General features: G+C 44.3%; 3 protein-coding genes across 3 annotated transcripts; 2 read left to right on the top strand and 1 right to left on the bottom strand.

Moving 5' to 3' along the window:
• The first annotated feature begins 35,569 nt into the window (after nt 1–35,569).
• On the top strand, nt 35,570–128,934 carry LOC147632963 (ferredoxin-dependent glutamate synthase, chloroplastic-like). The gene is made up of 33 exons (XM_086805963.1): nt 35,570–36,403; nt 36,668–36,980; nt 75,625–76,067; nt 76,327–76,458; nt 76,672–76,770; nt 76,945–77,015; nt 78,538–78,634; nt 78,778–78,870; nt 79,043–79,188; nt 79,314–79,473; nt 79,572–79,682; nt 79,794–80,009; nt 80,239–80,396; nt 80,613–80,742; nt 80,867–80,925; nt 81,214–81,319; nt 102,134–102,230; nt 102,489–102,604; nt 102,745–102,942; nt 103,038–103,148; nt 123,357–123,596; nt 123,706–123,804; nt 124,011–124,106; nt 124,221–124,418; nt 124,543–124,617; nt 126,714–126,842; nt 126,969–127,067; nt 127,162–127,304; nt 127,397–127,490; nt 127,585–127,823; nt 127,920–127,998; nt 128,096–128,179; nt 128,268–128,934. The coding sequence occupies exons 1-33, from the start codon at nt 36,149–36,151 to the stop codon at nt 128,427–128,429; spliced, it is 4,848 nt and encodes a 1,615-aa protein (XP_086662089.1). The 5' UTR covers nt 35,570–36,148; the 3' UTR covers nt 128,430–128,934.
• On the bottom strand, nt 104,835–107,378 carry LOC147632965 (uncharacterized). Its single transcript, XM_086806809.1, has 3 exons — nt 105,964–107,378; nt 105,553–105,868; nt 104,835–105,422 (listed from the first exon to the last, which is right to left on the bottom strand). Exons 1-3 carry the CDS (start codon nt 107,376–107,378, stop codon nt 104,997–104,999), a joined length of 2,157 nt encoding a protein of 718 aa, XP_086662935.1. The 3' UTR covers nt 104,835–104,996.
• LOC147632964 (uncharacterized) lies at nt 112,546–115,064 on the top strand. Its single transcript, XM_086806808.1, has 3 exons — nt 112,546–113,960; nt 114,056–114,371; nt 114,502–115,064. The coding sequence occupies exons 1-3, from the start codon at nt 112,546–112,548 to the stop codon at nt 114,925–114,927; spliced, it is 2,157 nt and encodes a 718-aa protein (XP_086662934.1). The 3' UTR covers nt 114,928–115,064.
• Nucleotides 128,935–144,179: the final 15,245 nt, after the last annotated feature.

Here is a 144,179-nt window from a genome sequence, read left to right as displayed (position 1 = left end):
TCCCCTTATGCTAGGCTACTTGTGCCCTTGTGCTACTTTGACACTATGGTTGTCACTCTTCCTCTCTCTCCCCCCTTACACTAGGCTTCTTTGGCCCTTGTGCTAATTTGGCACTATAACTACTTTGGCTAAGAATTTTAGCTTGAGTGCATTATATGGCCTCAGAGGCTGATTACATCACACTTTTTGTAGAGGTGAAGAATATAATGGTTATTTCTCTAGAAGAGTGTGTCTTTTGCTCGAGCATCTTTGACCTTGATGTAGTTTGCCTCCTTCTTTTTGTGATAGCCATCTTATTCTAGGTGACCAATTTTTCCACAAAAGTCAACAAGATTTGGTTTATCTTTATTGTGACATTCATTCTTTGTATGACCAAGTTTTCCATCATGATAGCATCTTGGAAGTTTAGGGGTTGATTGATTTTTCCTTTGAAATCTCCCACCATTTGCATAGAGTGCTTGCTTGCTAGAATATGATTTGAATGGTTCTTTATCCTTGAATTTTGATTCATGTTCAAGAAAAGATGATTCTATGTCTTAAATCTTAGTGTTGGGCACATTTTTAAGTGTAGCAACAAGTGATTCATATGGTGCTTTGTCAACACTCTTTAATAACACAGCAATAGATTCATCTTCTTTAATACCTTTCTTCAAAGAACTACATTTTTTCTTGATACCTTTGAACTTGTTGATGCGTTGTTCCATAGTCTCGGTGTCCTTCTTGTCAAGCTTGTAAAATTGCATGAGAAGGTTGATCTTTGAGCTCTTTGAGTCGGTGCCAAAAATCTTGTTAAGCTCCTGCCATGCTAATTTGGCTTCCTTGATGCTGGCAATGTGACTAATCACATCATCATCGAGGTTTTGCAAAATAAGGCCCAATGATTTGTTATTTTGAATTGGCTCAACCTCCACTTGTCCATTCTTAATTAGATACCAAAGCCCCATGTGCATAAGCATGGTCTTGCTTTGCCATGTGAAAAATAAATCACCACATTGAATTCTAAGATAATTTCTACATGCTCACATGATGAGAAGGGGACCTTATCTTGAGCCTTGATTTTAGTGCTAAGGCAGTGTCTATCCTTTTTACAAGTGGTAGTGAAATGATGAATTCAAGCTTAGTTTAAAAAACCAAGCTAGTGAAAAATGCAAGGTTTTGTGAAAATCATGGATTTTAGTAAGATGTGAATGAATTTTGATGCAAATGATGATTTTCCAAAAGTAGAACAACCCCAATTGATGAGTTATAAGCTTGATTTTTGCTAATTTTGCTATTTGATTGCTAGTAATAATTAAGAGCTTAACACGATGATTAATAGGGCTGAAGGTTGGAGGATGAAATTGAGGAAATCAAAGGTGTTTTTGATGGGGGTGTTTTCTTATCCTTCTTGCCCTAGATTAGAAGTGGCTTAAGCTAAAGATCTAGCTCAAATTGCTTCAAAAACGGTGCAAATCTGCATATAGACCCAACTGGTTTTTTGATTTGAGTAGCCACACCAATGGATGAAATACACTCCAATTTGGTTTATGAGTAGCTTATAGCATTGCTAACCCACAACTAGGAGCATTTTGGTCAATTGCAAGCAACAAGGTGGAATGGTTAAAATAAAAAATCAGTGTTGTAGGGCAAAAATCACGACCTAGAGACCATTTTTATCGAATCTTCTTAGTGGGATTGGATGTCTTGAGATAAGAAGGACGTGGCTAAGAGGCTAATGTTCAAGAGGGAATAGGACCCTACAATCTCAACCTCTCTCTTGGGTAGAAGATAAGATTGAGGTTAAGCGAGTGATAATGGGGCTAATGAGCTAAGATTAATGCAATGTGAGATGAGTGAGATGAATGTTAAGCCATAGGGAGCAAGAGTCTAGCTCTAATACCATGTTAGAACTTGAGGATCCAAGCTCCCATGGAGACAGTGATGGTGAGAGTGAGTTAAATCCTAATGTGATTAGTGTTAATTTGAGCTAAGGTTGTGGGACTCCTCTGCCCCCTTCATGCATCAGATTCCCGGTTGTTAGCAGTGGAAGTAGCTTCCTCTTGCGTGGGGTAGGGTTTCCCACTCGGGGCCTCGCCCACGAATGTCTGGACACGAGACTAATCTGGTGGTCATTCCGAAACCGAAACCGAGAAAATTTTCCTTACTCGGAAAACGGGGACGATTCCACCTTTTTGATTTTCTTAACAAATTTTCTAACGGGGTCATTAGCCCCACCACCCAACCCCTGGAATCGGTAGAACCAGACAATTACTCACCCACCCATAATTGAATGCCTTTCTTAACTTTTACTTTCAAATACAGATACGCACACACTCCTCTTAAAACTTTAACTTATAAAACAATCCATTGACAAACAGTTATTGGTTACAGATGTCATAACTCAAAATTTCCATCCAGTCCCTTGTTTCTTTAAAAAAAAAGTATCACTCTGGACTATCCGTTTAGATCAACTGGTCAGCACAACGAGATCTAGTAACACATTACAATAATCATTTCATCCATCATACATATCTTCCATGACATCACATACGCATGGGTGTCCTAGGCATCGCGAGCGCGTGTATCGCCTGGTCAGAACCCTCTAGGATCCTCCTTAGGTGTCCTGGCACTTCACTCAAGATCACTGCGTCGGCCCTCGTCCAGCGTATCAGAAGCGCACCATTTCAACCGTACCGAGGCTGGTCAAGGCTTTGCCACGTGAGTTGTCCTTTGAACACTCCCCTGCCAGTTGTTGCAACCGAACTTCCCTTAGAAAAACATATACCAAATGCTTCCTCCAGCATTCTGGCGTAAGATAGTCCTTTAAGAAAACAGGGTTTCTATGAAAGTTTTCAGTTTGATTTTCTTTTGAATACAATGAGTATATCTTGAATCAGTATCCCCAAAACTTCTTGAACGAAATTCTGAATTTCATACCAGAATTCCTCGAATTCTGTAACCTTGATCCACAGATCAATTTGAAGGGTCTCAAACTTAGTTTCAGATTTGGCAGGAGTTTTGAGGGTATTTTTCTAAACTGGTCACATCTTCTTTCCTCGAAACTGACGAAAGAGTTTGGTCTTGGGTCTGATTCAAGGTTCGAGTCTGATAAGATTTTTCCTGAACTATCTTTCTCGAAAAGGTTTGATAATTCAGTTACTATTTTACTAAATTTATTTCTTTGAATATTCATTTAACTGATTTCTAAATTAGTTACGAATTCCAATGAGGAATAAATTAATCATTTATGTGAATATTTCGATCTCGATAGATTTTTTGAATTTTCTTTTTACAATCCGTGTGTGTATAAAACGATAGAAATTTCTCTCTTAGAATATTTAATTATTCATTTATCAATTTCTCATAGAATTTAAACATAGAATTTAAGAGAATTCTAATTTTGATATAAAAATTCTTTATGCATCTATTTATGCATAAAAATCAACTTCAATGCGAATAACACTTAAAAAAATCCTTTTATGCATCTATTTATGCATAAAATCAATTTTAATAGGAATAACACTTTTAAAATAAAAAGAATTTCTTTATGCATCTATTTATGCATAAAATCAAATTTAATAGGAATAACACTTTTAAAATAAAAAGAATTTCTTTATGCATCTATTTATGCATAAAAATCAATTTTTACAAGAATAACACTTTTATAATAAAAATTTCCTTTATACATCTTTCTATGCATAAAAATTAATTTTTACAAGAATAACACTTTTATAATTAAAATGTCCTTTATACATCTTTCTATGCATAAAAATCAAATTTAATGAGAATAACCCTTTTATATATATTTTTTCCATTATGCATCTTTCTATGCATAGAAATTAAATTTAATGAGAATAACACTTTTATAATAAAAAAATTTCCATTATGCATCTTTCTATGCATAGAAATTAAATTTAATGAGAATAACACTTTTATAATAAAAAATTTTTCATTATGCATCTTTCTATGCATAGAAATTAAATTTAATGAGAATAACACTTTTATAATAAAAAAATTTTCATTATGCATCTTTCTATGCATAGAAATTAAATTTAATGAAAATAACACTTTTATAATAAAAATTTCGATTATGCATCTTTCTATACATAGAAATCAATTTTAATACTTAATGTCAGTGATATCCATGCATATTCATAAGTGAATATGTACATGGAGTAATTAGAATATTTCTTTTAGATGCAAAAATAGTGGGAGTTACTCTTTTGGAATAACTTAAAAATAAACTTTCTTTTTCACAAAATTCTAGAAAATTTTGCCATAACCTCCTTTGTATGGCTGACCATTTCTCCTTTTTATCATTCTTTAATTGACTTAAATTAACCCAAATTAGATGTATAGGACTCTTATCTACACAATTTTCAAAATTCAAGAGAGTAAACAATAAGAAAAGTTTAATTAATCTTTTAGTTAATCTTTCTAGGATTAAGAAAGGGTGGAATGTAAAGAAGAGAAGGGGGTGGCCTTTTCCTCAAAGGCATAGCATTTGAATTTAATTCAATCAATAGCAAAACATGAAAATCAAGAAAACCATAGATTTAAAAATTAAACAAGTTAAAAAAATTAGCTTACATGGAGCTTGTAAGCTTTCCTTTGGCTTGAGGGATTGAGGGTTCTACTCTTGTTTGAAGCAAGAGTGGCCACCACTTCACTTTGGAGAGGATTAGGCAAAAAACAATTGAATTATCAAGAAATTCAATGTAGATGGCTCAGGGCAGAGTAATAGTGCATAAACACCATTAAGCTTTTACAAAGGGGGAGGCTTCTATTTATAGGAAAAAGTGAGCCTCAAACCAAGCAAACTGATTCTAGAATTTTCCAGATTAGTTTGGTCAATTTTTGACCATTTTTGGGTCAGTTCAGGTTACTTTTTGGATCTAGTTTTGAAATAGGAGATATGAAATATCTCATTTAATTGATTTAAAATTGGGGGGTAATGATGAGAAAAAGGTGCCTACTTCATGAGGGGAGATCCCCACTCTGAGGTGTCAAAATTCAGTTTTTTTAATCTTTTCTTCGGTCCTTAATCCAAAATTTTCAAAAAATCTAGACCCTTAGGCTAAGGTCTTTTGTGTATATTATAATTTATTTCTAATGCACCTTAGGAATTTCTTTTTAAACTTCTGTTTCGGGAGAATTTATTTTAATAAAAAAGGATATTTTTCCATCCAAAGATATTAGAAACAAGATCTTTTATTATTCTGAAAAGGGGATTGATTTTACAGGGGAAGAAACTGGACATCTTGAGGGGCTGGGGAGGAATCTTAAAAAGGTGTCATAAAGAGGCTTGAGAGCTTGCTTGATTCCATCGCTTTGAAAGTGATGCCTTTTATATGAGGGAAGTAGTACAATAAGGCTTTGATAGCTCATGTGGGATAACTTTGACTAGGTGACTTAGCACTCTGGCATCACTCATTTCAATAATCAATCCCCATGCATTGCTCGTACACCAAGGTCTAATGCAACAAAGCCAAAGTGGATAGTGAGTCTCCATACTATTCCAAACACTCCAAGGTTCGTGTTCTGTGAGTTGGGTGAGCCAAAATCTATTGAAGTAATTGCTATCTCAGCAACCATTCACATTATGCTTCTAGGAAGGACTACTCACATTATGCTTCTAGGAAGGACTACTCCTTCCTAGAAGCAATTATGTTTTGTGAGTTGGAGAAGCCAAAAGCTATTGAAGTAATTGTTGTCTCAGCAACTATTCTTGTTATGCTTCTATGAAGGATTAGTCCTTCCTCTATAGGGTTGATGCTTCTCATTCCAAAGCCAAACTTGTAAGTGTCCATATTGAGAGTAGTAGATACCTTCAGTGCTTAGTCTTCCTAGCGGGCGGTCTCTCACTTGTTTGTTGGTTTGATGAGTTAGACTCCCACTCCTCGGTTGGACCACCTACTATGATAATGCTTCTAATGACATCTATAAAAGTCCTTTGAGTTGTTGTAAGGGAGTCAGGAACTCCAACTTCTTAGTCAATATGTGTCTTTAATAAATAGGTTCCTAGAATAGATCTCACTCAAGTTAGCATCCTCGCTCACTTGAACGCTTGGTTTTTCTAGGGTTGCTTGGCTCCTATAGGGTTCCAAGGATTATAAAGCATGCAGAGATTCCTTTTAAGAAAGTTCTCTTGATCTCAAATTGTTCAAGATGCTCTCCTCAAGCATGGGATTAAGTTCAAAAATCCTACTTGACCTCATGTTCATATCTTCAAATTTGATGTAGAAAATCAACCTGTATGCATCCAAGATGAACTGACTCACGCAGTCTGAGATACCCTATTTTGATGCGCTTTCCAAGGCTCCAAATCACAATGTAGTGGTGCAATCAAGTATGGGCAACTTGCGTTGACACCTAAACAACCTCAATGTTGAGTATCAACACCATCTGACATGTGTACATATCAATTTTTAAAAACCCCTTTCTCTATTTTGGGAAAAACCAGAAAAACCAAAAAAACCAGTAGTAAAATGGCTCTAATTTCTTCAGTATTTGTCCAAATTGAGCAACCAGGCATTCATTAGCTTAGCAATAGTTTCCATCAACTCCATGTAAGAGGAATTTGTCCAATTGTTTAAGACCAAAGATTAATTGCTCAATTAAAAATGCTATGTTTCTCTGCAACCAGTGGACAGCTTGTTTAATCAGCTCATTCCCAGCTCAATTACGCATAATTCATCAATCCAATCACATATCCCTCTTCTCAACTATGTGTAGCAACCAATTGCTGGAAGGAACCAAGCAACCAAGTGGAATTTGATCTCCTCTTTGCAAAATATTCAAAAAACTGCCCTGTTTCACTGTAGGAGCTACGCCGCCTACTCCTGAGGGCTTTGGGAGTGGTTGTAATGCTAAATGATGAGGTAATCAAGTCCCCAACACTCCTAGGTATGTGTGAAATCCATCAATGCTTGGATTTTTGCCAAAAATATGCTCCAAATGCATCAAATCTTCACCTTCTTTTCTCTGTTTTGTGAGAGCTCAAAAAACCAGTAATTTCACTCATTCAAATGCATGTAACTTGCTCCAAAATCACAGTAGGGCTTGCATAGGAGTTGCCAATACATCTCTCATTGTCAGATACATGTTTGTATTGTCAGATTCACATGTATTTCCACCATACATCAATGTTCCCAAGCTTTAATGGAAAGCTTCCAAAAACCAGAATTTTTCTTTACTTTGATTTGCTCTAACTTGCTTTGTTTTTGCCTGTATCACCTGCAATCCGCTCAAGGATGTTTAGAAGACCTTACCCGATAGGCCAAGCTCTCAGATTTGATAGTATTTGGTGTGCTCCAAGCTTCACATCTCCAATGGCAAGCTTCACAGCTTCTCTTCACAGCTTCTTCTCCCTCTTCTCTTCACTCACTCATAAACCCTAATAAACAGCACAAGGCTCTGATACCATGTTGAAAGAACGGTAGAGGGTGAGGAGACACACACACAGGAGCAAACCCAAATGTATATTGCAAACCCTAACCATAGAGGGAAGCCATCTCCACTCTCACACAAAGCATAATGCCATAATCCATAATACACACAACACACTATGAGTTGTGTCCACACTCTACTAACCCTAGCTAATGTCCACACACTATGACCAGCTGGACACGCGGTCATTTATGTCTCACACATGTTCCTACCTAACATGCCAACACATAGCATAGCTGGCTCACACTGACATCGAGCTTGAATCTCAACATGCTATGCCTATGATTTTAAACTCCTTGGCCTTTCCCTCCATCAGGACAAAGTCCTTAATCAGGTCTTTGTCATTGGCTCGCTTGATCTTAGCTTCCCCCTTGCTAGCAATTTAAATACTTTAGTAACATACAGAGGGTTGAACACTCTCTTCTCACCTAATGGGAATGTGATGATGTTGGACTTCTGCAGTTGCTCCAATTGCTCCGTAGCCTTGAGGTTGTCTTGGAGCTAAAAGGCATAAGTCCTATTGCATTCTTATAGGCTATTTTGAATGCCCATAATGCTAAGTGCAGTTTTGTATCCTAGTCGGTCTTGTTTTTCATTCACTGTCTTGACCAGATTTCTTTCAGGATTTTGTTGGTGGATTTTGCTTGCCCATTTGCCTACATGTATTAGACTTTTAACTTGTTATGTATTATCATATGTTACTTTGTCAGCTTCTTGATCACTTCATTGAAGAAGTGGCTCCCTTGGTTCACTGACTATCTCTATAGGGCATCCGAATCTTGTCATGAAAGTTTCATAAAGAAACTTTGCTACTGACGATGCCTTACAGTCTCTTAGGGCCTTGGATTCTACCCATTTTTTGCAGTAATCCGTAGCCACCTGAATTTATTTATCGTATGTTTGTTGAGCTTCTAGCTTGAATGGGCTGACAAAGTCTAGACCCCAATTTTGGAATGGCTCTAGGGGCAATATTGGGTTGTGAGGCATTCTCTCTGCATCATTTAGTTGCCCTAGCCTTTGGCACATATCGCACTCCTTTGCAAACTGTGCATATTTTAATGCAGTTGGCCACCACATTCCTTCTTGGAACACTTTCCACCCCATGAATTCGCTTGAAAAGTGCCCTCTGCTTATTTCTTAATGCACTTCAGCCATCACATCATGTTGTTCATGTTCAGGGATGCATCTTCTCAGTATTTAATCAATGCCCATCTTGTAGAGCTGACCTACTACCACCATGAATGACTTGCTTCGGAGAGTTAGCTTTTTCCTTTGATCTTTGGACATGTACTCCGGAAAGAACAAGTTAGACATGAACTACATCATCTCATCATAGCTGGGTTTTTCTCCACCTATCATTAGGGGCCATTTGAACATATTTTGGGCCTTTTACTAATGAAAGTAATTAGTAATGGACCAATAAGAATAGAGGAGTGTGCACATTTAGTCTCTTTTGTATATAGGAAGAGAGACTAGGCACTAGGGAGGGGGACTAGGCTTTTGGCACTTATAATTACATTTGTCTCCTACAAAAAGTAGGGGGTTAGAGTAGGTAGGTGTGGTCCCACAATTTTCGTGGCTCATTATTCCAAAACAATCACTTTTCCCCCCAAAAACTCATCTCAAACTTGATTATAGACCAAAATCTCATTTTCAAATCCGCTTAGCTTCTTGAACATCCAAACTATACTCTCGTTAATCTCCTCCCTTCTTTCATCTCTTCATTCTCTAAGGCTCCTCCAAAACCCTAATCTATAGATCTCATTCTAGAACATTCACCCAATCCTAACCTTTCACACAACAAACTTCACCTTTAGCTTCATGTTGATATGGCCACACCAAGAAGACCAAAAGATGATATTGAGGAGATATTGCTGCACAATAGGAAGGACAATGATGGTGCTTGGGTGGGAGAGACATTTCTCAAGAGTTCTTGGGTTTATCATCAGGCTCTACTGTGCAATTGGTCCCCATCAAGTTCGATGGGGTGAGATGTGATGGAGCTTCATTGGAAAGGTCGTTTACAGGGTTTCAAAAAGGCGAGTAATGGAGAACTAGTGGCCATGGTATAACACGTTTACACAACACGAGATATCCATCTTCGTCCCAACAAACTAAGTTTCCATGCAACTGTAAGTATCATGAGTTTGAAAAATGGAGCATATGATTTCATGATTGCTTCGAAGTCATCTTATTTCTTGTTTGTAGACATGTGAAGCAATGTTTTCTTGTAGAAACAGTGCAGAACTTCTCAAAGAAAAAGTTTTCTTTTACTGGCACTCCTATGTGGTTCCAAGGCATGATGGTGGTTTTGGTAAGTTACAGATGATAACATCTCCCCCCCTCTCTTCTATTGAATGGCCAATCCCAGATTCTTGGACTGTAATGGTCATGAAATCAAAGATGCTTTGTGATATACAAGGGTCTTTAAAGTTTACAAAGCCCTCTCGATCTGTGGGTCTTAGTTGGGTATGCCCAATACATCTTTTTGCTAAGATGTTCAATCAATTTTCCTTCTCACAAACATCTACCATGTTTGTGTGCAAGAAAGTACTAGGTGATGACATGGTTGCCTTGCTTGGAGAGCACTGGAGTATTGTAGAGGGGGTGCATAAAAATGACACATTCAAGTGTAATATAGTAGACTCTAGTGTTTCATTTTGGTATCTCAAAGCTCGTTCCACGTTATACATACACTTTTATTATGAGCGGTGGATGAAAAAGAACAGTTATTTGGTTCCAATGCAGGCAGATAAACAAGTTGTTTTACCTATTGACATATGTGTTTGGTTTCCAAGTGGTGTGGTGGAAGTTGTAAGTGCAAGTAGACATTGGAGCCTCCTAAATATTAGGGAGCACCTTCAAATCGTAGGAGGTGAGGATATTAGCAAGGCACAATTCAAGGTGAATAATAGGAAGATTCATAAGCGAATGGAGCCGATGGCCTTGGTAGATACCGACTGGGAGGTTGAGGGTATATCGATGAGTTAATGAACTTCTCTAGAATAATACCTTCCAAGCTTCCTTTTCAAATCATTTTTGTAAAATCTTTTATGATTTACCAATAAAAAGTGCAATGTGTATTTTAATATATTTTCTTGGATTGTAGAAAGCTGTCCCATGGATGCGAATTCTTATAGCACATGAATGGTCAATTCATTGTAGGCTGGGAAAATGGTTTTATGGCACACAAGATTGGAGATGACAGTTGTTCAAAACTAGGGTGGTTTTATTGCACACAGGATTGTAGAACATGGTTTTGAGCAGTATATAAAGACATCCTACATATGAAAGTTGTGACATTATTTCTTACTCATTGCTCCTAACAAAAGCCAGCCTTTCATGGATGCAAATTCTTTTTGCGATGATAAGGCTGCTCCTAGTAAGGTTGCTACGCCCCCTCGAGTCTCACAAGATGACTCAGTGTATTCATCTGTTGGGGATACAGATGATAAATTTGTTGTGTACTTTGAAAATAGACAGAAAGACCTTGAAGATGCAAAAAAACTGATAGAGCTGAAGCTAAAGCCGTGTATCAAAGGATCCTTCAAAAGACCCAAAACAAGCCAATTGAAGAAAAGCCTACTTAGCAGGATGATTAGGAATGTTTTGTATTGAGGACTTGGGCTCAAAACAAATTGTATCTCAATGTTACTTTAATGGAAAATATCTTGCGACATTTAAATTTATCTATGTACTCGTATTATACTTTGCTCTCTCTCTCTCTCTCTCTCTCTCTCTCTCTCTCTCTCTCTCTCTCTCTCTCTCTCTCTCTCAATTTTTTTGAGAGTGCATTGCAGTAAAGATAGAAATCACAAAATCTTTTCCCATCCACGGTGCGATAAGCATGTTAGACAGAGAACAAACTTCCTTATCACACCATGGGAGGTGACTTTCAGAAGCGTGCACAAGAGATAAAAATCACACAAAAATTCCCTTTTCCCTTTCATGGTGCGATAAGCGAGTTCGGACAGAGAACAAACTTTCTTATCGCACCATGGAAGGTGACTTTCAGTAAAGATGAAAATCACACAAATTTTCCCTTTTCCCTTCCACGGTGCGATAAGCAAGTTCGGACAAAGAACAAACTTCCTTATCCCACCGTGGAAGGTGACTTTCAAAATGGCACGTGCAGTAGAGATAAAAATCACAAATCACATAAATTTTCCTTCATGGTGCGATGAGCTTGTTCGGACAGAGAAGAAACTTCCTTATCGCACCGTGGAATACCGGTAACTTTCAAAAGGGTGGAATAGAGATAAAATTTTCCTTCATGGTGTTTCCCTTCCATAAAGCTAAAGAGAGAGAAGCTTCTATTTCTTAAGTGAAGAGGAGTTTCAGAGTCTTCAAAAGGAGATGGGTCTTACAAAGTTTGGTCGAGGGCATTTGCCTCAGCTTGATTAAGAAAATGAAGAAGGATCCATTAACCGTTGGGATGTGGCCAAGTTGGAAGATGATGAGAACCAAAAGGTAATCAATCCCATATATAAATGCAGATTGAGATTAATGATGTCTTATTAGATTAATGATAGCTTATTAGATTAATGATGGCTTATGAGATTTTATGTTATCTTTTTATGTTTCCAAGAGTTCATGTTGTCAAGCCTTTTATGTCAATACAGATAGAGCTTGATGATGCAGACGGCTTCCTTGGATGACGTGGTGGAGCTGCTCGTGCAAGAGTGGGGCAAGATTCCGCTCTTGCACACTACATCTCGTCTATTGACACGGACATTTTTATTGTCTATCATAGCAAATATTCTAAGGATGTTGAAATTCCCTTAATAACATTCAAGGTACCATCTAGATATACAGGTTATGCATTTGTCTATTACAATTCACATAAGGTCATGCTCATAGAGTAATGTGCTGCCATTCGTATTTTTGGATATGGTCCTAGATTTTGGCCTTTTAGAACCAGATACTTCCTTTGCTATGCTAGCTATGCCATAGGTGCCGAAGTAGATGTCAAAACACTCAAGGGTTATAGTCTCGCAAGAAGTTTCTGCATTATAGAGGAGAAATGCCTAAAGGGGATGAAGAAGAAGAGAATAGATTGGAAAGCAAGTAGATCTTATATTTTGTACACAACTAGATTTTGTAATCGGCTTTTTTTTTAATTTTATGAAATGAAAACCATGTTTTGGCTAGATAAACAAAATTCCATGTTTGTGTTGGTATTCAAAGTGATGTTTGTTACAATCCAAATACTTAGTTCTGTAAAACCTTCCAAAATTTTCCTACTCGACTTTGTGAAGATTTCCATGCCGCATGACGTGTTGGTCCTATGCCAGCTTTCCACTTCGATGATCTCCTCATTTTGGCATGATTTCTTGCTGCCCTTGCTAAATTGCTTGTGCGAGCCCTTCCCATGGATACTTTCTGTCCAAAAGTGTATCTGAAAAACCAGTTAAACATCTCCTTGAGGTAATTTGTACGAGTCTTCCCCCCTCCATGAACGGGTGTTTTTAAAATATACAGCTCTAGCTCGATAGTGAGATTTCTCCATTCCTTGGGTACTCCACATGTCAAGATAACCATACTCATCCATAAAGTATGCACCGTGAGCATACAGAATGTGCTACAGGAAAATAAAAGAAAGTCAACAGTGATTCATACTCGTTGTTTCTTAATAAAGAACTTGTAATGTGTTTACCATGTAATGAGTAATGTTGTTATCACCCCATGTATTGACCATGGACTTGGTAAAAGAAAAAATCCCTTCTTTTAAATTTTTGTCGATCCACTGTAGTCATTCTATTTTTAGTCAATAACTTTACCATCTTGTTGAAGTCTAACAAAACCTTCTCACATAGAACTACAAGGCTTGGGTTGGTGCAGTCAAATGTTGTACATTTACATAAATCCTTCCACAAGTCCCAAGGCTTTGATAAGTCCTTTCCCTCTTCTAGCCTCTCCAAAAAACATCTTGCTTTATATCCACTCATGGACACCTGCTGTGCAACCTCATGATTTGTACTAGATATCTTTTTGTTAATAGTAATCTTCACATTACCGCCATGGCAGCCAATTGAGTTTAGTAGCTGTTCTACTTTTTGAAGAGCCTCTTCTTGTCATTGTTTGCCCTGCATGGTGAATGCATAGTCAATGTGACACTTGAGCAGACGGTCAAACACACGCAGGAATGCATGTAAAGTACAAAAGTGGACATTTTTGAGATTAAATGGAATTATAGGATTCCAATCTGGATCTTTCAAATGCCTGTTTGGCTCCGCTAGCATGTTTGCAGACAAGACACCGCCAACTAATTGACAGCATCATCGTCCATTATCTCGTTCTCATAGTCTTGATTCTCAAGCATTCGCTTCTTGCCTGCCTTCTGTTTTTTATCCCTCACCACTGTCATGCACCCACGGACAAGGATTTAGGGTGTTAGCACCTTGTGGACACCTAAGCAAACACTTTATTGTCTTTAGGTCTCCCCCCAAATGCCAATCTACTGTATAAGTTCCCTTGCCCTTTACTTCAAGTTTTTCTCCCTGAATCTATGCTTTAATGACATTGGAAATCAAGGGTATCCTATCAAATATCCAAGCGAGCACCTCATGTGTCATGTTCCACCCCCTCTGGATCTTCTCCTAACTCCAGTGTTGATAGGAAATCTTCTACTACTTCATGCTTGTTTTCGGGGGTGTGTCTTATATAGTGAACTCAAACTCTTATACATAAGCATCCATCTGGTTTATTTTCCTGCTAGGTCTGGTTTGTTCATCACATCAGGTGTACAAGAGTGCCTTATGATCCACATGAAATTTTCAAACACCAAATGATTGAGTAGATAATCCCTAATGACTCCTTTTATGTGGTGGAGTAGTTCCTTTTTGCTTTAAATAGCCTTTTGCTTGTGTAGGAAACTTGTTTGAACCAGCCCTCTTGCATTTCCTTCATCAAAGCACTACCAATGGTGAAATCAGAGGCATCAACAAATACGTGGAATACCATGGCTGTTGGAGAATGGGTGCCGGTGATAGTATCTACTTGAGATTCCAGAATGCCTCCTGACAAGATCTTGACCATTCATATTCTACATCTTTCACTGTCTAGCTGTACATGGGTATTGCCACATTCGCTCTAGGAACCTCATGAATCTACTATGCCACTTGATTAGTCCAAGGAATCTGGCAAGTTCTTTGGAGTTCTTGGGTGGTTGGAGATTTACAATAATCGCGACCTTGGCTGGATCTACTCCTAGCCCCTCTGCAGATACTATGTGCCCTAAGAGGGATCCACTCATTACAGCAAAGGTACACTTGGTTGGATTAAGGCTCAGTTTGGATTTTTTGCACTTCTCCAGGCACACCATGAGGTGTGTTATGTGGTCTTATTTCTTTCTGAACACACTGAAATCATCCACAAAGACACTCATGATGGTGGGTAAATATTTGTAGAATATTTTCTGAACCATCCATTGGAATGTGGCTAGAGTATTCTTCAGCCCAAAGTCATTACATTGGAGGCAAAATCCCCCCATTCTATCACGAAGGGTATTTTTTGTTTGTCCTCTAGGCCATCTAGGAAGGACTATGTCTCATGCCGAGCTACCGCATCCAATAGGGAATCTATGAATGGTAGCGGGAATGGATCCGATATGGTGGAAGAATTCAGCTTGTGGTAGTCTATGTAGTCCCTCAGCTTCCCATTCTTCTTTGGGATAATGACTATTGGTGAAAGCCATTCTGCTCTCTCCACTAGATAGATAAACCTTACTCTCAGCTTATCAATCTCCTCCTTCACCTGTTTGGCATAGTTGGGGTTCATTCTGTATCTGCTCTTCCTGATAGGAATTGCATCCTCTTTTAGGTTGATCTTGTGTTGGTAAAAGCTAGGATCAATCCCCTTAATATTGGAGTTTGTGGGATTTAAGAAATTCTAGGAGTCTTCCTTTGAATTCCTAATTCAATTTAGCACTGGCTCTGACTGTTTTGGTCTCTCGGTCATCCCCTAGGTTCACTTGTTAGAGCTCATCTTCCTGGACTCTGATGTTTCATTTCTTGAGCTGGGCTTCCTCCTGCTTGAGAGCCACCATGGCCTTTTTGTGCTTGTAGTTCTATCACACCATCCTAAGTGTATTTCTCATCTTCCTTTGCACTTTCTTCATTTAGTAGCACTTCAGGGTGAGCAGCGAGGACTTTTGGATCGTATCTCTGTATAATCCTCTCAATATCCACCTCAAATAGTGACAGCAGATCTAGATTTTCTTCCAAGATTTGCTCTTTTTTGTCATCTTCTACCCCTTCCACGTAATTTAGAACTTTTGCATGCAGCGGTCAGTTGTCCAGATTGAGCTTGTCTTTTCTTGCACAACCGAGATGTAGACCTTCTTTTTCCCCCTCGGGATTGTGATGTTGTCAGTATCCTAGTTGTGCTTGATCCTTCCACTTCTGAGCCATGGTCTTCCCAATGGAATGGGATATGCACCCTCTATCTTAGTCATTTTAAGAACTATGAACACGACAATGAACATGCATCTTGCCACTTCTATTCATTCTCCCTTGATTATTCCAACTGGTCGGACTCTTCTCTGGTTAGCCATGCTGATCTAGAATGGAGTTGGCTGCATGTCCGTGATACCTAGATTTTTGGTCAGGCTATCTGATATTACGTTCACCCTTGATCCTCCATCCAGAATGACCCTCGCCACTGTCTGCCCCCTCTGATATTAATGGCTACTTTCGGAATGGACGTGTCATAGTCTTGGACTATTTCCGCATTCTTGCATTCTGTTGTGCTGAATTTTTTGATTCTTGTAAAGGCATCTACGCCGATTTCTCATTTGGTACTATGACATGAAGCAGCTTTTTTCTATTTGGGAACTAGGATTTGGTCTAGTGTGATGTTCACTTTCATCTTGCTAAGATCCTCCCACATGTCATATTCCTTCACAGAGTTGCTTCTTTTCTCCTTGTCAAAATGCATACCTTGGCCTCTGTACATTCTTCCTTATTCCTCCTTTGCTTCCCTTTCCTTTCCCCGACCTTCCCTTATCAATTTTCCTATCTGGATTTCTTCTGGATTCCCTTCCATTTCCTTTCTCAAGACACTTCCATTGCTTTGCGCTGTAATTGGCCCCCTAGTTGGCACTTTAACATCCTTTCCTTAGAATTGCTCTGCCATTTCACACCGGCTTCTTTCCTGCTGCAATTTCTTCCCTTGACTAGGCTTTTCCTATTCGTATTTTCCTCAGAATGCTCTAGACCATTGTAATAGAAGCAAGCTCCCCTTGGCCCAAATCTTCCACCTCCTTTTTCATATGGTCTATTGATTTGAGGCCTTGTGGGTGACTTGGTTGATGGGATGGGGCTTGCTGATGCTTTTCCATTACTCTTGGATTCCTGTTTCGAGTATTGTAAAAACACGTCTCCGGCGTAGTTGTTCCTTCCGCAGTGCATAGTTGCTAAGTGTTCTTCAATTGGCACTCCTCCTTTGTGTGACTTTGATTGCCACACCTTGTGCACCAGACGTTCGGTCTGGGTGGTCTAGATCTTGCATGTCCTCCAACAGTCTTGGCTAGGGCGGCCTTTAGTTCTTCTTGAACATTTATTTCCTACTGCTTACCTTTTTTTTTGGGGGCTTGGTAGCATCAAACTACTGGTAGCTAGAATTTTATTTTGAGGTGTCTTCTCCAAAATCCAATTCGGAAGTTTCTTCCTCCTTCTTCCTTTTGTCCTCCTTCTTCTTCTTGGGGTCTTTGCTTGTTTGCTTCAAGATAGTTGATCCCGCCACCACTTGTTCGAAGGTGAGGACATCCAAGACATATGAGGCCACCACTATCTGGAGCTTTTTCCTCCGTCTTCTCATGAACCACTGACTCAATGTGGCTGAAGTAGGTCTGTTGGGGGCTGATCTAGGCACATTAGTTGCTCGAAATTCAGCTGCATAGTCCTCTGTTGGGGCCTCTTCTTCTGAGTTAGCCTCTATAGCTTTTCCAGTAGTTCTGTTATGGTCTCGTCTTTCCTGAATGTTTTAAAAAAAGGCTTTCTTCAAATCTTCAAAATGTGTGGAAGTGCTCTAGACCATATTGTGCATACCAGATTGTCACAAAATACTCTGTCTTTTGCGACAACGGAGCTCTGGTGGCCCACGAATGTGGTTTCGAAAGTAAAGATGTGGGCATTTGGATCCTCCTCGCTCTTGCCCTTAATAAGCTTACGGTACTTGAGAGAGATTCTTCCCACAACTGCCGGTTCTTCTTCTTCTTAAGCTTCCTACCTCCTATTTTATAGCTCCTGTTGTTCTCCTTAATTTCTTAGTGGTTCCTGAATCCTTTGTTCAAGTTGGCGCGAGATCCCTTCTGGGAGTCTTCTTGGATGATGTAATTGTCCTTTATATTCTATAGCTTTGACATATCTAGTGGTGCCACATTGCTTTGTTTGAGCTCCCTTCATTATCCACCATGCATACTCTATTGTACTCCTATGATTCTCTCCTGAACATTTCTGACACCAGTGTGTGTGCATTTCTTTTCTAGATCTATTTCAACTGGCTTTACTCTACTAACTCACTGTGTAGGACCGCCTGACCTAGAACTAGCCTCTATCTTCCTATTCCCCTACCTGACATATTAGTTCCCCATCCAGCAGGATTGCTAAAAGTGTCGGAGTCTAATCAAGACCCAACATTCCTGACACACTAGTGTGTGGGCACTTCTTTTCTAATCTATTTCAACTGGCTTTACTCTACTAACTCACTGTGCAGGACCGCTAGAACTAGCCTCTATCTTCTTACTCCCCTACACCTAACGTACCAGTTTCCCAACAGGATCGCCAAAAGTGTTGGAGTCCTATCAAGACCCAGCACTTACGTGATTCTGGACCACCTACTTAGCTCCAAAGGAGCACCGACTAATCCAATTGTGCATACTGCAATAAGCTAACACTAGGATGTTGAGCTACCTATTTGCCTAAGCGCGAGGAAATTCATGACTGAGTTACTAGGTCTGTCTTGAATCCGGAAAGGAATCCATATCCAGACAGGACTACACTTTACACAATATTGAATGCTGAATAGACAAATGTATATAGAATGAAACATAAGCAAGACATAGACCAACCCATGTGTCATTCTTGAGTAATAACAATACAGTACAGTGTCTTAGCAAGAGCTCTAATTATGAACTTCTCACTTAACTCTCCTATCTTCCTATTCAGTATTGTTCCTCTCCTTTGGGGCCAAGTAGACTCGACATAATTCTCAGACTATCCAGATGAAAACACACTCCTTCCCTACAATCTTAGCCGGGTAGACCGAGTCTTCTCTATCCATCTCTATCTATTATATCCCCTTATCCGATTAATTCCCATTTTCCTTTACAACTACACGGGTACTACCCGTTGTTCAAGAAGCTGTTAAAAGTTTGTTACAAAACAAGAAGGCTCGGTTTGTTGCACAACGGTCAGTCTGGGGCGACAATCTAGGTGACAGGGCCAAACAAGCTGGTTGGCCACCAACAAATATGGATTGATCTTTATGGCTGTTCTCTCTCACCAAAATCTATCCTCAACATGTCGCCTTGAATAACATGGATTGGTATATTCACCAACTACATCACATCCTTGATCATCCACACCTATTTTTGGAACCAGTAGCATGTTCAACACCTGAGTTGGGTGATGCAAGGATGTGGTCACCATTAGGAAGGGGGGTATGTTACCACTACACTGTTCAACATGGTTTCACCTGCCCATAATACCATAAGGTGGTTTGCCATCTTACAGTATACTCGGTTATAGTGGAAGCATATCTCTTATAAGATGATGATAGACAAGAAGCCTTACCTTGAGCTTAATGCCAAATAGGGAAGTTACAAATTTTGTATACACACTTGCTTAAGAATAGCCCTAGTGGCCATGGACCTTTTTTAAGTTTTATCCGACCTAGTGTGTGAAAGCTAGATATTTGTATATGTGCCAATCTTAACATTAAGCATACTTGTGAGCTCTCCCTCCTCTACTCTCTTTCTGGCTTGTTTTCTCATGGATCTATGCGTAGCTTGATGGTTTTCTTACTTAGATAGGATTGAGTGTAGGTTTATCCTTACTTGAGCTTCTTCTCTACCACCTCTTGTGTACTAGTGTAAAGGCTGTCTCCTCTTTCAACGGAGTGAGGACATGATGGAAGGGTTAGGAAACTCACATCAGAAAGTTGCATTTGTGACTCAAGGTAGTACTAAACGACACTTGTTTAAGGTAAGCTATTATCTTGAACACATGAATATACATAGCCATGGAAAAACTTATAAAGCAGCCTTACCCTGAGTTTGATGCTAAATAGGGAAGTCACAAACTTTGTGTACATACTTGCTTAAGACTAGAAGTAGTGGTCATAGCTTATTTTTAAGATTTGTCTGGCCTAGTGTGAAATACCCATTCATTTCCTTAAAATAGAATATTCTCCTCTTCTCTACTCTCACTTGCTTGTGTTTTGTTGGATTCTTGCATGTTTAATGTTTTTCTTGCTTGAATAGGTTTGAGTGTCCCTCCTCGAACCTCTTGTGAGAGAGAACCACCGTGAAGGCTGTTGTCTTCTTGCCTCCATCTAGGGAAAGAGAGCTCTTCCTTCATCCCCATAGCATGGAAGCATTCTAGTGTGACAATGGAGTGAGGACGCATTGGACAAGCCAGCACACCCATAATAGAAGTTTCATTTGTGATGCTCTATGTCAAACTACCAAACAACACCTCGAACCTATTGTGAGAGATAACCACTGTGAAGGTTGTCATCTTCTTGCCTTCATCTAGTGAAAGAGATCTCTTCCTTCATCCCCATAGAATGGAAACATTCTAGTGTCACAATGGAGTAAGGATGCAGTGGACAAGCTAGCACACCTATAAGAGAAGTTGCATTTGTGATGCTCTATGTCAAACTACCAATGAACACTTATTTTGGCAAAGGCTAACTTAAGCTCTTGACTTGAGTAATATAATCCATTACTTGAATCCCCTTGTAGGAACCACTCTTTGCAATCTCAATTGGACCATTTAACTTCTCTTTTTGACTACCTTCACCATCACAACAAGAATCTCACCAACAAGCAACGACAATGAAGCAACCCAATCTTCTCTAGTTATACCATGAGATCTAGAAATTATACCTTGCCACACCAAACAATTTTGGACCACTATCGACCATTGAAAATCGATGAAGGTTGTCTTGGCGTATGAATCTGCAAGCAAATCCACAAGCCCTTTTTGGTACCGACCCAACAACCCACAACTACATTGATGAGGCCTCACATAAAGCCTTTTTAGCCCCACATTACACCACATGCAGCCTCGACATGCTTCCTACCTCAAGGGCCAACCATCTCTTTGGAACTAGTAGTATCTTCAGCACCTAATATTGGTGATGTAAGAACGCGGTCACCATTAGAAAGGGAGGTATGTTAACCATTTCACTGTTTAACATGGTTTTGCCCACCCATCCTACCATAAGGCACTTCGCCATCTTACCCAGTTGTAGTGGAAGCCTATCTCTTGTAAGACGATGCCAGACTTTATAAAGCAACCTTACCCTGAGCTTAATGTCAAATAGGGGAGTTACAAACTTTGTGTACATACTTGCTTAAGACTAACCCTAGTGGCCATGGAGCTTTCTTAAGTTTTATCTGATGTAGTGTGAAAGCTAGTTATTTGTATATGTGTCAATTTTAACATTAAGAAATACACATTCATTCCCTTGCATTAGAATAATTATGAGATCTCCCTCTTCTCTACTCTCTTGCTTGCTTGTTTTCTCATGAATCTATGTATAGCATGATGTTTTAGTGTGATGTTTTGCTTGTTTAGATAGGATTGAGTGTAGATTTCTCCTTACTTGAGCTTCGTCTCTACTACCTCTTGTGTGAGAGAAAAGAACAGTTTACATAACAACTTCCCTCTATTTTCCACCATTACAAAAGAGGACTATCCCCAAGAAACTTGGTAACCCAACTGGATGTAGGCTTCCATCATGGCTTCACTAGTACGCTCACCCTCTAGGAGTTTTCTTCTCCAACACATCCCCTTTCTTAGACCATATTCTGACTATAGGCCTTGTCCCCACAAGATTCCCTATGAAGGCCACAAATGTGTGATCCACTTGTTTCTCCTTAAGATACCATCTCTTGGATTTAGGGCCAAATTTAACCTGCTTAGGCTTCTCATCCAAACAAACTTGAGTCATATTAATCATAAGTTAGGTTTCCCTAGTATGCATGAGGAAACCCAAGCAAATACAGAAATTAAGTGATGCCATTCTGCAGCCTCTGTATTATCTGACCCATTCCATCTTTATCCAGCTTGTTCATGGATTAAGCTCTCCTACTAGCAGAACATCTACCTAATCAATCCTAATTCTACATTAATTAAACATAATTAATGTGATTAATGATGATGACTATGTGCAATAATAGACTCATGCACAATTAGATTACAAGATTAAGACTTGTACTCATAAAGAGGTTTGAGATGTATGCAAGTGATATATTTTCATTGCTTGAAATGGCCCCCCTTTTATATGAGGAGATACACCCTTAGGCTTGTACATCAATGTGCAATATATCCCTTTGCTCATGTGGCTACGCTACGCTGTACACTTTCTTGGCTTGCTTAACTCACCCCCTACCTCTTCTTTGTGCTCTTTAGTACCAGATTTCTCATCAACACCCCTCCTTGGTGCCAAATCTTTAGGCTACTCAAGGTGGTCAAATGCGAGGTTTACAACATGTCATCGCTCTCCCTCATTTCTAACTTGGCTAGGTAACTCAAAGGCTCTTTTGCTTGGTTACTATAACATACCCATTGTCAATAACAATATACTTGCTTCAGAGTTGAAAAATATATCTTAGCTTGTCATTTTTTCGATAAAAAACTTCTATTTTTGGAAAATGAGCCATTTTTGCTTAGAAATTTGCAATTCTGAATCCAAATTTGGAATCTACGTGTAATTTTACGCTTAAAATAGTTTTTTTGAACTAAAAACGGGTACCCGGAATGGGTTTAATTAAGCTTTTAAGCCTTTAAATCTGCGAACTTCCGACCAAAAATAGTAACTATCCAGGCGTCTAATCAACGAACGGAACACGCCCTCATGGTCACGGGGCAAGGCCGGACATTTTCGTCAAATAAAATTTTTTGACCCCCCCGGGGCGGCGGGCGGCCGGCGTGGGCCCCACCACGGGCGCCGCCCGTGGAAAAAACCGACAATCCGCCCGGGACACCCAAGCATGTACACGACCTAAACGCACCCTCCAGCACACCCCTACACGTACCCCCTCCTCCCAGAACCCTCTATCCACAGGTGTCGCGCTCTCTCTCTCTTGGGGACACCTCCACCCCCATGTGTCACACTTTCTCTCTCCTCGAGACACCTCCACCCCCAGGTGTCTCACGCCCACACTCTCTCCCGGACACCTACACCACCCAGGTGTCACCTTCCCGCACCCGGACGTCCACCCTCCAGCACCTATAAAAGGACCCTCCCAGCCCCCTTCTCCAGACAAGCCCCCAGCAAGCCCCTACACGCAAGCCCTCTCTCAAGCTCTAGGACATGTCCTACACTCTTCTCCCCCCCGTGTGAATAGACTTAAAGTGTGCCTCTCCTCCAACCCTTGCCTTACTCTTCCCTAGGCCTCCCTAGACGTACACTCTTCTCAAGAGCTCTCCAAGTTAAGGACACCCTCTCAATTCCCCCCCCCCCATATGCGGCGACTTAAACTTAGGCTAAGAGGTCGTTCCTGCCCATAAGCCCAACAAGCTTTTCCTACCCCAAACGGACTGAGTTTTCGAATCCGTTTGAACCAGTAGAATTCTCTCTTTTCTCTCCACGCTCCCAACCTCTTATATTCACCTCTTTTTCTCTCTATCCTCTTAAAACTCTAGTGCTCCTATGGCGCCGAAACGCCGCCGAATTGAAGAACCACGCGCTGCCCAAGGAGGGAACGAGGCAAATCGCGTCCCTGCAATCGACTTCGCCCCTCTTGAAGCGAATAGGCATGAAAACGATAACCAGGTTGGTCATTTAATAAGTTTAAGTAAAAATTCTCTCTTATGAAGTTTAATGCAAAGATTCGAAATAATAGGAAAGGAACCAAGGTTAAACCCTAGTATAGATGGCCTAAAGTACCTTATGGTTACTCTTAAGTAAAGTTATAGGAAAGTAATCTTGCTTTTGAATCATTGTCTTTCCGAAACGATGGTTTTTGTTAACGCGTGAATTCATTGAATAAAGGCTATGTCTCTTTTTATTGGATATACTGTTGCTTTATTGCTAACATGCAGGTACAGCTTCTCCCCCCCTTAGTTAACTCCGTGCTTGCCTGTGTAGCCGGGCGGAGGATATAGCGAGGCCGGGAGTCGGCCCAGGGCAATCCCCTCCTATGCCACTAGGGATTGGTTTTCACCACCAGGGTGATGTATATATGCTGCCTAGTTCTGTGGGTCCAAGCTAGTGCGGTGACTTAACCCCCACCTCATGAGGAGACGTCCCCTCCGAAGAGCGAGAGGGTTTGGTACAAGCGTCAGTACCTGAGGGGGTGACAGGACGGCTTGGCCCTCATCGGCTGGCTGACGACGAGGGGAGACGGTCCGTGAGGTTTACCCAGCTGGTTGAGGCTGGAAGATCGAATTCTAGATTATCGATGTAGTTGTGGTTATGGTTATGGTTTGGACATGAGTTTGGATTGGAATATCGGCCCGGTTTCAGGGTCTTTGTAAATATTTTTCACTGTAAGTATGCTCGTTGATTTCAATGTTGTGCTAAGGAAGATTTTCTTTAAGGAATCAAGTGTAATTAGTTAACAAAGGAATTTGTTTTTAAGTGTTTCACAGTGTGGTAGGACTTAATTAGGAAACAATTGAACGGGTGAATGTGTGGAAAGTGGGAGAATGGATGCCCTGACGGTACCATTCTAAGGATGGGTGGACCCGATTAGTCGGGTAGCTTTCTACTAGTCGTAACCTACGATATTTAGGGAATAGTAGAGTCACGAACAAGACTTGTTTTAGGGGACCGAGCCAGCGGCCGTGCCTCATGAATACGGGGGAAAAAGGCGTTGGCTTCCTTGAACCAAGTGTGGGTCTTGTTCCATCTCCACGCACATTTCGTGCTGGGGATTAGAATTTCCTTTAGGATGACTACGTTTCTCCTGCGAGATAGAGTTAGGTCCGTCCGTTTGCTCGTAACCTCGTATTTCTACGAGATCGAGGTGTCGTCAATCGGAAAATAACACGAGACTTGACCGCCTATCAAAAGGATTCCCCCGCCCTACGGGTCCGGGGGCCTTACACGTGGTATCAGAGCGTGTTTAGACTTGGGAGATTTTATATTGTATTCTCTTGTTGCTCTAGGAATTCTTGTTAAACTAATCTAGTTACCGCTGGATGCAGGAGGACGAGATGGATCCCTATTCTCGCTTCCTGGTATTCCAATGCATGTTCATGACTGCTTGTCGCTCTTCCGAATTCGAGTTCCGTGACACTATGATGCACATTGTAGACAAGCTAACCCTTCCTCTTTACACTCGCATCGAAAGGGGATGGAACAGAACTGAGTATTGGCATCGTCGATCTACCTATTTCATCATTCGAGCTGAGCACGTCGGCAATCTCACCAACGACTTGAGGTGGATCCGATATGATGAGATGTTGCGGATGGTTCGCCTATTCTGGTTTATTGGCACTCCTCGTAACACCTATGTCACTATCGATGGGAATCGCATGTTGCAGAATCGATGGGTTTATGATAGGGTGACTCAAGTTGTATCCGTTGATAGAGTAGCCGTTACCCGTCTTTCTAGACGAGGTTTACCTCCCCTACCAGAGACTTATCGAGTTCTTGAAACCATGGAAGAACCTCCCTACTTTTTCAATGCTACCACCGCAGATCTTTATTAGGTTCCCTAGAGGACTACCATGTAAATAAATAAGATTGGATTTAGTCCAATCCTTGAAAATGGCTTGGTTTACTTGTAAATGGCTTGGTTTACTTGTAAATATTAAAGCTTGGAATAAAAGGTTTTGATTTTCACACTCATTGTCTTATGTGTATTAAACCGCCTAAGTGACATGATTCTAAATTTAGCTTCATATTGATAACCAGGATCGTCAACTTCTTGCTCCCAATGCATTATATACAGATACACAGGAGAAGAAGCTTCTCCTCAAACAAATGCAACCTCCCTCATTTAATGGGGCAGGATCAAAGATTGAAAGGGATGCAGAAGTTTGGATAGAAGCCATGGACGATTACTTTTCGGCTGCTGGTACAGGAATTGGGAATCAATCCATGCTTGCCAGATTCCGTCTTACCGGGGACGCCAAACTTTGGTGGAAGCAATGGTGCCGAGATAAGGGCGTCACTGAAGATACCCAAACCTGGAGTGACATTAAGCAAGCTGTGAAGGGCCGTTATCTTCCCCCATCTCATGAATCTATTAAGATGAGCGAGTTCTTCAGCCTCAAGCAGCTTAGCTTAACCTTGGAGGAGTACTACTCAAAATTTGTCACACTTGGCAAATATGCTCCACCTATGTCCAAGTGGCCCGATTTTGCCATGGGCTGAATGAACCTTTGGATTCTCGCCTTGAAGCAATGAGGCCGACTACCTTACAAGATGCTCTTACCCGAGCCAAACCTCTAGCTAAAGAAGTAAAGAGTGGTCAAGCAAAGAAGAGAGTCTATCCTGAGTCTATCCCAAGGGGGCGCCTTCAGAGGAATTACCAATCGAATTTCCGCCACAATACTATTGGTCAGTACCCCAATAATTTTGTCCCCCGCAGTTATGCTAATTCCACTTCAGAATCCTATGGGGACCAAAGGTGCTTTTATTGCAATGAAGTGGGCCACTTCCAGAATGAATGCCCCAAACTTGCAAGATCCTCTCTCAATCCTAATGTCATTCCTGCTCCACAAGGCGGCCGGGGAGTTCAAGGTCGTGGGACTCCTAATAACCGCCAGGCTGGACGAGGTGGTGGTGGACGTGGTAGAGGTCGTGGAGTGACTGCCCGTGTCTGCTCTATGATTGGTGAACCGACTTTAGAGATGGAAGAAGAAGAGCAAGCCACCATTCATGCAGCTATAGAACATCAAGGACCTAATCAGCAGTTTTCTGTTATCCAAGCTCCGGCTACTTATCAAGGTAGATCTTTCCAGCTTTTGGTTGATTGTGGTAGTACGCATTCATTTCTTTCTCCAAAATGCTTGCGTAAGTTACAGTTAGATCAAAAACCAGCCCAAGCAATGATTGTTGAGTTGGCTAGTGGAAAAGAAGAAGTATCCCGACATTGTGTGGGAGATCTTGAATTTGAATTGGATGGTGAATCAACCCATGGGTATTTTAGAAGCTTACCATTAGGGATTTATGATGGAATCCTTGGTATGGATTGGTTAATTGCAAACAATGCTGACATTCACTGTGCTGAAGGAAGCATCACCTTTAAGAATAGTCAAGGACAGGTAGTATCAGCCCAGGGAAAAACAGGTAAACCCAAATTTCATTTGGTCAAAGCTAATCGTCTTCTTAAGGGAGTGCGCAAGGGCCAACAGATCTTCCTTGTCAAACTCAACAAGGTAGAAGAAAGTAACCCAGATTTAGAACCCTCTTGGCTCAAGGAGTTTTCAGATATCTTTCCAGAGGAACTTACAAAACTACCCCCATCTCGAGAAGTAGATCATGGGATTGAGTTAATCCCTGGTGCTGAATCAGTTTCAAGGAGACCTTACAAAATGTCTCTTCCCGAAGCCATAGAGCTCAAGGAACAACTTAGGCAGCTCATTGAGCAAGTATTCATTCGCCCTAGTAATTCCCCATGGGGAGCGCCTGTTCTTTTCCAGAGAAAGAAGGATGGCACGCTTCGTCTTTGTATTGACTACCGAGGCCTAAACAAGGTCACTGTCAAAAACAAATACCCCATTCCTCGCATCGACGAACTTCTTGACAGACTTTATGGATCCAAAGTTTTCTCCAAGATGGATTTAAGGTCTGGCTACTATCAAATTAGGATCAAGGAATCAGATATCTCCAAAACCGCTTTCAATACCCGCTATGGCCACTATGAATTTACAGTCATGCCATTCGGATTAACCAATGCTCCTGCCACCTTCAACCGCCTGATGCAGGATATCTTCCGACCCTACTTGGATGAATTTGTCCTTATCTTCTTCGATGACATCTTGGTCTATTCTCAGTCAAAAGAGGAACATGAGGAGCATGTACGCAAAGTATTGCAAATACTGCGCGAACATAAGCTCTATGCCAAGAAAAGCAAATGTACCTTCTTCACTTCCCAAATTGAATATCTAGGGTTCATTGTCTCCTCAAAGGGCATCTCAGTAGACCCTGCCAAAGTCAAGGATATATTGGAATGGCCACCCCCTAGGACAGTCAAAGAAATCCGTGGGTTTCTAGGCATCACAGGATGGTATAGGATATTCATCAAGGATTATGCCAAGATAGCCGCACCCTTAACTGATCTCCTCAAGAAGGAATGTAAGATAGTATGGCTACCAATCCACCAAATCAGTTTTAGCCAACTTAAGACTATCCTCACCTCAGCACCAGTTCTGAAGCTCCCTGACTTCACCAAAGAGTTTGAGGTTGTCACTGATGCTAGTGGCCTTGCACTTGGTGGCGTCTTAATTCAAGAAGGAAGGCCTGTGGCTTACACTTCTCGTAAGCTTAAATCCTATGAAGTCAATTATGCCACCCATGATTTGGAACTCCTTGCAGTTGTTCATTGTTTCAAGTTATGGAGACACTATCTCCTAGGCCGTAAGTTTCTACTTGTAACTGACCACCAGAGCTTAAAGTGGATCTTCACCCAGCCCAATCTCAACATGAGGCAAAGGAGGTGGATTGAGATTCTGCAAGAGTTTGATTTTGATATCAAATTTCGTCCTGGAAAGGATAATGTTGTAGCAGATGCCCTCAGTCGCAAATCCTTCCTAAGTGCAATCTCTATGCCAAATAACCCCATCCTAGAGAAGGTAAAGCAGGTTTCACCTCATGACCCTGATTACCAAAAGCTAGTAAGCCTGGTTCACAAGGAGGCACCCACAGAAAAGGAAAATATATTGATCAAGGGATACACCCTCGATGATGAATGCCTCTACTTCATGCATAGGTTATGTATTCCCAAAGATCTTGCACTAAAGAAGATGATCTTGTATGAAGCTCATGATAGCCCCGTAGGCAGGACACCCAGGGTATGCAAAAACCTTGAATGCCTTAAGGAGAAGTTACTTTTGGCCTGGAATGAAGAGAGATATCCTTCAATACATCAGACAATGCCTTTCATGTCAAAGGATTAAAGCTGAAAGAATCAAAATGCCCGGGAAACTCCAACCTCTGGACATTCCTCAGATGAAGTGGGAATGTATCAGTATGGATTTTGTCACAAGTCTTCCCACAACACAAGGAGGGTATGATTCTATTTTAGTAGTTGTGGATATGCTTACCAAAGTCACCCATATTATCCCAGTAAAGAAGACATTTAAATCTTCTGATATTGCCCGCCTTTTCATCAAGGAAATCTTTAGGCTTCATGGATTACCAAAAAGAATAGTCAGTGACCAGGACTCTGACTTCACTTCAAAGTTCTGGACATCATTATTCCAGGCTATTGGAACACAACTTTGTTTCAGTACAGCTTACCACCCAGAAACAGATGGTCAAACTGAGAGAGTTAATCAGGTTATAGAAGACATCCTGAGAGCCTATTGTGGGCGTGAACCAAAGAAGTGGATTCAGTATCTCCCTCTAGTGGAATTCTCTTACAATACATCCTATCACCAAAGCATAGGGATGTCACCATTCAAAGCTCTTTATGGTCAGGAATGTTTGTCTCCCTTAAATTTCTCTGACCCCACACTAAAGGTTGAAGCCTCCAGGATAATGCTTGAAGAAATGGAAGAACAAACCAAAGCTATTCGTAAGGATATTAAAGCCGCCCAGGATCGACAGAAACATTATGCTGATACCAAAAGATCTGAAAGAATTTTTCAGCAAGGAGACAAAGTTTTTATTCGAGTGCGGCCAAAGAGAAGTTCTTTATCTCTTGGAAAATTTAGGAAGCTGAGTCCAAGGTATTGTGGGCCTTATGAAGTCATCAAATGTTTAGGAAAACATGTCTACAAACTTCGCCTCCCAACCCACCTCAAAATCCATGACGTATTCCATGTAAGCTTACTCAAGCCATATGTGCCTCATCCTGATCATGTTCTTGATGATGAACAAATTGTAATGCCAACTCAGGGAGTCCTTGAAATGAGACCAAATAGAATCATCGACTCTAGAGAAAGAGTGCTTCGCAATAGAATCCTTAGGGAACATTTAGTGGAATGGAAAGATTACCCTGAGGAGGATGCCACTTGGGAGGAAGAGTCAACCCTCCAAAAGAATTACCCAGAGTTCGTGCCGAGATGAGGACATCTCGAGTTCTTTTAGTAGGGAAGGATGTAACATACCCATTGTAAATAACAATATACTTGCTTCAGAGTTGAAAAATATATCTTAGCTTGTCATTTTTTCGATAAAAAACTTCTATTTTTGAAAAATGAGCCATTTTTGCTTAGAAATTTGTAATCTGAATCCAAATTTGGAATCTACGTGTAATTTTACGCTTAAAATAGTTTTTTCTGAACTAAAAACGGGTACCCGGAATGGGTTTAATTAAGCTTTTAAGCCTTTAAATCTGCGAACTTCCGACCAAAAATAGTAACTATCCAGGCGTCTAATCAACGAACGGAACACGCCCCCATGGTCACGGGGCAAGGCCGGACATTTTCGTCAAATAAAATTTTTTGACCCCCCCGGGGCGGCGGGCGGCCGGCGTGGGCCCCACCACGGGCGCCGCCCGTGAAAAAAACCGATAATCCGCCCGGGACACCCAAGCATGTACACGACCTAGACGCACCCTCCAACACACCCCTACACGTACCCCCTCCTCCCAAAACCCTCTATCCACAGGTGTCGCGCTCTCTCTCTCTTGGGGACACCTCCACCCCCATGTGTCACACTTTCTCTCTCCTCGAGACACCTCCACCCCCAGGTGTCTCACGCCCACACTCTCTCCCGGACACCTACACCACCCAGGTGTCACCTTCCCGCACCCGGACGTCCACCCTCCAGCACCTATAAAAGGACCCTCCCAGCCCCCTTCTCCAGACAAGCCCCCAGCAAGCCCCTACGCGCAAGCCCTCTCTCAAGCTCTAGGACATGTCCTACACTCTTCTCCCCCCCCTGTGTGAATAGACTTAAAGTGTGCCTCTCCTCCAACCCTTGCCTTACTCTTCCCTAGGCCTCCCTAGACGTACACTCTTCTCAAGAGCTCTCCAAGTTAAGGACACCCTCTCAATTCCCCCCCCCCATATGCGGCGACTTAAACTTAGGCTAAGAGGTCGTTCCTGCCCATAAGCCCAACAAGCTTTTCCTACCCCAAACGGACTCCGTTTTCGAATCCGTTTGAACCAGTAGAATTCTCTCTTTTCTCTCCACGCTCCCAACCTCTTATATTCACCTCGTTTTCTCTCTATCCTCTTAAAACTCTAGTGCTCCTATGGCGCCGAAACGCCGCCGAATTGAAGAACCACGCGCTGCCCAAGGAGGGAACGAGGCAAATCGCGTCCCTGCAATCGACTTCGCCCCTCTTGAAGCGAATAGGCATGAAAACGATAACCAGGTTGGTCATTTAATAAGTTTAAGTAAAAATTCTCTCTTATGAAGTTTAATGCAAAGATTCGAAATAATAGGAAAGGAACCAAGGTTAAACCCTAGTATAGATGGCCTAAAGTACCTTATGGTTACTCTTAAGTAAAGTTATAGGAAAGTAATCTTGCTTTTGAATCATTGTCTTTCCGAAACGATGGTTTTTGTTAACGCGTGAATTCATTGAATAAAGGCTATGTCTCTTTTTATTGGATATACTGTTGCTTTATTGCTAACATGCAGGTACAGCTTCTCCCCCCCTTAGCTAACTCCGTGCTTGCCTGTGTAGCCGGGCGGAGGATATAGCGAGGCCGGGAGTCGGCCCAGGGCAATCCCCTCCTATGCCACTGGGGATTGGTTTTCACCACCAGGGTGATGTATATATGCTGCCTAGTTCTGTGGGTCCAAGCTAGTGCGGTGACTTAACCCCCACCTCATGAGGAGACGTCCCCTCCGAAGAGCGAGAGGGTTTGGTACAAGCGTCAGTACTACCTGAGGGGGTGACAGGACGGCTTGGCCCTCATCGGCTGGCTGACGACGAGGGGAGACGGTCCGTGAGGTTTACCCAGCTGGTTGAGGCTGGAAGATCGAATTCTAGATTATCGATGTAGTTGTGGTTATGGTTATGGTTTGGACATGAGTTTGGATTGGAATATCGGCCTGGTTTCAGGGTCTTTGTAAATATTTTTCACTGTAAGTATGCTCGTTGATTTCAATGTTGTGCTAAGGAAGATTTTCTTTAAGGAATCAAGTGTAATTAGTTAACAAAGGAATTTGTTTTTAAGTGTTTCACAGTGTGGTAGGACTTAATTAGGAAACAATTGAACGGGTGAATGTGTGGAAAGTGGGAGAATGGATGCCCTGACGGTACCATTCTAAGGATGGGTGGACCCGATTAGTCGGGTAGCTTTCTGCTAGTCGTAACCTACGATATTTAGGGAATAGTAGAGTCACGAACAAGACTTGTTTTAGGGGACCGAGCCAGCGGCCGTGCCTCATGAATACGGGGGAAAAAGGCGTTGGCTTCCTTGAACCAAGTGTGGGTCTTGTTCCATCTCCACGCACATTTCGTGCTGGGGATTAGAATTTCCTTTAGGATGACTACGTTTCCCCTGCGAGATAGAGTTAGGTCCGTCCGTTTGCTCGTAACCTCGTATTTCTACGAGATCGAGGTGTCGTCAATCGGAAAATAACACGAGACTTGACCGCCTATCAATAGGATTCCCCCGCCCTACGGGTTGGGGGCCTTACAGTTACTCTCTGGCTGAGAGGTTTTTAGAGGTGGTCAGGTATGAATTACAATAATCATTACCCTCATGGATGCTCAATTGGCTACTCTCTGGTGGTAAGGTACGAGTTACAATGATCATTACCCCCCATGGGTGCTCAGCTAGCTACTCTCAGGTGGTCGGGTAGATACACACAACAAACAAGATGATAAGATGGGTGTCTACTCATATGATGACCCTCTTTTATAACAGATGGCTAGGGTCTTGGTGGTAGCTCGATGTTTCTTAGTGCTGTTGTTGGCTCGAGATCTCCTTGCTTTTGCTTGATGAAGATCCCTTGTTACTTCCTTTGTTCTTCGTGTTGAGATGACATCCTCTTCTTCGTGTCGACTCTTTGATCTTTACTTGTGCACACCTAATCTTGCATACTTATTTGGTTGCAACGTTTTTACAAGAGTTGCATTCTTCTCTTTATCACAAGCACATGTTAGCGTGCTCGTTTGGCCGGTTTTATAATCTTTTTCACACTTGAGAGAATTTTGCTTGCTCATATTGACGACATGTACAATGGTTGTAAATTTGTTTGTGAAAAAACTTTTTTGAGGATGATTTTGTTGATGACAAATGTAATGACGCCCAAACCATACACGTTGGTGACAAGAGAGAACCCAAGACGATGAGCATTTTTTTAAAGCCCCACACTTTGCATGTGAACCACCTCTTAATAGAGGATAAAGAAGTAGGAAACTTCCCTGTATTGGAGTGAAGCTCAGGGTAAGTCAAGCACCATCTTACAAAAGATGGGCTTCCATTACCTATGGGTAAGATGGCAAAGTGTGTTATAGGGTTGGGTGGGTGAAACCATGTTAACCTATGAAGTGGTTGTGTGTGTGTGTGTGTGTGTGTGAGAGAGAGAGAGAGAGAGAGAGAGAGAGAGAGAGACCACTCTTCACCCTTAGCCGAAGGATAAGGCCCAAATCCGCTAGAATTACTATGAGGATGTGTGGATATCTAGTGAAACTTAGCATGCTTGTTAAAGATCTTGTGAGTTATGACCCAAGCGGCTATAATTGCCATGCGGATGGGTAGAGAGTCCAAATACATATTGAGTTCATTGTTATTACTTAGCACACTAACTCTGTTTGTCTCCTCACTAAGGTTCTAAGAATTCGGTGGTTCCATGATGTCATGCATGAACATTGGTTCTTATGTTCCCACAATAACTAAATTAAAACTCACCTTATTCTTGTTGCAATTTTATAGCCTTACTATTTCCAATTTAAAAGCTATGCTATATAGTATCTCCTAAGGTATCTTCTCTCTTAAATCCACATCACCTACACCCTCACCTATACATTGTCAATGCTCACCTATACATTGTTAATGCTACTGTAGAAATCAAGGACAATCAATCTTCAGTTGCTCAACCCCAGCCACATCACTATATGGAATATCTCTAAATCCTTATGAGTATTATATATTATGATCATAGATGCATGCCTTGTAGGATCCTACGTACAAGGAGTTAAATTATGGCAAAATTTATAAGTTTTATCAAAATAGATGCTAATAATTTAGGAATCTATAATCCACACAACTTGTAAATTCTTGAAACCCAAATAGAAAGTGAACTTTATAGCTTAACATTAATGATGCTAGATTTTTAGAAATCTACCTCTGGCTAATAAACATTACAAGCCTTAAAATGTAAAAGCAACCATGTTACACAAGACAAGAAAGACAAGAAAGGAAGATCATTAGAGTTCTTACCACCTTTTTATAATGCCTATAAGTGGCATGTGCAATATGCATTATTTATAGTTACATGTGCGACATGTATTATCTTAGTGACATGCACTAAAAGATCTTTTACTTTGTAGATATACATTATTTTTAGTACTAAGGATCTTTTACTTTGTAGATATTTTCACCTCATTCTGTTTTTAGTTTCTTCAAAGTTCATGCTCTTAGATTTCAAATGGATGATGTATATTTCCCAATAAATATGCTCTTTCAAAAAAGAATGATGATTTGTTAATAACACCCCAGTTCTAAACCCCTTCCTTGCGTGAAGGGACATGGGCTTCATACTCCCTTTATTGATTTATTTTTTGTTTTTACAATAATAAATATAATTTATGTGTCCACTTAAAAATTCCACTTATGCAAAGTCTATGCACTCATACATGGACATGTTTAAATGCAAATCCTCGTGAAAATGTTGAGAGAGAGAGAGAGAGAGAGAGAGAGAGAGAGAGAGAGAGAGAGAGAGAGAGAGAGAGAGCACATCGGACATGCATACACATGCACATGACAAAGTACTATCTACATAATTGTTCCCATTCTTTTTTTTTTCTCTTTCTAAGTTGAAGAAAGTAGTAACTGAACCATATTATCTATCCAATGTTGGTTGACCATTTTAGGCCAAGTTTGAGGCCCTTATTGATTAGTTAGAAGACACAAAGAAATCCAAAGGGTGAGATTTCAAGATTCAATTATCTTTGCTATTCAAAACTACAAATTGTCATGAATTAAGGTAGCTCCTTATAAGGAACTACCTTAATTCATGAATTAAGGTAGCTCCTTATAAGGAGCTTAACAAATGTAGAATTTGTGCTCAGTTTGTTGGAAAAAGAGATAGACAATGCATTTGCATCCATGGATAATTTGCTCTCCTCCCTCCTTGTAAAAGGAAGACGTGAAAGGAAAGCCATCATGTAATATGGCCATATTTGAAAAGCAAGCTCTAAAAAGACCTCCATCCCAATGACAAAGATGAGAACTCCTTGGATGGTTGAAGATGACAAACATAGATAAGAAGATAAGGGGCTAGGGGCCCATAATAGACAAGAAGAGAGGGATTTAAACGAAAATATCAAAGATGAGAAGGATGTGGAGAGAGAGAGAGAGAGAGAGAGAGAGAGAGAGAGAGAGAGAGAGAGAGAGAGAGAGAGAGAGAAGTGTGTGCAAGTTTATGCTTGCACTTGATGTATGCTCCCCATTGTACATTTTGGGTGGCTATTTTATGCTCCCCACCCTTTTTCAAGAAGAACAAGTGAGAGGAAGGACAAGGAAAAGCAAGGACCAAGAAAATAAACACGCACTTGTGCCTTTTTGAAAGGAGAGTCTTAAAAGGGACCTCCATGCCTTAAAATGGACCTCCATGCTGGAGACAAAAAAGATTAGAGCTCCTATGCAAGAGCAAAACACAAAGATTAGAGCTCCTATGCAAGAGCAAAACACAGATAAGAAGGCTAGGGGGATTATAGAGAGAGGGTTCTAAACTAAGGGATGGGATGAGTGGAAGAGGTTTGGCTTGACATAGCACCTTATGGGAGAGAGAGAGCAGTAGCCTTCGCCTTAACATACCAATAAATGATGTCACTAAAGTGCAAGGGATAGGACTCGAACCTTGAGCTCTTCAAAAATTTTTTTTTTGAGAGCACACATGCACACGTCGGGGTCTGAGGATTATCGAGCTCATGACCACACGTTTGGGGGAGCCTCACCACGTCGCTCCACACTGACGATGAGATTTTGATAAAGCAGTAGCATAGCGAGTGGCATGTGGACGAGGGGCAGAGGATTAGCCTTTCATCTCTTCCTCTCTCTATCCGCATCGCCTTATCGCAAGCCCTAGCAGCATCTCTGCAAACCCTAGTATCATCTTTGCACACCCCGCAAATCCCAATAATCCCAGTTCGATCTTCCCAGGCCCGATTCGCACTCTTGTGCAAAGCCTAACAGCATCAATATCATTGTAGCAGGACGCTCTCTTCTGCTTTGTTTGAATGGCTTTCTCGCAGCTGTCATCTTATCGGTCTGTGCATAGTCCTCTCGATGGCCTAACCCTAACATTAACTTTGCCTCGTCCGTCTTCAGTGAAGCTTGATCAGCTACAGGGTCTCCCTGCATTCAGCGGCCTCCGCTCTCGGGAGCGGTTCAAGGAAGCACATTCTGAAAGGCGAGCTCGTGGTTGCAGAAGCTGGAAGCAAGTCTGGTCTTCTCTCAACTCCCGAGCTCGCCTTGGCTGCACAATTTCAGAGGTAAGGTTGCTTATGACCCTAATGGGGTGTATCTTCTGTTCTCTGACTAATCGTGTCACTAATCCAAATATGACTAATCTCGTTTCAGCTAATTTTTAGTAAGCGAACGTATTGTTCGATGGAATGAAAATCACTAATCCATTGCAAACCAACATGATAATCACATAAAAATACAATATATCGACTTTGGAGGTGAGTTGATCTTGGTTTTGTGATGTGGTCAGATTAGATGATACGTAACAAGAAGCCGTGTTCTGTTTTCAGGTCGTGAAGCTAGATGATCTATTAGCAGAGAGAGATGCATGCGGCGTTGGTTTCATTGCAAACCTAAAAAATGAGTCATCACACAAGATTATTCAGGATGCACTCAACGCTCTTGGTTGCATGGAACATCGAGGGGGCTGTGGAGCAGATAACGATTCTGGGGATGGTGCTGGTATAATGACAAAAATTCCGTGGCACCTTCTGCAAAAATGGGTGGCGGATCAAGGGCTTCCTACTCTAGACGAAGCTAAAACAGGTGTAGGGATGGTCTTCTTGCCAAAGGAAGAGTCTTTGGCCTCTGCAGCAAAAGAAGGTAAGTTGAATGATATCACAACTTTACTCTTATATATGACTGGAGCAGGGATAGCTTTAGTTTTTTGTTGTTTCAAGAGGATACATGATTTGTTGAGCTTTCTCAATTGTTCGTAACCCATGTTCCATGCTATGCCGTGGGATGCTAAGAGCAAGATGGGTAAAAAAGAGGTGAGTCAGCCCGATGGCTCGCACAATACAGATAATAGTTTAGGACTCGTGTGTGTGTGATTCCGCTGCAATCTTCTTTCTATCCGTGGAAAACCCTAGCACATAGGCACAAGTGTTCTATAGTTGGTATTAGAGCCTAGTGAACCTTCTCTTAGAAAAAGGCATGTGTGTGCGTTGACTGCTTGGATAGGGAAGAGGCCCTAGGCTTTAGGAGTGGCACAAGTCCAGGTTTGGAAAAAGTAATTATTTGGGTTCTTACACATATGTGTGGTGTAGGGTGACCCCTTCTAGGTTCTTTCGGATATTTGTGGTGTAGGGTGACTCCCTTATCCCACACACTCTTTCTCAGTGTGAAAGGCTTTCATTCTTTGCCATCATTCTTTATCCCTCGTTTTGAGCGACTTGTTATGGATCCTGTGAAGCTTGCAGATTTACTTCAGGGTCTCAAAGCAAGCCATGTCAAACTGTCTTGATCGGGTAGAGTTGACATCCTGAGTGCTTGTTTTGGATTTGGCGTGTCTGAAGGCTTGTGCTTCTTGGTAAGGGCTTGATGATTCCGAGGACGACGTGGCAAAACTTCTCGGAGGTTGATTTTTCTTCTCCTTTGGATGCATGTAGGGATGTACCAGACGATATTCGCTCCTAGTTTGACATTCATCATTCTACACCTATGCGTAGTCAGCATGAGAGATGCCATTCGTGCCATCAATGGTATCCTTTGCGGAGTCCCTCTCCACCGGATTCACAAGGGGTCTTTATGGGCTCAAGTATTATCTACTTAATGGGATTAGTTACCTAATCAGGCAAGGTTATAGAAGCCTTGGGATAAGGAAAAGCAGGGTGAACTGGGTGGCTAAGGTGGATTATTAGTAAAACCATAGCTATTGGCTACTTATGACTAGTTGTTTATTTATAGCAGCAGTAATTGATATATAAGTGACATGTGGATTTATTATTGTTATTTTTGAGAGTGGGTTTGAGCCTAACGAGAGACTTGCGCAATGGACTTGGTAGATGGGAGTGAGCCTTAGCCCTTGGCTCGGGGGTGGTTTTGCAATCCCAAACCCTACGGTACGGTTGGAGGTGAGCTAGCGTGCATCCCCTCTTTTTGGTACTAGAAGACCTTGGAGGGATCTTACATCTTACAGTTGGTATCGAAGGAAACATAATCACGGAAGTAGAAAAAGCAAGGTTCGTGTTTGTTTTAATCAAGTCTTGTGTGCATGGTGCCTAAGTATTTCTCTCCGCATGTTACATGCAAGGTTGACCATGGTAACACGCAACAAAACCTTCTTTAAACCTTTATTTTGGTGAGATCTTTAGCATCCATTCATTGAGTAGAGAGAGAAGATAATGTAGACGACACAATATTGGGTCCCAAATACCTATTGAAGGCCCCTCCTACAAGCAGGAGTATTTGCTTATATTACTTCTTTGGAGAACTTTTGTACAATGCTTGAGAACAAGAGCTATGACTGCCTAACGCAAGGACGAGGAAGACTGTGCGTCGACTGAATACAAGGGCATTGTAGAAGACTCTTTCGGGCCACTTATGTAAGACATGCACATATGCTGGCTGAATGCTGAAGAGGGACTTCAATGTTGCTTGGACTGAATGAAGGCTGATTCTGATTTGATAGACTGAATGCTGATTTTTATGACTGATGATTTATGCTGAATACCAAGTGTTTGCTTTGCTTATATATGGTATATTGCTGCTGGTTGGCTACTTCAGTAACTATCGGCTTGCTTTATGGGACAAAATAATGCTATTTGACATCATTAAATGCTGCGCATGTTCACATTGCTGGCCAATATGCTGCTGGCCGACTACACTCTCCACAACCTGCTGTTGATTGCAGTATATGCTGGTCGACTAATAGATGGGGACATTCTGTAGGTTGCCGACCACCAACTGGTGGCTCCTGTAGGCTGCCGACTGGCTGCCTAAGCCAACCATGGGCTAGAAGGTGGCCAATAGTCCCATGTACCAGGCAACCCCAATGTTGGGGTGCCTTATGGGCTAGCCCATGTGTGACTTGGTTGAACACAATGCTAATCAATACACTTAGATACACTAAGATTTGATGTACACATGCTCAATACAAGAAGTAATTTTTTGAATTGACAAGAGACACACAATGAGTTGGAACGGCCGGCCCCTCCCTCAAATAAAGAATATTGATCTTGGGAGAATCAAGAACATAGTGTCATGGGCATTTCTGACCAAATTTCCATACCAATGCATATGAATACAGTATTGCAAACAAGTGGTTGTCGATGTAGACTTGCATCTCATACTACCCTCTCAAGTGCCCACGTTCCCTACCATCTGCTCTCTATTGTTCCACTAACACATGGTAGCAACAATCTGCAAGAGAGCATGTAGGACAAGAAAACACTACATAGGGTATGTGACCTTGTAATCCGGTTCCTCCCTCCTGCTACTTGCTTTCATATTTAAGCTTAAAAGCTTACCAATTGCAAGTAGAGTCGATGACAGCGGAAGTCTTCGCGATGGAAGTCCTTGGAGTAATGAGATCTTCGATCTGTCGCATTTCTTCGCGACAAAAGTCTTCAAGAGGATGAAGGGAACACTGGGAAAGCTTCCCCTATGGTTCAACTTGAGAAAGGAGGGCTGAAATCAGGGTTTTCAGCAAAAAGACCAAAAATTACAGCAATAAAGAGAGTTATTTTGCTGAGTTTCAGTTATTGGGAGTGTGTAGGAGAGTGATTAGCACCCGGAAACACTCTTGGAAGCTTGAGAAACACCTTAGCAAGCTTGGATATGGAGTTGGGAAGGAGAAAGTGCAAAAAATACAGCCCAAATGCCCTCATGAAGGAGGTGCCAATCTCTAGAGAGGAGGAGTGAGGTGGTGAGTTGTCCAGTGTAGGTGGTAGGTAGGTGCTTTGTGGAGCAAGCTAGAGTGGACACATGGCTGGGTACTCCCTTTGTACAAAGGGGATAAGGTTTGGGCGGTGGACATTGGGTTTTGTCCACCTTGGGACATCAGTGTGTGTGAACACTGGGTTGGTCATAATTTATAAGTGAGTTTTGGTCGCCCAAAACTTAATGAAGTGTGTACACACTCACTTATAAATTAGTGTTAACTCCTAAGGCTAGGTTTACGACCCACTTGTCGCATGCCACGTAACCATGTCAGTAGACAGTTTCACACGCACGGTTCGCGGTAATCCTCGTTCATGAGACCATACCAAAATAGACGTGCTCCAGGCAAGTACACGAAGTACCAGACCCAATGGAACAATCCACCATGCATTTCCGGGCATGTACACAGAGGCACAAGTCCCAACGGAAAGCCAAGTCCACAGTATCACATGAGTGGCATCAATCCCCGGCATAAACAACTGCCATGGACACCAGTCCAATGTACATACATGATGAGACTGACGGGTGGACCAATTGGGTGGCCAAATAGTGACACCATGTGCTTATGCTCTGCATGGTAATGCTACTACTAATGCAAGACCTATGCTAAGGTTGACTTCTACATACACTTATTGGATGGGTTTTCCAAGTGGGTTAAGAGAGCTGACTCTAGATTGACCTCTATGGTTCGGAGAATGACCTACGTAGCTCATGTCTGACTGTCCCTAGATTGAGGGCTCACAATGGGGTCCATAGTTACCACGGAACGGGAACGTTCTGGGAACGTCGGATGCTGGAATAGGAGCGGGAACAGGAACGGGAGCGGATCGGGAACGTCGCGGAACGCCACGTCATATGACATGTCAGCATATGACATAAAATGACAAAACATTTAAAATATCCAACTTTCCAAGATTAAACTTTAAAGTCTTAAACATTAAAAATTTGAAGAGTCCAGACTCCAAATAGAAATTGAAAAGAAAGTACATCGCATGTGGATATATAGAAACTGAAAAAGAAAGTACATCGCATGACAAGTACAAAACTAGCCTCAAGTGCCAAGGTAACTGGTGAGTCAAAGACTAGTCATCAGCAAGTGGGATCTCATCCTCCTGTCCAGGCTGTCCCTCAATCTGCTCATCCTCATGCTGCTCCACATCATCCTCTCCCTCTGTCTGATCCTCACCATCATTGTCATCAAGATCAAGGCAAAATCCAATAAATGGCTCTGGAGTACACTCAGCCCTGAACTTGTTAAGCAAACGCAAGTTTGCATTAACAAATACAAGGTCATTTGCCTTCTGGACACCAAGCATGTTCCTCTTCTTGCTTGCAATGTTCCCAAAACTGCTCCATAAGCGCTCACATGGCGAGGAGCTAGCACCCTGGCTAAGCACTCGAATGGCCAATCTTTGCAGCAATGGTGTATCTGCCCCATAATCCTCCCACCACCGTGCACTGGATATCTTGAACCTATCATTCTGTGCATCCTGCAAAGCGAAGAGGCCTCTCTTTTGTCGATAGAAGGAAAGGTCTTCACGAACCCTCCTCCTATCATCTGCACTGGGTACAAGCTTCCTCAAGATATCCTCCCAACCCTGCACAACCTCTGCATCTGTCTCTTGTCCTTTGCCTTGAAATTCTGGATCCACCACAAATGCAGCAGCCTCTAATGCAGAGTGATACTCTGTCCACCTGCCTGTCGCAAGACGAGATAGCTCCTGTCTCCTACCCCCATCCAAAGTCTGTAGAGATAGGATTCTCTCAATCATCCTGTGCATCCCCTCATACACCTTGCCAATGCAAGGCTCATCTCCATCAAGAAGCCTCAACATAAGAATGATTGGCCGCACAACCTGCAACAATACCTCAACAGTGTCCCAAAAAGTGTCATCAAGAACAATGGACCTGCATCGAATACCTACCACTGAGGTACGCTCTCGCCATGCATCCCACTCCTCACAAACTACAAGCTGCCTCAAATGATTCTTCACTTCAAAAAGACGCTTTAGCATAAGGAAATTATATGCAAAGCGTGTATCTGAATACTTTAAGAGATCCTTTGGGGATCTCTGTCGAAATACAGCCAAAACGTAGTGGTGGCGAGTGATAAATGAAACAATGTGATTGCCCATTTCAATAGAAGGCTCCACCCACTGCATCTTACCAATATCTTTGAGGAGATTGTTGAGCCCATGTGACATGCAAGGAGTGAAGCAAATATGTGGGTACCTATCCTCAACGATCCTCCCTGCTGCCCTGTTTGAGTTCTCTCCATCAGAAACAAACTGGATGACATTATTGGGACCCACGTACTCAATGGCTTCACTCCAAATATTTGCCAATCTCTCTGCAGTTTTGCCCGCCTCTGAATTGTCAATAGCTTTAATAAAAAAGCTACATCCTCTGGAGTACACAAGGATACCCTGAATGGAGCGGCTCCTGGTGTCACTCCAACCATCACCCATGATAGTGACGCCACATCTACGCCATACATCCTGAATGGGTCCCAAGGCATTCTCTATGGCCGTCCTCTCTGTGGCTAGAAGTGTAGTGCGCAATGCCTCGGATAAAGGTGGAGCATAGCCAGGTCCGAAAGAAGCAATCTCCTTCACCATATCTGCAAAGTATGGGTTGCGGGCCTTTACCAAAGGAACATCTGCAGCATAAAAAAACCGTGTCACTGATGCATCTACTTGTGCCCTCCTCCCAGGGTGCCATGATGCCACAAGACTAGCCTGCACTGGACCTCGTGAAGCCTGGGTTTGGGAAGCATTTGTTCCATGTGCGGATGGCTGTGGAGCAGCCCCAAATAATGGGGTAGATGCACTCGCTGAAGATGCCACGCCTGCAGGTGTAGCTGATGATGATGTACCTCGAGGATCAAGAACAAAGGGCCGACTCCCTGCTGCATCAAGTCTATCTGCAAGTGCCTGCAATCGTATGATATCTGCTCCTGACACTGTAGGGCAAACAGGAATGCCTTTGCCTCTAACCCCCAACAAATGGGCTCGCACACGATCCGTGCCTCCAGTCTTCATGGATCCACAAAAGTGGCACTTCCACTTGCGTGACCCTCCTCCTCTTGCACTATCATATCTGGACAAAAGATCCACCTCATTCCACCAAGGGGATCTGTTTTCTGCATCTATGCCACGAGGAGGTGCCATTGAAATTGATAAATGGCTGAAAATTAAAAAAAACATGCAAAATGCCCTCGCATGAGACATAAGTAAAGTGTCCACAAAGTGGAAAAAAACGCAGCAAACTAGAAACTCCAAAATCCAATGTTCATTGTGTAAATTTTAAATCTTACTTGCTGAGTGCTCAAGACTCGAGTGCCACCCGAGCAAAAGAAGGGGCCAACTTGCCAAGGCCCAAGAGCCTAGAGGAGGGGCCAAGAGGAGGTAGCCTGTAGGGAGAGTGTGCACTGTGGGGCAGCCAAGGCTCAAGGTAGGGAGAGTGTGGGGCAGCCAAGAGGAAGGGTGGGGTAGTAGGTGGAATGGAGAGTGTGGGGCAGCCAAGAGGAAGGGTGGAGTGGTAGGGAGAGCACTCAAGCAGCAGGCGCAGCCAATGAAGCAGGCGCAGAAGCGAAAAAGAGCCGTACGCTGGATAAAAACGGCCGCCGGCGACTTAGCGAAAGTGCACTTTTTCCGGAACGCCCGGAACGTGCGTTCCGCCCTAGCGTTCCGGCGTTCCGACACGCGTTCCGCCACGTTCCTCGGCAAGTGCTCCGTTCCGGCTCCCGTTTCCACGTTCCGGGCACGCCTTGCGCTTCGGAGCGGCGTTCCGGCGTTCCAGGAAGGCGGAACGCCGTTCCGCGGTAACTATGATGGGGTAACAACATACGACAAATGTTCCTAAAAAGGATACTATTATTGTGTCACAAACGAGAGCGTGGCTATACCCTTCAAGAGGGGGGGGACCAACCCATCTTCTTGTCCCTAGTGCAGTATCAGTTCTTTTCAGTACTTCCACATTGTAAAATCAATTGTTATGGCTATGTATGTGGGATATGGCAGTGATCAAAGGATGATAAATCTTGTGATTTCAGTATTAATTCTATATGTATTGCCTTAAGGGAGTAAGAATTTTACAAGTGTAACACGTGGAAGCTCTGGGGGTCTTCTTTCAGCCCTACACCACTGAGAACATGTTGATGCATAACGCAGTCAGAGGGGAGAGTAGAGAGAGAAATGTTGGAAATTCAGTATATATCATATAGTACAAAAGGTACTTTTCTATAGCCCTAGGCTGCCTTCATACAAAATGTGAACATCACCCAAAATCTAGTCCTAACGTTGGACCCTAAGGACCCATTCCCTAGAGGAATGAATGGTTACAATGAGGAGCAACTTATGCCTTTTATAGCCCTCTTGAATACACTAATAGAGCCTCTCCGCTGAAAATAGCTTAATCGTGTGCTTTTCTGGTCCAGAAGAAGGCACCTACAAGAGATTGGCTCAAAGCAGGTACTGTGCCCGCCCACACAATGTGCTCCCTCTTCAGTCCAAGAAAGGATGTTGTCTGACTCTCTACCTCCAAGAAAAAAATCTGCTCCTTAGAGAACACCGCCAAACTGTCTCCCTGTTGGCACCCCCTCTAGACACCGTAGTGGCCCACAATGTCTACATTAGCCCTGGTACTCAAGCCTCCATCTCTAAGCTTGTTGAGCACCAATCTCCAGATACAAGGTTTCCGGATCTCCATGTATCCCTCGGTCCAGGGATGCCTCTCTGTCCTGCTAACACTTCAAGTGGAAGAAACATACCTCCAGCACTGTAGCTGACAATCCTGCTAGCATCTGACCTTTAGAACCTGTATCCATAACTCGCCGTCGTGTGATGGGACTACTACTCACACCCCCCTATGAGTCACCCAATCACATGGCAACACCCCCTGAGCTCTTTGGTGTTAACTATGGCACTGAGCTCAAGAAAGCTCTCCTGCCAAAACCTAACACCCCCAGTTGGCAAGCTCCCAACCAACCAGTCACGTGTCCATGTGGAACCAACCATCCACAACTCATCATCCCAAAGCACAATCTGATGTCAATCATCTGCTCCAAACTGTTGCTCCATTGGTACCTACCTGTACCCAATGAACTTGTACACCTGCCATGCATCCTGATCCAATCTTGCAAATGAGCAAGTACCTGTGAACCTCGACAACAGCTCTCGTCACCAAATGACCTAGCCTGCCTTTGCATGAATGCCGATATCAACCTGTACACCAAGCTCCCAAATCAATGCTCATCCTAGGGATGAAGACTCCTGTGCTTGTACCCTGTAATCCAAAAGGCCATCTGTCTGGGGAATAGGAGTGGCTCACCTTGCCAAGTAACAACATCCCTCTCTCAGGGTGAACACCCGTGCACCATCAAAACTATTCTGAATTGGCACAAACTCATAGACCCCCTTTGCTATCGAGAAAGGACCAACAGTCTTCCACACGCAGCTCGAGGATGTGAATCCAAGTGTGCACCCATGAGTCTGAAAACTCTGACAAAGCAAACATTGGCCGAGCAAGGGCTCAAGGCCATGTGGGAACACCTGCCTCCACTGCCCCCAAAAACGCAGATGAGATAATGCAAAAAAAGCTGTTGTAACCAGCCGGCAGCACGTGTACCTTACCAAGAAGAAGAGAGGGAAGAGGAAAACACAGCACCTTCAGCACCTCCTCTGGAGAAAAAACGCAGCCAGGCTACCCAACACCTCCTCTAGAGAAAAACGCTGCTGTACTGCCCAGCACCTCCTCTGGAAAAAAACGCAGCCAGGCTGCCCACCTTCAGAGAAAAAAAACGCGGGAGCCAGTTAGCTTAGCACTGGTCTTCGATGAAACCACACAGGACAATTCATGAACATGAGGATCATTACTTGTCCATTGCATATTGATGTGTGTATGAATTTCTTTGACTTTGTGAGCTTTTTTTGATGTGTGGACAATGCTTGGATTCATGGAATGTGATAGTCCTAGGTTCTAGACTACCTGGCTAGTACCTGGAATACCTAGTAGACGTGAATGATGCATACCTGTTTATTGACTAGCTTCTGTCTAGTTTTTGCAGGAGGTAAGTATGCAATTATTTTATCACATGTGACAGGCGAAGAAGAAGTGCCATAAAGAACTAAGCTATTGGTCAAAGAAAAGCCATTGAGATGTTGCCAGATGAGCAGATGACACCACAGTTATGGAGAAAGACCAAATGGACAAGCTCACCAGATGGGGCTAGTACTGGAACATATGGATATATATCGAACATATGGATTTACTTGGAACATATGGATATGCTTGGTACACTTGCATTCCGTAGTTGAGGACAACTGTGATATAAGAGGGAGGGAATGTAACTATTTTGGCCCTCCTAGCTTCATTCACATTATGCAATCCATGTGCGGACACTAGACAGGTAGAAGAAGGCATGGGAATGGTGTCATGGCCCTGTGAAAATGGAGTAGGACAAGTGTGGGCATGGTGGTTGCAGAGTCAGAATATTTTATGATTCACATGGGGGGTGCCCGGACAGTGTTTAAGATGTGTGGACATCCCTAGGTGTGAAGGGGGGAACTAAAAACATTAAGTTTTAATGTTTATTGGAGTTTGCCCCTAGGCCTTAGTGGCCCTAGGAACTTATTAAAGTTGGGGCCCTAGGGATTAATTTGGGGAGGAGTTTTCTCTCTCTTCTATCTCTCTCTTCCCTTTTTGGGGAGTCGTGTAGCAAAAGAGGAGTTCTTCATGCGCATGATTCACTAGCGTGGAAAAGCATAGAAGCTGAAGGCGGCTGCTGAAGACCAGTCTGGTTGCTGTTTTTCTGAGTGGAATCAGCCGTACAGCACTGTACGGCCAGAACTGGGCAAACATTCTCTCTCTTTCTCCTCTGTTGCTGGCTGCGCACAGAAACTGTTGCTGGAAACTCTGCGCACAGGCCAGTACAGGCTGTACCAGCAAGTACACAGGCCGTACAGCCCTGTACGACAGCCGTACAGTGTACGGACAGGGCTGACGCATGCTTTTCTGAATTCTGTAGCTTCAGGCGGCGCTTGTCAGGTGGCTGGACAGACCTGAATACACAGGTTCAGGTTGGTACAGGAGTGGACAGCAGGCTGTTTGTGCAAGTACAATGCCTGGCACGTATCCCGAGGCGGTACAGACGTGTACAGTGCTGATTTTCAGATCTGTACTTTCAAGGACAGCATAGGAGTGAGCTTCAGGAGGAGGATACAGGCAAGTGCAAGCACACGTGTGAAGCAGGGTTGTGGATTCAAGTGCCTGCAAGCACAGATTGGTGCTGTTGCTTCCTCCAGTGTTGTTTCACGAGCTGAACTTGGTAAGCTCTGTTTCTGTTCATCTATCTCTCTTTCTACTGCTTGATGTCTGTTGCAGATATGTGTTATCTGGCCCCTTGTGAGAGGAGGGGTATGGCAGATTGACAAGGGATTAAGACAGAGATTGGACAGCACATGTATGTTTGAGCTGAGAAGATGTATCATGCTCTTGAGTTATGCCAGATGTATGCCCATGGCTGGCCTGCTTTGTGATCTTGGCTGATCAGAGGGAGGCACAGTGTGTTGCTTGAGGACACAGATCTGTGTGCATAGATCCTCTGTGCTGAGAAGGATTTGTGGGCCGTCAGATTGGACTTACAGGTGTAAACTCTTGGCTGGTCTTTGTGTTGTACTCAGCCATACATATTATTTTTAATTGAATAAAGAAATACCGCAAGGGGCGCCAAGCTTTGGGGCCAACAGGTGTCGCTGTGTTTTCAGATTTGGGCACTCTAGCCCCAATCTGTGTTTTGTTTCTCATCTAGACTACAAGTGGACGGGTGATTGCTCCTACCGCACTCTGGTTTTCTATCAGAGGCCGGTTTCAAATGGGGACCAAGAAGTTTGCACATGGAAAAGCGCCAGCCTTGGTCAAAAAGCAGAGATAAGCAAAAAGTCAAACTGCGTTGATAGTGAGCCTAGAGCACCACTGGCAAGAGCTAGACCAAAAAGCTAACAGGCGCTTTTTCAAAAAGCAGCTCTAGGACCCCTAAAGCCATAAAAGCAAAACACAAGAACTTTGGGGAAAAGCTGGCCATATTTGAGTGATATTTTAAAAGTTGTAAAGGGAAAAGCAAAGTGAAAAAAAAAGAAGTTTAGCTTTCTAGCAAAAAGCAAGTTTGGGTATAAAAAAAGGCTTGAACCTCTCTTGAAGCACCATGAACAAGATCATTGAAGAGTGGTAACTATCATCAAAGCTTGAAGATCATCTTCTTCATCATCATCATCAAGAATGTGGAGATGAAGATCATTTTCTTCATCTTCACCGTCAACATTATCGCCACCTGGCTAAACCTCCGCCACCGTTTGACCCACTACCTATTGTGTGTGTTGCCTTCCACCTGTATAGCCACTTGGCTGCCGCTTGTGTCTGGCTATGTCACCTAAAATCACCACTAGCTGAAGGAGTTGCTGCCTACTGTGGTCGCTTGTTGCCAATTTTACTACCGCCTATAGCCTGTCTGCACTAGTGCCAGCCAGACAGCGTCGGTCACCTCACCAATGCGGGCTCCAGGGGTGCGCCACCCCTTAGCGCTGCCTGTTTGCTACCGACTGTGCCTTTGCACCACTTGTGCTAGTGCTGCCACCATCAGAATAGCCGCCTGGTTGCGCCGCTTGAACCACTTGCTACGCCTGGCTGCACCACCACTATGTGAGCCTCTGCCTATTGTGTGCGCCAACCTGCTTGCTGCTGTGCGCCACTTAAAGTGCTAGAAAGCGTTGCTTGCACCACCAGCCATCTAATCCATCGTTGACACCTGTTTCTGCCAAGATCGTCACGACCAACACCGACCTGAATTGTTGCTAGTGCCTGTGTGCTACCACTGCCTGGCCGCACACCATACATTGACTGGCCGCCACCTGTTGATAGCGTTGCCTGTTGCCAACAATACCGTCTATAGAGCACTTATGTGCCACCCAAACAGTGGATAAAAATCTTCTGCATGAAGATATCAGCGACAGTGCATGAAGATCTGCATCATCTCTCATATGGGCTGAAAACCCCTCATCATCTGCTCGAGTTGCATGTCGATGTACATCATTTCCAAGGGCTGCATGCCCTCCCACCTCAGTTGCATGGGTTGCATGCCCCCTCATAGCATCTGTCCAGGTTGCATACCCACTTACATCACTTGCTCGGGTTGCATGCCCTCTCACATCACTAGTGCGGGCTGCATGCCCTCTCACAACGATCATTAGAATTCCCTTCACGGGATAACCTGCGAGGTTGCTGTGTGAAGACCCACTTGCTCTCATCATCGGAAACATCATCGCCACGGCTTTTCAAATAAGCAGAGAGCTCTTCAAGCATAGAGCTCTTCAAGCTCATTCATCAAAGCATCAAGATCCTGTTGATCCTCAGCCCTAGCAGATAACGGTGGATCATTATCTGGCAAAGCCCAACATGGTCCCTGTCTCTATCCTCTTCCCGCATGCAACAAATATGCGTGATAGAGTCCTCCACGGAATGATTTGTCTGGCTGGCCATAATGTATCTACCAGATTTAAAAAAAAGAAAAGAATTTCCGTGCCTCGGAATCGCTCTCTACGAGCTTCCCAAGTATGATACTGAATACACTGCAAGTGTAACATGCAGCGGAAGTATTCGTATTGGAGGATCCTGTCACACAAATGCTCACACCATCTTCTGTATCCTGAGTTTCGCGAGTTTAGCAATCCACTTTAAAAGTTTAATGACTTCAAACCTTAAAGAGATGTGAGAGAGAGAGATGAGAATTGTACACCGTATGGGGTCCCGAATTACCCATTGAAGGGCCCTCTATCCCATTACCGAGATAGTATTTGCTTTATTATCTTTAAAGAGACTGACGGTGTGACTGATGATAAGCCAAATGCAAGACCTCTGAAGACCAAGTGTTGGGCTGAACTGTACACTGCTGTAGAAGCACCAAAGATGTCCAATCTCGAGCTTATGCACTCTTCCCAATGGAATGAGAAGGGGATGCAAAGATGTGGTTGAGAGAGGGGCTGTTTGGGATTGTTCTAGACTGAGTATGAATGCTGTAAATGCTGCGTTTTACCTTCACCAAGTGGCTGGAGCAAAAGGATGAATAGATGAATGTTGAAAACTGTATGGATGCAGAAAACGCAAGGTTGAATGCTGAAACTGTTGCGTTTTGCTGATGCAGGGGCTGAATGCTCATGCATTGATGCGCCTAGGGCTGTAAGAGGAAAACGTTGAGGTATGAGGGCTGGAAACTGCAATCGCTTTATGCTCCTTGTGTTGAAGGCTCCAAGTGTTGAATGCTCTATGCTGAATATGATTGAATGAATGGCTGAATATACTAGGGATCTATTTATATGGGCACAATGAGCCAGTCGGCCAGCTACAAAGCTGGCCGATTGCTCATGTCCACATTAAATGCATAAAATATGTATAAATGCTGAAAATGATGGGAAATTACTAGAAAATTCCTAGTAAATATCCTGATAAATACTAGATGATATCTGGGGTGTTTGCCATGGTCTAGATGCAATGGATGAATGATGTGCAATATGCAGAATGCTTTCTGATGCAAACTCTAAGGTTTCTACTGACTGCATATGCATGAATGCGTCTCTTTAAGTAGGTTAAGGGACTTAGCCTTGCTATGGCTGAGAATGACCTACGTAGCTCGTGCCAGACTTATCCTGGACTGAGGATTACAATGGGGTCACGGCGTATGACAAATATCATCTTGGAAGGTACTAATACTATTACAATGTTACACTGATGATGATGAGCCAGTTTGTCACCATGCACTACAGTGCAGAGTGCATGTGACAGCAAGGGTGCAACAGTGCCCCTACACAGACAGGAGGGCAACAAAGTCTTTCCACACGCTCACTACCGCTTAAACCAGAAGTAACCTCTTTGGAGGCACGACAATAAGACGAGGGCTACCTCAGAATCCCAACCTTCTCTCACGGATAATGACTCCTTACAACCATATCCAGCATCATATAAGGCACAAGCTTTGTAGAAAGCCAAGCTCTGATACCAATGTAACGGAAGGGAAGCTGTAACACAGAAATCTTATCAATCTTGAAAACTGAATAAATAGATAAGGATGCCAGATAAAAGAAAAATGTCAGCTCTGCACAGTACACAACACTAGGGGCCATGCTCCCACATCCATGGCATAAATAGTTAAAAGCAGGTAAATGGCGGAAAACGGTTTGTGAGTAAGGCTAAAGAAATTAGGATCATTGATCCCCCCTCTAAAGATTGAAATGAGTCAATGTTGGTTGATGGTGCCCCAGAAGATGGGCTGACACCCCTCCCCTCCCCTCCCCTCCCCTCGCCCCCCCCCCCCCCCTCTTTTATGGTTAGATTACCAAAAACGAGTTTGCTTCCGTATACAACTTTGTGGGTGCCCAGGGATTCTCCATCGGCTAGCACCTATTTCTTCCAGTGCAGTATGAAACCAAAACAAAACATATACTGAATTTTGATGTCAATCTTCAGCACCAGAGAGCATTCCCAGCATTAAGCACACACAACCATGGACAGCCCATAGCACTCCCACATCAGCCCGGGACAGCCCTGCATCTTCATCTTCCTCTTGTCTACCTCACAAAGCAAGTCGACCAGCTCTTAGAAGCCACAAGGGAAGTTCGACCAGCAGCAGTTCACAAGCTTGATGGTTTCTGATTAATAGAGGATGTCTTTCCCACAAATTGGCCAGTACTTCCCTGCCTCTGGATGCTGTGACCAGCAGCTTCTTAGGGCTGTAATCAGTCAGCGAGTGTCAAAAACAGCCACCAGATGAAGTCGACCAGCCTTGGTCACACCCTTCGTTGAATTCCGTTGCAGTCGGTAGTGGTAGATGGCTGTTCAACCAATCGACCGGCTCCTCCCATGCACTAGAGATCAGGTGCCTATCCAAAACTAGACCCGCCCCCATGCGCGTGATAGAGTTCCACCCCCGTAATAGAGTTCCACCGCTAAAAATAGTCGAGGCGTGTGTTTTTCTGGTCTAGAAGGGGACGCCTACAAGAGATTTGTCCAAATCTTTTCGAGTGCCCATCTATTGGCCGCCACGTGTATTAAATTGGTCCTGCTGAATGTGAAGAACTTATAATTTGTCTGGTCACTTCTAAGTGAGTGTGGACCTGCACCCATAATTATTAGTATGTGAAATCATAAAGCTGTAAATTGGGTTTTTGGTTACTACTTGCAAAACACATGTAGACCACTTGTTAGTCCCAAACAGGTGTGCACATACATGTCCACAAGGTGCCCAGGTGTCCCTGGCCCATGGACAACATACGCAGTAATCTTAGGCAAACAAAACAAGTCATCTAAATATAAAATCAAAGTCATGCACACACATGAGTGCAACTAGACTGGAAGAAACACCCATCTGCTCAGTCGTATCACTTAAAATGTCCAGGGCTCATGATCCTTCCGGAATCTTACCAGAACATAAATACATAAGATCTCCAGGATAGCTAGTCCTAGGGAATCACATCATGTCAGGCTCCATGAGCTATACATGTACACCATGTCAGCCCGACAAGCCACACATGTACTATCATGTCAGTCTCCATGAGCCATACATGTACTATCATGTTAGGCTCCATATGCCATACAGACACACCATGTCAGGCTCCACTAGCCATACATGTATGCCATGTCAGGATCCATATGCCACACATGAATAGTAGAAATCAGAAGCTGTGAGGAAGTTTGTGACGGAGTCTTGTCATTTGTGGCTCTTATGGAGTTGCAGTGGATGTTGATATCTGTTGTGGGCGGACATAGATCATCGCACACTCAGCTCCCTTTATGATAGCTCTACTAGCTTGGAGGTGGGAAATGAGCGGAATACCCGGAATGCCATGATTCCCAAGAATGATATTAGGATGAGGCAAATCTTTGACGATCGCGAAGGTGTCGTGCCTCCAATTAGGAATAGGCGCATACAGGCGGAACCATTGAATCTCTAAGATCATGTCGCACCCAAGGAGGGGCGAGACAATGAAATCCCTTGGAAACTCAGCCTTCTGTGAAGGCAAACAGTTGAGCTTTTTGGGTGATATAGGTACATAGGTCTGGAGTGAACCCGTCCACGTCCAAATGATAAGGTACAAGGGCACATCTCATCTTAGTCACCAGCTACGAAGAGATGGCATCTTCTAAACTGCCCATGTTGAAAAGAACAACAAATTGTTGTCCCTTTGCTGTGCCATAAGCTCTGATAAGACCTTTCTGAAGCTCCTCAACGTTGCCCTCCTGCTCATTATTGAATACCATTGTGGGTACCGCATTCAAAGCGGGCAAGAATTGAACAACATTGGTGGTTGAGGGCGGGGTGCAGGGGGTGGTACATCTGTGGTGGTAGCCACTGTAGAGGCTGGTTGTTTTCCTTTTTTTTGCTTGCGATTTGGTACAATCCTTCTTTGCATGTTCCGTATAGTGGCAGCAAAACAACGGTTCTCTTTGAAGTACTACTCCTCCTTATCTGATTGTAGAAATCCTTTGGCAAGGCCCTCCTTGATCTTTTCTTTGGAGTCATCTTGGGTCCATTTGTCAGAATATGCAGCGGAGATGATGACTAGATATGGGAACACGAGCAAAAACGCATGCAGAAAAATACAGCACAAGAGAGAGAGAGATATATAGGCGTGTAACTTTGCTCTATATACACAAGAAGATCCCGGAGTATGATACAACATGGAATGGGGGGCTGGGGGCCTATTTATATGGCCCCATATACCAGTCGGCCTGTGCTACAGGCAGCCGACTGGTCCTGAATCTCCACGACCAGCATATGCAGCCAGTCAGCCAGCACTAAGGATCCACGTGTCACAAATCCCTATATTCTAGGGACATGCGGATGCGTGTCAGGCCTAGAAACATGCGGATGCATGTATGTATTATACCTGGGCATGTGTATGGATCATATGAGTGGATGCATATGAGTCCAAGGACATGGCAGGACATTTGTGGACTTTCGGGCGGTGCCCGTGTGGATTCCGGCCATGCACACATGGTGTGTTATGATGGCAGGCGGAATATTTTCAAGTACAAGAATGATGATAGGTGGTTCTCCAAGTTTACATGTGCACAATGCATAAATGATGCATGCCATAACTTTATTTTACTTTGTGTGACATTGTCTTGTTGCCTGGACAATGCTTGTTATTTTGGCTTGTGAAGTCCGAGGGACCGGGGACGCCCGGGCACCTTGTGGACGCGTGTGTGCACTCCTGTTTGGGCCTAAAACTGTGGGCTTATGGGTTTTGCAGGTGGTAAGTGCGTCCACACTCAATTTACAGCTTATTTCATTTACTACTAAAGTTTATTGGTTTGCAGGTACACACTCATTAATAAGTGGCCGGACAACTTATAATGCGTTCGCATTTGGCTGGACCAAAATTAATGAAGTCCGGACAGCTTATGGCCATTTCCCATTTGGTTGGACCTAAACTTATACAAACAGGACAAATGGAGCACTATGGGCTGGACACCTACCTGGACACCTTATGGGGACACTTGTCAGCCATATGTGTACCCACCAAGCCCCTTAGGTGGCACTGGAGAAAGGCGCCTCCTTCAAGAGGCCTTTTGGGCTGTTTTATTCATAACTTAACACATTGGAGAGCTGGTTGGAGCTTTGGGAGTTGCTACAGGGCTGGTTGCTTGCTTCTCGGACTCACACAAGCTTGGATAATGATCCCCCACACTCTTCTAAAGGGCTGGTTGGTAAATTTCAGACCTGTAATTTCTGGTTATTGCAAGTTTTGGGCTGGTTACAGGTGTCCAAAGTCAACTTGGACAGTACAGGACAGCTCTAGGGACCTCCACAGGGCTGTAGGACCCTTTACAGGTGGATTTCTCGCGACAGAAAGTTGCTGTTTTGGACTGGTTATTGCACAAAACAGGCCGGACAGCAATGGAATATGTGAGCATGGATATGTCTCAAGGATTCCTGGTATAACAGGTGCTTAGGGCAAGCATTGGGGACACTTGCTCGCGGAGATCACAGGTTTCTGGACCAGTTTCTCGCGTGGAAACAGGGCCTAAAGATCCATTTACATCCTGTGCAGGGCGGAGTACCTGTGAGGATTGTGATACTCTTGTGCAGGGCGGATGTACGTGTGAAGAGGCTTATGCAGGGCGGATGTACCTGTGTGTAGGGCGGATGTACCTACAGATTCTCTTGTTTGAGATGTATTCATACATGATGTATTTGGTAGAATCAGGTGTGCAGGCTGGTGGTGAATCCCCAGGCACCCATAATCTTGTACTTTGCAGACTCTTTTGGTAATATAACCTAAAGGGGGGGGGTCAGCCAATGGGGAAAAATACGGAGAGTGGGGAAAAATGAGAAAACACCTCATAAGGGTGGGCACACCCACAACAAAGGCCCTGGTGTATAAGACTAGACAGGAGATGACTTCTAACACCCCCTCTCAGCTCCTGGTTGTGAAACCAACCACAGGGAGATGGGGTGCCGCCTGAGCAAATCTTGAGATAGCGACTTCGTGAAGAGGTCCACCGTACTGTCCTCCGTCGAACAGAACTCTAGCAAGATGTCATTAGCAATGATCTCTTCACGAACAAAGTGCCTTTGGATGACCATGGGTTCCTCCAGTGGAAGCCCAAACCTGCAATGCAACCTCTGCATATCCTAGCATCACAAACAGCCCGGTACTCTGCCTCTGTCCTCGACAAGGCAAAAGATGACTGTCTCTTACTGCTCCAAAAAACTGCTCCTGGGCCTAAAGTAGATCTCCTCGTGTCCGGATCTCCTCCCCAAACTGAGTCACTCCAACCGTGGAGTCGGACTCCAACCAACAATCCCCCTCCTGTGTACAAGAGTCCATGATCCTTCGCATGCCGCAGAAACCACAGGAAACGCAATCCTGCCTCCCAAAGAGTCATCTGCAACCATGAGCTCAACTTTCTCATCAGGAAGCTCCCGTCCAATCTGGTGTCCATCAACCAGATCAATGAACCATTCTGCTTCTGAGTCAAAGAGGCATCACACTGCTCACAAGGAACAACACCTGTTACGGTGCAAAACCAAGTCCCGGAAACCTGATGAAGGCCACGCAAGGCCTTCTGAAACCTATCAACCACCCCCTCTGAGTCCGGAACCACAAACCCTGGAGTATGCACCTCCTTCTGCAAGTAATCAACTGCCACCTGCCTGGCTTTCCGAAAGGTCCCTGTGGAAAGAACATCCTCATCTACACGAGGTTCTTTGTCCCGAATACTACGAGACATCAGAGCATAAGTTACCTGTTCAGTTTCCTCTGACTGACGAACACAAGAACTACCAACATTAGTACTGGAGAGTTCTTGCCAACTGTTGCCATCTGTTGGCAAGCTATCCACCATCTGGTCCCGGAAAGCTTGCACCTGCAGCATATCCACACTTAAGTGGCCATTACCAGACTGCCACTCATCACAAGCTCGAGGACCTGGGAGAGAGAGTGCTGAAAGCTTGTAAACTCCATTCTCCACTCCGCCTTCCCAAACTACCTGGCCTGTTGCTCAAAGTGCTTATCAAACTCCACTCGTACGCCGGTCTTGCAAACCTGATGCACTGACAACAGATGAAAACCAAGTGACGGAACATACAACACCTGGGAGGAATGCTTCCCCCCTCTGCCATCGGGAACTATCTCCATCGTGCCCTCACTGTGAACTGGGATAGTGGATGTATCCCCAGTAAGAATGTGACCAGAAAGCCTGCAGAGATCCTGTAAACCGAAACGGGAAGGAGTCATGTGCCTGGAAGCACCACTGTTGAGAATCCATTCCCGAGTATCAGTTGCGGAGAGTCCTCCAATCTCCTCCCTGCCTGAAGAAAATGAAACAGCGGTGTCCACCACCTCCAGGTGCACAAAAGCCGGAGTCTTCATGATTGCTGCTGAGGAATCTTCACCCTGCTCGGTCTTCCGCTTGGGACACTGCCTCCAATAGTGGCCTTTCTCGCCACAATCATTACAGGTCCTCTCTGCCTTTAGTTTCTCGCGGTCAGTAACGGACTTCTTCTCAGAAGACTTCTTCGACGAAGCCTTCCCTTTGCCCGTGTTACGGCCTTTCGACCGTTGGCCAGTTAAGGTCTCCGAACCTCCACCCTGAGGAGGGTTCGTGAATCGTCCCTCCTGGTCCAGGACCATGGGCACTAGCTCCTCCCAAGTGATGGTGCTGAGCCTACCACTGGTAATCAAAGACGAGTAAAATGCTGGGTACTGAGAGGGCAAGTGCGACAGCAACGTTATGGCCATGTCCTCTGACGATATCTCCTTCCCAGCTTGAAGAACTTCCTGTTGAAGAGCCTGCAGCTTGTTAATATGCTCCCGCATCGTCGCCGACTTTGCAGGGCTCATAACCCGCATCTGTACTTCCAAGGAAATCCTCTTCATGGGCGATACTCTGTTGTAAAGAGAGGCCAAATGCTGCCATGTACCTCTGGCCAGCGTCATATGCTTTACATAATTGTTACTTGTGGTGTGCAGTTGAGAAAGATAAATGAACGGACCCTGGCGTTGACACGATCCCACATCTGTGTCTGAGCTTCCCAGTCCTTTCGGATCGACGGTAACTCCCTTCCTCTACTTCCGGCCGTGGAACCCCAACAACGACGAAATCAGCAAGGTCGTAAGACTCCAGAACAGATTCCATCATAACCTTCCATATGCTGTAGTTGTTCCCGTCCAACTGACGGTCCACCGGGAACGTGGGGAGTGTCGGGATCTTCACATGCCTCTCGGCCATCTCAAACAGATCTGCCATTGCGGGGATGTACTCTGAAAAGGGTGGGTGGGTGGGAACAAAGAAGAACTAATACCTGCAAGTGGCTGTCCAGCAAATCAGCCCGCCGTCCTCTTGCTTCTCCTCTTCCCGAACAGTCCAAAACAGTCCACCAATCAGCCACACAACAGTCCCCCTCTTGCTCACACAAATCCCAAGAACTATCTAGAGCCTAGGCTCTGATACCATGTCAGAATATGCAGCGGAGATGATGACCAGATCTGGGAACACGAGCAAAAACGCATGCAGAAAAATACAGCACGAGAGAGAGAGAGAGAGAGAGAGAGAGAGAGAGAGAGAGAGAGAGAGATAGGCGTGTAACTCTGCTCTATATACACAAGAAGATCCTGGAGTATGATACAACATGGAATGGGGGGCTAGGGGCCTATTTATATGGCCCCATATACCAGTCGGCCCTGTGCTACAGGCAGCCGACTGGTCCTGAATCTCCACGACCAGCATATGCAGCCAGTCGGCCAGCACTGAGGATCCATGACTTGTCTAGTACAGTCGGCCAGCTCCAGAACACACATGCTGATGCAGTCGGCCAGCAAATGGATCCTCCTACCAACTCAGGGATGCCTCCCAAGCCACAGAAAAATAGGGAAAAAATGGGGAAAAATACGGAGAGTGGGGAAAAATGAGAAAACACCTCATAAGGGCGGGCACACCCACAACAAAGGCCCTGGTGTATAAGACTAGACAGGAGATGACTTCTAACACCATCTTGTCCCTCCTTGTCATGACCCTATGAAATTGATATAGCATAAGTGTGAGCATGGTGGTCGGTGAGTAAGATAAATATTTTCAGGTTCATACTTGGGTGGCCGGACAAAAAGGAAACATGTGTGGACAACCCCAAGTGTGAAGGGGGACCAAGGGATTAAAGTTCATAAGGTTTATAACCTTGGATGGCGCCCAGGAAGGTTTTAAGTGGCCCCTAGGATATTTATTTTGGGGGGGGGGGGGGGGGGGGGGGGGGGGGGCTACTCCACTTTTGGAGCTGGGGCGGTCCAGGCGTCCCAAGATGAGAGGCCCATCTCGACACCGGCGGAGACTACAACAGAGGATCGGGACCATACTAGCACGGCATGGGAGACGTCCAGTGAGAGTACTCACCATGGAGGACATTGAGGATATCCGCCATCGACCGATGAGAGACATTTTTGGATAGTGATGTGTATGATGCTTACCTTTGTTGCTGGAGTTTTCCTCCCAGATGTTATCCATTAGGAGCTCCTAGTACCGTTCTTTTCCTCATAGTTGTTTCAGTTTCAGTTAGTTGTTTAGTTGTTTTTTAGCTTTTCTTACACAGACATTGTATTAGATCCACCAATTGTTGTAACCTTTTTGGTCTCATAAGTCATTTTGGCCTTCTGAAGACGTTAATATATCATTTCATTTCATTTCATTCTCTCTCTCTCTCTCTCTCTCTCTCTCTCTCTCTCTCTCTCTCTCTCTTGCTTTTGGGGAAAGGAGGGCAGTCGGGCAAGAGCTACATGCGTGGAGTTTTCTTTCTCTCTCGGGACTGTAGAATTACGCTGAGGTGCTTTTATCCTTGAGGAGGCTGGCGGGCAGCGCTGATTACAGGCCTGGAAATACAGCTACAGGGTTTTGTGCATTTGGCTACACCCCTGTTTTTGGAAGAAGGTGTGGACGGGCTGCGCTTCCCTGGTTGGCTGCTGTACTACAGAAGATTCAGGCGACTGGTTTCATGGGGGAGAATTCATAGGCTGGCTGTTGTGCTGTGCTACATAACAGAGACACATAACAGGGCCTATGGGACACAGACCAGGCCACTGACAGAGATACACATATCAGTATGGAACTGTAATGGTTCACTATGGGTGCAGCCTGGACGACTGGAGCATGTTATGGTGGGGAGAGACATCATACTTCTGACAGAGACACATCAGAGCCCAGAGAGAGGGCTACCTCGAGTAGAGGGATTCCAGTGGGAGTCAGCATACAGGAGGACCACACGCCAGGGTACCTCGAGAGGGTCGGGGGGAGTAGCAGTCCTATTCAGACGGGAGCTACAGGGGAGACTGAGAGTGGTAGCACAGGATCCAGAGGCCAGATACATGTGGATCAGCTTACAGCTCTCACAGGACAGGGTTATATACATAGCTCTATGTTACTTTTCTCCATCAGGATCCTCCTACGTCATTACAGAGGACATGCCACAGGAGGAGGAGATAGGAGCCTCGCCATACACTTGTCTGTCAGAGGAGATTATGCATTATTCTACATTAGGGGAAGTATTTCTTACGGGCGACTTCAATGCCCACACACAGAGCAGACAGTGTGAGGTGTATGACTATGATGACATGGAGATCCTCCACCCTGTGGATCCAAAGGAGATAGGGGCTAGTCGGGCATCAGAGGACACTGGACCAGACAGAGGGCATTATGGGGACCACTTACTAGAGTTGGGAGCCAGGCATCGTCTCGTTATTTATAACGGGATGCTACAGTGGCCGGGATCAGGAGGGCTGACATGCTTCCCACATGGGGGTCATACACGGACCGGAGGCACGGTGGTAGACTACATTATGGGGTCTTTGGAGGCATCACAGCTTGTCACCTCATTCTCCATTCCACCTCGTCCTATTGGGGCAGATCATACATACTTGGCATTTTCACTAGCCGGATCACCAGTATCACCAGCCCCCCACATACCGACGCCACACACTACCATCTACTTCACACATGACATGGCAGACATATACACTGGCAGAGTAGAGGATGGGCTCCTACTCATGGATCCCCTGGCATCTATGGATACCATTACAGCCCAGCTCGCATCACTCCTACACACGGCTGCATTACAGAGCTTCCCACATCGTGTACATTCAGGAGAGCCTGCGAGACCTGGGACTATGCCCCAGAACAGATGGTATGATGACGAGTGCAGGGCCCTATACTCACGACTCCGCATACAGAGAGCCTTGTGAGCCATCACAGAGCAGGAGTCGAGGAGAGAGATGAGGAGACTTACTCGCCGCAAAAGGCGGGCCTTTGCAGAGATACAGGAGCTAGAGATCTTTCATTTCTTCATGAGTAGAGATAGCCCTGTCTCATGGCGGCACTTCAGAGAGCCCCGGACCCCGACACCTATTGCAGACCCACAGACATGGCACACATATGCAGAGGGTCTATACCATGCCCCACAGCAGCCACCTATACCTCAGCCACAGGAGCCTCGACCTACCACAGCTAGCTTCTTTACCCACTCGATGGTACAGGAAGCTATCCGCCGCCTACAGCATGGACGGGCCGCCGACCATATGGGCCTGCAGGGTGAGCATCTCATATATGCAGTAGATTCTTTAGCTCCTTTTCTTGCACACCTGTTTAACAGGGCACTAGCAGAGGGTTTGCCTGCGGAGTGGACGATGCACACCATTGTGCCGATTCACAAAACAGGGGATATGCTCGATCCGAGCAACTACAGGACGGTTATGGTTGGCCACGTGCTAGCCAAACTCTATGGTGCAGTGCTGGAGCAGGAGCTTAGCTTATATGCTGAGCGAGCAGGTTTACGCTCATCAGGGCAGGCAGGTTTCAGGAGAGCTTTCTCTACCACTGACCATGTATTCACTTTGAGATGTATGATTGATCAGGCCAGAGTGAGGAAGAGAAAGCTCTATTGCTGCTTTGTGGATTTCCGCAAGGCATTTGACACAGTACCACGAGAGAGGCTCTTTCAGCGCCTGCAGTCTCTTGGCATACCAGCAGATATGACATGGGGCATCTATGCATTATATGAGCAGGTTTTTGGGCGAGTCAGATGTCCAGGAGGTATGTCCGAGACTATTGCTAGCACCATTGGTGTGAAGCAAGGATGCCCACTTTCCCCCACGCTATTTGGGTTATACATTGATGAGGTGGCTGACTTCATTACACGGGGAGGCGGAGATGGAGTTGATTTAGCAGGTACCTCAGTACATATTATGCTCTATGCTGATGATATTGTATTAGTGTCTGAGTCCCCAGGTGGTCTACAGCAGCATCTACATGCACTCCATGATTTCTGCACACAGAGGGGTCTTACTGTGAACCTTGGGAAAACCAAGGTTATGGTCTTTCATACATCGAGACAGGGCAGGAGTCAGCTGACATTCACTCTCGCAAGATGCCAGGTGGAGGTGGTGACATCATACGTGTACCTAGGGGTTACCTTCTCTGCAGCAGCCACACGCTTTACCATGGGTTCAGCAGCCAGAGCTAGATTGACACGGGGATATGCAGCATTGGCTATGCTAGAGAGACAGTGCCACCAGGCGCATTTTCAGGAGCCCCGGACGAAGGGGTGGCTATTTGACACATTAGTCACACCGGCATTGATGTATGGAGCAGCAGTATGGGCGCCAGGCCTTGCTACTCATTGGTGGACACAGATAGAGAGACCACAGGCCCTCATGATGGCACGCATGATACGCAGCAAACCGTCAGTACCTCATGACATTATCCGAGCAGAGTTTGCTGCGCCTCCTATGATGGTAGAGGCCATATTTCAGACTATATGCCTGCTAGACAGATTCAGAGAGATGCCACAGGACAGATTATCATACAGAGCTTTTCAGGCATCTAGACAGTTGGCTGAGGCAGGAGACAGAGGATCATGGTATGCACAGGTCACACATTGGTTCTCACAGCATGGCCTAGACATGGATCATCTACCACCATTCCAGTATGACAGGGATGCACCACATATCCGTCTCTCTCATAGTGAGAGGAACAGAGTATTGAGACAGGATCTATGGCAGCTCTATACACGAGAGACATGGATATCGCCTACACAGCCTCTTCCACCGAAGATGCTATACTACAGAGATCACTTCATGAGTATCACTGATGATGGATTTATAGAGAGACCTAGATACATGGAGGGCTTTTTACCACACGGCTCCCGAGTGGCTATTGGTCAGCTCAGAGTTTCATCACACCGATTGGAGATTGAGACTGGCAGAGCAGCACGGATCCCCCGAGAGGAGAGGGTATGCAGATTGTGCAGAGAGGAGGTGGAGAGTGAGGAGCATTATGTATGCAGATGCAGAGCATATACAGCCATCAGAGACAGATATCCCATTTTATTCAGAGAGCCACATTCCCTACGCCAGATCTTTGAGACAGCAGACCAGCGCATACTGGGGAGATACATTCTAGACATACAGCGCCACAGAGAGACATTATTACAGGCTCAGACAGCTCCAGAGGGGGGGCGACAGACACAGATTACTACATTTTTTCAGAGATCCATACCCCTCCCAGCCCCTACACGGCAGGGGATTACTCTCCAGAGAGCAGAGACACTTAGAGCCCGCAGGAGACAGAGGACACCTGGCTTTCGGACACCACGCCTATACCAGAGAGAGATGACAGAGATCAGAGCTCAGTTTCACAGAGAGGGTGCGGAGCGACTGGCTCGCTTCAGAGCACACCCAGGCATGTTCTTCAGGGAGCTGTGGACACCCCCTTCACTGATGTATACCATTTTATACCCCCAGTATGGTACAGGATGGAGCTAGCTAGGTTGCATATCATGATTGTATACTCCATGCATATAGCTTTGCATTCTCCTAGTATTAGAGCTCCATCCCCTGCACACCCAGATTCAGCTTTTTTATTCAGTACTTTTTCATTTTGTTGGGATGACAGAGGATACCCCATACAGGTACTCCGATTTGTCTCATAGGCCGAGTTCGGTCTTTTGGAAGACGTTAATAAAATCTTTCTTTCTTTCTTTCTTTCTCTCTCTCTCTCTTTAGCTCTTGGAGAACTGGTCGGCTGCTGAACTGCAGATCATACCGGCTCTTGTAGGTTCTTCTTATTCTCTCTCCTTTACTTTTGGCAAGAAGCTGGTTATCAGTTGGGAAGCGTGAACTGTGAGAAGGGAACACAAGGCTGGACAGCAGGTTCTCTCACTAGTTTTCTCTCTCCCGGCTGCAAGACGAGGGTAGGACAGAACGGGGCTTTTTCCTCGCGTCTTTTCTCTCTTGTGAAAAGCAACATAAAGACTGTAAGTTTCTCTCTCTCTATGTGAGCAAGTGGACTGCAGGAGTTGTCTTATGGAGTCTCTCTTTTCACTGGCTCGTGATTGTTTCAGAGTGGTTCTCTTTGGCCCTTTGTGAGAGGAAGGGTTTGGCAGTTTAGAGGGTGGAAACATGACAAGATTGTGGGCTGATTTGGATGAGTTTGTGGACTGTTTTCATGGCTGAGTTTGTGGCTATGTGCATGGTTCAGTAAGATGTATATTGAAGGCCTCATGGATGTACAGACTTAGCAAATTAGAGGAGATAACAGTGTGGTGTTCTTGGGACACAAAGTTGTGTAACCTCGATGCTAAGAGGTCCTGAGGGATTGGCAGATTGGACTTGCAGAGACAATGAGCCATGAATGGCCATGTTGTAATCATCTAAAACTTTTCCAGTACTAGGATTGTTTTTCTGAGTCATTGCTAGGAGAACTTCCTCCGGAAAGGCCAGAAGATCATGCTATTGATCTTATTCCGGGGAGTACCCCACCAAATAGATCGCCATACTGTGTTAGTGCAGTCCAACAAGAGGAAATTATAAGCTAGGTACAGGAGTCGTACTAAAGATGTGCATGAAAGGGTAGTAGCTTCCTCCCCTGACTAATCTTCTCAAGAAGAATATTCCGTTTCAATGGTGTGCCAGGTGCTAGAGTGCTTTTGATAAGCTGAAGACCGCCTTGGTAAATCAATCCCGTTTTAAAGCTTCCAGATTTCTCTCTACCCTTTGAGGTAGTAATTGATGCCAGTGGTTTTGCCTTGGGAGGTGCACTCATGCAGGAAGGTCACGCAGTGGCCTATGAATCCCGAAAACTCAGAACGCATGAGAGGAATTATGCTGTCCACGACTTGGAACTACTTTCAATAGTATATGCCCTGAAGTTGTGGAGACAATACCTACTGGGTCAAAGATTCACTTTGATGACAGATCATCTGAGCTTAAAGTGGATCTTCACTCAGAAGGATCTCAACACGCGTCAAAGATGGTGGATGCAGACCCTGCAGGAATTTGATTTTGAAATCAAGTACCGCCCAGGCAAAGAAAATGTGGTAGCAGATGTCCTCAGCAGAGTCCTTGCTTGCAATTACTGTAGTGTCAAATCCCTTGATTATTGAAGCAAGAGAGAAGATCATGCACGATAGATTCTTTGGTCCTATTGCTACCCTACTTATGTAGGAAAGCAAAACTCCACAGGAGTTGAACCAAGTTCAAGGGTACAACCTGGATGATGGAATTATGTATTATAATTGCAGGCTATGCATTCCCAATGATGAGGGAACTAAGGGTCAAATTCTGAATGAAGCCCATGACAGCCTTATTGCAGGACTTCCAGGTTTCATCAAAACCTACATGTCTGTGAAGAAAAGCTTCTTTTGGCTTGGTCTAAAAAAGAATTGCCCTATTCCAAGGATCGATGACATATTGAACCGCTTATACAGGATTCCACGGTCTTTAGTCGGATTGACTTGAAAAGCGGGTATCATCAGATACGCATTAGACCCGAGGATGTGCATAAGATAGCATTTCGGACTACATTTGGGCTATATGAGTTCTTGGTCATGTCCTTTGGCTTGACAAATGCTCCCGCCACCTTTAACAAGATGATGGACAAGATTTTCCAGCCTCATAGAGCGTTCGTGGTGGGCACATTCTTTGATGATATGATTGTGCATTCACGCTCAGAGGAGAAGCATAGGAAGCATTTGGCCATTGTGTTTGAAGAACTCTGGAAGCATAGGTTGGTCATTAATGGCAAGAAGAGTGTGTTCTTCTTGGAAGAGATACACTTCTTGGGGCATATCGTGTCTAAAGATGGAGTCCGTATGGATATTTGAAAGTGGAAGCAATTCTCAATTGGCCAGATTTGAGGACCGTGCATGATGTCCGCAGCTTTTTGGGCCTGTGTTTCTATTACAGGAGCATAGGAAGCATTTGGCCATTGTGTTTGAAGAACTCTGGAAGCATAGGTTGGTCATTAATGGCAAGAAGAGTGAGTTCTTCTTGGAAGAGATACAATTCTTGGGGCATATCGTGTCCAAAGATGGAGTCCGTATGGATTCTTCGAAAGTGGAAGCAATTCTCAATTGGCCAGATTTGAGGACTGTGCATGATGTCCGCAAATTTAGATGTTTGAGGGTCAGTGGCATGATCATTATACTCTCAGGGATGGCTTTTTGTTGATGCATGGTAGACTGTCTGTTACCAGGCAATTACAACTCAAGGTTATGATTGTTGAAAGTCATGCTCCGTCGTATGCGGGTCATAGAGGTATTGACGCCACGGTAAAGGCAGTTGAGTCTTTCTTTTATTGGCCGACCTTGAGAAGAGATGTTGATGCTTTTGTTAGGCAATGCATCGTATGTCAAAAGGTGAAGTATGACCGTCAGAAGACAACAGGGTTACTTCAGCCTTTACCTATTCCAGATAGACCATGGGAGAGCATTGCCATGGATTTTATATTTGATCTTCAAGGACACAAACAGGAAATGATGGCATTTGGACTATCATATGCAGGTTCAGTAAGCAGGCTCATTTCATTCTCGTGCGTAAGAAGATCAAAGTTGATCACATGGTGAAGTTGTTCATGGCGAACATCTTCAAATATCATGGCATGCCTTCGTCTATCATTAGTGACCGTGATCCACGGATGACGAGTTTATTTTGGAGAGGGTTGTTTGACAACATGGGTACAACTCTCAAGTCTACATCATCATTTCATCCACAGACAGATGGGCAGTCGGAAGAGGCTAATTCCACGGTGTTAGATCTTCTCAAGTGTTATGTGTCAAAGCACAAGCAACGATGGAAAAAGTATCTTCCTTTGGTGGAGTTCGCCTATAACAACACCATCCATACCTCGACGAGCAAGGCGCCTTTTGAGATTGTGGAAGGAGGGAAGAAGGTACCACCCATTTTGCACAAAAAGGATAAGATCTTTGAGGCTTACCAGTATGTGGAGAACATGGATGAAGCTTATAGGAAAGTTAAGTTGGCAAAAAGCTCAGCAAAAGCAAAAGAAGACAGCAGACGGTCACAGACGTGCATTAGAGTTTGCATTGGGTGATTGGGTTCTTTTGCGATTTGAAAAAGCTAGGCTCAAAAAGATGAAGGGTAAAGAGCGCTTATTCCCTAAGTTGAGCATGCGCTATTATGGACCTTTTGAGGTATTGGAAAAGATTTGGTGAGGTGGCCTATTGTTTGAAGCTACTAGATCACTGGAGGATTCACAATGCATTTCATGTGAGTCTACTTAGACCTTTCCTTGGGGATGTGCCTGGGATGTATCAGATGAGGCTCAGTCGGAAGTTGATGAACTTGATGAGGTTCTTATTCCAGAGCAGATAGTGGCACATAAGGAAAGAAAGATACGAGGTAAAGTTTCCCGTCGTTATCTTGTGAAGTTCAAGAACTGTTCACCGATGGATGCGAAGTGGATGGAGGAGGGTGACTTAGCAGATTCACCTCAGGTATTGCAGCTTTATCTTGATGCCTTTGAGTTGGAGCCGACTCTTGCTACGGCTCATTCAGGTTCAGCAGAGCAAGGGTCTGGAGCATTGCCTGATGCTCAAGAGGGAGGTAGCACCTCCACTCTTGATACAGACTCAGATGACATCTAGAGGTCGCTTGGTGCAGCTTTTGTCTCACCCGAAGGTATTGATAGCTGACAGTACATCTGCTTATGGGACTTCTATGATATATGTGTACTAATCACATTGGATGTTGTGGTTGTGTATGGTTCACAGTCGTATACAACTTGGACTATTACTACACCATTGGTTTGCAGTGAAAGTTGTTACATATGCGTGGCTTAGAGAGATTGGGACGCTGATCTTGCCATATTGTACATTTCACTTTTAGTTGGATCACATGGCTGATATCTTACTGTATTGGGCAGCCTTTGTTATCAGTGCGGTTCTGCTTTGGATGTCTTGCTGTATCACCAGATTGCAATTGAGGACGCTTGCCATTTTTCAAGAGGGGGGTATGTCATGACCCTGTGAAATTGGTATAGCATAAGTGTGAGCGTGGTGGTCAGTGAGCAAGATAAATATTTTCAGGTTCATACTTGGGTGGCAGCCTGCAGGACAAAAAGGAAACATGTGTGGACATCCCCAAGTGTGAAGGGGGACCAAGGGGTTAAAGTTCATAAGGTTTATAACCTTGGGTGGCCCCTAGGAAGATTTTAAAAACCTTAAGTGGCCCCTAGGATATTTATGGGAGGGGCCTACTCCACTTTTGGAGTACATGCCTCCCTCTCTCTCTCTATCTCTTGCTTTTGGGGAAAGGAGGGCAGTCGGGCAAGAGCTACATGCGTGGAATTTTCTTTCTCTTGGAACTGCAGAATTACGAAGAGGCGCTTTCATCCTTGAGGAGGCTGGCGGGCAGCGCTGATTACAGGCCTGGAAATACAGCTACAGGGGTCTGCGCATTTGGCTACACCCTTGTTTTTTGAAGACGCTGTGGACGGGCTGCGCTTCCCTGGCTGGCTGCTGTACTGTAGAAGATTCAGGCAGCTGGTTTCATGGGGGAGAATTCACAGGCTGGCTGCTGTGCTGTGCTACATAACAGAGACACATGCCTCTTTTCTCTCTCTCTCTCTCTCTCTCTCTTTAGCTCTTGGAGAACTGGTTGGCTGCTGAACTGCAGATCATACAGGCACCTGTAGGTTCTTCTTATTCTCTCTCCTTTGCTTTTGGCAAGAAGCTGGTTATCAGTTGGGAAGCGTGAACTGTGAGAAGGGAACACAAGGCTGGACAGCAGGTTCTCTCACTGGTTTTCTCTCTCCCGGCTGCAAGACAAGAGAGCAGGACATAATGGGGCTTTTTCCTCGCGTCTTTTCTCTCTTGTGAAAAGCGACATAAAGACTGTAAGTTTCTCTCGCTCTTTGTGAGCAAGTGGACTGCAGGAGTTGTCTTATGGAGTCTCTCTTTTCACTGGCTCATGATTGTTCCAGAGTGGTTCTCTCTGGCCCTTTGTGAGAGGAAGGGTTTGGCAGTTCAGAGGGTGGAAATAGGACAAGATTGTGGGCTGATTTGGATGAGTTTGTGGACTGTTTTCATGGCTGAGTTTGTGGCTATGTGCATGGTTCAGTCAGATGCATATTGAAGGCCTCATGGATGTACAGACTTAGCAGATTAGAGGAGATAACAGTGTGGTGTTCTTGGGACACAAAGTTGTGTAACCTCTATGCTAAGAGGTCCTGAGGAATTGGCAGATTGGACTTGCAGACATACGAGCCATGAATGGCCATGTTGTAATCATTTAAAACTTTTCCGTTGAAATTGAATAAAGAAATACCGAAAGGGGCACCAAGCTTTGGGGCCAACAAGTGTCGTTCTCTTTCTTGTGTTGGAGCACTCTAGCTCTTGTTTATTTGTTTATTGGCTGGACTACAATTGGATTGGGTGACTGCTCACTTTGTTGGAGTAGGTGAGCACAGGGGAACCGTTTTGGGTGAGTGTGTAGAACTCGTCCTCAAGATTTGTCATGTACTGCGGAGGTAGAAACCTGGTCTTCATAGTCCAGTATGCAAGTGTAGGAATCTGTGTGCAAATGGGACCAATGTTGCCACCAAGTGACAACATCACCTGTGAGGTGTGGAGCCGCGAGATGGACTTTATCTTGGGTATCTGTGATCTTGGAGAGTGGAAAATGGGCAACAAACTGGTGGATGAATTGGGTTACAACTGAATGGTCGCACTTGCCGTCGTACTAGGTGAAGTTCGGTGAGGCATGGATGACTGTTGTTGAGGTTATGACTGGGGTTGTGGAGGATTGAGAAGGGTGGAAAGAAGTTTAGTACTAGAGTCCGGAGTGGTTGTTGGAATTGGTCCCTCAAATCTTCTCGAGCTTGCCGCTCGTGGTTCACCTTTGCTTCGAGCTTTGCCCGTAGTAGCCGCTCCTCTTTGGCCTTGCGTTTGGCTTTCTCTTCTAGCTGTTTGGCCAGTCTTACTTCATGGTCTTGCTCTTCTTTTTCGGTCATCCATTGTCACCACTGTTGTATTGAGGAACTTTGTTCTTTGGGTGTCTCTTGCTAGGCCAAGGTTGTGTGTAATTTTGCTAGTCTTTTTTTTTTCCATTTGGACTCTTTCGAGTTGAATTTGGAGTTGCCTTAGCTTTTGGTTGTCTTCGTTTTCTTTTTGCGGAAGCGTTTCTTCAAATGGTTCTTCTATAGTCATGTCTTCAGAGCTTGATGGGCGAGTGGTTTTTCTTGATCTCAGCTTTACCATCCATAGGGTGCTCTCACCCTAGGTTGTTGGGTTGAATCGCCTCCCATGCTCGGATACCAATGTAGCATATGCCAAGCTAGGACTGTGTGAAACAATGAGGTCTTCTCTAAACCCGAGTTTAGTGAGTCTTTAGCAATCCTTTAAATAGCATACATGAATCTGAAAGATGTAGTAAAGACAAGTATGCAAAGGCTGAGGGCCTAAACACACATGCCTGACTGTTTGCTTGAGAACTTGATTTGTTTTCTGATGGTTTTATGGACTGAGGCTGAGGCGCATTTTTATATGTCCATAGGACTGCTGGTCGGCTGGTTTAAGGCTATCGGCTTGTTCATATTTGTGTCACGACGGGATTGATCAGCATTTAATGCTGGCTTAAGTCGTGGGCTGGTTCTGTTGGTTGGCCGACTGCTACCCAAGCACTTGATTGGTTGCCGACTGGTTCTAAGTGAAGGTCAAGGCTGTTTATGCCTCTCGCAAGGCATTTCCCTCCTTGGGGCTGGCCTTAGGTCTGGCCCTGCAATATGAATGCAACTATCATACCTATGATGCATACTACTCCTAAGGCTGACATCTACATGAAGACTTACTTGTTCAATTCTCCGAAGTGGGTTAAGAGGACTGACCTGACAGACCACTATGGTTGGGAGACTCACTTACGTAGCTCATGCGTGACATGTCCTAGACTGGGGCTCACAAAGTGGTCAACATACAATAGAATATCCTAAAAAAGGTACTACTTCTGTACATAATTCTTGCACTGTTGATGAGCCAATTTGTCATCATGTACCACAGTCCATGGGTGCACATGACACCCTCCAATGCCTTGGACAGAGGTGATAGAGGAACTTATTGCCCTGGGACCAACTCAATTGGATGATTCTCAGGATGAATGGGTGTGAGCTTGGGCGAGAGATCGTTCTTTGACTTGATGTCCTGAAGTCGCAGAAGGAGACCTATTATCCTTTTCTCTAAAGGTTTTGTTGTCTTAACAACGGATTGTTGACTGTGGACCTAGATCAACGCAATGCCATTTCCATTGCTTATTGCTCGTCGGGCCAGATTATGAGAAATGAGTGGAATCGTAGGAATGCACCTATCCCCATGAATCCTGAAAGGCTTAGGAAAATCCCATGAATCGGTGTTCGGGAATGGCCACAAACTTTCTAAACCACTAGATGCCGAGAAGCATGTCACACCTTGAGAGAGGTGACTGCTGCAAGTTGGGCTTTGGTTTTAGTGTGTAAGGTACTAGGCATTGTGACTAACACATGGAATAGGCTGGAAATTCTGTATGGTAAACTTGCTGGTAGTATCCAACCCCTTGAGGAGCTGTTTCAACGTTTCTTCCTCGGATTTTCCCAATTGCTGTGCCATGGTGATGACTTTGTTGGAGTAAGTCAGCGCGGGTGACCCACTCTAGGAGAGTCGGTAAAACTCGTCCTTAAGATTGGTCATGTACTAGGGTGGGAGGACTCTAGTTTTGAGGTCAAACACGAAGGTGTTCGGTATATAATTCTTGCATTCGTGGCCGGATCTACATGAAGACTCGACCAATGCTACCACTAGGTAACGGCCTCCCCTGTGAGATGTGGGGTTGCCATGTGGCCGTTGTCTCGAGTATTTGCAAACTTAGCTAATGGATAAACTGGGTAACTGCAAAACAAATTGATGAATAAACTTAGTAACTGCAGAATGATCACACTTACCATCATACTTACTGAAGTTTGGTTGAGCATGTATGGCGAAGAAAGTGGGATTAGGTGCACATTTGGCGAAGTGCGGCTATTAGATTGGCTTGTAAGGTTGCGAATGTCTGTTGATGCGGGAGTTGCATGGCTTCCCGATCTTGCTTGTGTTGGTGTTCCAAAGCCACAAGTTCTGCACAACAGTGGCCTTCTTCAACTGCGTGTTTGGCTTCCTTGGCCTTATGTTCCTCAACAAGTTCTTGGCGTCTATGTTGCTCCAATTAGAGAAGCATGCATTCCACGAGACCTTGTTCTCTAGGTTGCTCTTTAGGATTTTCTGCCTCTTTTGTTGCTTGTGAAGTTGAAACTGTAGTAGTCTGTTTTGCTTCATCAGCTCTTGGATGAAATCTTTGTTGCTTTCCCGAAGGGTGGTTTCTTCTTTGGTGGTGCCTTCTTAGACACTTTCTTCTTCGATGGTGTCTGCTTTGAAGCTTTCTTCTTCATCTCCCAACATGGTGGATGGCTGGGCATCCACCGGATGCTCTTAATTTAGGTAGCCAAGCTGGGTCTCAACTAGAAGCTCTGATGCCAATGTGACATGCAACCAGTATGATCCTATAACACAGCCAGGCCTTCTTTATGCCTTTATGTTGGAGTAAGGTGAACCAATCCACATTAATCTTTGTACAAGGAGATAGAGCTGTAGAGAGAGAAGATGGAGGGTTGACACGAGATTGGGTCCCAACTACCTAGGGTCCCCTCCTGCAAGCAGGAGTATTTGCTTCTATTACTTTGGAGAACTTTTTTACAGTGCAGACTTTACCAAGAAACTTACTGGAAGACGGTTGACTGTGGAATGCCAAACACAAGGACAAGGTAGACCAAATGGTGGCTGAATCATCAAGCAGTCTCTAGACAACTGAGAAGCCACTTCGGGAGCCAATATGTACACCCAGATCTGCTGAGGGGATGCAGGACTGATGGCTGAGTGTTGAAGTTGACTTCTGGCTGCCTTGGACTGAATCACATGAAGGTGCTCTGCTGAAAATATGTATGCACAAGTCAGAAGACTCAAGCACACATTGAAAATGCTTTGTTTCAATGATGAAAGAATGAGATGATTCATGGGAGATTGAGAGGTGCCTTATATATGATCACCCTACATCAAGTTGGCTCGTGCTGTTGGCCTGTGGCCCTGTTGATAAGTGCCCATGACTTGCTGAAAATAATATTTATGCCATAGCTTTTCACATGCGTGGCTTGTGGGCTGCTTATGTTGGCCGATTGGATGCTATCATGCTTGGCCGTGGTGGCTGACTGCCAAGGTTGGTCACTATGCCAAGGGCTCATGGCTGGCCCCTTTGTGGCTCTTGGGCACCCCAAATGCGAGCCCACTAATGGCTGGCCATAAGGCTAGCATAAAGGCTTTGCTTCTACATGCTTGCTAAGCCTTTCATATCTAGCCTATTGGCCCTTGCCGTGGACGTAAGTCAGAAAAACCTGTATTGGCCAGTTCCCGCTTGATGCCATGCTCCGCACAAAAGCATTAGAAGAAAACTCCCCTCCTTTGTCAGCCCAAACAGTCTTCACCTGCAATCCAGACTCATTTTCCACCATAACATACCAATCCTTGAACCGAGCAAAGGCTCCTTCGAAAATCCTGTAACAACTCTTGGGACGGAGTCATGTGCCTGGAAGCACCACTCTCTAGAATCCACTCGAGTATCCCCAATGGTGAGACCCTCTGCTGCTCGAAGAAGATGAAGCTACGGTGTCCATAATCTCCAAGTGCACAAAGGTTGGAATCTTTGCGGCTGCAAGCTGAGGAATCAGCACCTTTTCCGGTGCTCAGCTAAGGAAACTTCCTCCAATAATGACCCTTCTGTCGACAATGGTTAGAGGTTCACTCGGCCTTCAAAGCATCACGTTCTGAGTCAGGTTTCTTCTCAGAAGACTTTGCCAGTGAAGACTTCCCTTTGCCCTTGTTGTTGTCGTCGTCGTTGTTGTTGCGGCCTTTTGATTGCTGGCTAGTCAAAGCCTCATAACCTCCGCCTTGTGGAGGGTTCAAAAACGGCTCTTCTTGGTCCAATACCATCAGCACAAGCTCCTCCCATGTAATGGTGCTAAGCCTCCCACTGGTGATCAAGGAAGAATAGAAAGCTGAGTACTGAGGGAATAGATGAGACACCAAGGTGATGGCCATATCCTCTAATGATATCTCCTTCCCAGCTTGAAGAACCTCTTGTTGAAGAGCTTGGAGTTTGTTGATGCGCTCTCGCATTGTCGAAGACTTTGCATGATTCATCACTTGCATCTGCACTTCCAAGGAAGTTCTCTTCATGGGCGATACCGAAGCCAAGTGTTGCCAAATCCCTCGAGTCATGTGTTTGATGTGGTTGATCACTTGGGGTGTGCACGGTGCAATTAAGGAAGATGAAAGAACGGATAGAGGCGTTGGCACGATCCCACAACTGTGCTTGAGCCTCCCGTTCTTTCCTAGTGGATAATGAAGGTTCCTCCTCCTCCAACTCTGGCCTTGGAACTCCAACTACGATGAAATCAGCCAAATCATATGACTCCAATACAGACTCCATCGTTACCTTCCAGATGCCATAGTTGTTCCCGTCCAACTGTCGGTCCACCGGGAACATCGGGAGGGTGGGGATCTTCACATGTTTCTCTGCCATCTCGGGGTTTTACTTGTTCTTATGAAGGGAGGGTGGGTGGGAAAAAAAATGTGAGGAAGAAGCTGCAAATAAATGCAAGGTGGCTGTCCAACAACGATGCTGCCTTCTACCTTCTTCTGCACGTCTTGAACAGCCCAACAATACTCCAATCAGCACCAAACGCAGCAATCCCGAATGCTTTCACCGTTTCTAAATCTTCAAGCCACTTGAGGCTCTGATACCATGTCAAAATGGGGAGCGGAAATGAGACTAGCAGAAAGTACAGAAATGCAAGAGAGGAGAAGGCTGTACAAACTCTGCTATATACACCTGAGTCTGGTACAAACTGGTGTGGGAGGCAAGTGTGGTATACATACAAGAAGGGGCAGCCAGTCGGCCAGTGGGAATGGGGCCGACAGCCCCTGTGGAAACCCACGACTAGGCCTGGCCCAGTCAGCCAGCAAAATGCCTAGTCGGCTGGTCCACGACCAGCACCACCTGGTCGGCCAGCAAGTCGGGCCCTCCAGGCAGCAATCTACTACAGCCGACCAGGGAAAAAGAAAACAGGCCCCCACGTAAGGAATAAAATGGACAATGGGGAAAAATGGAGAAACAGTCACACCAGGCGGGCACACCCGCAACACTGGCCCTCACCCTCTACAGTGTAATATGGTATGGACAGGAGATGACTGCTAACAGTTGAAGTTGTAAATGTGATTTTTCCTATGGTGGGGTTGGTGAATTGTCAATTGCGAGCTACTTGTCCATAGTGTAATGTTTTGAAATTTACAAGGATTGGAACACCTTTTTTATTGTTTTTTTTGGTGTGGATTGGGGGGAGGAGGGGAATGGGGTTTGAAGCTGCAAATGGGCTTGAGTATTTTGTAGATGTGAGGAATGCAGTTTTCTGGTCTTCCTCAGGGATACTGGTTAGATCACATTACACAGCTTTTTTGAATCATTTAGTTTGTAATGAAGAGCTCCTGTACATAATTATGTGCTGATCATTCCCAGATCACTCATGGATTTTCTGTCTCCTGCTTATTGGGGCTTTTGATAACCTGTACAACGTGCTGTACTTTTGATTGTGCACTTGCCTTGTATGTGTGCCTTCTAAGCAAGACTGATTATGGATGGTGCAGTTGTTGAGCGGATTTTCACGCAAGAGGGGGTAGAGGTTCTTGGATGGAGGCCTGTTCCTGTTAATCTATCAGTAGTTGGTTACTATGCGAAGATAACTCTTCCCAGCATACAACAGGTCTTGGTGAAAGTTACCAATGAAGGGTCTCGTGAAGATCTTGAAACAGAAATGTATATATCACGGAAGCTGATTGAAAAAGCAGCAGAATCTGAGTCCTGGGGCCAAGATTTATATATTTGCTCTCTCTCCAACTCAACAATAGTTTACAAGGGAATGCTAAGATCAGAGGCTTTGGGAAGTTTTTATCTGGATCTACAAGATTCACTATTTACATCGTCCTTTGCCATTTACCATAGACGATACAGCACGAATACAAATCCTAGGTGGCCTCTTGCCCAGCCAATGAGATTTCTTGGTCACAATGGGGAGATCAACACATTGCAGGTACAAACTTAATGCATGTCATGGCTGTTACTGAACATTCAATGCCCTGCCTTGGATGTTTTGCTAGGGTTTTGAGCTAGCCCTCTGCAAGGTCATAACTCTGTTAATTTCACAATTTTAATTCAACTTGTTTACCTTTCAAGTATTTAAAGAGATGCATTACATGCTGCTAGAAAGGCCACCGGGCAATTTTTTGAAGGTTTTTAGCAAGCTTGCAAGTGATCACTCCTTTTGCTTTCATAAACAATATTGATTGTAGGGGAACCTAAATTGGATGAGATCCCGAGAATCTTCGATGAGGTCTTCTGTTTGGCATGGAAGAGAAGATGAGATTCGTCCTTATGGAAATTCCAAGGCTTCTGACTCTGCAAATCTCGATGCAGTAGCTGAGGTATAACAACACCCTTTGATGTTTGTAACATTTTCAAAGATTCAAATTGCTGGGATAGTTCAAATATCATTTCTGTTAAAGCGCTACCATGGAGGTTTTTCAGTTTTTTTTTCTTTTTTTGGGGGCAGCGCGCAGAGGGGGGTGGTATGGGTCCTGGGAGTGAATGCATATATTACTTTGTTGATCAGATTGATTTGGTATTTTATTGATCAGCTGCTCATGAGGAGTGGCAGATGTCCTGAAGAAGCATTGATGATCCTTGTCCCTGAAGCATACAAGAAGCATCCTACTCTGATGATCAAATACCCAGAGGTATCTTGGAATGCATCTCTTTCAGTTTTGAAATTTTAATTAAAATTTTAAGAGGCTAGATGCTATGGCTTGGAGAATCTGATTTTTACTGTTTCTCAGCTTTGCCCTTTTATATTAATCTTATTTGTTGTTTTGTGAAGTTTTTGTGAAGTTGTTTTGGCACTTACATTTCAGGTTGTCGACTTTTATGAGTACTACAAGGGCCAAATGGAGGCATGGGATGGACCGGCTCTATTATTGTTCAGGTAGGACACTGCTGGGGAAGGCATTGGTATATGGAAGCTTAAGAGCACCAAGGCAACTTTTTGTTTGCTTCCCATATTATATATACATTTGTGCGTGTGTGCCACCTTATGCTGGTCCAGCTGCTGATTTTTCTGGCCAGTATTTATCATGTTAATGCCAGGAAAGTTTTTTTAAATAAAGTTGTCTTATCTTGTTTCCCTTCTAGTGACTATCTTGCTTGCCACGATATGGTTTACACTGTTGGACCTTAGCCTTACAAAAGATTTACCAAATTACAAATGGTCTGTAGGTCTAGCTCTGCGAGAACTCGGCCTGCCATTGTTGTGAGTGGTTTTGGAATCAGATGTCAAGTAGGCTTTTCTCTTTGACCAAAGATGGGGAATGAGAATAATCTGGTGTTCCAGCATCTGAAGATCACAGCCCTTGACATCAGAAGTCAGCTTTCTTTCACCAAATTGGGGATTGGGATGCTCTTCTGGGCCATCCTTGTAAATCCACAGATCTTGATAGCAACGTAACAAAAGCACCTATTGCACAGCTTTCCTTCACCAAACTTGGGGATTGGGATGCTCTTTTGGGCCATCCTCGTAAATCCACAGATCTTGATAGCAACTTAACAAAAGCACCTATTGCACAGGCAAGGCTCTATTTTTTGAATGTCATTCTCTGTGCACAGACTGACTTTGATTTTTGACTCACCCAAGGTCTAGTACGGATAAGCCATTTACAGAATGGTATGCAGTAAGTGGATCTGGTTAGGGTTCGAGTTGTATTAAGACCATGGCCTGTGGTGTGGATGACCAGCAGGAGGAGGAGGAGGAGGATTGTACCCATCCAAAAACTAGAAGTATGGATGAGGATATCATGCAATGCATTGAAGACATCAAGAAAAGTCTACAAGCTGTTGAGAATGATTTGTGCAACTTCTCCTTTTTGTGCGCAAAGAAGCCATTCTTAGACAGTTGAGGGAGTGCAACCTTTTGGGGTATAGCATATCAATGGTGCCAAAAGAGATTGACTTGCCCTTGAAGGGAAATATTCGGCAAATACAAGCACATGTTATGCGAACCAGGCTTGGACATGGAAGATCTCAGCAGCCAGACAAAGTTGCAACAAAACAAAACTCAGCAAATGCATATGATGCACAGCCAAGGCTCTACTTTCAAGCATCGTGCTGCATTTGCCAATTAGAGCGTGAGTTCTGGCTTACTCAAGGATGTTTCAGGACTTGTACTGAGTACTGATCAGCCATTTACCGTGTTTCCATTGATAGCGGTGTGAATTAGTTCTCATCATTGTATTTCCATTATTGTCTAGGTATTGTTTACTTTGAACTGTCTAGTATGGTATTGTGCTGTTAATCATGGTAAATTATTAATATTGAACTTCTAAAATTTTGTTAGTGGTCTAATTTGAGTCCCATAGCCAGCAATAACATCTGGAATGGTGCTGACATTGTATTGAAGGTTAATCATTGAAGTATTGATGGCAACAGTTTTAGTGATCATCTGCTTTTTGTAGCGATGGAAGAACTGTTGGAGCTTGTCTTGACCGAAATGGGCTTCGGCCTGCCAGGTTTTGGAGGACAGTAGATGACATGTTATATGTAGCATCTGAGGTTTGTTTCCTTTTCATGCTTATGTGGAATGAGGTTGGGTGCCTGTGGCATTTTTGTTGAAATGCTCTCCACTGAGAATGACAAGAGGAGGTGTTGGAAGCAAAACCCAGTTTGGAATGGGAACTTCATACTTGAACTGGCAGGTGGGAGTGCTCAACATGGATGAATCAAAGATCACATCAAAAGGGCGTTTGGGTCCAGGAATGATGATTGCTGTGGATCTTGAAACGGGACAAGTAATCATCAACATTTACATTTTTTTGTTGATGTGAAGGGTTTCTGATTTCTGCCAACTTTCTTTAGTGTTTAGAAATAGTTTCAACTGTAGGGGTCATAATTTAGAATAGTTGACACTTTGGGGTGATTAAAGTTTTAACGACAATCACATCAATATGCAACTGTGTGAAGGTTTCTGAAAACACGGAGGTCAAAAAGCGGATTGCAAATGCAAAACCTTACAAGAAGTGGCTTGCTGAAAAAAGTTACCCTTTACAACCTGCAAAGTTCCCTGCTTCTAACCTTTGGGACAGCGACAAAGTTTTGAAGCTTCAGCAGTAAGTCTCTGAGTCTCATTCGACCAAAACACACATGGGTTTATGTAGGCATCTACTTGTGCATGCAGCTATTACTGTTTCAGTTTTTAACTTTTCTACTGCTTTGTTAATGACATTTTGTGCAGGGCGTTTGGCTATTCTTTAGAGGATGTTCAGCTAGTGATTGAAAGCATGGCTTCACAAGGAAAAGAGCCTACTTTTTGCATGGGAGATGACAGCCCTTTGGCTGTGCTGTCTCAGAAGCCTCATATGCTCTATGACTATTTCAAGCAGCGTTTTGCGCAGGTAAGAGCATATGTGACAAGGATGCTCTCAACAATCCTGGCTTATGATAAATATGCTTGATGTTTGTAATAGAGGGTCTGGAATGTGGTTGGTTTCAGGTAACAAATCCTGCCATTGACCCCTTACGGGAGGGTTTAGTTATGTCACTTGAAGTCAACCTCGGAAAGCGAGAGAATATTCTTGAAGTGGATGCAAAGAATGCAGATCAGGTGTGCCCATATAACTTAGAAACAGAGGCCTTTTATTGCATTAGTCTTTTTGAAGTGTATTTTACATGCTAATTTTTGGAAGTTTTGGATTGGCTTGCTGAGTCATGAAAGGTTACCTTGACAAGCCCTATTTTGAACGATGGAGAACTGGACTCCTTGAAAGCTGACAAGAAGCTTAAGCCGTATCGGCTTCCCATTTTTTACGATGTTCGCAACGGTGTAGAGGGATCACTTAAAAAGGCTTTGAATAGATTATGTGAAGCAGCGGATGATGCTGTTCGTGCGGGATCACAGTTACTTATCCTTAGTGATCGGCTTGATGAGCTGGTATTTGTTTTTCATTTGGCTATGGAAGTTTCTTAATTGTTGGATATATCCCATCAAAAAGTGTGTGAAAAAACTGGTCCATACCTACTAAACACCGAGTGCAGCTGTAATTCCTGCATATTTTTTAGATAAAATGTGATACCATAATTCTGTGTGGCTTCTGTTGATACCCTTTGGTGTATGCCAGGCAAGTTATCCAATTCTCTGACCGACTGTTCCTTGATAGCAGGAACCGACCAGACCGGCTATACCAGTACTCCTGGCAGTTGGGGCTGTACATCAGCATCTCATTCAGAATGGTCTACGCATGTCTGCATCTATAGTTGCAGACACGGCTCAGTGTTTCAGTACACATCACTTCGCTTGTCTGATTGGTTATGGTGCCAGGTTTGTCTTCTTATTTTTCAGAGTGTTCGTTTGCATGATGGGCATGGCTAATTACTACAGTTGCATTTCATCTTCTATATCTTTGCTGTAGCAGCTTTCCTGGATGCTCAATGCATCTCCTATGACATTGTACATTCTTGGACTTATATGCTATTTTGGCCTTAACAAATCTAGTTCTCCTTTTCTTACACTTTTCGGCTGATGGTCTGTGTACAGTGCAGTATGCCCATATTTGGCCTTGGAAACCTCTCGGCAATGGCGTATCAGTACCAAAACAGTCAACTTGATGAAGAATGGGAGAATGCCTACAGTGACAATGGAGCAGGCTCAACAAAATTACTGCAAGGTCACTTGTTTGGCTTTTTTAAAGAAATATTGCCACTTTTTCTGTGGTTGGAATACTGTGCTTTTATCGGTTTACTCAGAACTGAATTTGAATAGCATCTTCATTGAGGTGGCTATGCATGCAGGCAGTCAAGGCTGGCATTCTCAAGATTTTATCAAAAATGGGCATTTCCTTGCTGTCAAGGTAAAATAATGTTGTGATACAATGCTTGCTTGAGTTTCTGACCCTTATTTTCGAAAGGTCATTACATACATAACTTCTAAGCATAGATGTTACCCATTCGTCCTTCAGGCAAGGGATCTCCCCCGTTCAACCTCACCCATCTGATGGGTGAGAAATGTGTGTGTAGAGACTTCAAACTTTCAGTTGACTATACGACTTATTGTTGGGAGCGCCACAAATTAACCTGAACTTGCCTGAGAGTGTTTGTGTCAAATTGTGCACAGTTTTGATAATCTGTGATGCATGCAGTTATTGTGGAGCACAGATCTTTGAAATTTACGGTTTGGGAGAAGAAATTGTGAATACATCCTTTTGTGGAAGTGTCTCAAGAATAGGAGGCCTCACTCTCGATGAGGTAAAAGCTCACTGGGTGATGCTGCCTGATATTGCTTGGACGGTGTGATTCTTTTTGTGAGTGTTTTTTTAAAATTTCTTTTACATGCATCTTTTATTGTTCCAATAATCCTAGGACGGTTCTGTTCTTTAGATAGATAGATGGATGGATATATATATATATATATATATCTATATCTCTATATCTCTATCTACCTACTTATCTACCTACCTACCTACATATATATCTATCCATCTCTCTTGTCTCTCTCTACCTACCTACCCACCTATATATATAAACATACATACATGTATGTATGTATGCACAGAGAGAGAGAGAGAGAGAGAGAGAGAGAGAGAGAGAGAGAGAGAGAGAGAGAGAGAGAAAGAAAGCTGTATTAACGTCTACTAGTGGCTGAATTCGACCTATGAGACAAATCAATGTACAACTGTCAATGTCTTCTGGATGTCCAAAAAAAAAGGACAAAATGAACATGAAATAAACTATGAAAGTATTGAGCTACTGGGGGGGGGGGGGGTGATGGATGGAGCACTATTACTAAAAGCTCAGTATGCAACCTATATGCGCAGGGTATACAAGAATGCAATGCAGATCTGTCTAGCTCCAACCAGTACCATAATGGGGGTGTAATATGTGATACATAGGCGATGGCGAGGCAAAAATACCTCGGAGCATGATCTCCGGGTGTGAGTGTAAGTGAGCTAGGCGCTCTTGGATATGGTGGTGGTGTGAGTGTAAGAGAGAGAAATGAAATGAAATGTTATATTAACGTCTTCAAAAGGCCATAATGACCTATGAGACCAAAAAGTTACATCATGGTGGATCTGATACAATGTCTGGATAAAAAACCGAGAGAGAGAGAGAGAGAGAGAGAGAGAGAGAGAGAGAGAGAGAGAGAGAGAGAGAGAGAAAGATTTTATTAACGTCTTCCAAAAGACCGAACTCGGCCTATGAGACAAATCGGAGTACCTGTATGGGGTATCCTCTGTCATCCCAACAAAATGAAAAAGTACTGAATAAAAAAGCTGAATCTGGGTGTGCAGGGGATGGAGCTCTATTACTAGGAGAATGCAAAGCTATATGCATGGAGTATACAATCATGATATGCAACCTAGCTAGCTCCATCCTGTACCATACTGGGGGTATAAAATGGTATACATCAGTGAAGGGGGTGTCCACAGCTCCCTGAAGAACATGCCTGGGTGTGCTCTGAAGCGAGCCAGTCGCTCCGCACCCTCTCTGTGAAACTGAGCTCTGATCTCTGTCATCTCTCTCTGGTATAGGCGTGGTGTCCGAAAGCCAGGTGTCCTCTGTCTCCTGCGGGCTCTAAGTGTCTCTGCTCTCTGGAGAGTAATCCCCTGCCGTGTAGGGGCTGGGAGGGGTATGGATCTCTGAAAAAATGTAGTAATCTGTGTCTGTCGCCCCCCCTCTGGAGCTGTCTGAGCCTGTAATAATGTCTCTCTGTGGCGCTGTATGTCTAGAATGTATCTCCCCAGTATGCGCTGGTCTGCTGTCTCAAAGATCTGGCGTAGGGAATGTGGCTCTCTGAATAAAATGGGATATCTCTCTCTGATGGCTGTATATGCTCTGCATCTGCATACATAATGCTCCTCACTCTCCACCTCCTCTCTGCACAATCTGCATACCCTCTCCTCTCGGGGGATCCGTGCTGCTCTGCCAGTTTCAATCTCCAATCGGTGTGATGAAACTCTGAGCTGACCAATAGCCACTCGGGAGCCGTGTGGTAAAAAGCCCTCCATGTATCTAGGCCTCTCTATAAATCCATCATCAGTGATACTCATGAAGTGATCTCTGTAGTATAGCATCTTCGGTGGAAGAGGCTGTGTAGGCGATATCCATGTCTCTCGTGTATAGAGCTGCCATAGATCCTGTCTCAATACTCTGTTCCTCTCACTATGAGAGAGACGGAGATTTTATTAACGTCTTCCAAAAGACCGAACTCGGCCTATGAGACAAATCGGTGTACCTGTATGGGGTATCCTCCGTCATCCCAACAAAATGAAAAAGTACTGAACTAAAAAGCTGAATCTGGGTGTGCAATAAGTACAATGAGTGGGGGAGGGGATGGAGCTCTACTACTAGGAGAATGCAAAGCTATATGCATGGAGTATACAATTATGATATGCAACCTAGCTAGCTCCATCCTGCACCATACTGGGGGTATAAAATGGTATACATCAATGAAGGGGGTGTCCACAGCTCCCTGCCAGTCGCTCCACACCCTCTCTGTGAAACTGAGCTCTGATCTCTGTCATCTCTCTCTGGTATAGGTGTGGTGTCCGAAAGCCAGGTGTCCTCTGTCTCCTGCGGGCTCTGAGTGTCTCTGCTCTCTGGAGAGTAATTCCCTGTCGTGTAGGGGCTGGGAGTGGGATGGATCTCTGAAAAAATGTAGTAATCTGTGTCTGTCGTACCCCCTCTGGAGCTGTCTGAGCTTGTAATGATGGCTCTCTGTGACGCTGTATGTCTAGAATGAATCTCCCCAGTATGCGCTGGTCTGCCGCCTCAAAGATCTGGCGTAGGGAATGTGGCTCTCTGAATAAAATGGGATATCTCTCTCTGATGGCTGTATTAACTCTGCATCTGCATACATAATGCTCCTCACTCTCCACCTCCTCTCTGCACAATCTGCATACCCTCTCCTCTCTCGGGGGATCCGTGCTGCTCTGCCAGTTGAGCCTCGAGTTTCTCTTGGAGACTCGGGGCCATTCCTCCAGATTACTGTGTAGTCCTTCCCACAAGCAGGGAAGGGGAAGAGAGAGAGAGAGAGAGAGAGAGAGAGAGAGAGAGAGAGAGAGAGAGAGAGAGAGAGAGAGAGAGAGAGATATGTTGCTGCCTTGGGGGCCTGAGCAGACCCTAGCGGAGAGGGAGGCGGGCAAGCATAGCGAGGCGGCGGCGAACCGTGAAGCGAATCTGCGAGGCAGAATCACAGGTCCTACTGGAGAGGAAGGCGGGCCAGCATAGCGGGCGGCGGCGAACGAATCAGCGAGGTGGAATCGGCGAACAGTTAGTAGGGCAACGAGGCGGAAGGGCTAGTGGGCGGCAGCGAGGCGAATCGGCGAACAGTCAGCACGGCAGCGAGGCGGAAGGGCTAGTGGGCAGCAGCGAAGCGAATCGGCGAACAGTTAGCAGGGCAGCGAGGCGGGAGGAGAGAGAAATGAAATGAAATGAAATGTTATATTAACGTCTTGAAAAGGCCATAATGACCTATGAGACCAAAAGTTACATCATGGTGGATCTGATACAATGTCTGGATTAAAAAAAAAAAACCCAGAAAATGAAAAATAAAGATGATACTACTGGCACCTAGAAAATGAAACTGGAACTGGAATATAGTGAGGGGAGGGTACGCTATGGAGGTGAGTGGAATATAGTGAGGGGATACAATATCATGTGGGACGGAGGGGTACACTATGGAGGTGCCTCCATCTCATAATATGTGCCGCATCGGACACTGGCGGATCTCCTCAATATCCTCTGTGGTCAACACCCTGACTGGGTGTCCGGCATGCCTCGCAAGAATAATCCGAATCTGCCGCTGCAACCTCCGTCTATGCTGGGATGCCCTCCTCCGTAGTCGTGGGCGTCTGAACCACCCAAGCTCAGTCGCACGATCAATCAGTGTACCCCTGGTGTGGGCGGTATCCATGTCCTGCTGCTGCTGTGGTCCATCTGGCGCAGTGATGGCTGGACTAAAGAAATCTGTAATGTGCCTCTGAGTCTGGCTCTCTGTGCGCCTAAGCAGGCTATCTCTATGTCTCCGCAGCTCCAGCAAGAACAATCCCAAACACCTCTGGTCCTGGTACCCCATGACTCTGGAAAGTGGTCCAAAACCCTCTCTGAATAAACAGTGGAAACGACCACGTATCTCATAGTATGCAGTACAATGGCATATATAATGCAGCTCTGTCTCTGGCTCCCCATGGCATACTCGGCATATCCTGGCCTCAGCTGGTATACCTCTATATCAGCCAATCTCAAGCTCAAGCTGGTGTGAGGATGTGCGAATCTGACCAATAGCGCATCGTACTGCATGAGACAAGTGTACATCCATGTAACTGGGTCTGATCACAAAACCATCTGCTGTGAGCTGAAGAAAATGCTCTCTGTAGAAAGCCATCTTCATGCCCAGCTCCTCAGTCGGCTGTATCCATGTCCTCCTAATGTCCAGCTGAACTAAATCCTGACGGATGAGTCTGGTAATCTCTGTCCGTGTGAGAGTGAGAGAGGGTGCCTCCAGAGAATACTGGAAGGGAGGCAATCTGTCCATGCTAAAACCATGTGCCTGGAACCAAGATGTCATCTGTCCATACCAACAAGCCGTCTCCCCCTGTAAAGCTAACTGTCGGGAGGACTCCAGGGCGAGGCGTGCATATCTGTCTCGGGGGAGATCCCACAAGCCATGTATGTAGGAGACTGATCTCGTAAGAGCCTCAATCACCAGAGGGGCAGCCGCCAGCTCTGCTCGAATAATCTCATGAGGTACCACGGCCTTGGCTCTAATAATCCTAGCAATCATAGATACCAAAGGCCTCTCCATACCTCTCCACCCGCCTGCGCTTGTATGGCCCACTGAAGGTCCCCATATCTGCACTCCATAAAGCATAGCTGATGTCACTAGAGTGTCAAAAAGCCAAAGTTTCGTTCGAGGTTCCTGAAACTGAACCTGCGAACACATCCTCTCCAAACCACCCAGGGTTGCATGTGCTCTAGTCAATCTAGTCTCTGCTGCTCTCCTCATCGAAAACACTGGCCCACTGAATACTACCCCAAGATATGTATATGCATCTGTATACTCCACAATCTCTTGCCCATATGTAAATGTGGAAGCTGATCGCCTAACCCACTGTGGCGTGGTGTTAAACACCATAACCTTGGTTTTGCCAAGGTTGACAGACAATCCACTATCATGTGCAAACTCATGTAAAGCATCCAGATGACGCTGCATACCCTCAGGGGAGTCAGAGATCAACACAATATCATCAGCATATAACAATAGTGGGATCCATGTACCTGCTAGCTGGGCTCCTCTGTCCCCCAATCTCTCAATGTAGTCAGAAGCCTCATCCACATACATACCAAACAGTGAAGGAGATAACGGGCAACCTTGCTTCACTCCTATAGTGGAGTGAACCAAAGTAGAGACCCCCTCTGGGGTGCGTACCTGTCCTGCAACTGATCTATATAAAGCCATAATCCCCCATATGAGCTCTGTGGGTACCCCCATCTCCTGTAATCGCCTCATCAATCTGGCTCTGGGCACTGTATCAAATGCTTTGCGGAAGTCCACAAAGCTACAATAAATCCGTCGCCCATGCGACCTGCCCTCCTCAATAATGGCCCGTAGAGTCAAGATGTGGTCAAGAGTAGAGAAACCTCTCCTGAACCCTGCCTGTCCCTCTGCTCGAATGCCAACTCTCTCTGCCCATCTACTCAACTGCTGCTCAAGAATGGATGCATACAATCGTGCTAGTGTGTGACCAATCATAATAGTGCGATAATTACCTGGCTCCATAGGGTCCCCTGACTTGAAGATAGGCACGATGGTGGACCTACTCCAAGTCTCGGGTAAGCCTTCGCACATAGCACGATTGAACATCACTGCTAGAAGCTCTGCCAGCATGTCTCTCGCATGAATAAAGTGCTCAGCGACCAATCCATCATGATCATATGCTCTCCCAGTCTTCATCCTATCAATGACCTTCCTTACCATCTCTGCGGTAAAGAAAGTACATGTCTGTGGGCATGGTGCTGGCGGGTCAGGAAAAGGTGTCTGTCCAGGAACTGTATATAGAGATGCTGCATAACTACCCCAGACCTCTGTAGAAGTGATGGCCAAAGCAGGGGAGGACTCATGAAACAGACGCCAAGCCTCCCTCGAATCCTGGCTCAAGAACAGCTGGTATAATTCCTGCTCTAGCTGAGCAAGGAAGGCCCGCTTCTTCCTTCGCACAAGGCGTCGGAAGGCAATACGTGACTGTCGGTGAGTATTGACTCCCAAAGCAACCTCCCGCTGCAGTCGGGCTCTGGTCTCTCTGCACTCCTCATCATACCAACTGTTCTGGGGCATACATCTAGAACGCTGTCTCTGTCTAGGCTGAGTATGTGGATATGCCTCTCTCGCTGCATCATGTAAAGTCTCTGTCAGTATATGGGTCAACTCCTCCAAAGGTCTCCCTGGCTCCTCTGTGTACAGACGTCTATAAATCCCATCTGTGTAGACAGCATCAGTCTCTGAGGTAAAAGTATATCGAGTGTGATCTGCCCCTCGTGTCCTCTGAGCTGTGGTAAAGTGAAAAGAGATAGTCAATGTCAACAATGCATGATCCACTACTACCCCAATGGGCCGAGATCCAACTGTGAAGTCCTCAATGCATGAAACAAAGCTGGGCATAGCCATAACATAATCCACTGTGCTAGCACCATGTCTATGTGGAAAGCAAGTAAATCCAGCTGCTGACGGAAACCTCTGCAAGCCATTAAGTATGGCCAACCCATGTGCAGTCCCCATATCTACTAAATATCTCCCATACTCTGTGCACTCCACATCCTGTGAGCGTCTGTTTAATCCCATATCCAGAGTGTCCAGCTCTCTCAGCATCTCCTCCGAGGTATCATAAAAGGCTATCTGGCGGTTGCCCGTCCGGGCATTAAAGTCCCCTAACAGGATGATGTCTCCATCCCTAGAGAACTCCCATATGTCATCATCTAGCACAGAGAAAGGAGACTGCCCTCTAGGTGCTGCATATGTCGATGTACTAGGAGCAAAATAGCATATGGCAATATACAGGAATCTGCCTGTGTCGGCCCTCAGTCTCACCCACATATATCTGGCCTGATCATCTCTCCGAACGATGTGTAGAAGCGGTTGCAGCTCCTCCCTGAAAAGAACTGCCACCCCTCCTGATCCTCTACTACTGTGTACCGATCTCGTCCCTACTCTGCAAGCTGTCTCCCATCTGTATCCTGTCACCTGTGGCATCATCTGACCAGGGGCCTGGTGAGTCTCCGAGTAGAAGACTATATCTCTATCTCTAAAGCTGTCCTCAAAGGCACGTACATCAAGTCTGAGGGATCCATTGCAGTTCCAGGCTGTCAGCTTTAATTTGGTCCCATAGGTCTCGCACCGTCATGTAGAGCGTCGCTCCACGATGACCACCCTCCCTTCTCTATAAAATGCTATCTTTCACTTTTCTCTTGCCGCTCTAATCTCTGGCATAACTTCCTTCATATGTGCAAGCTGTGAAAGAGTAAGATCATCAGCAAGAAAATTGCCTGTATGCTTTAAAGTGGGTCGTCTCTTCAAGAACTCCTTCTTTGCCTCAATAGAGGGGAAGCGAAGTATGAGAGCTCTTTCCTTTGATGTTTCCCCGTTGCCTCCGCTTTTTTTGCCCACTCTCCAGGCCTTTGCGTGGGCCGGACTGTCAATCCCCATCAACACCATAAGCTCTTTTACCTCCTCTTCAACTTTATCCCCGTCTTTAAGGCCGGTAATCCTCACATGCAAAGCACGTGTACGTCTTCGTTGTTCCTCTTCCAAAGTCATGTTGATGATTGTAGGTGTAGGGTTTGTTATCTCCTTACCTTTACCCTTCTTGGCGACCTCTATCCACTTCTCCGCTTCATCCATCTTCTTTTGCGTCTTGGTGATGACTTCCACCCATGAGGAAGTCTTTGCCTCGTTTTGCTTCTCTTCTTCCTTAATTGCCCGTACTTGTTCCTTGATAACCTTGAGCTCTTCTATCATGGATGGCTGAATTTCACCTTCTTCAAGTCCACCATTTACCTTGGCCTCTGCAAGCTCCCTCTGAAGAGCTGAAATTACGCCTTTGAGCGTGTTGACTTCCCCGTGAAGGTCTTTGACTTCCGCTATGAGGTCCTCCTTCTCCTCTTTCCACCGCTTACCCTCATTGAATACCATTTGGAAAAAGTTGGCTTTCTCCTCCCACCATCCCTCCATCTCTGCCTTCCATTCCTTCATTTCCTTTTCCACATTTGTTATCCTCTTGTTTGTGACCATAAAGGTCGCCTTCGTCGGGTTGCGCAAGGGGGAAGCCATGGAAGAACCGAGAGAGAGAGAGAGTTATGCTGTTGCCTTGGGGGCCTGAGCAAGCGTGGGTGGGGGAAGGGGGCGCAACCAGCCTAACGGATAGATAGACTGGCCATTGCCAGCAGAACTGTGCGGCGTACAGAACAGCAGGCGAGAGGGGGAAGCGAGGCAGGCGGCGTTGACAGGGCGGCGGAAACGAGCCGGGCGAACAACAGGTGGCGGCGGCGAGCAGGGGGGACAGCATGCGGGAGGGAAGGCGGCGGAAGCGAGCAGGGCGAACAGCAGGCGGCGTTGACAGGAGCAGGGCGGCGGCGGCGAGCAGGGCGAGAGAGAGAGAGAAGCGTTTAAGAGAGCTTACTCAGCCTTGTGAATCGGCGAAAAGTCAGTAGGGCAGCGAGGCGGGATGAGAGAGAGAGAAAATAAAATGAAATGAAATGATATTTTAACGTCCTCAAAAGGCCAAAATGACCTATGAGACCAAAAAGGTTACAACAATTGGTGGATTTGATACAATGTCTGTGTAAGAAAAACTAAAACAACTAAACAACTAACTGAAACTGAAACAACAACTATGAGGAAAAGTAAGGTACTAGGAGCTCCTAATGGATAGCATCTGGGAAGGAAAACTCCAGCAACAAAGGTAAGCATCATATACATCACTATCCAAAGGTGTCTCTCATCGGTCGATGGCGGATATCCTCAATGTTCTCCATGGTGAGTACTCTGATTGGACGTCTCCCATGCCGTGCTTGTATGGTCCTGATCCTCTGTTGTAGTCTCCGTCGGTGTCGAGATGGGCCTCTCATCTTGGGGAGCCTGGACCGCCCCGGCTCTATAGTCCAATCAATCAGTGTACCTCTGGTGCGGCTATACTCTGGGGTTAGCTACAATGCCTGCTGGCCTGACTGCTCAATCTCTGGTCGAAAGAAGTCTGTAATTTGCCTCTGTAGGTCTCTCTCCCTCTCTGATCCCCTCCCTCTCAAGAAACCCTCTCTATGTCTACGTAGCTCCAGCAAGTATAATCCAAGGCATCTTTGATCCTGGTATCTCATGACTTTGGAAAGTGGTACGAAACCCTCTCTGAACAGGCAGTGAAAACGGCCTCGTATCTCATAATATATTGGACAGTGACATATGTAATGTAACTCTGTCTCTGGCTCTATCTGGCACAACTGACAAATCCTGGCCTCAGCTGGTACTCCTCTGAATCTGCCAGTCTCAATCTCTAGCTGGTGTGAGGATGTGCGCATATAATCTTGGGGCGCCTGGACTGCCCCAGCTCTATAGCCCAATCAATCAGTGTACCTCTGGTGCGGCTATACTCTGGGGCGAGCTGCAATGCCTGCTGGCCTGACTGCTCAATCTCTGGTGTCTGGTAATCTCTGCCTGTGTGAGAGAGAGAGAGGGTGCATCCAGGGAGTACTGAAATGGAGGTAGCCTGTCCATACTAAAGCCATGGAGTTGGAACCAAGCTGTCATATGTGCAAACTAACATGATCCGTCTCCTTGTGATGCCAACTGTCGTGAAGACTCCAGGGCTAAGCAAGCATATCTGTCTCTAGGGAGAGCCCAAGTGCTATGTATAAAGGAGACTGATCGAGTGAGTGCCTCTGCTACCAATGGGGGGGCAGCCATCTGTGCACGGATAATATCGCTGTCGGGAATCTCTGTAGGCCATTCAGGATGGCCAATCCATGTGCAGTCCCCATGTCTATCAAATACCGCCCAATACTGTCTGGTTATGGGCGGTCCTGGCATTGAAAATCCCCAGGAGAATGATGTCACCATCCTTGGAGAACTACCAAATGTCATTATCCAAAATAGAAAAGGGAGACTGCCCTCTACACTGATGTACTAGGAGCAAAATAGCATATAGCAATGTAGAGATATCTGCCTGTCTCTGCCCTCAGTCTAACCCACATGTACCTAGCCTGCTCATCTCAGGAGGAGTGGCTGCAGCTCCTCTCTAAACAATACTGCCACTCCTCCTGAGCCCCGTCCTCTATGCTCTGAACGAGTCTCTTGTCTAGTAGCTGTCTCCCATCGGTATCCACTAACATGTGGCATGGACTGTCCAGGAGCCTGATGCGTCTGAGAGTAGAAGATGATGTCCCCCCCCCCCCCCCCCCAGTGAAACTATCCTCAAAAGCCCCTACATCAAGGTGTAGAGATCCATTACAATTCCAAGTAGCAACTCTGAGTGTAGTCCCATAGGTCTCGCACCGCCATGAAGAGCGCCTCTCTGTAATCACCACTCTTACCATCTTTGTAGAAGTCTACTTTCCCTTTCTCTCGGGCTGCCCTTATCTCGGGCGTAACTTCTTTCATGTGGGCAAGCTGCGAGAGTGTGAGGTCATCTCCAAGAAATATTCCCGTCTTCTTGAGTGTAGGACGTCTCTTCAAGAAGTCCTTCTTCGCTTCCATGGAGGGGAAAGGAATGATAAGTGCTCTCTCCTTAGAAGATTCGCCACCACCTTCTCTCTTCTTTCCCACTCTCCATGCCTTTGTGTGCGTGGCTACAACTTGAATCCATCCAAGCCTATTTGGTTGCTGTTACCAGCTTCTCTCCTTTAAGCCCACCTCTCTCTCTATTATAGAGGAAACTACTTTACCTTACCACAAGAACTCACACACCTCTTGTCCACTGTTTACTCTCTCTCATAACACAAAGAATGGATAGAAACATGAGTAGTAATCTGATCTCTACTCTCATTTCTCTCTCTATCTCATACACAAAAAGAAGCAAAGTGCAAGTAAAAAACTAGAGAACACATTTGGCACAAAGGGGAGATTGTGTCCATTCATTATGACATAATGTGCTATATATAACTGGCCCTTATTTAAACTTGGGTCTCATATACGATGAAGAGTGTCTACTTAACCTAATCCCTCCCTACCTTACATAGATTTCATTCTGGGAATCTAGCTATGGCATATGAATGCTTGGTCATCACCCAGTTTATATCTATAATGATTATAGTGTGATTGGAGCCTGTGGAAGAGAGTGGGCAGCCCTGTTTGACCCCAATAGTGCTGCAGATATCCCCTGAGTGCAAACCGCCCCCACACCGCGCCCCCCCCCCCCCTTTCCAGTGCACATATTCTGTCAGTCACTACCTCATATAAAGCAACCATGCCAAATATCATGGCTGGTGGAAACTCTTGCACTCGTTCCATGATGCCATGACAGGTCTGGGCAGCAGGCGAACCAGCAACAGTGATGCATGTATTTACGTGTATTGGAAATTCATCATAATCATCTACATTCCTCAGCAATCAGAGCCTACAGAGCGTCTCTCTGTAGGTACACCCTGGTCAAGAAGATCTTAGGCAATGAGAATGAATGAGATGTGATGTGAATGGATGAGGTGTGATGAGATGTGAATATGGGTAGAAGCGAGTGGATGAGATGTGATGAGGGTAGAAGCGAGTGGATGAGATGTGATGAGGATAAATGAGGAAAGATGTGATGAGATGAAAATGATGTGATTGGATGAGAATGGGAATACATATGAAACGGATGTGGATTAAATAATGTGGATTGATGTGGAAAGACGAGAGTTCGTTTATAGAAACTGTATTTATGACCTGTTTTTAAATGACTGTTTTATGTCAAGAATGCTGGGGAAGCATTTTGACCGTCTTGTGAGCTCCTTGGTTTCCCCTTCCGCATCATCGCGGTCTTTTAGATCGGACACTCGTACATGTAAGGCCCGAGTCTTCCTCCTTTGCTCCTCTTCAAGGGTCATGTTGATGATGGTGGGAGTGGGGATGGGTGGCAATTCTTTACCTTTCCCTTTCTTGGCGACCTCTCCACCTCGTCCATCTTCTTGTGTGTCTCTGTGATCACCTCCACCCATGAAGATGTCTTCTCTTTATGTTGCTCCTCCTCCTCTCGAATGATCCTCATTTGTTCCTTGATGGTATTCAGCACTTCAATCAAGGAGGGCTGAAATTTTCCATCCTCAAGCTTGCCTTTTGAAGTGGCTTCCAACTCCTTTATGAGGACTGAGATTTCAGTCGCTTGACTTTTAGCATGCAATTTGGTCTCCACTAGTTCCTCCTCTAGGGATGAAATCTCAGCCTCTTGCCTGGATGGTCTCTCTTCGAGCTCTTGGATTTTGTCAAATCCCTTCTCGAGTTTGGAGAGGCGGTTTATGATTGCGGTAACAGAAGAGTCGACCATCTTCTTGTTTTCTTTGATAATTGTGCTGAGCATGTCCTCCACCTTCACGAGCTTCTCTTTAACTCCGGTCTTGGCCATGACTTTCTGCAGTACTTCCCACAGCCAATGGAGAGAGAGAGAGAGAGAGAGAGAGAGGGAGGGAGGGAGGGAGTTATGTTGCTGTCTTGGGGGCCTGAGCCGGAAATGCACACGGGCTAGCATAGCGAGCCAGCCCAAGTGGGAGAGAGGTGAATAGAGAGAGAGGGCGGGTGGGGATATGGGGGGGCTGAGAGAGAAGCGAAGCGAAGAGATAGAAGGTGCACAGAGAGCACTTAGGGTTTGCGCAAGATTATGGTATGCAGAGGTGGCAAGTAGGTTTGCAGAGGTGAGTAAGCTGTGTGCAGATGACGGCCATCACTAGCAAGGCAGCGCACTAGCCAGGAGGGGGGGAGAAAGCAGAGCACTACGTAGGCATGGCAGAGAGAGAGAGAGAGAGAGAGAGAGAGAGAGAGAGAGAGAGAGATAAAGCGTCTACTAAAGACCCAATGGGCCTATGAGACCAAAGTGGTACAATAATGTCCATGGCATATCTCATCATGGGATGGAAAGTAAAACATAATGAAAACATAAATATACCTATCTCACTGGGGTGATACAAAACTGTCCATGGAACACTAAAAACATAAAAACATAAAAACATGGGAGCAACATCAGCTCCGAGTAGATGGTATACCACTCTCCAAAATGTCAAGCATGGGGTTGACGAGTATGGCCGAGAGGTCTCCCTCAGCTATGTCACGTGGAAAGGTAGCTCGATGGCGGTGGAGCTTGTCCTGGATCTGGAGCTGATGAGGTGATCGTGGCCGGGGGGGGAGAAGGGGGGGGGGGCGTCGGGCACGCTGGAGTGCAGAGGTCGGTCCAAGGTAACTCCTCTCAGGCGAGGTAGGTCCACAAGATCCACTATGTTGGTGTTCACCTCCTCCTGGGTCCGGAAGAAACTGGTGATGGTTGGCTACGTAGGGAGGAGGCCGGGTGGCACGGGCCTGTGTCTGAAGAAGGTGTCCCTGTGTTTGCGGAGCTCAAGCAGGAATAGGTCCAGGCAACGCTGGTCTGGAAGTCAATGATCCTGGAGAGTGGATCGAATCGCTCACGAAATAGACAGTGAAACCTCCCACGGATCTCATAGTATATTGGGCAGCGGCATATGTAATGCTCCTCCGTCTCAACCTCTGTGTAGCATAGTCGACAGATCCTCTCCTCTTTGGGTCTTCGTATGAGCTTCCCGGCTCTGAAGATTCGCTCAGCTCTACCTATCTCCACTCTGAGGCAGTGGGATGAAACCCGTATCTGGCCAATCGCAATCCACATGGGATGGGACATGTGAACACTCAAGTAGCTCGGCTGCTGGATGAATCCATACTAAGTGAGTGTGAGGAAGTGATCTCTGTAGAAGTGCATCTTCGTGGGGAGCTCCGGAGGTGTGACCCATGTGCAATGTGTGTAGAGGCTGAGAAGATCTGACTGGATAACCCGGTTGGTATCCTTGTGAGACAGTCAGAGAAAAGGGGAGTCCAAACTGTAGTGAAGGGGGGGTAGGCGGTCCATGGAGAGCCCATATACTGAGAACCAAGTGGAAACTAGTGCATACCATACTCCAGAGTGCCCCTCAAGTGCTAGCTGTCTGGAGGACTCCAGCGCAAGCCTCGAGTACCTGTGGGGATCCATGTGACTGATGCGATGGAGATATGTGACTGTTTGGAAGAGTGCCTCCACTAGCATCGGGGGTGCAGCAAACTTTGCCTGGATTATCTGGTGTGGGACTGATGGTTTGCTGCGGATCATACGGGAGAACATCATGACCTGGGGCCTCAACTTGCTGCCAATCCTCATTGGGTAAATCTGGCCCCAGAAAGCTGCTCCATACATCAGGGCTGGTGCGAGGAGGGTGTCAAAAAGCTAGCCCTTCGTCCTGGGCTCCTGGAAATGTACCTGGAAGCACTGCCGCTCAAGTAAGCTCAAGGCTGCATATTCCCGCGTCACTCTAGCATGTGCTGCGGGAAGCATGGTAAAGCGTGGGCCACTGAAAGTGACACCAAGGTAGACATAGGATGAGACAATCTCCACAGGATCCCCTCTGTATGTGAAGCTCAATCTGGATGTAAAGACCATTACCTTTGTTTTACCAAGGTTAACAGAGAGGTCCCGCTGAGTGCAAAAGTCATGTAAGGCATCCAAATTTCTCTGAAGTCCTTCGGCTGAGTCTGAGAGGAGGACGATGTCATCTGCATAAAGTAGTATGGGGATCAATATTCCTGCCAGTGTGGGACCAGCCCCGCCTAATCCATCAATGAAGCTCGAGATCTCATCAATGTAGAGGCCGAAAAGAGTGGGTGATAGAGGGCAGCCCTGTTTCACCCCAATGGTGTTGGAAATCTCCTATGATGTACCTCCTGGGGCTCTCACTCGTTTGGTGACGGACTCATAGAGGGCGATGATGCTCCAAACCATGTCAGATGGGACTTTGATCTCCTGTACACGGTGTAAGAGGCGGGCTCGCGGTACACTATCAAAAGCTTTGCGAAAATCCACAAAGCAGCAGTAAATCCTTTAGTGTCGTGCTCTACCCTCCTCGATGATGGCACGGGGGGTGAAGATGTGGTCAAGGGTAGAGTAGCTTCTCGGAAAGCTAGCCTGTCTTGAGGCTCTGCATCCCTAGCTCTCTGCAAATGAACTGAGCTCTGCCTCTAGCATTGATCCATAGAGTTTGGCCAATGTGTGGCCAATCATGATCGTCCTGTAGTTATTAGGATCAAGTAGATCTTCGGCTTTGAGGATGAGTTGCTGGACCAGGAGGAAGGAAATCCTTCACAAAGGGCTCTATTGAACATGTAGGCTAGTAGGGGCGCTAGGGTATCATGGGCATGTGAGATGTACTTGGCAGTGAGTCCCTCATGATCTTGGGCTCGCACATTGCGTAGTTTACGAATGGCCTTGAGGACCATGCCCTTTGTGAAGAAGGTGGAGGTGGTTGGGCGGGGGTAGGGGTGGCTGATGGGGGATATGATAGAGGGAGTGTGCATAGGAGTGCCATGTGTCTGGGCAGGTGAGAGGTGTGGAAGGGCGATGTTCTCGGGTTTTCTCCATGCCTCTTTGTAGTTCGGCCCTAAGAAAAGTCTATATAATTCATCCTTTTCCGAGCATAGAACTCCCATTTCTTGCATTGGGTGAGCCGTTGAGAAATCCGTTGCGCTTGGCGCTTCGTGATTTGCCCGATCCGTACCTCATGCTTAAGACGGGAGCGTGTGGCCCGACATTCGTCATCATACCAACAGTTCTGGGGCATGGCGGATGTTTGGAGTATGGTGGTGAGTTGTGTTGTGAGGGTGGATAGGGGGACAGTAGGTTCCACATCTTGGAGTTGGCGGTAGATGTGATTGGAGTAAACAGTGTCAAGCTCGACCTGAGTGTAATGTGAGATTGGGGGGGGGGGTTGTGGAGAGAGAGAGAGAGAGAGAGAGAGAGAGAGAGAGAGAGAGAGAGTTATATTAACGTCTACGGAAGACCTCAAGGGCCTATGATACCAAAAGTAATGCAATGGTACCATGGATATATTGAGCCATGGAAAACTGAAAGAAAAAGTAAAATGAAAACATCTGACATTACATGTGATCAACAGATGATCCTGTGTAGAGTGATATATGTTGTGATCAGCTAATGTCAACACCTGCCTCGGCCAGAACCAATTTGATGGTGGAGTGAATGTCAGGCCTCTGTGATGGGAGTGTGACATGTTGGCGGAGAACCTCACGAATCCGTCTCTATGTGGTGGAGGGTCCTGATGCTCTGGGTCGGGGACGTCTGGGTCGGGGACGTCTGGCTCGCAGAATGGATTGACCTCTCTCACTAGGAATTTCATTGGGGCGTGGAGCTGGAGCGTGGGTACGGGTGGTGGGCTCTGATGTCGTAGTGGAGGAACTGTTGTGGGCAGTAGATTCCGATGTGGATGTATGTAGCACAAAGAAATCTTTGATGGCTCTCTGTGAGGTGTCCTGTCGGAGCCAGGGCTGTCTCTCAGCATGCTGCCTCAACACTACATCCCTGTGTTGTCTGAGCTCTATCAAGTACGTGCCCAAGCACCTCTGATCCTCAAACTGTATCACCCGTCTGAGTGGTCCGCATCTCTCTCGGAAGAGGCAATGGAATCTCCCCGTATCTCATAGTAAGCTGGGCAACCGGCCTCATCCTCTACTGCTTCTGTGATGCATACTGTACATGTCCTCCCCTCATGTGGGATATCCTCAGCTCTGCTAGTCTCTACTCTGAGGCGGTGGGAGGATACCTTGAAACCGGCCTTCAGAAACTTGACGGGCGGTGAAACAAACACTCGCACACAAAACACTTCATCACCCATGGGAACTTGGAAAAGTAAAACAAACAGGGGAGCTAGAGTGCTCCTGCAAATAATACAAGTATACCGATTGGCCCCAAAACGCAGTGGCGCCCCTTGCGGCATTTCTTTACTTGAACAAAATTTGAGTACAAAGTACAACTTGTAGAATCCTCTACCAATAGCATCCCTCGAAGCTTTCACCCAAACGACTTCCAAATAAGAACTCTCGTTATTACAGCAAAGCATTCCATAGAGAAGGCACACTTGTACAACACCTCCTTGCTTGAAAAGGTCTTCTCCATTGCTAACATGGATCCCACAACCCTTTCCCAAACAGCAATAGGGTTGTACCAAACCACATGTCCTTCCTATAGTCATAGCTTGCATGTAACCTCGAGAAAACTAGAACCTGTTCACATGAATCCAAAGACATGCTTTCCTCATGAAACCAAAGACCTGTATCTGAAAAACCAGAGACATGTATCCATAAACCATAGGCCTATATCCTCGAAACCAAAGTCCTGTTTCTTCTCGAAAGACCAATGTCCTGTTTCCATGACAGATAAATCCACATATATGCACCGTCCAATCACAGTGCCAAAAACCTAGAGAGAGAAAGAAAGAGGACGTGTCAAGCCATCCCTGGATACACATAAGTCCAAGACGAAGAGCAACACACATCTCTTCCAAGAACATCATCCTGTGCTTCTTAACTTGATCCTCTTCATCCCAATCTCGTAAAAAAAAACCTTCTTGCGAAGAGAGAGAGAGAGAAAGAGAGAAACCCCTTGGCTGTTAGCCCCTCGGTGCCTCCTTTAGCTCGCCTTCTTCCAAGAGAGAGATAGAGTCGTGCTGTCCAATCCAACAGTCCCCTGGAGATGTCTTTGCTGGCTGCTTCCACACATGCAACCTGCCTGCATCCGCCTGGCCTGTTTGCTAGCTGCAGCCCATATGCGCAGCCACTTGGTCTGCCACACGTGCAGCCTCTACTTGAAACCCGCTTAGCTGCCCGACTGACAACAGCCCATAGATGCAGTCACGTGCTCGCTTTTAGCTGGCAATAACCCATCTGGTTGCCTGCTTGGCTGCTCTATACTGCCCATTGCTGCCCATGTGGTTGTAGTGTGTGAACAACCACTAGTGTGTCAAGGTTCTTTTTCATGTGTGATTAGCCTCTTAAAGATACAATGCAGCGATAACTCCTGGTGGCAGTGCCCGGGGGCGGCGCGGCTCAGCACCCGACGGCGGCGACAGGAGTACCCGGCGGCGGCTCTTGTACCAGTGGCGGCGGCTCTTGTACCAGTGGCGGCCGGCGGCAGCTCCTGTACTCGGCGGCGGCGCAGATGTACCCGGCGGCCACCTTCCCACATGGCGATCACCAACGGCTTCACTACCACCCCTCTTCCTTCGAATCTCTGCCACCTCTCCTTACATAAAGAAAGATGCGTTTTTCTCAAAAACGCCAAAAGCAATAGCAAAAACGCATGCCTTCAAGTATTATTTTTATCCTTCAAAGGTTTAAAAACCTTGACTTTAAAAATCCTTTTTTTTTCCCTTTCACACTTGGGCTGGCCACACTTATAGGTTTCCTTTTCACATTCAAACTTGATGCTTGTTCACACGTGTCCATCCCGTGCCCGTGCCCGTGCCCACCTGCTTGTTGTCCAGAGGGAAAAACACAGGGTCGTAACATACCCCCCTCTTGAAAAATAGCAAGTGTCCTCGATTGCACTCAATAACACAGTAAGCATCCAATGAAGAAAGAGTCCCCGTATGACCAAAAGCAATGCTCCTCCAGTGCATCTGGGTGATGAAACAATCATCCTGAACAATAAGGTTACACTGTCACGTCAAAGTGATGAACAACTCTTGTTTGTTCCTTCAGAACCTGCTAAAATCAAGTGCATGACACAACGATTGTACCCGGCGATGGCGCTTGTACCCGGCGGCGGTACTTGACAGCAGTGGTACTACTTGGCGGCGGTAGCGGTACCCGGCGGCGGCGCCTCCTGTACTGGGCGGCGGCTACCTTCCCACACGGCGATCACCCACGGCTTCACCACCACCCCTCTTCCATCGAATCTCTGCCACCTTCCCTTATATAAAGAAAGATGCGTTTTTCTCAAAAATGCCAAAAGCAATAGCAAAAATGCTTGCCTTCAAATATTATTTTTATCCTTCAAAGGTTTAAAAACCTTATGACTTTAAAAATCCTTTTTTCCCCTTTCACACTTGGGCTGCCCACACCTATAGGTTTCTTTTTCACATTCAAACTTGATGCTTGTTCACACGTGTTCATCCCATGCCCGTGCCCGTGCCCACTTGCTTGTTGTCCAGAGGGAAAAACACAGGGTCGTAACATACCTTGAGCTGCTCGATCGTGATACGCATGGCATGTGACATGTGTTTCTATATGTATCCCGGGATCTCAAAGAATCCATCCTCGGAGAGTCTCAAGAAGTGATCTCTATAGAACTCACACTTCTTACCAATTTGTAGAACTCACACTTCTCTGTAGAACTTACACTTCTTACCAATCAGGAATAAAATGTGAATATTCATGTCCAATGCTGGCCGACAGCATCTGTAGCAGGTCGACCAGCAACCTTTCACTTATATATAAGCATAAGACCATAATTCAGTCATTCCGTCAAGTACATTCAGTTCATTCAGCATGAGCATCATTAGAAGCATGTAGAAAGGCGCTAGGTCAACCCTTGGGGCTGACCATGGCTCACACATGTACAAGCATTTATGAAACCTTTTTGTACCGAATGAATAAAAGAAAACCCTGACACTTACCTATGTATGTATGTGTGTGCCCATACCCATACATACATACATAAATATGTATGTATGTGTTGGTACACATGTATATATTGCATATACACACACACTTGCTTACACATACATTCATTCAGATGTAAGTTTGTGTATGTGTATATGTATGTATGTTTATTCATGTTTACATACACATACATTCAGATGTAAGTATGTGAGCATGCATGTATGTACGCATATATACACACATACATACATACATTAGATGTAAGTAAGTTTGTGCGTGTGCATGTATGCATTTATATATTTGTGTACATACACAAATATGTATGCATATATTCATGTCTATATTTAAATATGTATATATGTATGCTTGGATGGATTGAGGATGCTTACGTACATAATTAGGAAGGCGTGTAGATAGGTATTTATGTATACATGAATATATACCACATAGGTATGTACGTATTCTTGTCTATATTTAAATATGTATGTATGTATCCATGGATTGAGGATGCTTACGTACGTAATTAGGAAGGCATGTAGATAGGTATATATGTATACAAGACTACAGGTTTGCAGGCATGCAGTGGGCACATACATACATACATAGATACATAAATATGTATGTATGTGTGGGTATGCATGTATATATTGCATATACACATGCACTTGCACACATACATTCATTCAGATGTAACTTTGTGTGTGTGTGTGTGTGTTTATACATGTTTACATACACACATACATTCAGATGTAAGTATGTGTGAGCATGCATGTATGTACGCATACATACATACATTCAGGTGTAAGTAAGTTTATGTGTGCATGTATGTATTCATATATTTGTGTACATACACACAAATATATGAATACATTCATGTCTATATTTAAATATGTATATATGTATGCATGGATGGATTGAGGATGCTTACGTACATAATTAGGAGGCGTGTAGATAGGTGTTTATGTATACATGAATATATACCACATATGTATGTACGTATTCATGTTTGTATTTAAATATGTATGTATGTATGGATGGATTGAGGATGCTTACGTACGTAATTAGGAAGGCATGTAGATAGGTATATATGTATACAAGTCTACAGGTTTGCAGGCATGCAGTTATGTATGTATTGTGAGTGCATGCTTGTAAAATTTCTCTCGATATATTCATGTGAAAATCTGTGTGTGTGTCTGTGTGTGTGTGTGTGTGTGCACACACACAGGTTGGCACTCTTGCCCGTGCAGTTGTGCCTGGGCATATATGGCAAGTTTGATAAGAAAAATTTGGTATTCTTAAGTATTATGTTAGCTTTTGGAATTTCCTTCAGCTATCGAGGACCACACCAATCTTCTTGTGCCTAATTATTGGCATAGAGGTAATGTTTGCCTTCTGGATTGCAGCTAGCAAGAGAAACAATGACTTTTTGGATCAAAGGATTTTCAGAGGAAACAGCAAAGAGGCTAGAAAATTATGGTTTCATCCAATTTCGACCAGGAGGTGAGAGATGTTTTTGTGACATGAATTTTAGTCTTGCCAGTTGTTTGGTGTCAAACTGCTCACATGGGCAGTGTGCCCATGACAGGGCTGTCTGTTGCTTCCACATTATGCCAGTGACCCTGCCTGTGCCTTGTCTAATGTGAACGTTCATCTGCTATAATATTAACCTTGAAGTGAAAACATTTCCTCTGCAGAAACAATGACTGGGGATCTTCATACCTTTCTGATGCGAATGTTTCTTGTTGTTGGCTGAGACAGGGGAGTACCACAGCAATAATCCAGAGATGTCAAAGCTCTTACACAAGGCAGTGCGTGAGAGGAATGAGAGTGCCTATGCGGTTTATCAGCAGCATTTGGCCGTTCGGCCTGTAAATGTAAGCTCTAATGCCAGGTCTAGACAGTTAGTTCTAGTTCATTTGTGGGCTTCATGATCTTATACACCTTTTAGGGTCTAATGAGATCATGACAGGCCACAACCTCTTTTCTAGAGCATTGATGTACTTTCTTGTTTTAGGTTCTTCGGGACCTTCTAGAATTTAGAAGCGACAGGAAACCTATCTCTATTGGTAGAGTTGAACCTGCTTCTATTATTGTGGAACGCTTCTGCACGGGAGGGATGTCTCTGGGCGCTATCTCAAGAGAGACACATGAAGCAATTGCTGTTGCAATGAATAGGATTGGAGGAAAGTCAAACTCCGGAGAAGGAGGCGAGGTATTACAGTTTTGCTCCAGCATAAGTATAGCATAGCATCACACATCAGCTTATTAATTTTTGATTGCATTGTCTTTCCTCTGTGATTAATGCAGGATCCTATTCGCTGGCGGCATCTTTCAGATGTCAATGATGGATACTCTCCAACACTGCCTCATCTTAAGGGTCTGCAGAATGGTGATACTGCAACAAGTGCAATAAAGCAGGTACTGTGTGGTTCAGTGTCGTTTTTTGCACTTGTGTAGGTATCTAGATATCTCCATGAGACCATCCCCTGTGAGTGCTGTTTGTGAGTCCCTTCTATGCAAGCTGCCTGGAAGACTTTTAAGTGCCAACTGTGGGAGATGGTCTCTATCCAATGTGTACATGGCAGATGTAGGTGATGGTCTGGAAGAGAGTATCAAGGACCAGCAGGACTACCTCAGGATCAGCCGTTACAATCTCATGCGGTACATGTGGCTTTTTTGTGGTCATGCATGAGAACATTATCACTTGCAATATCTCTATGGCGGCATCTTTCAGATGTCAATTATGGATACTCTCCAATTTTGCCTCATCTTAAGGGTCTACAGAATGGTGATACTGCAACAAGTGTAATAAAGCAGGTACCTTTGTGGTTCAGTGTCGTTTCTTGCACTTGTATAGGTATCCAGATACCTCAATGAAACCATCCCGTGTGAGTGCTCTTTGTGAGTCCCTCCTATGCAAACTGCCTTGAAGACTCCTAAGTGCCATCCGTAGGAGATGGTCTCCATCCAATGTGTACATGGCAGATGTAGGTGATGGTCTGGAAGAGAGCATCAAGGACCAGGACTACCCCAGCCTTTACAATCTCATGTGGTGCCTATGGCTTTTTTGTGGTCATGCGTGAGAATATCATCACTTGCAATATCTCTATCTACTTCCAATCTGCCTGTTGCAAGTCTGGTCCCCAAAAATGAAGCTCCATGCATCACAAGTCTCACCAATGTGTCAAATAGCCAACTCTTAGTGCTCAGCTCTTGTAAAGGAGCGTGGAAGCACTGTCTCTCTTGAGATGAGTACAGCAAGATGCAAAGCTCAGCTTCTTAAATAGCCTTAGGGCTGTAGATCAGTCCAGCAAGGCTTTCGCGCATGCAACTACATGTGCATGACCAGCCATCAAATCGGCCCAAAGAGTGGCAAAATTTGCATCCGCATGGTACAAATCACGTATGGTAGACAAGTCCCCATGAGAGGCAATTGAGATAGCTACTACATACGGCTTTTGCGACAATGCATCTACCACTACATTCCTCTTTCTTGGGGTGTGCAAGATCTAAAAAAGAAACATGGAGAGGAAGTTTACCATCCTCGTATGCTTCTTTGACAAATTAGTTTGGGTAACAAAATACCTTAAAACTCTTGCAATCTGTCTTCACACTGAAATAAGCTCCAAGAAAGCATAGTTGCCACACGTTTTTTGAAACGCGTTTTTGAAACGTGTTTGAAACGTTTCAAAAACGTTTCAAACAAATTTCCAAAAGTTTTTTAAAAGTTTTTTTCAAATTTTTTTTCAGGTGTTTTTTCCAGGTTTTTTTTAGGGGGGTGTCCATAAATTTATGTTTGGTACAGTTTAATGCTAAAATCTACATTCAACTTTCATATACATGAATCATGATACATCATGAATGATGAATCCATGATTCAAATTTCATACTGAATCCTGATTCTTAATACATCATACATGATTACAATTTACATCATACAATGATCATACATGTAACATGAATCATGATACATCATACATGATACATGGCAGTCTTCAGGAATCAGGAATTAGATCATAGATGGCAAAAACCCATATAATTATTAATAGCATAACCAGTTTGAAGTTACAAGTTACAACTTACAACATACTAAGCACTAGTGAATAGTGTCAAATGATAAATCTGAAATCTGAAATACAGATGTCTGTACCGAAAGACCAAATACAAAAACTCTGAAAAAACAAATGGTCTCCAATGTCTGGAGTCTGGACTCTCAACTCGAGACTCAAGTGTCAAGAGTCAAGAGTCACTAGTAGTAACTAGTAACTACTCAGCATCATCCTCCTCTGAGGAATGTGAGTCTGTGTCGTAAGAAGATGAAGCCTCAGCCTCAGCCTCAGCACTCGTAGATGCATGATCTGCTGATGTCGGTGCCCGTGATCGTGTCATAGTAGCTGGTGCCATCATCTCCTCATATAGCATGGCATAGATGTCGCGCTCCTCAGCAGGGATCTCTGGTACGTCCTTCACTTTCTCTATGTCGATCTTGTCGACATTCACTTGGCGCGGCTCAATGGGATTGCCTTGCTGCTCAATTAAACGGAGGTTGCAATGACAATACACCAACCGTTCTAATTGAGCAGTGGACAATTTGTTCCTCTTCTTTGTATGGAAGAGGGCCCATGTGCTCCAGTTTCTCTCACATGGACCAGAGCTGCAATCCTGTGAGAGGACTCGTAATGCAAGGCGTTTCTGTCAAAAGATAACAGAAAACTTTATAAATAATAAGAAGAAACAACTTATATAAGTTGTAAGTACTAAGTTGTTACTTCAAAGTGCAAACTTATTACATGTAAGTTGTAACTTGTCAGTGGGCACTTACCAGAACTGGAGTACCGATGCCATATTTCTCCCACCAAGAGACTGGCTGAAGCTGAGTCTCTCTCAAAACTGCAGTGGCTCTCCCAAAGGCATGACTCCCATTCCGAAATACTAGGAGCTCATCCTCTAACTTCCTGAGGAGCTGAACATCACCTCCAGTCCAGGTCTGGATGTAAGACTGCCATCCCTCTTCTAGCTCCTCATTGTTGAACTGCTCCTCATTCCGCCATAGTGGGTGTAGTATATGGGCAACCGCATGGATTGGCCTATGAAACCAATCCCATCTACGGTTCCACACCTCCCTGATGTCCTGGATCCTGTTCAACGACACTTGGAAGCATGGAATTAATATCAATGTATAATGTGGCCACTGGCAACTAAAAGAACAACAATGACATACAATGATACATACCTCTCAGCTGATAGTATAGTGCATCGATCTAGGGCCTCTCCAATGCGGTCCATGAACTCATATAAGAGTCCAAGGGTGCTGCCCTCCATGTCCGTAATGCGAAGCACACTATATATAGGCTGAGTGGCCGTGACAAGTGCAAGGGCCTCAGCCCACCAAGTGTCTCGCATTACCGCGCGCACAAATGCTACTGCCTTGGGATGCTCTCTATCATCCCATGCCATCCACTCCTGAGAGACAACAGTGCGGAGTAAACCTGTACGGACCCGCACAAGCCTCTCAACCACAATGAGCATGTAAGCAAACCTGGTGTTTGAGGGCTTCAACAACTCCAAATCACTGTGTGCACGAAACATAGCTAAAACCTTTGGCCTCTTGGTGACAAACTTCACCATGCTCCGAGAAGTACTAAAGAGGTCGGCAATCCACCCAATTTTGGCCACATCCTCTATCAAGAGGTCCAAGCTGTGTGATGCACATGGAGTCCACACTATCTTTGGAAACTCATCCTCTAACATCCTGCCCATAGATACACAATTTGACCCATTATCTGTAACTACCTGCACTATGTTCTCTGGGCCAATCTCTAGCACTGCCTCACGCAAATGTCTCCATATGAATGCTCCAGTAACAACTGTACCTGGAACCGAGGCATCAATGGCACGCAAAAACATTGTGCCCTTACAACAGGACACCAAAATGTTATATACATTTCTCTTTCTCATGTCTGTCCAGCCATCACAAAGCAATGTGCATCCATATTTCTGCCAGGTTGCCTTCAAAGGCTCCATCTCAAGCTCCACTGCCTTCTTCTCCTTCCTTAAGTGGGTTTTGCGAAGGGACTCATAAGATGGACCCTCCCACTCATACCCAATGCGGCTGATAGCTTTAATGGCCTTCTTCCAACGAGGAGTACGCACGACGTGAAATGACAAAGCGCATTGTATAAACAACTTTGTCAATTCACGTGTGGCCTCCTTGACAGCTTGCTTTTGTATGCCTGCTTTAATGCCTGCCCTCTTTAGAGAAGGCACGGTGGGCAATGAAGATCTGTGGGCTACAGGAATGGAGCTAGACCCACCTGCTTGACTCTGCAAATCATCCTCTGTCCTAGCTCTTTTGGACACATCACCTACAGAATCTGTATCCTGTACATCATCATCAATAGGCTGAATTCCCTTTGCTGCTTCATGTTCTCTCTTCCATTGCTGAAGAGACGCTACAACCTCTCTTGGTACTTGACTGCAAGGGCCAATGCCTTCCCCTCTTACTCCTGTAAAATGGGCCTTTACCCTAATAATAGACCCACCTGACACTTTGGCACAAAAATTGCAATTCCACCTTTCTGTGCCTGAACCCCCATATCTGCTCACAGGAGTTACGTGGTTCCACATGGCATCCTTAGCCCGAGGCATGATGAATGAATGAAGAAATTTGGGCAACCTGGCAAGAAATGCCCAAATTTCAAATCTGAAATTTGGTCCAAAATCAGAAAAAATCAGCATTTAGGGTTATTAAAAACCTGAGAAGCAGGGTGCGTAGGGGCCGGAGGAGTAGGCTTGGTGCGTAGGCAAGGTGTGCATGCACCAATGTAGGCAACCTGGCAAAAAATGCCCAAATTTCAAATCTGAAATTTGGTCCAAAATCAGAAAAAATCAGGATTTAGGGTTAGTACAAACCTGTTACCTACGGTGCGTAGGGGCCGGGGGAGAAGGACTGGTGCGCAGGTAGGGGTGCAAGCAAACCTGGAAGACTTCAAAGGCTGGAAACGTCTCTTTCAAGCGTCACTTTCAAAACTGAAATGCCAGGAGATACTGCATCGTACGTTTTCTATCATAAAAAAAAACTGGCCCAGCAAAAAAACGCGTTTCAAACGTTTGAAACGTTTGCACGTTTCAAACGAGTAGCCTAAAGTTTGAAACGCGTTTTTTTGCAACTATGCAAGAAAGTAATGTTTCCATTGACAAAGTGCCAAGCAATAAAAAAGAACTAAAGTTCACAAACACAAGATGCACAGGAACTGAAGGAAGATCATATACACGGAAAGGTGGTTACAAAGCTGGAGTAGGGAACACGAGGCACTCTGTAGGTGCTGCCAAAGTCCCAGAATATGTGGAAAAATGAGATGATACAAGTGAGGGCAAAGCCCATGCTTACATAGCACCTAGAGAGCCCAGTCAGCGAGCATAAAGCAGGCCGACTGGGGCATAATGTGGAACATGTCAGAAAAGGTGCCAAAAAATGTGAAAAATTCTAGAAAAATATGGGAAAATTTCCTAGACTGGGGGAGGTCCTCTAGAGGTGCAGGAACAGGGGGGAAGCACCTAGAATAGTAGAGATGACCCGTCCAACATCTCCTCTTCAGCTCCACCGAAAAGGGCCGATATCGATGCATGGAAGTAAGTGATCCAAAGTTGGTCTGGAAAGCACCTTGGTGAAGATGTCCGCCACATTGTCCCTAGTAGGACAATACAATGAAGAACAATGTGCTTGGGCTTCGAGTGGAAGACCGGGTTCCATGCAAGAACCATGGCACTCTAATTGTCGGAGTAGACAGCGGTAGGCAGCATCGGAGGAGGGACATGAAGATGATCAAGGAGATGATGAAGCCACATAAGCTTTTTGAAGTAAGGATGATATTTTGCTTCTGTTGAAAAACCCGCAACTATAGGCTGCTTCTTCGTTTGCCAAGAAATAAGTCCGGTACCAAGTAAGTAACAATAGCCCATAGTAGACCTCTGTCTATCTAGATCACTTGCCTATCGGAATTTGAATATCCAACCAAATCAAGACTAGAGTCATATGAAATCCCATGTGTCAAGGTGTCCTATATGTATCTAAGAACACGAATAGTAGCTGGTATCCATTACCACTGGATCCTTCTGGATAGTCATGATCTTGCACTAGTATTGCTTGAGCCTGTAGCCATTCACTCTCTTGGAATGCCACTGATCATCCAAATAAGCCAATTGATATGTACCATTCTCATATGCATGCACTACCTTGAAGGGGCCCTCCCATTTGATTTGAAACAGTCTAGAAGGTATTATCTAGCCTATTGTTGTACCTGAGAACTAGATCTCCCTCTTTAATGCCTTTGTATTTGACAGTTTGATTGAAATGTTCAGCCCTCTGGTTGCTTAGTTGAATGTAATGATCTAGGGCTTCCTCTCTAGCCAAGTGCAATTCTTGGAGATCCTACAGCCTCTCTACATACTCATTGTGGCCACTTTCTTGATGCTTCAAAAGGAACTGCAAACTAGGTATCTCTACCTCAATAGGCATCATGGCTTCTTTCCCAAATACAAGATGATAAGGTGAGAAATTAGTGGCTGAATGGTATCCTTAAAGGATTGATAAGATGGACGAAGTTTGCCTAGTAACTCCACAACAAAGCCATCATTGGGGATTTGGACTCCCAAGATGGTTTGTTCTTGATGGATCTTCTTGAGTTCTTGCACTTTGGCCATGACATCATCCATCTCGGTAATCTTCAGCTCATTGAGTTGGCTTTTAAATGAAGCTTGCAGCTGTAAGTGTTCCTGTGAAAATGGGCTGCAAGTGCATCTCATAATTCCTTAGAGGTTTGGGAAGCTTTATCCATATCGGAAAATTCCGAGAGATATGGCTGGTTCAAGTTATAGGAGATGACTATGCGTGCTCGAAGATCCATGCTGGTCCAGGAATTCTTAGTATGTGGTGAGTTAGTTGCAGGGTCGGGCTTTGGAGTACAAGCATCGACAAACCGCCAAAGATCAAGACCCACTAGAAGGTTAAAGATGGCATCCTTCAACTGGGGATAATTGGAGCCATGAAATTTGGAGTCATTCTCCAGCTGGGGAATGCTGAAAGTATTTTCAGCCATCCTGTAGAAAACTCCTCTGAAGCGTCAAAAAATGCAGCCTGCAAGGTTGAAGAAGCAGGAAAGAGAGAGGATTCTTAAGGGTGGGAGAGAGAGGGTGGGATAGAAAAGGTAGAGGGTGCTGTCCAAGCAAAGAGTGGATGCTTCTGAGGAGGAAAAACAGTGTGTGCAAAATGCAGCGTATGTAGGCTGTCCGGACAGAAACGCAGCCCTCTGAAGCTGAAAATGCAGCTTGGGCAGAAGCGCAACCCTATGGAGCAGAAAACGCAGCCTGTGGGTAAAATAATGCAGCCTGTAGAGGCTTTTACAGCCCACCTCCTCTGGGAAAACTAATGCAAGTGCTCACAAATCCTCAGTCCTGAACCCGCTCCAGTACCATGACAAAGTGCCAAACAATGAAAGAGAAGTAAAGTTCACAAATACAGGATGCATAGGAATTGAAGGGAGATCATATACACCAAAAGGTGGTTACAAAGCTGGAGTAGGCAGCACGAGGCACACCGTTGCTGCAACCAATATCCCAGAATATGTGGAAAAATGAGATGATACAATTGAGGGCAAAGCCCATGCTTATATAACACCTAGAGAGCCCAGTCGGCCAGCATAAAGCAAGCCGACTGGGGCATAATGTGGAACATGTCAGAAAATGTGAAAAAAAATCCAAAAAATATGGGGAAATTTCCTAGGATGGGGGAGGTTCTCTAGTGGTTCAAGAACAACGGGGAAGCACCTAGAACAGTGTAGATGACCCCTCCAACATCTCTATGGTTAGTGCATTAATTACAGCCAAGAGCTCTTTCTCATAAATGCGAAGAGAGAGCTTTGCATCATGCAATCTACGGCTCTCGTAACCCATAGCATGTCCCTCTTGATTCAGGACAACTCCTATGCAGTTTCCAGATGCATCACATTCGACAACTAGGATTGATGATATCCTAGAGAGGTTGGATGGATCCAAAGTGTTCAGCACGATAGACTTGAAGAGTGGCTATCATCAAATAAGGATTGCTCCAGAGGATGTGCACAAAACACCATTTAGGACTGCCTTCGGGCTATACGAATTTCTTGTGTTACCCTTTGGACCTTGGTGTAACCGAAATTGGGGACCCGAAGCAAAAGTCAAACACTTCAATATACCAACACAGTATGAAAAAATACAGTGGAAAGAAACCACAAATAATATAACGAAACCTCACCGAGCCGGAATGGCCGGTGCCCCATAGGAATTTCGTTATTTAGATAGAAGCTTTTACAACAAACCAAGGTGCGGGTGCAGACTTGCACGGGATTTTCCACAAAGCATCAGCAAAACCTTTGCCTAGATCTCTGTTTAGAGCCAAGATAGAAACAACATCAATAGTTGTCGAAAGACTATCCCAAATCAGCCCCAAAAAAGTCCCAAAGGCTGTCCAAAAATCTGTCTGACAGCCCTAACTCAACACTGTTCCGTGCGAAATAGCTCACAGGACAGCACACAGCTGTACGGCAAGTACTGAGTGAGAGAAACCGCTGTGCGGCCAGTTCCTGCTGCAGCCCGACGAATCAGAGAAAGGTACACAGCTGTCGGCCTGTTTGCTTCCCTGCACAACCACACATGTGGCTATAACTGTACGGCCTGTTTGCTGAGTTATTGCTGTTAGGAAACTGCTGGTCAGCTCGCCAAGAGTGAAAGAAAAGCTACGTGCAACTGCTTGCCTAACCCGTAAGCAATCAGTGAAAGAAGTAGCAAAAACTGTAGGCGGCCAGGAGAAGAGAGAGAAAAGGTGCTGTACGGCCATTGAAGAAGAGAAAGAGAAGTCCGAAAACTGCAGCCCGCCTCTTATCTCATGCGCTTCCCCAAAGATAGCCCCTCCTCCTCCTTTTAATAGAGTCAACCAGCCTATAATAGCCCATGCTTTTCTTTTAAGCCAAAAGGGGCTTAGCTTGCTAAAAATAACTGCTTTTGTGCTTTTGCCAAACTTGCTCCCCAAGCTTTAGCTATGCGCCTCTTTTTGTCCAGGGATCCATGTCCAAAATAATAATAAGTGTGGCCACACTTTAATGATGTGTGATCTTGTCGACTTATAAGAATCCCTGCACTCTGGAGTCATCAATGATAAACCATGTCACATGATTCATGAAGAGACTAGAGTAAAGATAAATGTAAATAACACAAGTCAAACTGTAAATGAAATCCTAAATCCTAAGTCCTAATCATAGTTGCAAAAAAACGCGTTTCAAACTTTAGGCTACTCGTTTGAAACGTGCAAACGTTTCAAACGTTTGAAACGCGTTTTTTTGCTGGGCCAGTTTTTTTTTATGATAGAAAACGTACGATGCAGTATCTCCTGGCATTTCAGTTTTGAAAGTGACGCTTGAAAGAGACGTTTCCAGCCTTTGAAGTCTTCCAGGTTTGCTTGCACCCCTACCTACGCACCAGTCCTTCTCCCCCGGCCCCTACGCACCGTAGGTAACAGGTTTGTACTAACCCTAAATCCTGATTTTTTCTGATTTTGGACCAAATTTCAGATTTGAAATTTGGGCATTTTTTGCCAGGTTGCCTACATTGGTGCATGCACACCTTGCCTACGCACCAAGCCTACTCCTCCGGCCCCTACGCACCCTGCTTCTCAGGTTTTTAATAACCCTAAATGCTGATTTTTTCTGATTTTGGACCAAATTTCAGATTTGAAATTTGGGCATTTCTTGCCAGGTTGCCCAAATTTCTTCATTCATTCATCATGCCTCGGGCTAAGGATGCCATGTGGAACCACGTAACTCCTGTGAGCAGATATGGGGGTTCAGGCACAGAAAGGTGGAAATGCAATTTTTGTGCCAAAGTGTCAGGTGGGTCTATTATTAGGGTAAAGGCCCATTTTACAGGAGTAAGAGGGGAAGGCATTGGCCCTTGCAGTCAAGTACCAAGAGAGGTTGTAGCGTCTCTTCAGCAATGGAAGAGAGAACATGAAGCAGCAAAGGGAATTCAGCCTATTGATGATGATGTACAGGATACAGATTCTGTAGGTGATGTGTCCAAAAGAGCTAGGACAGAGGATGATTTGCAGAGTCAAGCAGGTGGGTCTAGCTCCATTCCTGTAGCCCACAGATCTTCATTGCCCACCGTGCCTTCTCTAAAGAGGGCAGGCATTAAAGCAGGCATACAAAAGCAAGCTGTCAAGGAGGCCACACGTGAATTGACAAAGTTGTTTATACAATGCGCTTTGTCATTTCACGTCGTGCGTACTCCTCGTTGGAAGAAGGCCATTAAAGCTATCAGCCGCATTGGGTATGAGTGGGAGGGTCCATCTTATGAGTCCCTTCGCAAAACCCACTTAAGGAAGGAGAAGAAGGCAGTGGAGCTTGAGATGGAGCCTTTGAAGGCAACCTGGCAGAAATATGGATGCACATTGCTTTGTGATGGCTGGACAGACATGAGAAAGAGAAATGTATATAACATTTTGGTGTCCTGTTGTAAGGGCACAATGTTTTTGCGTGCCATTGATGCCTCGGTTCCAGGTACAGTTGTTACTGGAGCATTCATATGGAGACATTTGCGTGAGGCAGTGCTAGAGATTGGCCCAGAGAACATAGTGCAGGTAGTTACAGATAATGGGTCAAATTGTGTATCTATGGGCAGGATGTTAGAGGATGAGTTTCCAAAGATAGTGTGGACTCCATGTGCATCACACAGCTTGGACCTCTTGATAGAGGATGTGGCCAAAATTGGGTGGATTGCCGACCTCTTTAGTACTTCTCGGAGCATGGTGAAGTTTGTCACCAAGAGGCCAAAGGTTTTAGCTATGTTTCGTGCACACAGTGATTTGGAGTTGTTGAAGCCCTCAAACACCAGGTTTGCTTACATGCTCATTGTGGTTGAGAGGCTTGTGCGGGTCCGTACAGGTTTACTCCGCACTGTTGTCTCTCAGGAGTGGATGGCATGGGATGATAGAGAGCATCCCAAGGCAGTAGCATTTGTGCGCGCGGTAATGCGAGACACTTGGTGGGCTGAGGCCCTTGCACTTGTCACGGCCACTCAGCCTATATATAGTGTGCTTCGCATTACGGACATGGAGGGCAGCACCCTTGGACTCTTATATGAGTTCATGGACCGCATTGGAGAGGCCCTAGATCGATGCACTATACTATCAGCTGAGAGGTATGTATCATTGTATGTCATTGTTGTTCTTTTAGTTGCCAGTGGCCACATTATACATTGATATTAATTCCATGCTTCCAAGTGTCGTTGAACAGGATCCAGGACATCAGGGAGGTGTGGAACCGTAGATGGGATTGGTTTCATAGGCCAATCCATGCGGTTGCCCATATACTACACCCACTATGGCGGAATGAGGAGCAGTTCAACAATGAGGAGCTAGAAGAGGGATGGCAGTCTTACATCCAGACCTGGACTGGAGGTGATGTTCAGCTCCTCAGGAAGTTAGAGGATGAGCTCCTAGTATTTCGGAATGGGAGTCATGCCTTTGGGAGAGCCACTGCAGTTTTGAGAGAGACTCAGCTTCAGCCAGTCTCTTGGTGGGAGAAATATGGCATCGGTACTCCAGTTCTGGTAAGTGCCCACTGACAAGTTACAACTTACATGTAATAAGTTTGCACTTTGAAGTAACAACTTAGTACTTACAACTTATATAAGTTGTTTCTTCTTATTATTTATAAAGTTTTCTGTTATCTTTTGACAGAAACGCCTTGCATTACGAGTCCTCTCACAGGATTGCAGCTCTGGTCCATGTGAGAGAAACTGGAGCACATGGGCCCTCTTCCATACAAAGAAGAGGAACAAATTGTCCACTGCTCAATTAGAACGGTTGGTGTATTGTCATTGCAACCTCCGTTTAATTGAGCAGCAAGGCAATCCCATTGAGCCGCGCCAAGTGAATGTCGACAAGATCGACATAGAGAAAGTGAAGGACGTACCAGAGATCCCTGCTGAGGAGCGCGACATCTATGCCATGCTATATGAGGAGATGATGGCACCAGCTACTATGACACGATCACGGGCACCGACATCAGCAGATCATGCATCTACGAGTGCTGAGGCTGAGGCTGAGGCTTCATCTTCTTACGACACAGACTCACATTCCTCAGAGGAGGATGATGCTGAGTAGTTACTAGTTACTACTAGTGACTCTTGACTCTTGACACTTGAGTCTAGAGTTGAGAGTCCAGACTCCAGACATTGGAGACCATTTGTTTTTTCAGAGTTTTTGTATTTGGTCTTTCGGTACAGACATCTGTATTTCAGATTTCAAATTTATCATTTGACACTATTCACTAGTGCTTAGTATGTTGCTTAGTATGTTGTAAGTTGTAACTTGTAACTTCAAACTGGTTATGCTATTAATAATTATATGGGTTTTTGCCATCTATGATCTAATTCCTGATTCCTGAAGACTGCCATGTATCATGTATGATGTATCATGATTCATGTTACATGTATGATCATTGTATGATGTAAATTGTAATCATGTATGATGTATTAAGAATCAGGATTCAGTATGAAATTTGAATCATGGATTCATCATTCATGATGTATCATGATTCATGTATATGAAAGTTGAATGTAGATTTTAGCATTAAACTGTACCAAACATAAATTTATGGACACCCCCCTAAAAAAAACCTGGAAAAAACACCTGAAAAAAAATTTGAAAAAAACTTTTAAAAAACTTTTGGAAATTTGTTTGAAACGTTTTTGAAACGTTTCAAACACGTTTCAAAAACGCGTTTCAAAAAACGTGTGGCAACTATGGTCCTAATTCCTACAACAGAAGACTCAAGGGTCAAGACTCATCATCCACCTGACACTCAGCCAAATCCATATCCTCATCTGTATCATAAGTATCCTCATCCTCATCCTCACTACTAGTGCCACTCCTAGAAGACTCCTGAAATGCATGCTCATCAGGTGGAGACGCATGCGAAGTACTGGCACCAGCTGAAGCTCCTGCCTGAGATCGTGTGCCGCGAGATAGAGCAATGATTTCCTCGTAGAGCATGGTGTATATATCCCTCTCCTCGTGTGAAATATCGGGTAGCTCATTGCACTTTGTGATGTCTATCTTGTTTGGGTTGACTTGGCCGGGCTCTATGGGGTAGTCCTTTTGCTTAAGGCTTAAGCAATCATAGATTGCAGTGGCAAAATACTAACTTCTCCAACTGTGTTGTGGACAGTCTGTTTCTCTTTTTGGTATGGAGTAAGGCCCATGTACTCTAGTGTCTCACAAGGCCTTGAGCTACAGTCCTAAGAGAGAACTCTTATAGCTATTCGTCTCTGAAAGAAGAGAAGATAGACATCCTCAGTGCTCATATTATAAGAACATGCTTTAAATTTCTGAGCACAAACTATTGCGCCTGAGTCTTACCAAGTGAGGTGCCTCAATGCCGTATTTCTCCCACCAAGAAACTGGTTGCAACTAAGTCTCCTCTCTCTCTCTAGTGCGCGACCCAAAAACACTGCTTCGATTGCGGAATAGAAGACGTTCATCCTTTAGCTTCAGCAGCAGATCATCGTCATCTCCCACAAGCCTATCTTCTACTTCTCTGTTCACATACCATAGAGGATGAAGGATATGGGCAACAACATGGATGGGCCTGTGAAACCAATCCCAACGCTGGTTCCATATGCCTTTCAGATCTTGGACCCTTTATAAGAAAATTCAAGAGTACCAAAGTTTAGAGAGAATGAAAACATAAAGTTATAAATATTCTTTAGCTATGGGCAATTGCTAAGAATGAGTACCTGGCTGCAGACAATGCAGTACGTAGGTCAAGAGCTTCTCCTATTTTGTCCATGAATTCAATAAGAAGGCCAATAGTGCTCCCCTCCATGTCTGTCAATTGAAGAACGCTGTACATGGGGTTCATCGTCTTCACTAGGCTTGTTGCATCCTCCCACCAAGCATCTCTCATGACCATGGGATAGAAAGCATGTACCTTAGGATCATTCTTATCCTCCCATTGTTGCGACTCACGGCAAACAACTCTATGCGGCAAGCCATGTTGTACTCTGACAAGCCTCTCCAATACTATGAACATATACGCAAACCTTGTCTTCGAAGGGTTTAGAAGCTCAAGGTCACTATTTGCGTGAAATGTTTCACTATTGAAAAGAAACGGTGCTGAAACGATTTATTTTGGAACAAAACGTTTCAACACCAGGTAGGTGGACAGTGAAACGTTGGACTGAAATTATTATTTACATAAAATGTGAAGGTATTGGCCAATAGTTATAAGATGATATTAGCGTATTTATCATCAGTAAACAAAGAAGACAAACAAAAGAGAAGAGAAAAGAATAAATAGAATGAAAGAAGGAAAGAGAAAGAATTATAATAGATAAAAACCACACAAAAACACCACCTTTTTTCCCACATGAAACGATATGGTTTCAATGTGCACATGAAACGTTTCAACGCTGAAACGTGAAACAAGTTTCAAAGCCACCGAAACGAGTTTCATGGTGACCGTGCTTGTACATGCTTAAAACCTTGGGTCTCTTGCAGACAAAATTGACCATGCTTGATGCTGCAGAGAAAATATGAGACACCCAAGGTAGCTTCCCCACATCCTCAATCATGAGGTCCAGGCTATGCGTGGCACAAGGTGTCCAAACTATTGTGGAGAACTCCTCCTCAAGCATCCTTCCCATGGCCACATGTGTCATGTGCACAGTGTGTATCTACCGTGTGCTATACGTATGCAAGACTAGTTTCGAGGCTTCGGGAAGCTTGGAACTAGGCAGGCTGATTGACGAGCTGAGTTAGGGAAATACTAACGGGCGGGCACCCAAGTATGGACGGGCGGGCGGCCAAGTGTGGATGCCGGATGATCGGCCAAGAGCCTATAAAAGGGTGGCCAAGGTTAGTTATTGTATTATAGAGATTCTCGCGAGTTTGTGAGAGCTCTATGGTCTTGGAGCTTGGATCTAGTGCAGACGTGCACCTGCTTTGTGCAGCCGAGGCCGACAGCAGTCTCGAGGCCCGCGAGGACAGCTTTGTGGCGGTATGGGACGTCGCGAGGAGGAGATTGGTCGGTACGTCATCCTAGTTAGCTCAGCTCGTGGCACGGAGGGGACAGCCAAGACTGTGGGCTCGCCCACGGCTGTCATGGTTGGGAGGTGAGTCAGGCCTGCACCCCCCTTGCTTGTTTGTTTGTTCGTTTGTTTGCAGGATTCGAGTTTCGAACCAAGATTGATCATGAGGGGATCCGTGGGGATTCGACAGTGGTATCAGAGCAAAATCTTTTTGACGATTTTCTGTCAAAATCAGATTTCCAAGAGTTCAAAGTAGCTCTCGAAGCTTCTTCGACGAAATGTCAGGCACAAATCGCAGCCCAGATGCAAGCTTAGCAGAACTCCATCGCTCTATTGACCACTACCCTCTCTACTTTCTCGGGTATGGATACCTTGGCTTCAGCTTTAGGTCCCAACATTACTCGGGAACCGTTCAGAGGTGAGCAAAAGCAGCGCACCAAGGAGACAGTGGACACTTGGCTACATAAGTGGCAAGTTCACTTTCAGGTTCATCCATATGATGATGGAAAGAAGATCCAATTAGCAGCAGGTTTCCTGTCCGGCAAAGCTTTGCTTTGGTGGTAGGAACTCAACCCTAAGCCAACGACTTGAGCACAATTTGAAGATATCTTCAAGAAAGAATTCCTCAAGAAAGAGAATGATTACGATGTTGTTGCCCGGTTTTCAGCTTTGACCATGACCTCGCAGCACCTCACTTATGAGGTCTACCTCCCAAAGTTTCGTGACTTGCAGATGAAAGCTACAAAGATGGATCCCACTACTCTTTTGGGGTTTTTCGTAGCTGGTTTACCAGACTCGTACCGATTACAGATTAAAAATAACAAATGTAAAACTTTGGACGAGGCCATTCATTCAGGTCGTATCTATGATGATACGATGGTCTCTTCCAAGTCGAAACCCGTTACCGAGCAGGGGAACAAGCATAAAAGAAATTTCTCCGCACCTATGGCTAACACGACTGAAGGCAAGTCTTCAGACCAACCTTCGAAGAATTCAAGTTCGACACCAGCGAAGAAGAAACGACTCTTTAGGGCTTTAAATTTTAAAGCTCAAGAAGGAAGGACGTTGTTTTATGTGCGAAGAAAAAGGACACATGCGTAACAAGTGTCCGAAGCAAAAGGGTACCAAGTCAAACGCAGGACCCAAGCCAAAGGCAGCTAACCAGTTGTCTTTGACAGGTAAGTCAATTACTGCACTTTCTCCCTCTAGTACTTGTTCTGATTGTCTGTTCAATTCTAAGGTATTTGGCATGCATGATCTTCTCCGAGTTTATGGAGAAGTGAATGGCCATAAAATTCACATTCTTTTAGACCCTGGCAGTTCGCATAATTTTGTTAACTACAAACTTGTGCAGAAATTGAGTCTTGATACGACACTTAGCGACCATATCTATGAGGTACGCCTACCTGCGGGAAGGCAAGTTTGGGATCGCAAGGTGGAGATGCTTCCAATCCAGATTCAGGACTACAAAGATACTCTGGAATGCTATGTTATGCATCTGGAAAATGTAGACTTGTTATTAGGGATTGAGTGGTTTAAGACTCTTGATGCCAGATAGATTGGTCTAGTGATATTTTTTCTTTTCAGCATAGGGACACCAAGTATAGTATTTTAGGTGATTGTATTCATCCCTCTCAGGGACCTCTTGTAAAATTGATTTTGGAAATATAATGGATTCTTCTTTGTATACTGCTTTCCATTGTGTATTGATTCCACTTTCTTCTTTTCTCATCCCTTACATGGATGTAAATGAATTAAGTGTGTTTGGAAGCAAAGAATTACAGAAGATACTTGATTCGTTTCAAGATGTATTTCCTAAGGAACTGCCATCAGGTTTACCACCTGAACGGGCAGTAGATCATCGTATTGACTTGATCCCTGGTGCTCATCCTGTGAGTATTCTACCTTATAGGATGAGCCAAGGTGAGGAAGATGAGTTGGCTAAACTACTCGAAGATTATTTGAGGATGAGTCAAATCCGTCGAAGTAAATCACCTTGGGGTGCACCTGTGTTGCTTAGGAGAAAGAAGGACAATACTTGGAGAATGTGTATAGATTACAAGAGATTGAACAAGCTGACCATTAAGAACCGTTATCCTCTCCCTAGATCAGATGACCTGATTAACCGGTTAGCAGGAGCGAAATATTTCACGAAGATAGATTTACGTACTGGCTATCACCAGATACGTATTCATGAAAGGCATGTCGAGAGAACCGCCTTTCGGACTAGGTATGGCCATTACGAGTTTCTCGTATTACCTTTTGGGTTAACCAATACTCCAGCCACTTTCCAGCAAATGATGAACGATCTTTTTCGTGAACATTTGGAAAAATTTGTGGTGGTGTTCCTGGATGATGTTTTGATATATAGTCGTACTCTTGAAGATCATGTCAGACACCTCACGATTGTCTTATCTATTTTGAGACAGAATCGACTATATGCTAAGTTGAGTAAATGTGAGTTCTTTATGACCGACATCATTTACTTGGGACACAAGATCACTAGAGATGGGTTGAGCATTGACTATGACCGAGTTCAGAAGGTTCTGGACTGGCCTATACCACGAACAGTGAAACAACTTCGTTCTTTTCTTGGTTTTGTTGTTTTTCTTCGGAAATTTGTACGGGAGTACTCTCAGCTCACACTACCGATGATCGACTTATTGAAAGGTCGTGGACGTAAGTCAAATCAGCCTATCACTTGGAATAACGATTTGGATATGGCCTTCAGACTTTTGAAAGATAAAGTCAAGGAAGCACCTATCTTAGCATTGCTTGATTCTAGTCGGCCTTATGTTCTTGAAACTGATGCCAGTGACTATGCTATCGGGGCTGCTTTATTTCAAGATGGTAGACCGGTTGCTTTTGAAAGTAAAAAGCTAGACGACACTCAATCTCGCTGGCCAACCCTTGAGAAGGAGCTTTATGCTGTGATTTATGCTCTCAAGGTTTGGAGACATTATTTATATGGCTCCAAGTTTGTGGTATTGACTGATGATTGGTATTGACTGATCATCAGTCAATCAAGTATGTGTGTGATGCGGATGATTTGAGAGGCAGGAAAGCTCGTTGGACAGAGTTAATGCAAGATTTTGATTTTGAGATCCGTTATCGGAAAGGGTCCATGAATAGTATTGCAGATCCGCTTAGTCGAATTAGAGAGGTGAATACTTTGTCGTTCACCGAGATTTCTGCTGACTTATTTCAGTCATTGAGAGGGCTTTGCAGGACTGATAGTTATTTTGGTCCATTTTGGCAGAAGATCCAGGACGGGAGCTCATTGTTTTATCAAGACTTGATGATTGAGCAGTCTACTATTCAGGCTGCAGGAGGCCAGTGGATGATTCGGAATGGTTTGCTATTCCGTAATGACAAAATTTGTGTACCACAGATCCCGTACGTTAGGTCCAAGATTCTTAAGGATTGTCACGACGCCCCTTTCTGCTGGACACCCTGGGGTACACAGGACACTATCATTAGTGAAACACACTTTTTATTGGTCGAAGATGAAAGGGTATGTAGAAGATTATGTTCTCAAGTGTCAAATTTGTCGGGCAATTAAAGCTGAACGCTTTAGACAGGCTAGGTTGTTGCATCCTTTGCAAATCCCAGGTAATAAATGGAAAAGTATTTCCATGGATTTTATTACCGGATTGCCAAGAACACATCAAGGCCACGATTCTATTTGGGTTGTGGTAGATCGCTTGACAAAAATGGCTAGATTTTTACCGACCCGGAAGACTATTACAGCTACGCAATTAGCTCGGCAGTTTATCGAGCAATTGTTTAGACTGTACGGGTTACCGCAGGACATAGACAGTGATAGGGACTCTAAGTTTACGAGTGATTTTTGGAAACTTATTTTTGAGAAGTTGGAAACAACTTTGAATTTGAGTTTCTCAGATCATCCTCAATCTGATGGCCAGACTGAAAGAGTGAATCAGATTTTGGAGGATATGCTTCGAGCATATGTATCCAAAAGACAGAGTTCATGGGAGGATTATCTTCCTATGTTAGAATTTGCATATAACAGTACTAAGCATACGAGTACAGGGTTTAGTCCTTTCATGCTTATGTATGGTTTTAAACCAAGATCACCTGTTACAGTAGGATTCTTAGGACTTCAGCATGATGCAGCACATAATTTTTGCAAGATATGCAGGAAATGTTACAAGTTGCGAAGGAATCTATTAGAAGTGCTCAAGACCGAGACAGGTTTTATTCTAATAGACATCGTTCACCTAGAGAGTTCTCTGAAGGAACGTATGTGTATTTGCGAGTTCCGAAAGATTCCGAGACTTTACGGACAGGTAGATCTCCGAAATTATCCCCTAGATACTGTGGACCATTTCGTGTTACACGACGGATTGGTTCAGTTGCATATGAATTGGATTTGCCTTCTCATGTGAGTTCATCTTGTATTTCATGTCAGTAGACTTAAGGAAGTACTGGGTGGAGCAGATCAGTTAGTTACTCCTCAAGAAATTATAGATGTCGAGGACACGACATCGCATGAACTTGAAAGGATTCTTGGATTTCGTGAACGAAGATTGCGTAATACGCTTATCACGGAATACAAGATCAAGTGGAAGGATCGTGTTGAGGAGGACGCTACATGGGAGACATTGACTACTCTTCAGAGAGATTACCTTGGCTTTTTAGTGAGCTCAGGAGTGAGCTCTTAGAGGAAGGGGAGTATGTCATGTGCACAGTGTGTATCTACCGTGTGCTATACGCATGCAAGACTAGTTTCGAGGCTTGGGGAAGCTTGGAACTAGGCAGGCTGATTGACGAGTTGAGTTAGGGAAATACTAACGGGCGGGCACCCAAGTATGGACGGGCGGGCGGCCAAGTGTGGACGCTCCCCCTTGCTTGTTTGTTTGTTCGTTTGTTTGCAGGATTTGAGTTTCGAACCAAGATCGATCACGAGGGGATCCGTGGGGATTTGACAACATAGTTTGACTCATTATCTGTAATGACCTGCACGATGTTGGTTGCACCTATTTCATTGATTGCCAGGCGTAAGTGAGACCATATAAATGCACCTGTAACCACAATGATGCATCTATGGCATGGAGAAACATGGTTCCTTTGCAAGAAGAAACCAAAATATTGTATACATGCCTCTTTCTCATATCTGACCATCCATCGCAAAGCAAGGTACATCCATACTTCTCCCATGTTGCCTTCAAAGGCTCCAACTCTCTTGTCAAAGCTTCCTTCTCATAGCGAAGCACCTTGGTGCGCAATGTCTCATAGTTCGGACTCTCCCACTCACACCCGATGCGAGAGATGGCACGCATGGCTGACTTCCAGCGAGGAGTAGAGCTCCTTACAACCATTACTTCGCTTTTTTGGGCAGAGTGTCTTGATAAGTCGTAATACAATAGATGGTTCATATGCTTCTTGCCTTTTTGAGTGTTTCTCCTCGTGCTTTCATCCCAATGTGGTCTTCATGGGATCTATTTCGTCCCTCACAATATTTCATTGCTCTGCTAACAGGTGGCCTCTGGACGATTTGGTGTCACACCGACTTTTCTTGTTAATGCTGATCAATTGGAAATAAAAATAGCTCAAGGGGCTAAACCAGGTGAAGGGGGCCAGCTTCCAGGGAAGAAAGTAAGCGCCTACATTGCAAAGCTTAGAAACTCGAAGCCTGGTGTACCTTTGATATCTCCTCCACCTCATCATGACATCTATTCTATTGAAGACCTTGCACAGTTGATCTTTGACCTTCATCAGGTATATGGTTGAATCATGTCACCATGATTGGTTACAAAAATTACTAGTCAGAGAATGAGACAAAGAAGTGTTACGCTTTGCTAAGACATTTGTGCTTACTCCTTGATAGGTCAATCCAAATGCTAAAGTTTCAGTGAAGCTCGTTGCTGAAGCTGGGATAGGCACAGTTGCATCTGGTGTTGCCAAGGGTAATGCAGATGTTATACAGGTTCCTTCTATCTGCCTCAGGCTTATATGTCTCTGCTTGCAACACTTTGACCATCTCATGATCAATATAACACAAGCTTTTGTCGTGATTATGAGTTCTTGGTTGTAACAAATCAAACACCGTGATCCTACTAGGAAAAGGGGTCTTGCAGTGTTACTGTTTCGTGGGCTAATATTTTCTCAATTCTCTGTATTAACATTATTTAGATATCTGGACATGATGGTGGCACTGGTGCGAGTCCTGTTAGTTCAATAAAACATGCAGGTGGTCCATGGGAACTCGGTCTAACTGAGTCACATCAGGTAGTAAATATAGGGCTTTTGATATTTTCATAAGATAGCATAAGTTGTCCAAGTGGATTTTCATAAGATAGCATGAATTGTCAAAGTGGGTGTTCATACTACTGAATTTTACAGACGTTGATCAATAACGGACTCCGGGAAAGGGTTGTTTTAAGAGTGGATGGTGGATTCAAAAGTGGTGTCGATGTTATGATGGCCGCAGCTATGGGAGCTGATGAATATGGATTTGGCTCAGTTGCTATGATAGCAACTGGGTGCGTGATGGCACGTATCTGTCACACAAACAATTGTCCTGTAGGTGTTGCAAGCCAGGTGAGGTGCACATCATTTTTTCTTACTCAATAAAACATTTTAGTCATCTCTTTATCGTGTATTATTTTGTATAATTAGTGTTGAATGTTATTTTGTCTAATTTGATGGCTTTAATAACTGGCAGAGGGAGGAGCTTCGAGCAAGATTTCCTGGTGTTCCTGGCGATCTTGTGAACTATTTCTTGTATGTTGCAGAAGAGGTAGATTCTTGCTTGCACAGTTGCCTGCTTTATTAGTCCTGACAGGATTCTCAATGAGATAAACACGATATGTCAATCATGCCATGCATTTTGTGTTGAATCTAGGGTTTGGCCTTGCAAAGATGAAGCTAGGGTTTGTGGAGGTAGTAGAAGAAAGATTGAGAAAGAAAGAAACTTTTATTAACGTCTTCAAAAGACCACTAGGGTCTATGAGGCAAAAAAAGGTGTTACAAAGTATCCAAATGTTACACTGATCCTGGTAAAACAGAAAAATAAAACACACGACTACATCTTTTTAGATTGAATTTACACAATATGATAAAAGACAACTACACACAATTCATTATGCAAATGATTACATATATAGCCTTGGGCTCATATCTACTCAATCCTTTCATCCAATATCATATTGCCAAGTTATCTAGTCCTCCATCACTTAGAGAATTGCTTTATACTAAGTTCACAACCTTTGATATTCGACACTCTCCCCCAATTCGAAGAGGTGAAGAGCTGAGAATTTTACAAGTGATCTCAGCTGCACGGCCTCCTAAATCCATAAGGGCCTACAAAATATCTTGGCCTGTGAACATCCATGATACCAGCACCTCAAGGAGATTACACAAGAAGCTCTCTAAGTAAAATTCTGAAGGCACATGGACAAGTGACTCACTTGCCATTTGCATCAATTTTGGGAAGACGGAAAGCTAAAATATGATAAAAATTTCAAGTCATTGAAGTTGGCACACTTGGAACACCCTCTGAAGGACAAAGCTTGTGTAGATGACGAGCTGATGATAGTGATTGCTTCCACCACTGCCATTGAAGCACATCTTGATGAAGAAAACATCTCCGCCACTGTCAATGATGATGCCATTTTATGGATAAAGACCTCCAAATTGTGTGAAAAGGCCCAAACCCAGTTTCTCCGGGTGAGCAGGCCCTGTTGAAGCTCTTTTACACCACCCCTTAAGGACTTAATCACTTCTCAGCTACTCAATGGCACTGCCAGATGTGCCGACTACTTGTTGGTCGTTGTTGACTCTGCTGAGGAATGAGGGCTTTGCTAGATCTGCAGACGAGATCCGCTCTCATGCAAGACTAGCACGACTACTTGCGCAGTAGCCCGGTGCTCATTGCCCTATCCCACACATAGTCACAGGAAATGTTTCAAGGTTTTTTTCCATTCGAGGTTTTTCAGGTTTTGTTTGGAAAGGTTTTGTCCCACGCTTAAGAAACCGTGAGGTTTCAAAAAATCAATAATTTATGGAGTATAAATACTTAAAGAACTTATAGTAGCCATCTTAAAACATAGTGTAATGATGAAAAAATGGTCTCTTTTCACACATCTTGGGGAACCATCCTTAATTTGGTGAGGCATTATGGCATTTTTGCTTGATTAGATGCCAGAAGTGGTTCAATCAGGGATTCTTAAGAAATTGAAGAAGAGAAAGCAGAAATTGGGAAAGATTAAAGACATGACGGAAGGAGGAGTAGAGGTGAAAGAAGTAGAAGAAGATGGAAAGGTAAGGAGGGAGGTAGGGGAAGAAGAGGGAAGGAAGGTGATGAGGGGGATATGGAAGAAAAAAAAATAAAAAAATCCCAGATAAATCGCGATTGGGTAATGAAACCTGAAATGGGAGTGAAATTGCCGTACTGGAGAGGTTTCGAGGTTTTTAAAAACCGTTTCTTCAAGCTAGAAACAGGTTTTTTTGTTATTAAAAAAAAAAGTTTCTCAAAGTTAAAAGTTCCTATATTTTGGAACTTTAGCAATGCAAATTTATATAGAAAAAAATCCGAAACCTTGGCGTTTCTTAGCTAAAGGCCGAAAGGTTTTGCCCTGAAACCTCAAAAACCCCCAAACGTTTCTGGTGACTATGGTGTGTGTGTGTGATTCCAAGGCTGTCTTACAACCACTCCATTATCATGCCACTAACGGCATCATCATGGACAAAGATCCGAGCATACACTTTAGGCTTTGATCCTTGCCTTATGACCTGGATGCCAGTTTTTTCAGATGTGAATGTTTCTCTTTCACTCTGTACTCAGTATTGTTAATTAAAAACTCCAAATTCAGGCGTCACCTTCTTTGGTGTCAGGTGAGAGGTATCCTTGCCCAACTGGGATATGAGAAGCTCGATGATGTGATCGGCAGAATTGAGCTTATCAAACCAAGAAGCATCTCTGTTCTTAAGACACAGCATCTTGATCTGAGCTCTGTGCTTTCTGTAAGTTGGACACTTGGGCAGATTATCAAGATTTTCTGTGGCAATTCTCACTTTCCCATGTGTAGAGGCTTAGAATGGTAATCTCTTGATAACTTACATGTTTACTTTGGTTGTGGATCCATGAAGAGTGTTGGATTACCCAAGTGGAGTAGCACAAAGATACGGAACCAAGAAGTTCACAAGAATGGACCAGTGCTTGATGATGTGTTACTTGCAGATCCAGAGGTGAGTTGAGCATGTAGGTGGTCAATTTCGTTTGTTTTGTATGGAAACAACTTGATTGGCAAGATTCTTCACAGTATTTCCATGATAACAACAGATTGCAGACGCGATAGCAGAAGAAAAAAGCATAAAGAAAACTGTGAGAATATTTAATGTGGATAGGGCAGTTTGTGGAAGAGTTGCAGGTACTATAGCAAAGAAGTATGGTGATACAGGCTTTGCAGGACAGCTCGACATAAAGTAAGTGGATTCAGGGTTCGGGTCAAGGAGTATGACTGTTGAATGTCGCAACATTTTCAGGGCCTATCTAATTCTTGGTTGGATATTGTTAGGTTTATTGGAAGTGCTGGACAGTCTTTTGGTTGTTTCCTGACACCTGGCATGAATATCAGGCTTGTTGGAGAGGCCAATGATTATGTTGGCAAGGTATTTTCCACGTCGTGTTTTTTCGTCAATTATACATAATTAGCATCTTTTGAAACAGTCCTGCAATTGTTTCTGTTTTGTTTGAGCTTTGCAGGGAATGGCTGGAGGAGAGATTGTCATTGTTCCACCCGAGAACGCCGGGTTCTGTCCAGAAGATAGCACTATTGTAGGAAATACTTGCCTATATGGGGCCACTGGTGGGCAAGTCTTTGTGAGTGGAAAGGCTGGTGAACGCTTTGCTGTACGCAACTCTTTGGCTGAAGCAGTTGTTGAAGGAACTGGAGATCATTGCTGTGAATACATGACTGGTGGTTGCATTGTGGTGCTTGGCAAGTACGTGGAATCTAGCAATCCTGTCGTTTTGAAGACCCTGCTTCGTGAGGTGGATCAATTTTCTCTGTTTGGTTAATGTTGATCTTTCTTCTGCAGGGTCGGGCGGAATGTGGGAGCAGGAATGACTGGTGGTTTAGCTTACCTCCTTGATGAAGATAACACTCTGCTACCGAAGGTCAGCTTATCGGACTTTTGCCCTTGGTAAACTTGAGCATATAAGTAAAGTTACCGACTGGACTGTGTGATCATATTTTCTTGTATACTTTATTTAGGTAAACAAGGAAATTGTTAGGATGCAACGTGTAAATGCTCCTGTGGGACAGCAGCAATTGAAGGGCCTGATACAGGCCCATGTGGTATATTACGTAACCTGAAAAGACTACAATTTGGGATTTTTACAATTAAAGACTCTTTTAGTTTCTACAATGACACTTTCATCTACAGGATAAGACTGGCAGTACCAATGGCCAGGAGGTGTTGAAGAACTGGGATAAGTTTCTGCCGATGTTTTGGCAACTTGTGCCTCCAAGTGAGGAAGACACTCCAGAAGCAAACGCAAGCTATGGCGATCAACCTTTACCAGAACTTGCGACTTTCTCTTCTTGATTGCAAAACAGCAGCAGAGCCATGGAAGTTCTTACCTAACATGTACAGGACCAGAGGGTGGATTGTGTACATATGATGGGGTGTCAATGCTCCTCTGTAATAATGATGAGATGGTATACAAGATCAAACCTGGGCTCCATGCCAGCAAGGGGTGGCGGTCTCAAGAAGGCAAGGTGTACAGAGTGAGGTCCCAGAAAACATCCATTTGTTAAGAAAAGGCTCATGAAATAAAGTGCGTGTTGGAGTTGCAGTTTGACTGCCGATTGTTATCTGTCTTCACCGACCCCTGCCTGGAAATTTTTTTATTGATTGATGGAAGGCTGGTGTAAGAGTATTTTTAAGCAGAGCTGTACTGAGACAACTGGTCGTAATCCTTGCCTTAATGGACCCCCTCATGTAATCTAATAAAACATTGACTGGTTCCAGAGACTGGGATTCTTTGGGCTTTCTATGCATTGAACTCTCACACGTATGTTTGCTTTGAAAAGAAGTTGAAGTTGGTAAATTACAACTGATTCAGGAGGTTGGTGGTGGGTGTGAATATGTTATGTGTGTCTTGTACTCTGTACTCGTGAAGCCTTGCAAAGAAGCAATGATCGTGTGGTTGGTATCTCTTTTTATCATGCGTACATACAGCTTCCACCTCTGGTCTCGTCCCATGTGTGGAGACAAGTGTGTAAAAGAGACATCATCAATGCATTTAATAAATGATCCACCTAGTATGTTGTCATCTCATTAAATCCCGCTTTTGGTTGTGACTTGATGTCCAAAGTTGGTATTTATAACTTTGCCTCTGTGGTGCCATGTATTCAAAATGTGCCACTGCATCCATGGAAAGCCCATGAAATGCTGCTTGTCGACCTGCCACATGAAGGTAAAGCAGGCGTTCATGATACCCCTAGTCTTTTCTAGGCTTTGTCCCATTTGATGCATTTTTTGAATGTGTGCCCTTGTGGTTGGTCATTGATGGTATCGGTGATGCAGGGAATCGAATGAGGGTTTTCTACAACATTACAGTATGTAAATCTCTTTTAGGATCGACTCTAGCAGGCATGCTGTGAAGAGGGATTGTGTTGGTTCCTTTTTACTGAATGTGGGCTTATGTCAATATAATTCAATTTTCTCACGGGTGGTTCTGTAGTAATTGTGTGTCCATAAAAATGTGCACTAGCACTATATTTAGTTGAGCAAGTCTTCCCAACGTAAGCAAGGCCTCTATCGTCGTTTAAATTTTTAGGCATCTAAATGGTGTAGTAGGGTCATTGGAGATGGTGATAGAATACAGCTTTAAAGTACACGATGAAGGCTTTACTGCCTTAAAGTAGGATGAAGGCTGTAGTCAGTGTCGATTTCAATCTTGCCACTTAATGCTCAAATGCTAGTAGTTTGCTAATGTAGGCAACGGAAAGTGAAGGAAAAGATGTGCTTTAGAGCAATTGAATTTCATTCCTGCTCTTTGGAGAAAATAACTGAGAATTCCTTGGTGGTTGTTTGCTCCTCGTGTCTCATGAGTTTGACTTCATGTATCAATATCTCATGTACGAAGTGGGCTGAACATGTTTGAAACTGATACTTATCATTGTGGAGAGGATCAAACCCATTGTTTAGGTCAAGAGCTTACTTTAGCCTTATTGAATCACGTGTTGTTGGGCCTCGTCTTTAAGCCGTTTGCACCTTCCCGATGTGAGTGCACAAGCTCATTAGTTGCGTCCTCACTTTGTCGTCACCCACACAGAATGCTCCTTTGCCAATGGGCTGAAGGAACAGCTCCCTATGCCTAGGTGGAGGCAAAAGGAGATGGCTTTGGTGATGGTTCTCTCACTCAAGGTGAGGTAAGAGGCCGCCAATGTAGGAGGGTTCTTTAAATTCAGGTGCTTAGTAGAAGCAGCCCGTGCCTTGTGATCGATGAAATGAGCGTCAAGACCACCACGAAATGATTTGCATTGGTAGATAGCGATGGCTAGCACCATGGACTAGGCTTACGCTCGTCGTGGCTCCCTATCTAGAATCGTACCTAGATGCAAATGAGGGTAAATGTAGGTGCGTGTTTTTGTTAAATGTCTCTATTAAATGCCGAGCCCATGTGTCTATATTGCAGGTGTCGTCCATGGTCATAAGGCTAAAGGTGTATTCATGTAGAAGCTTGTTTTGATTAAAACTCCCAACACATTGTTTTTTTCTCTCTTTTGTTTCTGCCATCTTCGATTGTGGGGCACCTTGTTCTAGGAATTTGTACAGACTCTGGGCATATGACAAATTGGAAAGTAGCTGGCGGGCTTCCAACGCTATTCTCAATCTTGTAAAAGGAAGTGATGAAGGGCTTTCAGCAAAAGGCAACGGGTGGATTGTGAATACCATGGTACCCGTGACTTGCTGCACGTGCTTGAGATAGTAGTGACTATGTTGGTAGATGTGTATTGAAAGGCAGAGCCCATGTGTATATTGTAGATGTTGTGCATAGGCATAGGGCTAAAGGTGTGATCGTGTGTAGAAGCATCTTTTGATAAAAACTCTTAACACATTGTATACTTCAACTCTTTCGTTTTTGCTTTCTTAGACTCTTTCGATGCATCTTGTGTGCAGCACCTTGGACATGGGTTTTTTTACCAACTTGAATTAGAAAGTAGTAGGCGTTTGAAACTTACAAATCTTTATTGGTTCCAAAGATACCGTGGGTTTCATAGGACGTGATGAAGGGCTTGCTTGGAAGCCAATGATTGGATTAGCGAATGCTATCAACGGGTTTCGGACATATGATCTCGCATGTCTTTAAGAGTGACTACTCTATAGCCATGTGGAACTTGGGACCTTGATTGAGGTTTAAAGCTAGCCACTCTATCCTTGTCCTTTGGTTGTTGTGGGCATCTCTTAAGGATGAGGATGATAAGTTGAAAGAACCGGCATGTGGTTACTATAGTGGGTTTGGGGAGCTTGCTGTGGTAGAGGTCAATAAAGTTTCTTTATTCAGAGTTTTTTGTGGGGCCATTAATGTATGGAAAGTTATAGGCAGGTCCTTTTTCTTCCACCACGTGCAAGAACTTGCTCTAGGACCACCTTTTGATTAGTATGTACTCGAGGTCGATGCAGATTTCTTTGGGTATGGCTGTGGATAGTGGTGGTGGTTGAGGGGGTAAGGCAGAGGCCACTGAGGTTGGACTCCTTTGTAACTTGTGGCTAGGAAAAACCATGTATGATGTCATAATGTTTCAAACATTTGGTGTCAACTCTATCCCAAGCAAACCATCATGACTTGTAAACAGCCCACCAACCACAGCTACGACGAATGAGACATCTCTTTCCCTATACCACCAAGGACAAATGTTCCACAATACACGTATTAGTAAGCACACACAATGCAAGCAAGAGGCTTGCTTTCTACATGGACTCATTTTAGAAATGTCTTTAGCACACAGAACCAAGTTCCAATACTTCTTCGTTTGGACGAGGAATAGGGAGCCCAAGGAAAGGTAAAGAGCGAGTGTCAGAGACTACCTCATTAAAAAGGGATCCACAAGGGCACAGGTCAGCGGAGGACGAGTGCCTTTGGAAACCATAGAGGCCAACCTTATAGGACACACAACGCAAGCAAGAGTCCTGCTCTCCACATGAACTTATTTTAGAAGTGCCTTTACCAGAAAACTAAGTTCTAGTTCTTCTCATGTGGATAAAGAACAATGAATCAGAGGAAGGGTAAAGAGCCAGTGGGGCAGAGACTACCTTATCACAAAGGGACCCAAAAGGGCATTCATAGAATGTGTATGTGTAGCGAGCGTGCTGCCTCAAATTGACATCAACTGCCATTAGAAATCACATAGACCAACCCCACATGGCAAGAGATGCCATACCCTAAAATAGAGGGTTTCACGCAACCACCTCCTTAGGTTCTCATGTCACGTGAATACACACGAAGAAGCTATAGTTAGGATGACATTTGAAATGGAAGGGGCGTTGTGACCAATATAGCACCTAGAGGCTTAGAGTTGGGAAAACCCAAGCTAATCGACATCTTAAGGATGATGACTAAATTTGATGGAAGTAGAGATCACACTTAGTACCTAGAAAAGTTATATCAAATTTGTGACGCTATGGGAAGGCTTAGATGACCCCACAAAAATCTGTTCACTTGGACTTTCTTTGAATGCAAATGAGGTCAATGATTTAGGGCTCCAAAACCACATGAAAAGGTTAGCTTATGAAGTCTTCAAACACATTCATTGTGGAATTCTTGCCTAGTGAAGCTAGATGGAGTCCCATTGTACGTATATATAACCTCAAGCAAGAAGGGGGAGAAACAATGTGGGGTTACATTGCTAGAACCAAGTATCTCAGTGTGATCAATTCATAATCGGTCTTAAGAGCAAGAGACTTCACGACTATAATATGCAAGAAAAGGATATAGAAGTCGTCCATCCAAACCAACAGATATGGGACACATGTTCATCGATTGGACATGAGAGTTTTGCCATGGGAGCCAAATGATGGAGTTGCCATCATTTAAGCCTTGGGCGTCTAAGAAACGTTTGGGCACCCAACCTTGCTGAGTGATGAAGGTCTGTGGTTGTCGAGGCTTCTTGGCTTTGGGTCGATGTGGTTTTGAACGATGAGTAGGTAGTCAAAGCTGAGGACAGGCTTTGGATTGTGGCTATGGGAGCCATAGGTGTGTTTTCTTCATGGAAGCCTTCTATTGTGTGTGCTTGGGGTTGCCTAACCCGTGGTTGTGGGACCTTTTGTTGCGACTTCCTAGGGAGTATCTTTGGAGAATGAGCACAAGCGGCATGCTTGGGTAGCCAGAGGCGAGTGTTGCCTTCATAGTAGCCTTGTGCTTAACAAGCGGTTAGGGGGACGAGCCAACGTTGAAGCTTGGGCTTAGGGATGGTTTTTGTTGGCTTAGTTGGCCTTTTGCGCTTGGGTTTTCCATTTGGGGATCCATAGTTCCGTGTAGCCATCGTAGAATCCCTGATCGATAAGAAAATTCTTGGGCACCCACCATTAATTGTCATGATAAAGATATGAGGTCGGGGTGTTTACAGTGTGGGTGGTCGAGGTTGTAGAGTTGAGAGGCAATGTCAACGAGAGACGAGGCTTGATTGTGATTGGTGGATGGTGTCGAGAGTGCCTTATCGACCGGTTTTGGTAAGTCATGGGGTGTGGAAACAGGGGAGATTATCGGTGATGAGGATGGGGCGGGATGAGTAAGGGCAGTCGTGAGTGAGGGTGTGTGTATGATTTCCTCTTGGGGACACAAGAGGACTGTGGCCCTTTGGCCATTGATTGCCATGGTGGCCGTCTTTTTGTGCCAATTGATTTGGCATCATTGAGTGGCATCAATCCACTCTTTTCCAATGGTAATACGGCATTAGTGTGCTCTTGAATCAATAACATGAAATTTACACTCCAAGTGGTTATTTCCAATAGAACTTTTAGGAATGAAAGACCCAACACTCATTAAATGCATTTCGTGTGATATTTGAATGTAAGTGTCTTCTTTTTTTAGTGTGGGTTTTCCAAGAGCTTTGGTGTGGACCATAGGATATATATGGGCTTGTCAACGTTGCAGACCATTTGCAGTCGGGAGTCCAATCTATATGCTGAGTGGGTTGAGGTTTGGTGTGGTAGTTCAGGGGCAGTGGAAGGCTTATGAGTTATTGTGGGGGGTGTGAGAATACCCTTTGTGGAAGCCATTGGTGGGGGTAGAGGATCACATTCGAGGCACTCCCCGTCTTACAGGGTCATTGTTACCTTGCCCTGGGGGAGATTTAGGGTAGCTATGTTGTCAATGGAGTTGATTGTACTTGTAGTATTCCGGACCCAGCTTCCTCCAAGGATGACTACTTCTTTTATATTACCTGTGGGAACCACATAGAACTTATAGGCCAATGGGTTAGAGACATTTTGGACAGTTTGTGTAAAGGACCCAAGGCTTTGTATGTGTTGTCAACCTGGCAATTGAATTTTGGCATGGATAGTTTTAAGAGATGGTTTACCAAGAGAGACCCATGTTTTCCATGGAAGAAGATTATATATCTAGCTCTGGGTAACAGCAAGGCACGTTTTCTTTGCATATTTCTACCAAAAGAAAAATCTATCCAGACCTATACGGTGGTTGTTTTTCAAGTTGGGGACCTACACTTACACTGAGGGTGTTAAGCGAGCCTTGTAGGGTTCAGGAATGGTTTGGTTGTTTGGGAGCACGAATTGTGTGCCAAGTTTACGATTTGGGAGGGTGTTGAGTGTAGCAAGGATTTTCAACTAGTCATGGTCGTCTTCGTCACTCTTGATAGAAGTTGCCGTGTGCATGGCACCCACACGTCATCAAGGGCTTGATGATAAGCATCACAAACCAAGAGATCATTGCTCCTGGCCGTGGTCATAGAGTCTTCAGCGCCCAAAGGGAGCTCTGGCAATGGGATGTGAGTGTTAGGTATATAAATTGATGTTAAGTGTTTGAGACACTTTGTGCAGGTAGACATGATGCATGTCCCAGTCATGGATCATCCGGGTTTGTCTCATGAAGGGTCGAGCCAAGGTGATATCATTGGCATTATGAAAGTCCATGACCACAAATGTGAGGTGGAATTTTTACTTGAGGTCATGCACTAGGCCCAGGGGTTTTGCAAATTTCTCGTCCGCAACCTTGATCAGCAATGTGGTGGGATCAAGGTGTGGTTCCCAACATATTTGTGTGAGGATGCTTACACTAGATTACACCATTAACCTTCATCCAGGATACCTTTGACCACATGTCTGTTAAATGGGCAAGGCTACCTTTGTATCATCACCTTTAAAGTATTGTCCCAATGCATTGACACAAATTATGGGTGCACCTTTGGGTTGTGGGTTGTGGTGATGGAGTAAGTGTGGATGATGGGGCTCAGATTTGTCCAAGGAATCTGAGGTAGTGCCCTCCTCCATAAAAGCCTATAGTTTGCATTCCATCCAATCTCGAAGGTTATTCCATAAATTTTGGCTACCTTTTAGCAAGGTTCCAATGGGCATTTGGATTTGGGAGAAAATAAAGGCAGAGAGGCCGGCCAGGTTGCGTGGATGAGTAGGATCTTCTTGAGAGGCGAGGCCTTGATCATAGGGTAGACTAGCAATAGTATATGAAAGTTCAATTTGATCCTTATTTGATAAGGATGGCGGTTGAGATTTGGTGGCCGTAGGAGAATAAAATACCTCTGCAAGTTAGGTGTGTGGACCTCGTGATGAGTCGCTGTCGGACTCTGTGTCACTATTCGCATACATCGAGTTGTTTGATGTGAATGTGGGATTTGGGTTGGGCAGTTTGTGGAATAGGCACTAGGGGATTTGCGGGCACGTGGGGAAAATTTTTTGTTTGTCAACATAATGTTGGCGAACGGATCTTTTGCGCCTTGAGCGTTCGTGGGGGGGCTCTTGTCTTACTTGGTGCAGAAGTTCAGGTTCAATGGGGGACGACACACCTAGGCATTGGGTGAAAAGTTGAAAAACGGGTGGCGGTTCAAGTTGAGCTTGGTATTTTAGGATGAGTGCTTGGGCCTCTTGAAGACATTGCTTCTCAAAAATGGCATTAGGATATGTTGCCAGCAGTTGTTTGTCCCGTTTGGTGAGTTTTTGTTGGGTTGCATGGCGGAATGGCAGATCGGCACGATCATCACTCCCGGCAGAGGAAAATGATGTGCCTTTGTTGAGCCAGTGCAGATGCTAACTCAATCGTCTCCGTGTGGGTGGACAACATGCTTAGAGCATTGTTTCTTTTGTGATGTGGCCTTCTTTAGCTTGGCTTCAAATTGTGGACGATATTCAATGGGACAATCAAAATCTTCCCATGTTGAATGCTCAACATGTTGAGGGATAGCATGCCTTCGACTGTGGAATGAGAAATTGATTACAAAGGGCAATCCTTATAGTAATGGTCAATTCCACAACCATGACATTGTGGTTGCATTGGCAGACGTTTCTTTTGAGGGCATTCCATCACTCTATGGTGTCCATGATGGTAGAGGAAACACAGAAGAGGTGGGTTCCCTATGGGTGCACCTTTAGTGTGCACAAGTAATTTAGGGTCCATGTGAGGCAATGACAAAGGGAGATGAGGTGTTAGGAGTGACTTGGGGATGGCAGAGCACATGGGTTGCTCCATAAGTTTAGCAATGGACTTGGTTGGGATATTTCCATGAGTAATGGGGTGTGCCTGGAGAGGAACCGGTTGGAATGGAAAGATTGGTATCTGAGAAGGACGTGGTGGCGTTGTGTGTGAGTGGTTAGATTGGGGTGGTGCCACTAGTAAGGCTTGGGGTTTGAGAAGAGAGGAAGGTAATGTTAAAATGAGTGTTGGTTTGGCATTGGCGCACTGGCCAATTACGTGGAATAACTTTCTTGCATGTTATCATCGAGAAAGATCACCCATTTGTAGGCCTCATCAAAGGTGGAGGGGTCCTTGACCAACATGTGGTCTCGTGAAGTCTTGGATTGTGCAACCCCAAGAGGAAATGATCCATTATCCCTTTGTGTTGGCTACTACACCCTTGTTGGGAGATCTTCGGGAGGCATCGGTAGACGAACTCCGATTGAGAAGTTTCTTTGCAGGAGTGGAGCTTAAGGGAAATTATATCGTCCTTTGGACAAAAGTTTTCATGCCAACAACGTGTTTTGGGCACGTCTGGGCCTTCATTTTTTTGTTCGCACAGGCATTCAAGGGCACTGCGGGTAAGTTTTGATTCTCTACATAATTATATTTTGGGTACTGTAGGAAGGGCGATTGGTTGTGCAGACACTGTATGTACTGCAAAGAGGTCTTACAGGTGCTATTGGGTGTATGTATGCAAGTTGAGGTCACTAGTTGTAACAGTTTGGGTGTAGCATACTACCGCTGCTTACAAAGAATACAACAGTTTGTGCAGGTCAAACAAGAGTGCTATTTTTTATGAGTTTGTGTTGTAGACAAGACGTCAAATGATGGAATTAACTAGATTATTACAAAGAAGCTAGACAAGAACAACTTCCATGCTTGGAGGTTTAGATTAACAAGTTTTTTGATGGAAAAAGGCTATTGGGGCTACATTGAAGGTGAACATGAGGAGAAACCAGCGATACTGGAGATTAATGCAACTGTCGCAGATGTAAAAGAATACAAGGAGTGGAATCAAGGAGCAAGGAAAGTCATGTATTGGCTTTCTATTAGCATACATGACACCATGATTGGGCATATATAAGATGCCAAGTCACCCAAGGAGGCATGGGATAACTTGGTGAAGCTGTATGAAACTAACACCAAGGCATGAAAGATTCAGTTGAAGAATGAGCTTCATACTGTGGAGAAGAAAAACATGTCTTTGAATGATTAAGGTCAAGGGCATTGTGGAATCCCTTGCATCTATTGGTGTTTCTGTTGATGATGAGATGATAAGGTGAAAATATGTCTATATGGTCTCAGGCCACAATAAAAGGCATTCAAATCGGCCACAATACAAGGTATTTAGACTTAGGAGAACATTCCCAACTATATAGATTTGGTGTCAATGCTGATCATTGAAGAAAAGAGTTTGGGTGAAGAGCAAGAGGTCTTCTACACAAGTGCAGGTACAGGATGAGGTAGAGGCCAAGGCTGTGGTTAAACATGTAATCAGAATTATGGTCAGTAATAGCAAGCAGTCCCAAGATTCACAACAACAACACATAGGTGGAAGAGGCCAATTTAGAGGCAGGGGGAGTCAAAGAGGTCATGGTAATTGGCAAAGGCAACATAATGATACGCGAGGTTATTTTTACTGTGGTAAGCCTGCCTGGACATGTATAGGAAGATTGCTACAAGAAGCAGAATGACATGCAAAATGGAAAAGTGCAGCAAAGTGACTATATGTCCTCTAGCAAAAATAATGAGGATAATGAGAGTTGTTTGTTATGTAACATGGAGTTAATGCTGTGTCTGGAAATGATGTAGCAGCATGTAAGAATGATGTATGGTATGTTGATTTAGGTGCTTTGAACCACATGACAAGTCATGGTAAGTGGTTCAAGGAAATGAAGAGTCTTGAAAGACCAGGTTTTGTTGAAACAGGGATGACACTGCTCATCCGATTGCCCATGTTGGAGATGTTCTATTGTCTATGCAGGAGGATGGTAAGGTGAAGTGCCTTGCAGATGTACTTCATGTTCCAAACATTACAAAGAATCTGGTTTATGTTGGTAGATGATTGAGCAAGGTTTGTAGGTGCGGTTTAACCCCGATGATTGTTATGTAGAAGACTTCAAAGATAAGTGCAGGTTGGTTGCAAAAGGCAACAGAGTGGGCAGAATGTTTACACATTAGGGCCAATTTGGATGAAAAAAGGGCTGTTTAGGGATTCTCTATTCTTGATCTAAGGGTCAAGGAGGAGCCACATGTCAAGAAGTATGGCATTTTTGTACACGTGTCAAGATCTCCTTCACTTACTTTTGGAACATTTTGCACTATTTTAGCCATAACTTTTACATATGAACTCCAAATTTAGCGCTCAAATGGTCCACGGGTGGCGCTTGATGAGCTCTATCCAATGAGTACCCATGTTGAATAGTTTTGGTAAGATCTTCATGGTCTTTTTTAAGTTGCCCCTTTTTAGATCCTTAGACAGCCCTTTTCTTGTCCAAATTGGCCCTAATGAGTGAATGTAAATATGCTTGCAGTGAGTGCTGCAATGTTTGTAGGTACGGTTTAACCCTGATGGTTGTTATGTAGAAGACTTCAAAGACAAGTGCAGGTTGGTTGCAAAAGGCAACAGAGTGGGTAGAATGTTTACAGTGAATGTAAATATGCTTGAAGTGAGTGCTGGTTTTTGCAATGTTTGCAAAAAATGGTTCCTAAAAGGTGTTACAGATACAGACATTTGGAATAAGAGAATTGGGCATGTAAATGTGCAAAGAATGAAGTCTATGTAGACTAAAGAAATTGTGATAGGGTTGCCTAAGTTTAAGGTTGAAGGTATGCAGAACGTACGTGAAGCATGTCAATTTGGAAAGCAAACAAACCATGTATTTCCACGATAGAAATGTGAGCAAGAATGTACTAGATGTTGTACATTCAGATGTATGTGGTCCTGCAAAAACTACGTCCATGGTGGGTGGTTGCAGGTATTATGTAACATTCATTGATGACCATACGAGGAAAGTGTGGGTGTATTTCATGAAGGAGAAGAGTGAAGTTTTCACTCATTTTTAGAATATTAGAGTAATGGTTGAAAAGCAGACAGGGAAGCATGTGAAGTGCCTAAGGTCAAATGGAGGGGGAGAGTACTTCTTCGATGAGTTCTCTGATTTCTTACGGAAGAATGGCATTCAGAGATAGTTTACATGTAGATACACTTCGCAACAAAATGAAGTTGTTGAGCAGAAAAATAGGCACATTACTGAGATTGCGTGAGCATCGATGGGGCGCAGAGAAGAATGGGGGGTTTTTTTGGCGAGCATTTTCGAGTGAGCACTTTTTGGGAATTGAGCAAGCGGATTCCAAAAAGATGCCCCCCTCCTCCAAGAAGACAGAGAGGGCCGAAGTAAGCTGGAGAGAGAAAGATGATATAATTATTTGACACATCCTACAATTGAGGTTATTGGTTTAAATTGAGAATAAAACCAAGTTTTTTCACGTACATCTTCCAATTACAAAAACTCCAATCCCCCCTCCATGAAGGGAGAGGGGCGAAGCAAGTTATAGAGACAGCAACATAACATAATTACTTCGACGGGAGTGAACACATAAACACATGTCAACATCACATCCTCTACATTGGGGTTATTGGTTCAAATCGAAAATAAAACCAAGTTCATTCACGCACACCTTCCAGATACAGAAATGTGAAAACCAATATCTTTACTAATATGGGCCTCGCTTGTTCTCTGGAGTGTAGGCACAAAGTAAGTGAACGATGTTCCTACCCTTTCGTACTTCCTCTACAAGACACGCTCAGACGATTCATCAATAAAACCATGGAATCGCCAAATTGCAATCAAGCCCACCACCTTGTCCTTAAATTGAGAAATTTTTTCATAATTTCCAAGTAAAGGAAAGGATGTGAGACCTTTCCATGCTTGTGAACCATCGATGGTCTTTTGCTTGATCTCCACATTGGTGGCCTCCCTCTAGATACGCGCAATAACAACTTCAATGTTAACATTTGATGTGGCCATCATAAACAAAAAGAAGGACGATTTAGGTGGTTTTACTCTACTAACAAGGCTAGGTGGCAATGGTGTATAATAAATTGCTTTAGTGCTTGCCTCTATATTTATAGCAGTGGGAGAGGTTCAACACTCAAAATAAAAAACTATATTTGTTTTTCTTTAATGTTATTAATAAAGGTTTCTTTCCTCAAATTTTGGCACCACAATAAAAAATGCATATTTTGAACTTGTTTGGGAAAGAGTGAGTATGTATTTGAAGGAGATAGACATTGCACAATAGAACCCTCTACAATGAGGTGACATCCACAAAGGTTATCCCAAAATATCGAAGCTCAACTGATTATCCTTGCATTCAAATGTCTAAATTAGGGTATGTTCTCCTACGAGACAAGGCATTGTAAAGCTCAAAGTTAGATAGGAGAGGTTGGTCAATGAACATATTCTCACTCTGGCTTAAGCCTAGCACATGTAAATAAATGAAGTACAAGTGCTTGCATGCAAGGTACAGCTTCTTCTTGGCATCTCTATCTACGAAATCTGGACATGTACAAGATGATTCATGTTTCATATGCACATCATATTTTCCCACATGTGCATCATCCGTGTGCGATTAGATCTTGAAAACTTCATACTTGTGCTCCACTCTCTACACTTATTCTACCACCATAGATTTCATTTTCAAAGCGGCCTTTATTTTCTTGGCTGCTTCCTCTGATATTGACGTGTCGTACTTGACTCTTATGCCATTTCGCATGCTTAATCCACTAGCCTCTATGTTAGTATTGGACCCATATGGTGGATATTTTGGAGTTACAGTTGTAAAGAACCTTGAAGCCCCACTGCTACGCGATGGGGTGCGCACAACATCTTGTGCATTCTTGCTCTCCACTTGGTATCCACCTTCCCACAATGAATATACCTCCTTGTTTTTTGTGAGGTTTGTTCCTAGAGCAACTGACCATATCTTGGGTGGTGGATTGGGCTTTGGGTCTATGTTGTTGTCCACAATATAGAAATGAAGCACGTGGTCAGGGAAAAACCACATCCATTGTCTAATGATACCATTAGGGTGCTTGCGATAAGGAAGGTGCAGGCACACCCTTAGTAGATCTGTCTATGTGTTCCCCACACCCCCATGAGGCGTTCCGTTGCATGTGACCTTGTTGCCAATGCATGTCCTTTGGATTTCCCACATTGCTTCATTCACCTTGCACTCAATGACATTGCCCTGTGTGACTTCTGCAGTTCTTTCTAGAGTTTTGCTTGTATCATGTTCTTTGAAATTAATCTTCCGTGGCCTCCCAGAATACTTGCGGTCTCTTACATGTGTGTTGTACTCTAGTCGATGCTTGGCCTCATCATTAATATCAATTACCACCCTTGATGGTCTCTTGTGACGTGCACTCTCTTTGTCACCAGTGAGAGGGGTAGGCGCCCTGTACATGGGTGTTCCTTCACTATTCGGACCACTTGGGCAGGGCTTGTAGAGCACCATTCTTTTAGTTTCTCTAAGCTTGGTCCTCTCCCTATGTGCTTGCCTTGAGTGTAAGAGATTGCCTTTGTGCTTTGCAAAATCGCATTCTCCATATCAGTAGTACATGCATCGTAAAGAGAAATCTTGTGTCTATATCCTTCCCCTGCTAGCCAACTTCCATGCTTGCTTTCTGCTAGGTTTGTTCTTGGGGTATTTGGACCATCATTAGTTCTCTCTATCGTTGTCACATGACTGAACCCCAATGTGCTACGCGCACTTCCCACTAGCTCAACCAAGAGTCCATTGCTGACAAATTCTTGTCCATCACATGACCATTATGCCACCATTGACGTATCAATCGAGCCTCCACTGATGCAGCTTCACTGGTAGGAGCCATGCGCCACTTCTCACACACATTACTTTGTGCTCTCCTTGAGATGTAACACACACATATTTTGTTGTGTGGGCAACCATGCTTTGCTCCCAATGAAATAGGCAAGACCTCTCCCTATATGTCAAGACGTTGTTTTTTCCACCATATTGAACACATGTCGAATTGCATTTGAGTTTTCGTGAGCCTCGTTTGCCATGAAACCATAGAAATCTGCCCTCTCACAACCATGGTTTCCCATCACTTCATTAATGCATTCCCAGAATAGACATTGGGCATCCATATCCTCCTCTTTCATTTTACATGTTGCAATGGTGAGAAGATCCTACATGTTGCGTGAAAACGATAGTCATTTAAGAGGTTGTACAATTACCTTGCTCTAGCCACCTAAATACTCTACATTGGTAATTTTCTACCTTGGATCATATACATGACAAGCATGGTCACCCAATCTAATGTGGTGTGGTCGAACTGTATCCACGCATGTCGCAGGTCGCCATAGCCGGTCCATTGCATTCTATTCACCAAATCCAACCCTGAAGAGCAGGTCCAATGGTGTACATCTTGAAAACAGGACCCTTGACTTGGGAACGTGATTCCATGGAAGAAGTCGTAAGTGCACTCTCGCTTCAGCTTTCAGAAGTGCATCCAAGCCAAAAATCTCCTTTGAAGGGCCTTGCCGGCGGGCTGCAGTGACTACCCTCTGAAACCTAAAAAATAAATTGTTCAAATATTACAATGCATCTTATCAATATTTTAAAAATTATTTCACACCTACCAAATTTCCCAACCAGATTAGCCTACCAGTTGTCTTCCACTAGTGGTCCCATCTCCTCTACAATTGAAAGATCCTTGCCCCCTGTGCGCAACAAATTCCAGGGGTGCTAGCAGCGGAAGTAGCACTTCTTGAGCAGGGCAGAACCTCTCAATCGGGGCCTCGCCCACCACCACGGATATCCGGAAAACAGACTAATCCCTCCGTTCTTCGAAAACCAAAACCGAAACCGGAAAAACTTCCCTCACCCAGCAGACATAGGCGATTCCTCCAAGATATTTTTATTCTAATGTAGTCAATAGCCTTAACTAACCAAACTGATCCGGCCGAACCCGTAAGTCACATGGTTAGAGATCAAGGAAAAGGCTTGCACTTGGATCATAGAGTTCAACTCTTTTTTCCTCATCAAGAGGCACAACTGTTGATTCTTTTCCATAGAACAAAGGTTATCCAAGATTTACTTCAACTATCGTAACTTAACAGAATTGAGTCTCATTTTAGGGATCCATCAATCCAGCCTAACCCCATCCAATCCCATGGGTTAGCCAACTGCCCACCAACCATTGTAGTCATAGGATCCATTTAGGAATTTGGTTATGTTTTGCCCTGGGTATGAGGGAAAAGAGTTCCCAGGCCCCCTGGCGCTTCAAGCAAAGTTCAAGATAGTCGCACCACTTACACACCCAATATGAAATTGCCTTTTTCACAGATTCAGCTGTCTTTAAAACAATCTTTTAATGAGACCATAGTATCACTGATCATAATTCTCCAAAATATCTAGCTTGAATTCTAATTTCCAATCATTCTTTCATCGGTGTACCTATGGCATCATTGGCAACTAGAACACTCACCACCTGTTCACTCACGGGTCTTTTCAATAGTTCCTAGCTCGTAGTACTTGGCAATATAATCACATAAGAAAATCCAGATGGACTCTCCGTTGAAGATCAGCAAGATCAACTAACAGATCCATAT

The sequence above is a fragment of the Cibotium barometz genome, chromosome 12 (assembly GCF_041138505.1).
Source record: "Cibotium barometz isolate CiBa-2024 chromosome 12, ASM4113850v1, whole genome shotgun sequence".
Classification (NCBI taxonomy): Eukaryota; Viridiplantae; Streptophyta; class Polypodiopsida; order Cyatheales; family Cibotiaceae; genus Cibotium; species Cibotium barometz.
This window is presented reverse-complemented; position numbering and strand designations above follow the sequence as displayed.

What these genes read in the sequence shown, in the direction of transcription:
- LOC147632964 (XM_086806808.1), top strand. Translation starts at nt 112,546, where the DNA reads ATGCCTCGGGCTAAGGATGCCATGTGGAACCACGTAACTCCTGTGAGC. An exon ending in ACTATACTATCAGCTGAGAG is followed by an intron (nt 113,961 to 114,055) that starts GTATGTATCATT and finishes GTCGTTGAACAG; the next exon opens with GATCCAGGACATCAGGGAGG. An exon ending in GCATCGGTACTCCAGTTCTG is followed by an intron (nt 114,372 to 114,501) that starts GTAAGTGCCCAC and finishes ATCTTTTGACAG; the next exon opens with AAACGCCTTGCATTACGAGT.
- LOC147632965 (XM_086806809.1), bottom strand. Translation starts at nt 107,378, where the DNA reads ATGCCTCGGGCTAAGGATGCCATGTGGAACCACGTAACTCCTGTGAGC. An exon ending in ACTATACTATCAGCTGAGAG is followed by an intron (nt 105,869 to 105,963) that starts GTATGTATCATT and finishes GTCGTTGAACAG; the next exon opens with GATCCAGGACATCAGGGAGG. An exon ending in GCATCGGTACTCCAGTTCTG is followed by an intron (nt 105,423 to 105,552) that starts GTAAGTGCCCAC and finishes ATCTTTTGACAG; the next exon opens with AAACGCCTTGCATTACGAGT.
- LOC147632963 (XM_086805963.1), top strand. Translation starts at nt 36,149, where the DNA reads ATGGCTTTCTCGCAGCTGTCATCTTATCGGTCTGTGCATAGTCCTCTC. An exon ending in CATCCAATTTCGACCAGGAG is followed by an intron (nt 102,231 to 102,488) that starts GTGAGAGATGTT and finishes TGGCTGAGACAG; the next exon opens with GGGAGTACCACAGCAATAAT. An exon ending in TGGCCGTTCGGCCTGTAAAT is followed by an intron (nt 102,605 to 102,744) that starts GTAAGCTCTAAT and finishes TTCTTGTTTTAG; the next exon opens with GTTCTTCGGGACCTTCTAGA.